This window comes from Micromesistius poutassou, assembly GCF_964030765.1.
Source record: "Micromesistius poutassou genome assembly, chromosome: 10".
In the NCBI taxonomy this organism is placed as follows: domain Eukaryota; kingdom Metazoa; phylum Chordata; class Actinopteri; order Gadiformes; family Gadidae; genus Micromesistius; species Micromesistius poutassou.
The window spans coordinates 17238661-17382839 of record NC_140280.1 but is presented as its reverse complement, the minus strand read 5'-3'; the positions used below and the strand labels follow the sequence as shown (position 1 = coordinate 17382839).

The 144179-nt window shown below is 43.1% G+C and overlaps 2 protein-coding genes across 2 annotated transcripts; both read right to left on the bottom strand.

The window, feature by feature from the left end:
• Positions 1 to 13592: 13592 nt before the first annotated feature.
• On the bottom strand, positions 13593 to 17131 carry smfn (small fragment nuclease). The gene is made up of 7 exons (XM_084473982.1): positions 16871 to 17131; positions 16131 to 16214; positions 15953 to 16030; positions 15539 to 15650; positions 15325 to 15433; positions 14294 to 14347; positions 13593 to 14049 (listed from the first exon to the last, which is right to left on the bottom strand). Exons 1-7 carry the CDS (start codon positions 17114 to 17116, stop codon positions 13923 to 13925), a joined length of 810 nt encoding a protein of 269 aa, XP_084330108.1. The 5' UTR covers positions 17117 to 17131; the 3' UTR covers positions 13593 to 13922.
• A 14507-nt stretch (positions 17132 to 31638) lies between these two features.
• On the bottom strand, positions 31639 to 93293 carry LOC311354070 (kin of IRRE-like protein 3; the record flags this gene model as incomplete). Its single annotated transcript, XM_084473868.1, has 15 exons — positions 93161 to 93293; positions 85910 to 86059; positions 72323 to 72480; positions 65645 to 65795; positions 57914 to 58019; positions 46704 to 46852; positions 44755 to 44882; positions 43587 to 43713; positions 41190 to 41290; positions 39614 to 39812; positions 37675 to 37782; positions 37189 to 37257; positions 35959 to 36068; positions 35440 to 35526; positions 31639 to 32142 (listed from the first exon to the last, which is right to left on the bottom strand). The coding sequence occupies exons 1-15, from the start codon at positions 93213 to 93215 to the stop codon at positions 31639 to 31641; spliced, it is 2202 nt and encodes a 733-aa protein (XP_084329994.1). The 5' UTR covers positions 93216 to 93293.
• Between the last annotated feature and the right edge of the window lie 50886 nt (positions 93294 to 144179).

Below are 144179 nucleotides of genomic sequence, written 5' to 3'. Positions count from 1 at the left end.
CAGGACTGCTCGGCAGAGACTACACCTGCCACCTGGAGCAGGGCCAGGCCAGGGGGATGTCCCGGGTCCACTGAGCGGGGTGGTGGTGGGTCTGACTGGTGGGCGCATCAATCAGACCCCCGCACATCTGCCACCATTTTAAGTGGGCTATTTAAATTCATTAAGGGTTTTCCCGCCACACAGGCTGCCACGTATTAGACTTGCAAATGATGTTGATCTATGACATCCAATACTAATGTTTATTTATTTAACATATCTGACCTTTTTGCTTTCGACAGCCATCTGTCGTGATGGACAAGTGGAGGTGCCGCCATGTGAGATGATGATGATGATGATGATGATGATGATGATGCAAACCTCATGCTCGGTATTATAATCATTTTATGCTGGTATCCCTACCCCCTCCAACTGAAACGCAAATATAGTTCTCTGTCATTCTCCACATGCTGCATGTGTGCAATAGCGAAGAAAGGCACATTCACAGCAAGACAGAATAATATTGGGTGGTGTGCCTTGGTGCTTCTGCAGTTATTGTATTAAACAAAGGCTTTTGATTACATTAACAAGTGGACATTTTTCAATCCTAATCTCGGATCCAGCAGTCCTACTGTGTTATAACATATCTTCTGGGGAGGGGGAAAGTCTGGGCTGGAAACCCAAAATTGAGAGAGGCAGAGTCACGCCTTGTTTCCTGTTTGGATACGAGATACACCGCTGAAGAGAGACTCATTCGCCTGAGCTTTCAGGGCGTTTTCAGAAGTCGATTTTAAGTGTATTTCTACAGAGGTCTATGGATTTCAATCCTATACACACTTTTATACAGTTTTTACTGCTGCTAGCCGAGTTTGTGTTCGCCAAATTTAGATATGATTGTGACTAGTTGTACACCAACCTGTGCTGTATAACACATGTATGCTCCTTTTGTACAAGTGGGTTGAGGGAGAAAGAATGACATGTAGCAAATGGCCAGTGAGCTGCCCCCCCTGGTCCAATTAAGTTCTTCAGAGAAGGGCATCTACTTAGCAATAATTTGAAGGTTTGACTTTAAATACACAAGTAGTGAAGGTACTAAAACTACTAAAGTGAAAATGTGTTGTTTTTTTGTGTCCAAATGAAATATGAAGGGATGGGCTCCATCATTTGATAGGCAAGGACAATACATTTGAAGATGTATGGATTTGTCAAGAAAGTTTTTTTTGTGAGTCTAACCTATTTCTTTGTTTACATTTTGTTCCTTTGTTTCTTTGTTTGCTGGAGACATAAGAAAAGGAACTCAAACAACAAACAAAACTTAATCAGTTGTTAATCCTTTTGAGTATATAAATATTTTTTTATTAATGAATTGAAACTATTCAAAATAGGTAAATAAGACCAATAAAGCAGGCCATTGGCCTTCATCAGGCCAATGGCCATCAAGCAGTGTTGCTCCTTACATCATGAGTTCTAGGGTTTGGATTCTGTCAGGGACATATGGTGATTTTCCTATTTTAGAGTTTAATCAAGGTTGTATTCAAGGAATATTCATGAAGAGAAATACCTTGGTAGTTTTGTGGTCCTCTGTGTAATACTGTGTAATACTCTGTGTAATACTGAATGAAAAAGGATATGTCCCTTCCCCTGGTCTATACTGCATATACTTGGGTCTGAGTATCTTGTTAGCTTAATTTTGAGTCACTGAATGCAATTGGTGAGTAAGACTTTAAACTTTGTGTGTGTGTGTGTGTGTCTACGGGTGTGCATGTCTTCATATTCTACATCAAAGCTCCATTCCGCTCCGCTGGCATCTATGAGTCCAAGCTCCCGTGATTTGGAACACCAGGATGACCTTTGTCAACGCCGCAGTCGTCCCATTGGCACACCTCCCTTGTCTTGATATCCTTCCGTGCATCCGATTGTGAAAAGAAGGCAAACGACACAAAACTAAACGTATTGAGGGACACATGAGCTGTGAACTGGGTGAAACCTGTTTAACCCTCCCCCTCCACCACCACCACCCTGTTACGCGAGCCTTCTCTCACTCCATCACAAGCACAGCGAGGCGGGAAAATGTGGCGCCAAGAACCGATAGGTCTCAAGGGTAATGCCGTCATCTCCCACTAACGCTGTCATTGACATATGTCCCTGTGTGATAGACTGTGCAAAGAGCTGAGATGTATGCAGAAACGTACACCTCCCATGGCCAGTTTCATCCCTCTTTCTCTTTCTTTCTTCCTTTTTGTATTTCTGCTGTTCTTTCTTTTTTCTATCTCTCTGTTGTCATTCTTTCATCGTTTCATTTTCTTTCTTGCTTGCTTTCTTCCTTCCTGTCTTTCTTTCTCTCCTTCCTTCTTTTTTTCTTTCTTTAATGTGCGTGTGTGTGTGTGTTCCCGTGTGCAGGCATGCATTAACGTACAAATGTGTATAATATGCAAGATTATGTGAGCTAGGAAAAGCCTTACAGATGACAGGTAGAGAGAGAGAGAGAGAGAGAGAGAGAGAGAGAGAGAGAGAGAGAGAGAGAGAGAGAGAGAGAGAGAGAGAGAGAGAGAGAGAGAGAGAGAGAGAGAGAAAAAACTGTAAGGCAGAGCGATAAAGAGGGTCACCTTGGATGAGTCTTCAGCAGAGCAATGATGGAAGCACCCAAGCCGCAAGATGCGGGGAACAGAGCACAGGGCTGTGGTGTTAGTACGCCTGGTAGGGTTTAGTCTGTCTATATTCATACATCTATTTATGGGTGCATTTTATTAGGGACCGAGCAGGACACTGCAAGGTCCCTATTGTTTTTGCTTCGACCGAAATTTTCCCTTTTTTTTTCTCCCTCTTCGACTGCATTTTCCCCCACCTGAACATATACGAAAACTCATTTTTATTTGGCAAATTTGTGGGGACTGCTGTAAAATTTGATATTCTATGCGTCAAATTCAGGTTGGTCCAAAGGTGGCGCTATACCAACTGGCCAAAATCTCAAACTTTACACAAGCATATCTCGTCACCGGTTTGACCTACACTCATGAAACTTTTGTCATACATGCACATCCTCATGCTGAACAAATTTGGCTCGTGCCCTACCACTTCCGGGTGGTCATATCATCTATGGCCCATTATCTTCAATCTGACATAAGGATTAGTCTGTACAATAAAGTTTAACGCACCCATGAGCCATTGAGTTCTAAAAGTGGTGTGGTTTAAAACGCCAAAATAGTTAATTGCTCATATCAACATCAAGTTGGACTCTCATGATGTTGACTCCACAACAAAAGTTGTTCAGAATCAAATTCTGAACAAGATAAAGTCAACATATTTTCAAATGTTCGTCACATTTTTACAAACTTCCACTCTGCAGAGACCGTAATAGTTGTATAGACTATGAAATTCACAGGACACGTGTAGACTGGTGCCTGTAGCTCACATACCAAAATTCGTGTTTGTCATGTTTGTAGCGCCCCCTACAGGAACTTTAAAAAGCAGCCCCTGCGCCACGTTTCACCAATATGTATGAAACTCGGTAGGCACGTACGACGTGCCAATACCTACAGAAAAGCCTCTTGGACCCATGCCCCAAAACCCACCGGAAGTCGGCTGTTTTATTTTTTTATTTGCACTTTTACCGGCAATTTTCACTTTTTCACCTTGTATTTGAACGAACTCCTCCTAGGGAATTTATCGGATCTGCTTCACAATTGGTCAGTACAGTCATAAAATGGAGCTGAACGAACGCTGTGTTATTTGTGACTGTACGTTGAAGGGCATGTCCGTGGCGTGCCATCAAATTTGACTGTTTTCAATTGAATTTTTTCACTTTTTCGCCTTGATTTACGACGGCCGCGTCACGTGCCATCTTAACATGTGCGCTGACAAGTGCGCACATGTTACGACGGCACGTGACGCGGCCGCGTATTAATCTCTCTCATCACTAGTGGTTTAAGGCACACAGAATTGATTGTGTCTCAGTGTTTGGCTAAAAGTTGACTTAGGATATCAGTATCTCTATATTGTTCACTGAGAGATGGAGACGGTGTCTTTCAAAATGAAAGCTCTCTCTCTATCCGTGACTCAATCACAATGGATTAATTCCTCAGAAAGGCACTAAAAGTACACAAGAAGGTACAATATAAAGAATGAATTATAGCAGGGAAGCAACTTCTGGAGTAGCATCTGCTGGTGGAGACAGAGGGGTCCCAGCCCACCACCATCACCCAGGTGAGAGGCTTAAGTGTGCAGAGTATGATAAGTTGAATCCAAAGTTATCTGAAGCACACCAGGCCTTTTGCTGAGTTCCCCAGCCTGCACGCTCACTCTTCTGGGATCATCTTATCTCAGCTCCCCTCCATTAACCCCTAAATGCCACCTGGGCACCTGTCCTACTTCTGCACCTTTACTCATCTTCTTAGTTTCTGCTAAAGCAAGGAATACTCCGTTGGTGGTGGGAGCGATGGTGGTGGAGAGAGTAGTGGTAGAAACAGTGTTGATTGTGGTAGTGATGATACTGGTGGTGGTGGTGGGGTTGGTGGTGGTACTAGTGATGGTGGTGGTGGTGGTGATGATCCTGGTGGTGGTGGTGATGATCCTGGTGGTTGTGGTGATGATCCTGGTGGTGGTGGTGGTGATGATCCTGGTGGTGGTGGTGGTGGTGATGATCCTGGTGGTGGTGGTGGTGATGATCCTGGTGGTGGTGGTGGTGGTGATGATCCTGGTGGTGGTGGTGGTGGTGGTGATGATCCTGGTGGTGGTGGTGGTGATGATCCTGGTACTAGTGATGGTGGTTGTGGTGATGATCCTGGTGGTGGTGGTGATGATCCTGGTGGTGGTGATGATCCTGGTGGTGGTGGTGGTGATGATCCTGGTGGTGGTGGTGATGATCCTGGTGGTGGTGATGATCCTGGTGGTGGTGGTGATGATCCTGGTGGTGGTGGTGATGATCCTGGTACTAGTGATGGTGGTGGTGGTTGGGTAGTGGTGATGATGGTAGTAGAGGGGGTGGTGGGAACAGGAGGAGAGCTATTGGAACCCTCTCTTACACAAAGTGACCCTATCCTTTAAACGTAGATGCGGCAGAGCATCTTTTATCTGATATATTGACTTTCTGTTTCTCTTAGGCAGTTGCTGAATCTCACATTTGCCATTGGGGTCTGTCGAGCTTCTCAGCTGTTTAGAATCGAGACAGACATGTTGGTCTGATTATATCAAGGCTCGGTTGGGTAAATCTTGTGTCAAATCTAGCATCAAGCCTTGCAGGCAAAGGAATTTCTTCTTTTTGTTTTTGTTGAATCTTACTTAGATCTCTTTTTTCCTTCAATCCATATATCATCATAAATGCCTCACCTTGAGTTCTGTAGCCCTCCTACACCTACACATTATGGTTTTGGGTTCTAACTACATTAAATCCCTTATTAATCATCTGATGTAATAATGTAATAATCATAATGTTAATGAGACAGTACATTACTAGGCTGATCGGTTGTCTTTAGACGTTGTTCACAGGCACCACAAAAACAGTGTGTTTATTTGGTTGAAAACTTAATGGATTGTTTCATTTAATTGTAACCTTGTGTATTGGTTGTTTTGAGCCACCATACTGCCCCAAACCCTAGATCTGTGTGTCCTCTCAAGCGGTCAGGATTTCCCCTGGTTCTCAGTCCATCAGGAGTCCCTCAGGTCAACTTAGATTAACATGTGAGGGGCCCGTCGTCATTTGTCCTGGCCCACTCTCCAAACCGCTTCAGAGAACAGCTAATGATCAGCCTCGAGTCTAACTGGAATCCTAATCAACATCCAAGTGTTGGATCTGTTTAGGGACAATTTAAGACTTTTGCTTACCTGCTGCTCACAGATGTATTGATTTTCTGGTGCATAGACCCAGACACATGTATCGCCATGGTGATTGACTTAGTTTAAATGGGTTTAATCAAAATTAATGGAAAGAGCTAAATCAAAGTAAAAAAGGAGAAGTATAAAGCTTTCTACAACAGCACTACGGTTCTCTCTCATAAATTGGTTTTCTAAACACATTTTCACACTTGCAAGTACAAAGTCCTTTTCTATCTCCCCTTTTGTCCTGCAACAAAACAACATTAACAGTTAGTATTTTTGACAGATGCTTTTATCCAAACTGAGAATAGGAGTGAGGCTGCAAACAAAATTGGATACATTTGAGAAAAAAATGCAAGCACTGTATGACAAAGTTTTTAAATAAGATTAAAAAAACTGGGTAGTGAGTAAGTGCAGAGTTGGCACAGAATCGCACAAATTAAGTTTGCAGTCCTTTTGCCATCGACATCTCTCTCTCTCTCTCTCTCTCTCTCTCTCTCTCTCTCTCTCTCTCTCTCTCTCTCTCCTCTCCATCTCTCTCTCTCTCTCTCTCTCTCTCTCTCTCTCTCTCTCTCTCTCTCTCTCTCTCTCTCTCTCTCTCTCATGTCTATTGTATTGCATAGAAGGTAAACATACGGCAGGCGGAGAATAAAACATTGCTCATCTCGAACATCCGATATATACACATTGGCCGGGGCAGAGCTTCCTCTAATTGGTCCGGTGAATTATTCAACGACTCTTGTGTCTTATTGGACAGGAGTGGGCCCCTTCGGTCCTGCAGCGTATGCTTAATACCCAGAATCTTCAAATCCATGTAGTGACATACTAAAGCAGCAATAGAGACACAGCTGTGTGTTTTCTGCGGGGTCGTATTTCAGTAGTGGTCAGGCAGGTGAATGTCAATATGCAATCCATTATGTCCCTTGAAGGCCTGAGACAATCCCACACAGGCATTGAGTTGCATCAGCACTTTTTGTGTAAATGTCCCCCCTTTACTGTGTGAGGCGAGCGTTTTAACACCAGTGGGCACAGAAAAAATGGAATGGAACACGCAAGCATGCACACACAGACACACAGACACAGACACACACACACACACACACACACACACACACACACACACACACACACACACACACACACACACACACACACACACACACACACACACACACACGTACAAACAAACATGCACCCGAGCACACACGACTCTCCAAACATCTACACACAAACATCTAAGTACACACACACACACACACACACACACACACACACACACACACACACACACACACACACACACACACACACACACACACACACACACACACACACAGAAACACACACATGCACACACATGAACACACAGATTGAACTTTACTCCACAGAAGCCCACACAAAATCAATAATTATCTGATGCACTGCAGGGGCTGTGTACAGGATGAGAGAGGGATGAGAGAGGGGGCAAGAGGGAGGAGAGCGGGAAGAAGAAAGGACAGAAGGACAGATGGAGGGAAAGAAAGGGACGCCACACCTGTGTTTAACCTTAAGGTAAGCAGATGATTGAGAGGGTGATTGGACCGTCTCTAGATCTGAGCCTGTGTTGTAGAGGGGATACTGTTGATATCTTCAACCACACAAACAAACAACGACTACGTTCACAACTCAGAATTCACAACCCAGAATTGTACGCCAAAAATAATCAGCAGCGCAAAAGCAAAAGTGATGTTATCGTCCTGTCTGTGTGTACCCAATGATAAGTATTTCCTTCTTTCTTCCAGGAAACGGCAGGATGCAGTTAGGGCCTTTCTTAACGATGCCACACCACACCGTCCCTGGGTGTTGTTGGTCCTCATTGAGCTGTCCGTTCTTGTCTGCTTCTCATGGAGAGACGTTTATCTCCTGTCAGTGTAGCTGGCCTCCCACTGCCCTCTGCTGGGAAGACGGCGCTGTGTCTAAAGTGTCGCAACGATCCAATGTCTGTTTGTCTGTTCTGCGATGTCATAAGGTCAGGATGTAAAAACGAGGCAAACAGAATGTGGAAATATGTTGGTTGTCATTAAAAATAAAATCAAATTCTATCGAGGATGTCATACTTCTGAACTGCCAACTGTTTTATAACTCTTTCAAATCAATGGCAGCCTAAATTAGTGTGAGCCTAAATCAGCCTAATTAAAAAACACTTCGAACCACTGGTTTGCAGGCCAGGTTGGAGGCATTGCATTGAAACCAGAGTTTGCTTTGTCTACGGTCATTTTCAAACAGCATAGCAGGTGTCTCTTTGTGGTGGCTCAAAATGGCTGCACTCCCAGACAAGCTGTCCCTTCCCGTTACGTCACTCTCTTGGCAGAGTGTCTGGACTAGACACCCTGACCACTCATGACCCTGTGTCAGAGAGAGAGAGAGTGGGAGAGAGACTACCAGTGCGTCAGGACTGTATAACGCGTGAGCTGTTTGTGTTGCTGCCTTGGTCCAGGGCTGTATTAACCAGCACCAGCAGACGGAATGAGTTCAACTCATTACGAGCTAGCTTACTATAATTGTATTTAAATTATTAGAAACTGACAGGGTTTTTAGATAGATATAATGTATATAATATATACATTGTATCTAATGTATCGTATGTGTTTTCTGCATCTTGAATATGTGGTTCAATAGTTAAATATGTTAAACTAACAAAACAAGCAACTAACCAAAACCATTGACTACATAATGAAAATAAATACCAGATACAATACTTCAATACTATAAAATGGAGCTCACAATGACTCAAAACCACACTTTGAGCAAAGCCAGAAATATAAAAATACAGTAGTTAAAGTCTTGGGTTTTAAACAGACCCAAGTAAGGAGTCAACGAGCGATAGTACAATCTACGTTTGGAAACCACTTAAAGGCATTGGGCCATAATCCTGCTCTGGCAATGCTCTCCCTGTTATTGAACTGTGTTTCATATTTGCCACTTTTGTTAGTTATTCCACGTATACTGTACTGTACTTACTTTTCTGTGATAAGAGATCTCCTTGGGAGGACATTACACTGGGCTTTTTACCGTTTCTTTTGTTGTGTGTTTTTATCTTTCTGTTCCTTCCAGCTCCGTATGAGGGATGTGGCTCTACAATCGTACGGGGAGATGTTCTGTGACACCTCCACTGTTAGACACACACACAGAAACACCACGGGCTACTGTCTGTGTTTAAAATGCCACAACCGAAACAAGCGACAACAAAGAAATCCTGTCCCATGTGCTAAAGGTCAGGTAGACAACATGCGAGGTAGCAGCAAAAGGCAACTGGTAAAATACAAGGTAACTGAGAAATGGTTGGATTTGTTATACAAAGCGTTAACATTGGCCTCCATTTTGTACTACATAAACACATAGTCTGAGAGTATCCCATCCCGCCCTCCCCCTCTCTCCTCCCATGGCTGAAATCTGTGCTTTTTGCTGAGGGTGCACACTCGCACGGCCATATGTGTTTAAAGTAAGTTGCATGATATGAGATGTGATGCGTGTGGTCCTGGGCTGATCAATGGGGTTGCATTACATTCCTTGGGATATACTACAGGCTGGTACAAGCCAGATCACAGTTACAACAGCCCCCCTCCCCCCACACACACCCCCCTGAAGTTTGCTTTAAAAGAAGATTCATCAAGATCAGATTAAAATCAACACCAAAACCCAGATTGCAGACGCAGTTCCACAGCATGTGTGTGTGTGTGTGTGTGTGTGTGTGTGTGTGTGTGTGTGTGTGTGTGTGTGTGTGTGTGTGTGTGTGTGTGTGTGTGTGTGTGTGTGCTCGCGCATGTGCATGGGGTGCATGAGCGTTGTGTGAGTGGTGCAACGTTGCCTTCCTACAATGCAGTCAGCACTTTCATCTGCCCTAATCACTGCAGCTCGTCTGCTCTCCTATTTAAACTGGGCGGATAATTGAACAAGAAGCTGCTTAGAGGGAACCATAGAAGACGTATTGACCACCCGCATGGTTGCATATTAATTATCATAAATCTTGCTCTACTGTTTTTTATTCTTGAATACTGTCTTTTTTCGTGGCTTTTCAATTAGTTCCCCATCGACGAATCATCGTTGTTGATGGCTAATCCATTTTTTCAATTGGTACTTAGCACAAAGAGCTCTCACCACTTTAACCGTGAGAAATAAAGGTGTTCTTCATTCATAGCAGCAACAAGACAGAAATACTTCAATACTAATTAGTTTCAGAATAATAATCATCCGTACCATGATGATGGTACAGCAACATGGTACCAACGCTGAATCGTGCTGATACAGTATTCAGGACAATACATTTCATAAAATTTAGCATTGAAAATACTGCACGTTTTGGGGCAGCATCATTTAATTGAGGGTTAGGGTTAGAGGGCAGATAAAGAAGAAAGCCAAGTCGAGTAACATTCAAAGAACAGTGACTACCAAGTAGGCCTACACACCAGACAATGGACATCAGATCATTGTTTCTGAAAGTATAAGAGCTAGTTAGAGTGCACAGATGAAGGATCCCACTTTGATTCCTCCACACAAGAATATAGAAAATGTAAACTTTTTATATTCAGGCAGGCACCGTTTAGAAAAGCACATGCACATGTCAGCAAACATACGAAAAATGTAACTAAACTATTCATCCAAATATTTGGCTATGCAAATTATTGGAACAAAATAACATTGAAACATTTACTGGTAGGGATGTCACGAGAACCGATACTTCGGTACCAAGTCGATACCAAAATTCAAAAAACGTGACGGTAGGCTACTCGTTTTTCTTAGTACCGTAGGTACCGTAGATACCGAGGATGCAATTCCTCTGGACGGGAACATGGAAGACGGCAGCTGCAGCGAGTGCGACGGCTCCGCCTCGACTCGTCGATAAAAAGAATAACAAGAGTCGCGTCTGGAAGTACTTTGCGTTTGGAACGCTGCGCCGCGCGACTGTTTCAGACGGGACCCGTTTCAATGTTGCGCTTCTAAACACGCATTGTACGACTGCGTTCGGCATCACTTACTTGATGTTGTTTTGATTGAAGATCGGCAGGTTGTAGTGGGTGCGGCGGTGAATGTGTGCGTGCGTGTTGCGAGCGTATGCAATTTCAAAGTAAACAAACCAACTCAAAGCCGATGCATGCATCCAAAATTATTCGTTCAAAACCAAATAAACAAATCAAAAACAGCGTTGCTTATTCGCTTCAAATACTTTTTCTTTTCAAAACTTGGTAATTAATACGGCGCGGTACCGAGCAGTTGAAAACAATGTTGGCGTCTCCTGTGGCTGCCTTGCGCACCTGCGCTATATTACTTAATATTAGGTTGGAAGTTATGTTTTAAACCCCGCCATGCACGCAAGTGTAAACGCCAGCCGCATAGCTGCATGACTGCCTGCTTTCAGCGCGTATTATTATTTTTTAATTATTATTACTTGAACGCTACATGCCACTGTTCTTTTTTTGTATTGGTAATAGTGGTTTATTTTTATTCATTACTTGAAGGCTACATGCCAGTGCCACTGTTTTTTGGAATGTTTAAATGTTTTTAATAAATAAAGTACATGGGATTTATTGTTTTGTTTTTGACCGTGGTATCGAATTGGGTATCGAGAATCGTGGAATTTCACTGGTATTGGTATCGACTACTAAATTTCTGGTATCGTGACATCCCTATTTACTGGTATCTTTTTGAAGAGCAAGCTGGTATCTGGTCATTCTTAATCACATTTATCCTCCAGGGCCGGCTCTCATCAATGTGGTGCCCTAGGCAAAATGTTTGCCTCCCATTCCAAGGGTGTACTATAGGGGTGAGTCTGACATTGGCGAAGGGGGGGGACACACATAAAGTTGGGGGTCTAGGATTCCACCCCCAGGAGGGGGTTGAGCACATTTCCTGCATTCAGGTAATTTTTTCTGCATCAAATTTTGGGTGGAAATGTCTTAATTTATGAAAAAAGAAGAAAGAACCACCAATTGGTTCCTGCACCAATGTCGCAGCCAATTCCGCCGACGATCATTGTGTTTATAGACTCACACAGAAACTGCATAGCCTTACGTTTGGCTCTATTCTGTTGTTATAAACCTTTTGTTAAAAGTGGCTCCGGCGTACAGGTGTGACAGTTGATGGACATGTGGTACTGTAGCGCCTTTTACCCTGCCGTGATGACTGGCAGCGTGGTCGGAGATGATTGGCAGAGACCCAAGAGAGTCTCTAGTCTGACACATTCTATTCAGGTTAGCAAGGGAAACGTTTTTTGCTGGTTAGTGTGCGTGTGGTTGTGTATTGTTGGATGTGTGTGTGTGTGTGTGTGTGTGTGTGTGTGTGTGTGTGTGTGCGTGTGTATTAGTTGGTGCATCAAACTAAATTACCATAATCCAGGATTAGATAGTGTGTTGTGTGGCAGTGCAGGTACATGCCGTTCACGTTTGATTGACAACAATTGTTCTGGGATAGTCTTTTCTTGTTTACAAAGGATGTCGATCAAGCTGTCAATCATAGCATTGTGTTTGAAGGAATAAGGAATAAGGAAATGTTGCATAGAGGAGACAAAGTACACAAGTATTTGGATGAAAAGGATTGTCAAAACTACCAAAAAAACATTCTGCATACAACATTGACATTCCCCTCATTTTAGGACAAGATCACAACATTTATGATCACTGGATGAAAATGGATGCAATGAGTTGAATCCATGTTGCGCACACAGATATGTATTCAGGTTTACAGGATGCATACACACACACACACACACACACACACACACACACAGGCGTTCATTACTGGGAGAGAAACGAAAGCTTGCTGATGCCACAGGGTTACACTGTGGCCACAGAACAGATGGCGATTTTTACCCAGAATTCCCTCAGCTGCAGGTACAGCACAGCCTGGTGTCTCCCTAATCACACCTCTTAATGTGAGGAATCAGGCAGCTCCACCCTCCCCTTCCTCCACCACCTCCCCACTCATCTGGCAGTAGAACAGTCGTTTCTTTAAACTACGCTAGTGGGAACTGGATTGCTTTACTGCCAAAAGGCAATGCGGAAAACACACACCTGCATTGTACTGATTACAGACTTTAATTATTTAAAGAGACATGAGGGCTCCTTATACCCATAATACAACCCCTCCTATCAGATACACACACACACTTCCAAAACAACTAGATTGAGAGCAGTAATGTGTCCTCAGCTCCCAAGCCATAAGTGTTTGTTCTAAGTCAAGTTGTTCAGCTGTCATTTGCGATGCTTTCAAAACACAGTGTGTCAAGGTATCTTTCAGCATTTTATACAGAAAACTAGACAAGCCCCCCCATATAGCTTGGTTCTTAAACAGAGGAAAAACTACAAGTACCATCAAATGAAGTAACTAGGTTGATATGGTACCCATAAGCCACAACCAGTCACACAGTAGACTTGTAGTACTTGAACCACAAAAAACTATATCCACTATTAGTTTCATTAAATATAGTCAACATAAGGAAAGGTTAGAATCTGTTAAAAAGGGGTGGGGGAAACAAAAGGCAATGTAGAATTTAGTTGTACAAGTATACATTAAGTTTCAGTCTGAATTTGGTGCAACAGCCTATAAGAGAATCAGCCATGAATAATTCAACATATGCTGCACTGCAAGTAAAATTAGGTGATGGTGGTCTCTATCCGCTTCATTAGAAAACAGTTTCTTTCTACTAAAGATCTGAGATACTTGTTTTGGTCGATTCGAGACAAGGGCGCACACTGCCACCTAGTGTTGGATACCAACACTACAAATAACACGATTATGACAATAGATACAAATGCAACATAATCTCCTTATAACCAGATTTTATTGTCTCAATTGGTTCTTTTTTTAGATAAAGGAAAATTCCAATTGAATCACAGATTCTAAACTGGCAAAATAAATACAACATTTACATTCACTTTTGAATCAAAGCAGCAACCGCAAAAACTAAAGTTGAAACAGACATTTAACAGGGAACAAAGTCTTTGTCATGTTCTTGAACCAAACAAAAACAGGGAGACCAAACAAAATTAGTCTGATGATTATTAACTGATAAAACTGATTATTTATTGCAAACTGTGCATCAACACAGGCCCCCCACAGGCAGAGTTAGGGTTAGAGTGAGCCTCAAGCGGGATAGTGATTCAGTTGTGCGTAGTCTTGTCTCCGTTCTCAGTGACCTTGAGTTTCTTCTGCTCGTCAGGGCTTCTGAACACGTGCGCTCTGTAGAACTGCAGCTCTCTGATGCTCTCCTGGATGTCGCCCAGCGCCCTGAGACACACGCGCACAGCCATCAAGAAACAGTGGAGATTAAACACAACCCTCCCCAGATCCCCTTGGCTTGGTATTGATGTAACTGGTCGTGAGGGAACAGATACAAAAAAATAAAACAGTGAGGGAGTCAGTGAATGAGCCATGTGACTATCATCGGTTCATTTATATGGTTGAGAATTGAATGACATTGGTGGCAGGCGTTGCTCTGTGTGCGTTTTAACGGTTGGTATGGATGACCAACCTGTGAGACGCTTTCTTCTGGGGAGCCAGCTTGTACTCCTCTGGAAACCACCGTCTAGAAAACACACAGAGGAAAACCTAAGTGAAATCCTAATTACTAAATCAAAGCGTTGCGTTGAGTAAAACTAAGTTTGACTGAATTACTGGGTATTACTAAGACCCTAAATAACCACAATAAACAACAGACACTCACAAATATGAATACAATTAGGGGAGTAAATATTAATCAATTTGTATCGATTAATCGATTATACAGCCGACGATTCGATGCATCCGCAAGAGTTTCGATTATTAAAAAAAATCTTTGAGTGAAAAGGCTATTTGCCATACAAGAACTGCACAGTAAGCACTAAAGTGTGTATAGAATACTGTTTCTGTATTCTCAATAAAAAGCAAATGATTAGTTTTTTTGTCTATTTATTTATAGATATATTAATAGATATAATGTAAAAAATATTGAGTATCGTATCAAATCGAATCGTGGGGAATTCTGAAGTATCGAAAATAATCTAATCGTTCGCCTAAGAAATCGATATCGTATCAAATCATCATGAAGGCTCCTATTTACACCCCTGAATACAGTAAAAACAATTATTACTTTAAGCAGTATCGATAGTTTTTGCAGCCTACACGCGGCGGAGGCGAGCCCAGCGACTCATGGGGGGAGCGTCACTTGGGTGATGAGAGAAAAATGTTGGAGTAAATCCGGGAGACAGTAAACGCCATTGAGGTTTGATTTTGAGCATTAGCGCTTAGCTTAGCATTTCTTCGAATTAACACCGTCATTAATGGCCTCCTGACGCATTCTTATGGCGCTGAGTGGAGAAAATGTTCAGCGTATAAAATAGGGCCTGTATAACAGGTTCCAGACCTTTTAGTCCATCAGGGTGGCAGGGCCGATGGTTTAACTGTGAGCCTGAATAGTAGCTGCACCTCAGGGCAGGGTGGTAACAATCCCCTTGGAGACCTGCTTATCAGGGAAACATAACTTGTTTCCCCGATGTAGGGTCACCTGCAAAGCAGTGGGGTCACCTGCAAAGCTCCTTGATGGTGCTGACGTCGATGATCCTGTAGTGGAGATGGTACATGAACTGGGGCATGTACTTGTCAAGGAACTTCTTGTCAGCGTGCACAGAGTTACCTGGGAGAGCAAGGATAGAGGGGGGGGGGGGGGGGGTACTGCATGTTCATATTCAGGGTCTGACAACAAGATGGGGGGCAATGTGTTGGTTTGTAAACCACTCACCAGCGAGGGGACACTGGCCGGGCTGCGTGTGTTGCCTGATGAAGGAGAGGAACTCGTACTCCGCTTGCTGGAGGCTGATCTTGCTGTCCTTCACCGACTGAGTCAGACCCGACTGAGCCCCCACAAACACATCAACACGACATAAACATGAAGACTGTCAATCAGAAATGATTATCATCACACAAAACCAGAAACCTGTTTGAGATCATCACATTGCTTTATAGTATAGTTCCATTAATGAGTAGCCCTGGGCAACCTATGCTGTATAACTTTGCCAGCTGAAAATCAATACTAAGAAAATACTGCAGGTGAGGCCAGTAGAAGGCCTGATTTGCAATATGACGGGTGGTTCTTCTAAAGATAATGTTACACAGATAACATACAGACCAGAGCCATCTAGAACTGGTAACACACCTTGCCATGATGCTCTTTGCACCAATCAGACATTCCATCCAGAAGCTCAGTTGGCTGATTTATAATCAGATTTGGTCCCTGCAATCGGAGGAAAATGATAGAATTTAATCTGGTCATCAATTGATACGATCTACTTCAAATTAAAAAGTAATGATGTGTAAGGCTGTTTGTGCATTACCTCTGCAAGCACATTGAGTTCAGAGTCTGTGATGATGCACGCCATTTCGATGATCTTGTCCTTCTCAATGTCGAGCCCCGTCATCTAGAAATCACATCCGGATAGGAAGAAACACCGGTTATAAGAATCAACAAAGTAACACCCAGCATCTCCGTTGATCCCCTTTTCTACAGTTAACGACAAAAACAGAATAAGTAAATACTGTGATTCCTGTCACGTCATTAGCAATGATAACCAACACATCTGAGTGAACTTTATTAAGTACAACTAGCCGCAAGCTACTAGGATGACGTGTAGTTAAATCACTTTACAACACTGCAGAATGTAACGCTTCAGACGTATTGAATGAAAGCTGCTTATAAAAAGGAGAAACGTGGATTTTAGTGGAACCAAAGGCGGCCGATTGAAGGAGGCTGAATGGTGCATTATTCGTACGTTTATCTCCAATCAAACTAGACATGTGTTAAGGAACAGAGCACTGAATGGAGGGAACATCCTCTTCGCCTGAGGCTAAAGTACATATAACATTCTGGCAATGTGACGTTAACGAAGATGTGGTAGATTGACGGTTTTGTTAGACCCAGACCACATCAGACTCTCTGCATGAAGAGAAGCAAAAAGAGCTAACTTCGCTAGTGTGTCAGCAGTCGGTTAGAGAGCAACCCCTTGGCAGGTCAGCCGGCCGGCGCATGGTGGAGCTCAAGGTGGGTTTACGAGGGGTGAACAGCGGTACAACTTGCCTCCAGGTCCACCCACACCATCCTCTGGGACATCGCATCTGATGTGTTTGATGACATGTTATTGCTCAAAACGGGGACGTCCACACGTGAAGATCGTCCTGGTGCTGGTCTGATCACGTGGAAACGAACGGACCTTTTCGTCTGTAAAATGTTATTGTTTGAAAGTGAATGGAAAACTGCCCCACTGGACCGAAAAACAAGACCCCACCTTCTGCACAGGAACCGCGAAGGACTCAAAGCGCACATGCTGCAGTTACAGTGGTCGCCGGCCTCATGCGCACGCCCACCCACTGCCGTAAAGCAATGCGTTGTCGTCAAGGATATACATTTATTTTATTTTTTATTTTTTCGTAAGGTGACGTAGAACAAATCGCATTCATATGAGATGGTGTTCTGTGTTTTTTTATTCTAATTTACAGAGAGGTCCGGAACCGATTTGATGTCAATGGGTATATTTAAATACATATATTTTACACCACCACATACATTCTCGGTGGACATAATGGTTCAAGGGCAGAAAATAAATACGGAATAGGCCTAATAACGATAATGATCTGTAAGTGTGTGTGTGTGTGTGTGTGTGTGTGTGTGTGTGTGTGTGTGTGTGCGCGCGCGCGTGTGTGTGCGTGTGTGTGTATGCGTCTACGTGTGCATTTGTCTGAACAGCCTGCCTCTTCCTCTGTGAAATGTGAAAAGTATAACAGTATAATTTGCACCTGTTTTGTGCCCTTATTATTATGCAAAGAAAAACATCCATAATAACCCAGTAATCTCAATACAATATTTAACCCAGGATGATATGGTATGGCTCTATTAAATAAATTACAGCTATTATATCTACAAATTAGAACCACATGAAATGAATGTGTGACATTTACGAGCCTGTTGAAAATATTATTAGTCTGTGAGTAATTATTAATGAGTGTCGAGGCACCTCACAATGCATAAGTGAACTAACAGCTGTGTTACTTTCTCCAGAGCTTCTAAACAGATTGTCAACGCCCGCTCAGCACATTGTCAGCACCCAGATCATCAATAGTGGGGCCTTACATGTTGGTAGCAGCTCACAACTACTCATTATACAGCATTCGGCTGTCAAAAACAATGCTATGTAACTCTGCTTTGATTATTTAAAAGCAGCTCCATCATTCCTTAACTGATGATGTGAAAATAGAAACAGCCAGCTTTTATGAAGCTTTACCAAATGGCTTTCCAAAAAAAAAAAAAAAGTACGCCTACGCCTACTAATAATTTATCGACAAATGTTTCCTTCCAGTCTACACATTTGCCTGTAGATGGCGCCAAAGTATTTCCATTTAATATATTTGGAACGATCGCTTCAAAATCTATTTTACAGTTTCATTGTCTGCATTTGTCTTAACGTTAAATAGGTGTATTTATTTTGACTCATGTTGTTCTACATGTGTGTCATTATATCACATAAGAATATTTTATATTGATCATATTTAGTCGAAATTTGTCAATTTCGCTGCGTGTGTCTCTGATCATAAAATGATGGCATTCTCCGTTTCATCCCAAAGAATGCTTTTAAATAATAAAGATAACCTAAATAAAAAATGGAGACGGATCAAAGACACTGTTCATACTATGATACTTACAATGTAATAGTAATATAACAATGCAATAGTAAATGATTTACATGTTTCTGTTCATACTTAATTTTATTTAAAAGTATTACAAGCCTACTCGTGTACTTTTTTTGACTGCAATATAAACTACCTTCATTAATTATTCAAGCACCCTGCTCACACTGTATCGGTCACTAATCCGATAATGCTCTTCGTTCAGCCTTTATTTGACTCATCATTTGATATACACCAGCAATATCAAAAGGTAATAGAGGCCATCTGGTATTTGGGCATACTATTTAGGGAACGGCTGGGCTGACCTCTTGGGTAACTTGAACCACAATGAATTCATCAAGGCAGAAATGCTTGTCTTTTAAAAGCCAACGTCTGCATTCCCTACCACTTACTGTAGGAACCATATCAACACAAGAAGCAGATTCTATGACACAGTCCCTTAAGCCATAGCACATCTTTTCAAAAGCTCACAACTTGGTGTTACCTTCCCAGTCACCATGGTCTGGGGTGAGTTGAAAGCTGCTGTGGAAAAGTACAGCGTATATATATATATATATATATATATATATATATATATATATATGTCGTCTGCCCACCGGTGGGCAGGGGTTTTGCTCTATTATAACCTCCATCATAAGGTTATACGACGACTCACTGACCCTAAGCCTAACCCTGTCTCTATACCAATCTAGCTCGCCATGCACTAAATGAAAGACTCCTATAATTCCTTTCGCCTTTTGTCAGTGGAGGTCCATCCGACAGAGAATGCCCACTGAAACCTCTATTCAGTCCAGGGTGGCTGTCCTACCGATCTGTTTCCAACAGTGGGCAGTGCTTCTCTTTCAAAACCACCAGGCTAGAGCATTTTCTCTTTATCCCTTTTCCTTTTTTTTCCGGGGGAAACTTCAGTAAGACGTAATGAAAAAAAAAAAATGATGAAACAGTGAGAAACCGAAGCAAGAATGGGACCGGGCAAAGTAGAGTCCTCGGAGTCCTTATGGATATTGGCATTCTCCTAACAGAGATACCATTTTCCTTTGTGGCAGAAACCCATTGGCCTGCCACCCAGTTCAAATGCATGCTCACTAATAACGACACCCAAGCCCGCTTCCGCTGAAGGGACCATGAATCCTGTCGCCTTATCACTGCCCTTCTATTAAGTGGGATGTAAAAGGGGTGTTGATGTCTTTAGTGTGATAGTGTGTTTACTCCACGCCAGGATAAATAGTCTCAAACATAATGACTATACATAATGCCTGATATAATTTTAGATCTAATCGCCAACTGCAAACCCTCTCGGTGATTTGCACTCCCTGCGGTTTCTTTCTGATAATGAAATCCAAACTTTTTTTTGCTACTGGTCGGTGCAAATTACACTGGAAAGGGGGCTGAGTCAGTGTCGATTTGCAAATACAGATCATTTTGCAACTAGTGCCAGTCGATGGGAAATTAGTGCAAAGTCACGTGGCAAATTGACCCAATCAAATAGCAATGATTACTGTTACCTCTGTTTGTTTGTTTGTTTGTTGTGTTGAGTATTGCCAACAAAGACTCCCATGTTCAAAGTTGTACATGGCAACATCACATCACAATTCCACCTCCATTAGGGTTATGTACAGGTTTCTGGGAAACTGAATAGTGATGAATGAGTGGCCAACCAAGGGGAAGAAGGCATAGGCAACAGATTGACAACCGTCAAGATGACAAGGATTTGTTGTGCCGTTAACTGCGCCAAGCTCAAAAGCCAGGGATAAAAATTGTTTAACAGACAATGGGGTTCACTCCCTTTAATAAAGACGACAGTTATGGATCCAAGTCTTTAAAAGGCTGGATTGGAGTCTTTCCCTACTGATTTGTATGCATGTATATTACCCTTAGTACACCAGGCTTTCCTATAAGATAGGCCATAAAATCGTTGTCTATTTGGTGATAGGCTATCCAACATCTACTCAATAACATCCATCTAATAACATAATGATCCAGTAATGTTTCCCCATTAGTTATAACTATTTTGTTTCTGTAAGAAGGAGGCTTCTGATGACATATCCTGCAATATCTTGCCACATTCCCATCCCCTCCCATTAGGACTATTATTGTATTATAGATCTTTGATATCCATTTTTTTTTTTTCAATAACTCAAGTTATTGGGAATTTTATAAATGCATTATAAGCCTTGAGAGGATAGTGAGAGGGTAAAGGTGAGAGGATATGAAAAACTGTGACATGATTCTGTGGTCCAAACAATAATCTAGATAAGGCTTCATGTGAATATTTTTTGGTGAAAATGTAAAAGGAAAATTTTCAACTGCTTGAATTGACGTTTAACATAGGATATGGTCAAAGCTGATATTGTCAAAAAGTGACATGGACAGGTTCAATAGGCTAATGAAAAACTAAACCACAAAAGCCAAATTCATTAATCAAAACATTTATATTACTCAGTCAGTAGACTAAAGCCTTCTAACATTTCTTAGAATTACAAGAGGTCAAATTCTGTCATTTATTTATGTAGTCAGATTATAGTCTTTGAGTCTGTGATATTGGGATGATACTACACACAAACATTGCTTACGTTACATTTATATTAAAAGATAGACAAACCGACACATTCATCTCTGGAAATAGGCTAGCTTTACAAGGAAAAATGCAATACAACACTGTTTATACATTGATAACAATGGTGTAGTCGCTAATGTGACCACAGTAGTTCATGGTAACCAACTGTGAATTGTCCCCTGGCTGCACTTGCAGCTATCCATGTTTGTAAACGGGAAACCGGTCCATTGTGTTAGAAGTCTTTCTTTTGTTGTCATCAAATCATGAAACAGTTTGTCAAAATTGGAAGTCATTGTTGTGTTTGAAACTGCCCCAACGTTTTCATGCAATACGTGGAATCTGATAGAAGCCCTGTTTGGATCCTCCATTGGGGCTGACCTAAATGGCACGTGACATCGTCAGACTACAATGTGTGAAATGTGACTTGACTCAGACAGGGGTGTAGCCAGGAGTTTAGAAAACATTCTCTTTTCATCACAGTAGATCAAATCATCCAAACTGCTTTATTGTAAAGTGAATAGTCAAATATCCAAATTTGATGAGCTCCTGATAAACCGGATCAGCATAGGCCCTTTACCGCGCCACAGGCTCAGCCAATAAGGTAAGATGAGGAGGTCAACCTCCACAATCATTCCTGCTTTCCCCTTTTCCCTTTCACTTGCTATTAACGGCTCCAAACTGTAGGCACACGTCAGCCCCTCCATTCTTGATCTGCTATTGTTTGTGTACTAAAAATGTGTGTTTTATGTGTGGTCCGTTGGCAACCACAACTGATTCCAGGTTCTCAGAATGTAATTATGCAAAGTGCGCTTTTGAGAAGTTCTCTTCCCCACAGACATGCCCAGTGGATATGTCTCTTCAGAGTTCCTACGGGCTAATAATGCATAATGCATCCATCACTCAAAAAACCTTCACCATGAAGCAGTGGTTCTTGTTCGTTAAAAACTAATTATGAATGGTTCACAGATGACAATAAATCTAAAAACAAGATTATTGTTAGGCCAAAGAAAATATCTCTGTAAATATAATTTTGGGCATAGATAGATAGTCAGATTATGAATTGTCATGTAATGGTTATAAATCAATAGAATTTGGATTCCAAATGTTTAATGCTGAAGCCATTCTGTTTTGTCTCTGCAAGTACACTGTGAAAAGGGGCCCACAGGTATCAGTTGTCTGATGTTGGTCCAACTATTCCACTGTCTCACTCCATTGATTAAAAAAGTGCTGAAGTTAAGCTGTTGTGGTGCCGACACATGTTTGCCGACATGCTGGCCTAATCAAGAAACAAGTAGTGCAGAATAAGGCTGATTAAGGATGCTTGTGAAATGCAGCAACCTCCCAGTTGGTTCATAGGTTCACCTCTGAGTGCAGAGGCGAACTGTCCCCTGGTCCGAAATCAATGCCACATTAAGACTTTAAGACAAAATATATTGAAACTGTTATCATGAATTTCTCATCAGATTTAAATTCATGTTGCTTGGCCTAACCTCTGATATGATTATGTAGCTCATGTGTACAATCACAGAAAAGATGATAGCCAGTAGACATGAACTGTTTGTCAATTGAAAGAAGTGGAATTTGAACTATGCTTGTGTTCCTAATATTGCAGATCCTATTTTTATAAATAATACAATGCAGAGAAAGTTCACAGAGAAATGACTAATTGTTAATATTTAGGGCTAAATATGATCACAAGTGTGATTTAATTAGACTTTGTCAAAAACAATTCTCAGCCTTTGAATGATAATATGCTTGTGAGTGAAAAAAGTAATCCCTGATAAGTCATCAAAGATCAAGTCTGCAAAAAAAAATGCTATTCTATCATTCAACAATGCAGCAGGATTATCAAGGTAAATACAATGTACAATGGTTTGTTTCTGAATTAAAAAGAAACAGCAACAAGAACACCAAGTGTGTGAGCCAGATGTGTTGTGAGGGGAAAACAAGCCACAATAAACCTTTTGTGTCCTCTTTCTTTTCAGGCAGGCGCAGACTGGATCGAAGAGCCTAACGGGCTCCTTGGGTCTTTGGATTCCGGATGGTCCGTGGGAGGATTCTTCTGTTGGGCATCATGCAAACAGGTTTTGTCTAATCTTCGTAGACAAATTTATATGGTTTCTCAAAAATGCTTTTATTTACCATTGAAAGACCATGAAGGGGAAAAAACCCATCGAAAGCGCCCAAAATAATACTTACTACAAACTACCAGACTGATATCAGTGATCTGATTTGTCACGGTAATAGACATACGCCAAGTGAGATGAAGAATATTTATGCTCATTGGAGACTTTGAAGGATTGTTTAGGCTAAATTCTGTTTCACGTAAACAATTTCTCCACCATGATATAACTTATCCCATTTTAGCGACGGTGACACTTTTCATTAGGATCTGCCGGCTGATGCGATTCAATATTCCGATTCAGTTTCAAAGCCATTCTTCAAAATGTCAGCGCCAACGGGGAAGACAAAATGGTAGAAGTGGGAGCAGAGAAAGAGAACCGCATGTATTCATCGTGACTAATGTTATTTTTGACTATCTTTCAACTCATCTCTGTTCTAGATGTTTTGATACCCGACCTGTTTGACACTGGCTTTGATGTCAAAGACGTTTTATTTGTTCTGATGCTATGCATTTTATATGTGTTACCTCCTACCTCATCAAATAAAACTATTTTTTTAAATATTTATAACACACAAACAGAAGCTTGGTTTGGCTTCCAATATGCCCCAAACTTCACTTTCACAGTTCTCTTCCCATCGCAGCGACTGTGATAAATTGGTGTTTCGCCTCAGTTCTTCCTAGCTGATCCCAACGCATTTGCAAAGCTAAATGCCAATAAGAACACAGTAAATGATCTTAGTCCACGGCAGGAATGTGCAGTGTCCAATCAATACTTTTATGTTTGTTTTCACACTGGCAAAAGGCTATAATTAATAAGGGCAGAAGCTAAGCCTTTTGTTTGTCAGAAGCCCAGTGGAAATAACTACATAGTCCTTGTGTCTAATTACACGCCTTTGTTTCTCAAGTTTACTTTACTTTATCTGTTGAGAATCTTTGAATACATTACCTTGCAATGAACCCAACATTTCTTTCCTTCATGGTGATCTTTCAGATTATCCACAAAATGTTCTGTTATGGTCTTAACCAAGATGGGACCTTGGGTATTAAAGTATTTTCATTTCTCTTTTAATAAATTTACTAAGGGTTAGGGATACCACTATACCACTATAATGGATACCACTTTATGTTTTTGGAATGGCTCATACAGACAGATGAAAAGATGTGATTGCAATTTGTAAGGGTCCATCTCTTAAAGGTGGTTTGGGTAAGCTTAAAGAGCTATTATTTGAGCTATTTCTTTGAAATGCTACAGCCATCGGTCAGCTATTAGTGCTAAATTAGTCGCTACCAGCTTCCACAAAGAACTCAAAATTCTCCTGTTCAGAGTTCACCTAGACTCTGCATAGCCACACCGTCCCACCCCTCCTACTTATTGTAGGCCTATGCGTGTACGTCCTGGCACTTCATGTACACACTGATTGTATGTATTTAGTTAGTACTTAGTTTTGTAGGATCTTATCCTAGCTATCATTGTTGTATACAGGGAATGGGTTAACCTAGTGATTGTTAGTGCTTTGCACTTGGTTCTATGAACATCCTTACTATACCGACAGCGATATATTATTTCACTTTCTTATGACAAATGTACAGTACTTATTGTAAGTCGCTTTGGATAAAAGCGTCTGCTAAATGCCCTAAACAAAATGTGAATTCCCTCTGTACGGAACTATTTAGATTTAAGACCACTCCCTGCTCATTTTTGACCAATCAGGGCATCTCTTCCCGGTGGTGGTTTTGGGGACTCCATCACAAGTGGACGAAATGCAACACTTCTCAATGGCAGAGAAACACAGTGATGGAGGGAGAAGAGAGGGGGGGTCATGCTTTTTAGGCTTAATAACAATGATAGCCAACTAGCTATCCCTTGGATGTATAATAAAACGTAGGCCTACTGATGTTGGTCGGTTTTGCTTATCCTTGACCATAAGTGACACAAAGGAAAGGCGCGATCCTCCATTGTTGATGAGTATTTGAAATCATACGCAATCCAAATTAACGTTTGACCCCCAGGGTAGTATAACTGTTTAGCATAACATAGCACCAGACGCACGCAGAGCACACAACGATTTATACATTCCATACACATTTTAATAGCACGGCATTTGTTTATATTAATAGCAGGAACTGTCAGCGGTGCATTTTGCTCCTCTTACCTCCCGCGTACGCACGGTTAACGAAGCAAGGGGGGCTGTTTGATGTTACGGACACCCCTCGAGGTCTCCCGGTGAGCGCTCGCTTTTCAGCATTCAGCGCTAGTCAGATCTCAGGCCAGTGCTCCTTTCTTCTCCAATACAAACACCTCTCAATGCTCAAATAGCACTCAAAAGGCTTAATGTACAGCATGCTAGGTGAGGTCTTTGTGTATGGCGCATGTGTCGGTGTGTGTCCATCTCTTAATATAACACCATGTTTTGTTGGGACTATTGTGAATAAAAATGTATGTGCCGGGGGCTCATAGCAGGGTCTTAGTTTGTCAATGAGGCCTAATAACCGTCATCATTGAGCAGCAGATCACAATCAAAGGGATGGAAGATAATTCAGTTGTCATGGACATGGGTATAAATTAGCTGAGCGAGTTTATAAGTGACACACACACACACACACACACACACATACACACACACACACACACACACACAATACCCCCTAGTTCATGTCCCTTGGATTAAAGTTGGTCTGATTTCACTATTTAATCAAGTATCGCAAAACAATAAAACACACAAACATAAACCCACTCATAGGATAACGATTTCAATCTCATCCATCTTGGTCTCCCTTCTTTGGCAATCACGGCTCTGAACAGAATCAGAAACATATGATCATAACATGCTGTCAAGGGAATACATATCTGATTAACAAAGTGACCAAAGTGAAAACTCAAAGGGCAGGCGCTGTAGCCACAGATATGGGCAATCATACGTGGCAATCATTAGGAACAACTGCCTGACTCAAATTGGCAAGTCTGTGTGTTGTGTGGTAGCTGTGATTTGAGTTAAAAGTGACATGTGAACAAAGTGTTGGTAAAAATGCTCGACAGCTCTACACGATGTGTGGAGATTACAGACAGAAATGTACATCCCAGCTCAATCAATAGTAAAGCGACTAATAAGGAACGCTAAGAGAAACTAGAAAATGAGTGTAGTGCAAAGTGAGGTTGAACATTTGTTTTAGTGAAGCCACATAGTTAAAGACGTAAAGAAATGTTAATGGCTTAAATCAAGTGAAGGGATTTGAACAGAGTCTAAATGGAGTAAACAATGTAAACATGCACACCACACGAAAAAAAATTAAAAGTGAAGTGTTAGCTAATGTGATCAGGTTTGAATATATTTGAGATCAAATATAGAATAGCTGAGCTGTTCTGTTGGCAATTTCCAGCCTAACTATACACAAAATACTGCCCATCAACCAAAAAACCTGCCCAAAACGTATATTGCCAGAGATCCGATAAATCATATTCTTCAGCAATGGCAAATACACGAATACACACCTCACGCAACCTGATTATTAACTATGAGGTTATGTACAAGGAACCACTCATCTCTCTCTCATACACAAACCTCACAGGTCTGTGTAAAGAACACACTGACAGCAGCAGAAAATGGGTCTTCAATGAAATGAGTCAGATGACATAAATACAAACACACAAAAAAGGGTGAGTACAATGGTGAGCACAATAAACACCTGAATGCAAACTTATTGACTCAATAACTTTTACGTTACACACACACACACACACACACACACACACACACACACACACACACACACACACACACACACACACACACACACACACTCCATGTGCGGGGACACAGCCACAGAAAATGTATGTTTGGTACATGAGCTAAAATAAAACAACCCTCAAAATATGTCATGCATAAAATGATCTTACATTTATGTAGAACTTCAACTTTAAATAATCTAACAAGAACTTAAAGAACGTAAACTGGAAAAATATGTCCAGTCAACGCCAGCTCAACTAAACGGCATCTCCTTACGACTGGCCCAGAGGTTTGAGTGACAGGTCTGATGGCCCTCCCTCGCCCCTAATTACAGGCAAGAATTGTTTTTAGCATTTAGCTTCTACCGGCAGTAGCCTACCATAGACATCTTATATCATAGACGCAGCATTGGCTGCTGTGGCCGATTGGTGATGAGGAGGAGCAGGCAGCCTGAATTGACAGCTGACGTAGCGTCTACAGAAGAAAACAAGGATGCCGGCCTGGTGTTCAGCGTATTCCTGCTCAAATGAGCGGACCGTCGAAAATATGAATCGGGGGATTACTTTTCACAAGTAAGATTGGTTGTATTTTGTGAAAAAAATATTACACTTGTGAGGTAAACCATTACCAGTCATCAGCCATCCTTGTATTTGGCCCTCATCGCACCTGAAGTCCCATCCCTATGACTGCCCTACCATCGCCTGTTGCTGTCCCCTTGACCGGATTCCTGGCCTGTGCTGCCTAGCGATGCACTACTGCCCTATGACAATTCCTAATCCCTATGACAATTCATTCCTACACTGGTCTATTTGAACTTTCTGACACTAAATGGGATTCATGCATTATCATACTGGTTATGTAACCATCCTACCTCTTTGTAACATACACCCCAGGTGTAAACACCATGTTCTATTCTCTACACCTAACTAACCTATTCATTTATCATGTATACAAACCTTACTGCCCTGTAACTGACCCTAGGCAGAGGGGTCAGGCCCTTGAGTCGTGGATCTGCTCGAGGTTTCTTCCTATATGTATCTCCAATTCTAGGGAGTTTTTCCTCGCCCCTGTTACTCATGGGCTCTCTCTGAATGTTCACCAACACTCTGTAAAGCGCCATGAGACGTGTAATGTTTTGCCGCTCTATAAATATAATTGAATTGATTTGAATTGAATGTTAACTTGTGTATAATTCCCAATTTTATTGATGTATTTGCACTTTTAATCTTGCTGAATTCTACAAGGCAAATAAATTAAGTTAAAACTTAGTTCCCCGGCCCCATTCGTCTTTGTAAGGAAATGTTCTATTTTGTCTTTATTATTTTGTCAGAATGCACCAGAATGCTTCATTTGTGAAAAATGTGAAAATCACAAAAAAATCTTCTGGGGGAGGATGACCTGATGCATTCTCATTTTAGGCAAAGTATAAGACAATACTTTCTTAACAGTATAATTGTAACCATGAATAAGTCGTTCAAGTAACAATATTCAAATACTAACATTGTTGGGTAAGACAGAATTTGGTTTTATTCTGAATCCAGTGAAACAGATTGGTGGTTTTAGCTGATATAAAAACTTTCAGGTGTTTATATATGTTTATGTATTTAAGTATTTGGCAGACGCTTTTATCCAAAGCGACATACATAAAAAATACATATAAAACAATCACTGTAAACATTATAATCATTTAAGGGAAGAATGTAATACAAAATATCAGTACAAAGTGTCAAGACAGAATAAACTCTGCTGCTGCAGCAACAGAGATACAGAGTCCATAGATATCTAATGTATTCATACATTGTTTATGTAGGATATACGTATATGTATGTATAACCTAATCATATTGTTTCTTCAACTTAAAAATAGCTGACCGTTTTTTTCTCCCCTTTTCCCCTTTTCCCAAAATTGACCAAGTTACGGAGACTGAAGAGGTTGAATGTCAGAGAATGGGCGGGCGGCTTAGTATTTTAAAAGTATGCTAGATTATCCTAAAAAGGTGAAAAATTGAGAAAGGAGATAGGTCCCAAAGTTTGTAGAGAATAATAAAGAAGAAAGAAGAAAACTTAAGAACAATTGCTGCATACAGCACTCACCTAGGTGAGCTGTAGGTAAGCCATTCACTGTTTATCTGCCACTGCACTCTAATTGAATGGGTACAATTAGGCCTGGAGCGGCTTTCTGCAAACCGCACCTTTTCAGGGTCTTCCCTGAACACTGGATAAAACTTCTTTGTGTCATCACAATTAACAATGATCACAATGTTGTTGGTTGTTGCTGTGCTGCTTCTGAAGTACCCTTTTATGAGCACCAAAATTAAAACCGGCCTGACCCTCACTTCTAATCCTATCTGCACTGGGTGTTCATTGAATTTGTTCCCCAGCACTATCTTTGGTGCATCTCCTTAATAAAGAATACATGTGTATGTTCAGCAGAGCATCCATCTGTCCTTGCTTTTTAACCTGGCATATTATCATTCTATCACAGATTCACAATAGTACAAAAGTTGGGTCCACTGTTTCGTTTTGAACAGGATTCAGACACAAACTGACATGAGGAATTACTACAGAGAGGTGCAGCAGCCTGGCTTGATGTACCTTGCAATTTAGCCAAAATACAAAACCTTGGCTCCAATACCCCTTGTAGTGCAACGTTTTGTCTTTGGTGGCGTTCTTTTTCTCTCTACATAATCACACACACATTGGTACACACGCTGACGCGCACACACACACACACACACACACGCATACACAAGAAAGTCGCAAACTGAGCTGTATCGTAGCTTTCTTTAATCAAAACACAATGTTGGCACAAAAATTGTTCACTCTGTACAGCAATAGTATAATATGTTCACAACAGAATTCACCCACAGGTGACACGGGATTGTCAAAACCTGTTTAAGTGATTTGTAGATTCCTTTTCATTACGCCGTGGCATCAGCACCCAAAGCATATAGGAAAATGTGTCATTTTGACAGAACATCAACTCCCCCGCCCCCTGTTCTATGGTGGTGGTGTTAAGACACCCCTCCCTTTGTCCCCTTTGTCATGTGGCTGCTGATAGCCTTTCTGATCCTGTTGGTTTTTGTCGCAACAGGACTTAATTTTATGGCAGCTCGGCGCGACGGCATACGGACAGAAAAAGGAAACGAAAAAACACACGTCCCCTCTTGTAATCATGCCAGATGAGACTTTTATCAGTTCAGTCAAAGGGAGCCCTGGGGTTTATTAAAGATGTTCTTTTCAACCCCCTTCGTTCTCAACGCAGCGGCTCCAACGTCATGCCACAGAAAATACAAGTGGGGGTGTTTTCGTTGTTAGGTTCAGCTCTCTGGTGCTTTAGCCCACTTAAAACAGTGGGCGACACAGCTTACCGAGAGATTAAGGACCTCGGGCTGAATTATGCCGTTTATCTGCACCGCTTGTCATTTGGAAGTCAAATTACAGTAGCCTATGACACAAAAAAAGCAGGTTTTTCTTTATACAGCTCCAGTGTAAACAACACAGTATCGGCAGAGGGAAAGGGTCAGGAGAAAAAAAAGAATTACCCTCTCAGGTAGCCAGACCACTCCCAGAGATAAAGTATACACGTACAAGCCTGCAAAGTGTCTCACATTGAATGGGTAAAAGTAGAGCTCAGTCCTCCTTGCTTGAATACTTGTAAACATAAGGTCCTCTTCATTGAAGGAGGGGAAAAGGATCAGCCGAACAGTGGTAGTTTTGGGGAAAAACATACCATGTGTGTGATGCACAAAGATTACATACACACACACACACACACACACACACACACACACCTCCATTCACTTCCATGCATTTGTCTGTGACCCAACAGTGCATAACAACTTCCACCAGGCAAAACATCAAACAGCCAAAAACAACGGAAAAAAAATACACAACTGAAAAAACGAGTTACCATTATAAAGATGGCAGAGAGAGAGAGAGAGAGAGAGAACAAAGGAACATACAGTAAGAAAACAGCACACCATATCAAAGACAACAACAGATTTTCAGATCCAGGAGGGAAGTTCAACATTGGCTTTAGTGTGGAGGTAACCGTTCGTCTGGAGACCGGAGCCACGTCTTATAGTGCTTGTAACTTTGGCGGTCGGCGGTCAAAGTTTCAGTACTCGTCTCGTGAATTCTTCACCGGGGTTACACCAAATGCCATTGTCAGTTATTAACAATAAATCTTTGTCCTCCAAATGCCAGGCCCGGCTCACGGGCCTTGTGGCTTCCTCCCAAAGGAAAAAAAAAAAGAAAAAGAAACTGTTCAATTTTTTTAAGTGTTGTCTTTTTATAGAATTGAGGTAACGTTCACGAGAGGTGCACATCTTCTGTCTTGAGGTTGAAAACACGAGGAATGCGGTGGCGGCGATGCGGTGGCGGCGATGTGGCGGATCACCGTGCGTCGATGGAAATCTTCAAATGAACTGGGACCTAAAGCAGACCGAGGATTGTCACACAAACTAATTGGACATGATTCTTTTTTTCCTTCTCTCAATGTGTGGTGTTCTCCCGAAACAGGGGGATGCTTTTACAATGCGGTTGCCATTTTATCTCTTTTATGTGTGGGGGGGGGGGGGGTAGAGGCTGCCTGAACCACCAATCAAAGCTTAAACGTCATCACCACGCTTAAAAAACGTGATCACGCCGCAAAAAAAACACTCTCGGATGCTACATCCCCGCCGTCAGAATTCTTCACCCACCTGTAGGGCTAACCACCGCCCCTTGACCCCCCCCCCCCCGCACGGGGGCCGTCTAGACGTGCGTCTGCATGCGTTTCTGCAGGGGCCGGCCGAGCTCCGAGGAGTTCTGCAGCGACGACTGGGAGTAGTGGGAGGCGGTGGAGGAGGAGGCGGCCGACGCCTTGCTGCTGCCCTCCTTGTCGAACTGCACGTAGCCGTCCTGCTTGTTGCCGTAGCTGCTGACGCTGCTGTCGCACTGCGTGTCCACCAGGGAGCCGGAGTCGCTGAGCGAGCGGCGCTGGAACTCGCGCTCGCACAGCTCGATGGAGCTGCTGCCCATGCCCAGCACGAAGCGCTGGCCGTAGTCGTACAGGCGGTTGGGCCCGGCGCCCAGCGTGTTGTAGATGTTGGTGAAGGACATGCCCGTGGGCACGCGCTGCTTGCCCATGGTCATGGAGCCGCTGGGGGGGCTGCGCACCGCGTCCGGAGGGGTGGCCTGGCCCGCCGCCAGGGGCATGGAGGGCGTGGGGTGGTGCTCGTTGAAGGCGTTGACGCTGTAGTAGCCGTTGGTGGGGTCCTACGGGGGGGAGGGAGGAGGAGGAGGGGAGGGGAGGGGCAAGGGGCGGGGGGCGGGGAGGGACAATGGGTGGAGAGGGGAGGGGGCAAAAGGAAGCAACGCAAATGTTAGTCGTGGTTTACAGTACGTGGTATGCAGCATTGGTATTCGTTGTGGATAGAATTATGTTTGTAAGGTCTTAACGCAGACGAGACCGCCATGTAAGAGCAGCCTAACTGCGAGTGGCGCGTCGAACGCTTCATAGGCCGCTGTGTTAACATTTCAATTCACGCCGGCGCTGTGAGCGGGGGCCGTCTCGCGGCTGTCATGATGCAAGGCTAGACCCCTCCGTTTTCTTTTTCTTGCTAGGCTGCGTGCGTCAACCGGAGTGTATCCCCCATTGAGTTTCATTCAAGTAAACGTATTTAGGTTCTGCCAAACTCGGTATGCATCAACCAAGAGTAACCCGAATAAAAAATGGAATCATGGAGAAGTTTCCAGGAATATCTTGCTGGTATTTCGTTTATATTTTTATTGTGAAAATAGTTAGTGTTTTTTCAGACATGATCCTGTTTAAAAGGGGCTTCAAAATATGACATATATTAACAGAAGATGAAGATGGATACAGTTGTTTGCATTCAATTTGCAACCGTCGTACTGGTAAATGATAACCCACGTTGTTTTTGTTTTTTTTAGTTTGTGTTTGATTATTTTAACTTTATTGTTCTGTAAGTGAGCCAGTGTTCAGCGTTACAAGCATGTGCAACATCAATCATGCTCAACCTCCCATTTGTCTTACTATAAACTATGATGACATCTCACATCAGAGGAATGTGTGGGTGAACAAGTTGCTTGTTTGCTCAACCGCAAGATAGAAAAAGGAGAAGAAATAAAAAATAATGCATTGAAGGGTTGACATTTTCTTTTAAGTATACAATACTCGTTTCTCTGAAGTATTGTACATACTTCATTCAGAGTTTTTTGAATTGGAGTTTGTTATTTGTAGTGCAGAGAACATTGGCAGACAAGACTTTTTGTTGAATAATTTATTTATGGGCGGCAGAAGCTCAAATGGAAAAAGCAAAAGGCCAAACAAGTAAATCTGGAGAGTTAAGAGAAAGAAAAAACAGAAAGAAAATAAACAGACTTTCTTCATTCATTCTTCTTATTCTTATATTATATTATAAATAACTCTACAAGTTAAGAGTGTTCAAGAAAAAAGGAAAGTGACAGAGCATTGATCGATTAAAACCGAACATCGACCCAAACAGAACGAAGCAACCCAGACACAGCTCTTTCTCTCTGAGACACTGACATGACACCGCCAGACAAAGAGCAGCTCGCTCTGTGTCTGGCTGGGTCTGATTGGTCAGGGTGCTTTCTTAACACTATTGATGCTGAAAGACCTGCATCCAGACCTGCATTAAACCAGTGCTCTGACATCAACACTGTATCCACCTTATCCCTCCAAAGAAGTTTTATAATTCATAATCCTTGCTTGTTGTGAGCAGGCACAGATCTACATTGTCGACAGAACAAAAACTAGTTTGCCATTGCCAGAACAAAATCACCTTGTGTGGCCTTGGTGGTAGGGGATCAAGTCCAGCCATGAATTGTAAACTGACCATGTTCCAGCCCTGTGCACAGTGTGTGGTGACCATGCTAAACTGTGGTTCAAGAACGTGATAAAGTTGTGATGCATCAGGTCCGTGCCACACAGAGGCGGTGGCGGTGACACAGATGTAAACAAGCTAAAAGGGTTTCTTTCTTTCCCCTATTTTATTCTGGTGCGACGGAAAATTAATAAGGAATTTAATTGGAAGGTAAGCCCTGTTATTTTCTGTTCTCTCGTGTATGCTTTAGTCCACCATGCACCCACGTTGTATTAGACCTAATCCACACCAACTGTAATACACACAATGGTGCAGGCGGGGTGGACCCTGAGAATCCCTTAGTAGGAACACAAATGAGTGATAGGTTTGTTATTAATGATCGCGGTGGCCAGGGCTGGACGTTATCTGCTAGTGGTTTTTCTCCTGTTTTTTCACACTATCTGCTCGTTAGCATTGCATTCAAATTAACTTCCCTTCCCGCAATACTCCTGCAAGTCGGCTTTTTCTAAGTAATGATATTTGTGTGTGTGTGTGTGTGTGTGTGTGTTTGTTTCCTTGTTCAGGAAATTTGTGGCAAGCTTTGTCCATTTAGTTTTATTCAAGTGCAGCTCGTCGTTACCAGATCATAAAGAGCACATCTGAAAATTGCCAGAAGCGGTTTGATGTGTGAGTATGTGAATGGATTGTGTGACTGGAGTTTAATTTGTGTGCCTCAGGGAGAGCATGAACAACTGATTCTGCAGTTCACTTATGGAAATTAATAATACAAATGTTGGAAGACTCTGCCAGCTGCAGCGGCCGATATGTCCAAAAAAAGAAAATACAAACATTTGGCCTGTGGCCTGTTTGTTTGGATATTATTTTGTGCCATTTTCAACAATAATTCAGCACCGATGCACCACTTCAACACGGCAGTGTTTGTCATTCTTAATTCATGCTTCAAGTACTCAAAGGGCGCTGTTTTGCAGTGATTGAAATGCATTGAAATACCTGCTGCTCTCTGGTACTAAATTCCCTCCACAAACTCAATTGTGTCATGTGAGCCTGTGTCTCCGCTGTGCGAACGTTTGACAGCCATAGATCTCAAACTCATAAAGCGCCGCCATGTAGCACTGAGAAGCGGTCGCAAGAAAACAGACAACAAATGAAAAACGACGACAAAACAAGACACAAAAAAGGGAACGCTGCAGTCGGCGACCGTTTGAGGGAACATTAATTATTCACAATCAAAAATCGGCCAATTGAAACCAAGTGAATTGTTGGAGCTAATCTGGCTCCCCTAGCGCAGGGCTGCTCCTCTGATAGCAGTGGCAGTATGCTGCGGTTGTATTCATGCTGACAACTAACCCTATCGGGGGTATACTCCGCTGCCTTTCCTCTCTCCCTCCCTGGCTCCCTCTCCTTCCCTCTCCCAGGGCCTAAATAGGGGTCATGTTTGCAACCATAGGCTGCTATGCATGAATTTCTAAGTGGACCCGACGCTCTGACTCGGATATGAGTCGAGCGGATAAAACGGAAAACAAAACAAAAACAGAGAGAGGAAAAAGATCAAGAAAAATACAAAAATGGGTCTCGGCCAATCTCCTCTAGGGGCTCGTGTGTGTGCGTGTGTGTGTGTGTGTGTGTGTGTGTGTGTGTTGTGGGTGTTGTTGTTGTTTTTGTACTAGTTTCTTGGATATTTCTTTCCTACTTTGCAACCTCTCACCTTGACGTGTTGGAACTCCTTCTCCTCCTCCTGAAGCACCTCCAGCTGCTTCAGAACGGGCTCCTGCTGGAATTCACCGCGATCAATCTAGCGGAGCGAGAGAGAGTGGGAGAGAGGGAGGCAGAGAGAGGGAGGGAACGAGAGGCAGAGAGAGAGAGAGGGAGAGAGAGGGAGAGAGAGAGAGAGAGAGGGAAAAAGAGAGAGAGAGAAAAAAAGGAAAAACAAAATGCAGTGCAAAGCGTTAACCAGAACCTTTTAACCCAATGATCAAACTGCTCCAAACCCCTGAAATTATTAAATAGGGACAGGGTCGGCGCAAAAGGAGGGAGACGTCTTCTCATGGTTCTGTCAAGAAAATAAAACTCAGATCGTTGCAGCTCGGCTTTGACTCGATGCGACGCGAGGCAGCAGTGGCGGCAGCAGGCTTTGGGGTGCTCAGGCCCCGTACTCATTGAGGCCCCCTTGTTTTTGGTTGCTGTTGCAGGGAACCCCTCCTCAATCTGCATGTGATTGGCTCACCATCATCTGTTTGATGCCGCCGTGTTCCTCGTTCTCCCTGGCTGCGCTGTGGTCCTTGTGAACAATCTCCACGCGGATGTCATTTTTGGTGGAGACCACGCCCTTCAGATCTGGAGAGACGGAACAGACGAGGAAGGAAGGGGGGGGGGGGGGGGGACAGGGAGAGAGACGCGGAACGAGGGTGGAGGGTGGGAGGAGAGAGAGAGAGAGAGAGAGAGAGAGAGAGATGCAGATGGAGAGAGGGAGAAAGTGGAGAGGACAGAGACACAGAGAGGCAGAGACCAAGACAGACAGATAGACGGACAGAGAGAGATAGAGAGAATAATAAACAGACAAAGGGAGAGTGATACAGAGATGGGGGGAGAGAAAAAGAGTGAGGGGAACAGACAGAGAAAGGGGGAGAGCGGGAAAGAGAGAGGGGGAAAGGAAAGGGGAGGAAGAGGCAAAGAGGGTGAGAGAGAATGAGTGAGAGGGGGAGCTACCACCGACTGAGAAACAGGGAGGGGACAGCCGATGCACTGGCAGTACATCACACCATTTCCTGCCTGCTACATCCATCCATGGCAGCTTTATAAAGACATGGCTTCGCCTCAGATCTCTGCTTTATAGAGACATGGCTTCCCCTCAGATCTCTGCTATTGCTTCTAGTTGGGATGAACTTTGCTTGATCAACTCTTCATCCGTGGTTGGCTCTCCTGTCTATAATAGTTTGTAAACTTTGGAGAAGCTCCAAACTTTTCAGCGCTCATTTGTGTGATAATGTCATCCAATGTAATCACATTGTGCTCAGCTACTTAGTTTTAATATGAGGCTGTAATGAGGGGTATTAACAGATATATATTGTGAACGTCTGGACGGTGACTAGTGATCTTATTAGAGCGCAGCATTTCACTAGACTTTCTTTAGCATTTTAGTGGTTAGAGCTGGTATTTAAAATGAAATCTTCAAATGAATGTACAAATCTCTCAATTAATTGTCTAAAAGGGGTTTCACCTGTATTGTGGTCCAAAAACTCTGTATAATATAAACAAGATGCTAACATCTAAATGAAAGGTTGTTTTTCGACACTTAGATAACAAAACCTAACAAGGCATTGACTGCATGATTGAAAGTATAAGGACACCCAAAAAGGATAACAGGTCCTGTAATTGTGTTTGGTGGGTTTCGAACATCAATCTCACATGCAGACAAACAAATAAACACAACAAGTGAAATTAATTTTGCCCCTACTTTCTGACTTGATATCTCTCTGTCGCGATAGGGATACGGGCAGAGACGTCATGACTAGATGGACATCCTCTGCAAGAGAGAAAATAGAAAACCATAAGAGACATTTAACAGTTATCTTAATCTTATATTAAATCTCAAGCACCCCGAATCTTCCATAAAAGCTGGATTGCCTGACTAGACTTGGATAGTCTGACTACTATATTTAGCCTCTAGACAATATAGGTATAGGCACACTGTGTGATATTGGGCACTGTATTTTTACGGTTATAATAATGAAGCAAGATCGGTCTTCTAGAATTCCGTTAACATACAAATTGTTAAACCATTTTTCAAAATGACCAATCATAATAATCAATATTATTACTATATCAATGACATAAAAAATTAAAATGGAATTATGATTACAAATTGTTTGACTATAAAGATATAAAACAATGTTTGTTCATCTAGCTCAAAAATAGTGCCTTTCAAAAACAGCAAACGTACTTCTTTGGAAACGGGCACAACAAAAGGCAGCTAATGTTCCCATGAGGACTGTGAGAGCTAGGAAGGCCCCCACTGCCACTCCGATGATGACAGCCAACCGCAGCGTCTCTGAAAGGGGAAAACAAGTCAAGTTTTGAAAAAGTGAGCAAGAAAGTTCTGCAATTTCATATTTTTTCCTGGTTACACACACACACACACACACACACACACACACACACACACACACACACACACACACACACACACACACAGACACACACACACACACACACACACACACACACACACACAGGAACATTTGGTATTTGATCCTTAAGCAAAATAAAGATGGAAAACAATTTTCAAAACCAAAGAAAGCTGGAGAAGTCATTAAAATGCGTTGTTGAAAACTTTCAGGTAACTCTAAATAACTATAATTTCAAATTAGCTCAAAGTGAATCAACATTATTTCAACTCTCCTCGTCTACACATACTAGTTTATTCTGCTCATTGCTGCCGCTCAATCGCTCTCCCTTGCACAAACGCTCTTGTTGTAAAGCAAACACAACAAACAAACCAACAACTGGGGAACACATTTTCGTGTATCCACACGTAAGCGCACAACAACAAACAAGGGCTGGCCGTTTTCCAGAGATGTCTTTTTTCTCTTTTCACCATATTCCGGAAAAAATACAAAAACCATTCTACCCACCGGCAAACTCACTAAATAACTGGTACACACAAAAAAGCTGTCCTTCAAGTTTCACTACTTATGAAGTTCCACAAGTGACAAATGGTGACGGGGTGCAGACTAACCTCGATCGGTACACACATCGAGGTTGGTGAGACACCGATTGAAATAGATAGAGATGAATGGGGGGGGGGGGGGGGGGAGTGATGCAGAGGGAGGGAGTGAGAGAGAGAAAGGGAGCGCGAGAGAGAGGGAGGAAGAGAAATATAGAGGTACAGAGACAGGGAGAGCGTGATGGCAAACATAAGACAGATAGAGAGATAGAGGGAGAGAGACAGAGACATAGATAGGTAGATAGAGCGAGAGGAAGAGAGAAACAGAGGAAATGAGATAGATAAATTTAGATAGAACGACAGAAAAATAGATACAGAGAGAGAGAGAGAGCCAATATATATACAGTATATACATATATTAACATATTTATTTATTGATCTATTTTTAAAGCAAAAGTAAAGATTTCCCAAGGAAATTTCACATACTGTCATTTATTTATACATTTGATTGCATTGTTGGATATTACACAGCTCTGTTTGTTAATTTCTTTATTGTAAAATATATTTAATTGTATATAAATTGTTTGTTTATTTCAAACTTGCTTTGGCAATGTAAATGTGTGTTTGCATTAAAGCGTCCATTAAAGCCCCTTTGAATTGAGAGTGAGAGAGAAAGGAATACAGAGAGAAAGTGCTAGTTAGAAAGCTAGAGAGAGACAATGAAGAGAGAGATAAATACAGAGACAGAGATATATAGATAGAGACAGAGACAGAGAGAGAGAAACACAGAAACAGAGACATATAGATAGATATATAGAGATAAATACAGAGACAGAGATATATAGATGTATAGAGATAGAGAAATACAGAGACAGAGATATATAGATATATAGATAGATATATATAGATAGAGAAATACAGAGACAGAGACAGTGAGAGAGAAACACATAAACAGAGACATATAGATAGATATATAGAGATAGAGAAATACAGAGACAGGTATAGATGGATAGATAGCCAGATAGAGACAGAGAAGAGAGGGAGAAATGCAGAGACAGGTACAGATGGACAGATAGCTAGATAGAGACAGAGAAGACAGAGAGAAATGCAGAGACAGAGTTCTAAAGAAAGATAGATCGAGACAGAGAAATACAGAGAGACAGAGTGATAGATAGGTGGCTAGAGACCAGAGACCCCACCCCCCCCGGCGTCTCACCTTGCTCCTTCAGCCTTATGATCTCCGTGTCAGAGCCGAAGCTGTTCCACGCCGTGCAGTTGTAGATGGTCTGGAAGTCGGCGGGCACGATGTTGCTCATGGTGAGTGTGGAGATGACCCCCTCCTCCGTGCTGACCGTCTCCACCGTGTAGCGGCCCGACGTGCCCGACTCCAGCACCGTCTCCTTCCACGACCACGCCTGCACACAGGGGGCCGATGGTTAGGGTATGGATCTCCCCAGATACTAGCACAGCTATTATCTGCTACGACAGACGTTCCAGCACTGTTGTGGAACGCTGTGTACAACGCTGTCCTACCTGAGGCACCCCCGCGTCTTTTAGAAATAACAGTAACAAAACAACCAATTGTAGAATCAATCAGTTTTTAATACAATTTTCCGGTGCGTAGCCACAAACTCATTAACAGTATGTCAACAAGGGGCAGAAGCTGTGATGTTATACTGTAGCAATGGCCAAATAATGTGATTTGATTGGCAAAACTTGTATTTAATTGACAGCCTAAAGACAAGTTTAAATGTATAAATACAACAATAGGTGTACTGGCTAGACAATCTGTGCCGTCTGGGATTGTAATTCGGCAGGTGGTACTTAAAAAGTTTGGGGACCCCTCTACGCAAACAGACACACAGAGATTCAGAAAACTACGGGAATCCACCATAGGAGTCAGGAAACAGACAACCACAACAGCTTGCTAAGTAGAGGATGTGATGAACGAATCACTGCTGTTATTAATCTATTGTCTTACATGAAGAGAGGAGGGGGAGGATGTGAGTGTGGTAACTAAGGATTACTAAGGACTAAGGAAAACCATTAAGGAAGGAGGAAGGAAGCCAGGATGAAGGCGGGAGGGAAGAAGGAAGGAATAAAGATGGGTAGTAAGGAAAGGGGGAAGGCTTGAACAGAGGGGGTTAAGAAGGAAGGAAGGAAGGAGAGAAGGAAGGATTGAACAGAGGGGGTTAAGAAGGAAGGAAGGAAGGAGAGAAGGAAGGCTTGAACAGAGGGGGTTAAGAAGGAAGGAAGGTAGGAGAGAAGGAAGGATTTAACAGATGGAGGCCTTAAGGAAGGAAGGAAGGAAAGAAGGAAGGATTGAATGGTGGGAGGGAAGAAGGAAGGAATGAAGGAAGGAGAGAAGGAAGGATTGAACAGAGGGAGGTCTTAAGGAAGGAAGGGAGGAAGGAGAGAAGAAAGGTTTGAACAGAGGGAGGTCTTAAGGAAGGAAGGAAGGAAGGGAAGATGGAAGGATTGAATGGTGGGCGGGAAGAAGGAAGGAATGAAGGAAGGAAGTAAGGAAAGGAGGTTTGAACGGAGGGAGGGAAGAAATAAGACAGAAAAGGGAAGAAGGAAGGAAAGGACTTATTTATAGGCATAACAATGTCAAGTACACACATACCCACATGCACAATCCACGATTAATAATAAATAAAAGCCATTCACAAGCAGAATTCATAAAAAATAAATACATAAACAGTGGGGATGAATGAACTGTCAAAATGGAGGAAGGGGGGGGAGGAGAGAGGGCAACCCTGCAGAAAGGGGAGACATTAAAGACGGCTCACAATGCGGTCCGGCGGTGGCGTGCTGCGGATGAAGCACTTGATCTGGCCCTTCTCGCCGTACAGCGCCTGCTGAGTCTGGGTACTGGAGATGGTCGGAGGGCCTGCAGGGATCACATCCACAGACAGAGGAAGCACTCCATCACTCACTGACCCATACATCAGGCGCCCTGGCCTTCAGCGCCCCTCGGTCCCGCCATCACCGCCCCCTTTCCCCCCCTCAGAAGGGCAGGGGACACAGCTGGGGCCACGTATACACAACAACATCCCCACCTCATTACTCACCGCTCACTCATTGTGCTTCCCTCACCCTCACCCTCACCTTTTTTCTTTTCTTTTTTTAAGGCGCTATGGCGGCGGATGTACTTGTTGTCGCTGAATAGCCCGGTCGTCATGGCGACAATGGGGGAGGCACAGGACGACGGTTACCTCCGCCGGACAAAATGTAATGTGTTCATGGCTTTCGGTGTATGAATTCTATGGGCTATTGCACTCAAGTGGGTTCGAGAGGCGGCAGATACCAGCACATAGCAGGCAGGCAAAGAAGTGTGGAGAAAAGCAAAGATTCTGGGTTTTTTTTGTTCATGGGGAAGAATAGGTTTGACATGCGAGTGCTGATCCATATTGGTGAGCACTGGGGGAAGGTAGAGCTAGACTTGGGTTGCTGTGCTGGCTGGTAGTTTTGTATTTTTTTTTAAGTCATCCACAAACTTCTCCAGTGTTTGACCCACTTAAGTCTACTTACTGAAAAAACTGATCTACAGTGTGTATTTTATATCTTAAGTGCACTTCTCCCTAGACATTCTTAATAAGTCTATGAATTTGGCACAAGCTCTGCACGCTATAGAAAAACCATGGGGAAAACTTTGTGTGTGAGTGTGTGGGTTGGGGAAGAGCATGACTGTCACTGACAGACACACACAAACACACACACACACCAGGCTTAAGCATCACCGAGCGCATGGATGGCTTAGGCATCGAAATAACAACTCCAAATGTGCAACAGAAAATGTGTGAAGGTAGAATCGCTCTCCGAATTCAGCCTCATCTAACCAGAGACACCTCCTAGGAGCATCGTTCGGTTCACAACGCAATGCTCCATCACCCGGGCAACCAAACAAGTCCACCACCACACTCACGCATCACATCATACTCATGACAACACACAAACCACTCAAAGCAGGGGGAGACACAAATCTTCCTCAGCGTGATGGATACTATCACCTGCAACACTTGACACTGGCTTCGGGCCCCTGGGCCGCTGTGGGGAGACGGACCCCGACTCTACCCAAGAGCCTCTCGCCAGAACTGCTGAGCGTCAGAAAGCCAGCTCAGCAGCATCCCTCCCCCCACCCCCCGAAACCCCCTTCACCTCAGATGGCCAGCGCAGCCACAGCACAGAACCATTGGCGCAGTGTCTGGAAACGGGTTTGAATAGAAGCCGAGCGTATTGTAATTAAACTGAGCACGGAGGCAGTTATTTGACGTCAACACCACTCATGAAAGCAAACAGAGTTTGTGTTATGGGCTTCATGCTTGTGGAGAATTATAGCTGAACTAAAAACAAATCAGCAGAAATCTACAGTAAGGATATATGTATAGAGAAGCAGAATAGAGAAGAATAGAGGAGACAATGAGATACAATGGTTTTTTTTATGTAGTATTGCAGTTTCTAGTTTCGCAAAGTTCGCCATAAACCTACAGTAAAAGTATATTTTTAAGACAAATCACAACATGGAATTCCGGTGAAGTCACAATATGCTTTTACGCTAACCACTTTTTTTCTCGTTGGCTTTTTTAAATTTGTGGCAGACCTGACTTTCTCATGGATTTTAGCAGACTTGGCGAGGCCGGCCTGCTAATACACATTTACTCATTTAGCTTAAAAGCGTGGAGCTACTGAATCTGGCAACATGCCATCCAATACATCTAATATTAGATATAAATTGTGGCAAATTTCCCTTTTACCTTTCTTTTACTGCATCCTGCCACCCATGCTATAAATTAACACAATTTAATAAAAAACAAAATGAAAATAAAATAACATAAATAGTTCCAATAAAAAATAATGCTGAACCAGAATCTTTACTTTTAAGGCTGGCAAAATACATGAAATTAAAGACATATCACCTGCAAGGATATTGGGCTTTTAACCCCAATGACTTCATATTCCAACAAAAAGCTTACTACAACATTTAAACATTATTTTATTCACACAAAAACCCTTTAGCCATCACAACAAATCGACTAAACAGCTAATTTATTTACTACTACTGAACTCATTATTTTAGGCAGTAATGTTCCGGCGTTCCATCGTTAGGTGATGTTTTATTTGATCTTTCCTCCTCCTAGTGTAATTGGTGTGTTGCCATGGCCAACCCCATTGTCCTGTGGCCTTACCGTTGACGGTGAGAGACACCTCCTTCTCGCCCGCGCCCACCCTGGGGACCACGGCTCGGCACAAGTACTTCCCAGCATCCTCCTGTTTCACAGCCTTCAGTGTCAGAGTGTTCTTGTTGCTGAGCACCTGTGTGTGTGTGAATGAGAGAGAGAGAGAGAGAGAGAGAGAGAGAGAGAGAGAGAGAGAGAGAGAGAGAGAGAGAGAGAGAGAGAGAGAGAGAGAGATAGTTAGTGAGTGTGTGGGTGATGGTGGAGGGGGGGGGGGAGAGCCATTTTTAAGAGAAAAGGTCAGACAAAACCCACCGGTCACATCCATCCTTGTCGTGGGTGAGACAACAATGAAACTGACCGACCAAAAAAAGGACAGAATGTCAAGTAAAGGTGGCTATGTCGGTGATGATTAAGTACGTTTCGACGGTATACATTGTTCAAAACATTAACTTGTTGAGGGGTTACCTCATGACGGTTGGTTGTATGTTGATGGAATTATTCAATTATTATTATAAAATATATTTAGATTTTCACTACTTTTGTTGTGGTTTAACAATTATTTACAATTGAATACTGTTTAACCTTTAGACTATTCTCTGCTGAATATTTTTTCCATATTTTTTTACATTTAACCTTTTTTTTTTTTCATTAAATGGTAATACAATTTAGTTTGGCGGTATGGTTCCACTCTTTTCTGGTGCTCCCTGCTGTTGGATTTAAAGCATGAGATGCAGAAGTCAGATACACAATACCAACACCACCAACATCTGACAACACGATACAATCCCCCATGGGGTACATCAGATGTCTCAACCCATTTTATAGGCTAGACACAATACAGAGCAGAACCAAAGCAGGTAGAAGCTGGGGGGATGGTGGGCGAATTCTGCTCAGTCCACTTAGCTTGACAGAGTGATTGTTTGAGGGGGAGGTCTCAAATGGACTGCCTATCAGTGTACGTGCGGTTGATTGGACCGCGTTAGCCATCAGCTGATGGGTCATCGTATGGCTAGAGTGTCCCGCCAGAACTAGTGGCGGCCATAAACGGCTACTATTCTACATTACTACGACGGTAACATTTCGTCCCTGACCTCAAAGCGCTCATGACCTTGCCACTTGTATCAGAACACACTCTCTTTCCAAGGCTTTTGAATGTATACAGAGTCTGAAGACGTACCACTCCTGAACCCCGTTTCATCCACACAATGGTCAGAGAGGGGTTCCCCGTCCAAGCACAGTTGAAGATCGCGTCGGATCCAAGGTCCACCTGGAGAGACTGGGGCTCCGCTGCCATTCTGGGGCCAACTTCAAAAATAAATACATTACATCTATTAGATAAGAAAAGAATAAGAATGGCAACTAGAAAATGCATTTCCGGCAGAAAATGAATTTCCGGCAGAAAATGCGGTGAGTGCTGTAGTGCAAAGTGAGGTTGAAAATATGTTTTAGTAAAGCCACATAGTTCAAGACGTAAAGAAATGGTTGAATGGCTTAAATCAAGTGAAGGGATTTGAACAGAGTCTAAATGGAGTAAACAATGTAAACATGCACACCATTTCAAACATTTCAAATGGTTGGAAACAAATAAAGTTAAACAAATAGCTAATGTGATCAAGTTTGAATACATTTGAGATAAAATATAGAATAGCTGAGCTGTTCTATTGGCAATTTCCAGCTCGACTATAGACTAAAAACCGCCCAATCCACCAAAAAACCTGCCCAAAACGTATAATGCCAGAAAACCGATAAATCATATTCTTCAGCAATGGCAAATACACGAAAACACACCTAAACGCAACCTTATTATTAACTATGACGTGATGTTGTATACAAGGAACCTCTCATCTATCTCTCACACACACAAACCTCAAAAGGTCTGTGTAAAGAACAAACTGACAGTCAATAAGACGACATTAATACACAACACACAAAATAGGCATGTAAAAGACCAATTGTGAGCACAATAAACACCTGAATGCGACCACACACACACACACACACACACACACACACACACACACACACACACACACACACGATCTTACATTTATGTAGAACTTCAACTTGAAATAATCTAACAAGAACATCAACCTTACAGTCAACGCCAGCTCGACTTATTCATCACAAATCAAATCTCCTTACGATTGGCGGGGAGGTTTGAGTGACAGGTCTGATGGCCCTCCCTCGCCCCTAGTTACTATTGGACAGGCAAGCATTGTCATATTTCCAATCGATTAATTATTTTAGCGCCACTAACATGAAATAACGTAACCATTTAAGCTTGACATGGTGTTTCTAGGTTAGACCGCCCAATCTGGCAACACTACCTGAAAGTCCTCGCGCTCGAGCCTCAACGAAACTCAATGAGACCAACCGGAAATATACGAAGCGCGTGGGGAAATTAAACTGTGATTCTGAAAAAATGTATAAATTATATCGAAATTCTGCTTGAAGATACAAGTGTGTTGATTTGTTAAACTTTTGAACGAAGGTTAACGGTTAAACATTGACCAAGTTACGAAGTCTGAAGTAGTTGAAGTGTCAAGAGAATGGGCGGCTTGGACAGCTTTGCCGTCCTCTCTTTGACTTCCAATGTAAAAAATTGTATTTTAAAAGTAGAATATCTTAAAAAGTATAAAATATTAAAGAAATCTGAAAAGAAGCGTGCGATTCCAAGCTAATCTGAACATTTTCAAATTGGAATGGAGTCTGGTGGTATGGTGAACATTTGAGGAAGGAGATAGATCACAAAGTTTGTAGAGAATAATAAAAAAAGAAGAAGAAAGAAAGAATAAACTTAAGAAGAACAATAGTCGAGCACTGCATGCAGCACTCACCTAATTACAGGGACCTTTATACCGATATAACTTGATCGTTACAAAACGAAATCAAAACAAGATTATAGGGGACAGGATAGTGTAAAGGGTGACTCCCCAGCCATAAGGTTCTGGAAATACACCCATACACACTCTCTTCAACTGGGTTACTGAAACTATGGGTGACAACACCGCCTGACATTGCACATACAAATGACTTTGTGGGCCTGTGGAGAAAAAGGTCTTAAGAACCACAGTGTCAGGTGAGTGAATGCTCGAGTGAAAGAGAGGGAAAAAGAGAGGCGCTCACAGTAGACGTCCACGTTTCTGCTGATGTTGGTGTTCCCCAGGGCGTTGGTCACCTCACAGGACACAGACTCTGTGAAGAAGGAGTGGTCCACCACCACCTCGTAGCTGTCGCCTGTCACCTCTGGGATCGGATGGCCACCCTTGGCCCATCTGTAAGAAAAGCAACAGAAACGTAATTAACTACCGGTGAAAGGACTACAGAGGAAAATGTGCCTGATGATCTGGTGCAATATACATATATTGCACATTTTCATTGTGCCCTGTCCCTATGAAATAAACACATGAATAAACAAGAGAAATATCCTGGAACGAAGTGTCATGTTTCGTTCATGTTGTCGGTGTGAAAACTATTCAAAGCGGTTAGAAACCACGCACCGAGCCCTGGAGAAGACAACAGGAGATGAAGGCCGACCTCGACAGCGAGCGAGGGGGTTTTCGGGAAGGATGTTTACTTTTGATATATCTAACCAGGTGGAACATGTTGAGATTTAACGTCTCTATAACAAAGGTGACCTGGCATAGAGAACAGCACAGCACAGGGTGAGGCACAACAACAGAACGTGTGGTACAGAACGTTTATACACAGAGGCGATACAAAGAACAACAAAGAGGGTGCACAATTCTGTTGTGTTCCACACCGTTCAGGAGGTTTTAAAAAAACCTGAAATGGAGATTAGACCAGTCAGTTTAGGAAAGAGAAGATGTTTGCCTACTTCTTTAGATCATAAAAGGATGCAAAACAAAGAAACATGATATTGTGTTGATGGATAACTGATTTTACATTATTCCTTAAAATAACTGCAAGGATATCTGGTATATTAACAGATATAGATGTATAAGAGATTGGGAGAATAGAAACATACACCATATTAATCAATATTTTAAAATGGAACTTTGACATAGAAGGGGGGAATAATTAATGTTTAAGGGGCAATCTCTAAATCCCCAAAGATTTTAATTTTTGCTGGCCACACACAGGCTTGGACATCTGTATTATTCACACTCAATATTCTCACATTTCAAAGCATAAAAATATGATTGCTGTTTTATCTGAACACATATGCTTTTAATTCTGTTTACTCATTTGGTTGTATGGTTGAATCATAATAATACAGTTGATCATAGTTGATCAGCTGACATCATCAGATCCAAGAAGGTGCAAACTAGACAATTCAATTTGGCCTTGAAATCTTTAAATGGCACGATTTGTATGGTCGAACCAAGCCGCATCGAATAAAAAATTATTATTATTCTCACACCCCTTGGCAATCGCACAGGTAGGTTCACGGAAAGGAAACAAACACATCCAGTGGTAAAAACAGAAAGACACGTGCAAAGTGTTATGGGGATTGAAGGTGCAAGCACACACACTATTGACTCTTGATTGAGAACAACAGCACCCAGGAATAAGGATGCTCCAGTGTTTGTGTGTCCAGTGACTCTCCACACAACAACAATGAGGTGTTGTTGTGTTTGACAATTCAAATCCTTAAATATCTCGTGTGGTGGTTAGACATTCCTCAGTGAGAGCTCTGCCAAATTGTTTCCAAAACAAGAAATCAGATTCTCCTCCGTCTGTTGTGCTCCTTAAATTAAAATGCATGCAGTTTGGTAAGAGATAGTGATTATTTTCGTAAAGACAGTAAGACCCAAGAGCACAAGCTGTTATGCAGGCGTTATACAAATGTCTTTTCATGCTATGGAAAAGAGGGCATGAAGAGAAGGTATCCGAAGGGGTGTCCTTTTATTAGGCAGTGGAACAGCTGTAGGTGCAAAGCTGTCCAGCACTCTCCTACATTCAAAAATGTCAAGGACGCTGAACTTTGACCTCCTGATGATGGTGAGGGTCTCTAGAAGATGGCTCAGGGTACATTCCCCTGATCCTGCTTTCCTCACGCTTCCTTTACGTTTAGTTTTTACCATTTCCCTATGACCCCTGTAACCCGTGCTGTCACACTCTGCAGCCCTAGCTGTCCCGATTCCTGTTTAGTGAGACCTGAACCAAGCTGTTCCTTCTGAAGGTCACCACTGACTCTCAAACAAGCTTGTATCGAGCGCGCTCAGAGCCGCTTGGCTCACGTCCAGTCTACTGCGGTTGACGGAAAGGAGAAGCAAAGCCCAAACTTGACAACGGCAAACAGCCGTGACAGCTGTCTTCAAAGCAGCGTAGTCAAGCAAAGGGAACTTGACACATCCCCAAGTGAGAGGGAAGAAAATGTGTGGATCGCCCACCTTGTCAAGATGATAATTTGTCTCGTGTGGTTTCTTCCAAAGGGATGTCAAAGGAAGGGGTGGGGCTTGTTTGTATAAGTCCAAGCTCATTTTCCATTCAGGAAACGTGTGGACGAATCCAGCTCTGTCACGCAACAGCCGAGCGTCTCTCCAACAGATTGGCTTATTGTCTTCAGCCTAACGCTCCACCTGCTGACGGATGCAGCTTCGCCCGCTCAAGCCTCCATCGGCAACCCCTTATTGATTCATAACAGACTGTGTAAAAAAGAAAAGGAAAACAAAAGAAAAACTGCCTAGTGTTGTCCTCATAACTTAACGTGCAACGTGTGTGAAGCTTGGACTTGTTTCATGGATGAAAGGCGTTCCAGTATCAGTGCATCGTAGCCAGTGCGGAGGGTTTTGAAGTGGGGTGCTCTCACTCGGTTGGCATCTGCAGACGTGCATCCCACCGAGGGAATTGGGAAAGACAAAAGCCTGAAGGATAATAGATGACTCGGTGTAACTTGTGCAGATGGTTTACGGTTATCCTGTTGTTTGCACTGGAGAAACCAGACGAAAACAAGAAAGCTACTCAAAAAGTTTTGGAGTTTTTCTTGGCAAAGACAATTTTGAGCTATCAGCAATTGTTTTTTTAATACATTGTGTGCGGTCAAATTCTAACAACATAAAAGCTTCATATATTAAGTAGAAAATCTGCAGTCAAAGCCCATCGGAGAGGGCATTAACAACGTTTTCTTAAACATTGATAAAATTTTCTGCGAAAGAGAGATCATAGTCAATAATCCCTTTCAATTTGCATACACATCCAAACATACCCACACAAAATGAGAGAGTGGGTGCAGAGAATTTGAGCCACTTACTTTTTTTACCCTAGGGTAATGGAATTCCAAAATTAGTTTATTGATTGCATCTATCATCATTATCAACAATTGAAACCTACTCGCCTACTCAATTTTTTCAAATTCAACTTGAAAACAAAAATAAAACAACAAAAAGATTATCCTAAAAACACAGAAATATTTCAAACCACTGTTTCACACAGTGCCCATAAACAAATACTTGATCAGTGAGTGGGGGAAACACACATCCTTCTGCATTCAGAATGTCTTCGCCATCCTTCCTGGCTAGGTCAAGAAGATGAGTTTGGTCCTGTAATTACCCGTGATCACACCATGATTGCATGGTCTTTGAACAGCGCACGCTTTCTCACGTAGTCTTAACCTTAACCTTTCGCCTCACTGTAATGCCTGGATGCGCAGTTATAATCGTATCCACCTGCCTCTTTGACTGGTTTGTCTGAGAGTATTGCGGGGGAGTGAATTTGTTTAGTGATGTGGATTGGGGGCGAATAACTAGATTAAAAATAACAGTGTTATTATAATAGAGCTGTTCAGGAGAATGTAGCAATTCCCCCCCCCCCCCCCCCCCCCCCATTTTTTAATGATGTTTAAACTCCACCTGACATAATGTTGTGATCCAATTCTAGTAGTTTCTTTATTGTATGTTTTTTATTTCATATCAACTGAACAAAATAGTCATCGTAACACAATAATAGAAGTACAATATATAAAAAAACAAGTCTGACATGAATAAGTAGCACAGCCAAAAGCACAAAATTAAGAGACAAATGAGCTACACATTATGATAAGCTATGAAATATTATATTTACCATATATTACTTTCCATCAATCTCATACTTAGTCTGATGGAGAATATACACCCACACATTTTCACAGAGGACGTTGTCTGCATAATATGCAGACAATGTCAGAGTGAGAAAGCGAGAGAGAGAAAGAGAGAGATATTATCTCTCTCTTTCTCTCTCTCGCTCTCTCACTTTCTCTCTCTATCCCTCTCTCTCTGCATATATATATATAAATAGTCTGCTTACAATATAACAATGTGTCCATATATGGCTTCTTCTGCTAAAGCCTCCTTTAGCACTGCTGCTACTTTCCCTCTTATTGGAAACATAATAACGCTCACTATAAAAGTAAACTTATCTCTCTCTCTGCATAAAAAGTTAACGTATACCGGTACAGAGGGGCGAGAGTGGTGTCCCGTTCAGATTCCGAGGCCCACTCTACCCTTTCAAAGTCCCCATCAATCTATGTCACGCATTAAATGTGCCAGCCTTCTCCGCTAAGGACAGAGATGGATTGCCATATTCTGAGGCTGTACCTGTGAATTTAAAAAGCGAGAGAGAAAAAAAAGGAAAACAAACAACTTTCTCGTTCTTTTTGCAGAGAATAATTAATGGACGTGTGTGAGGGCTGTCAGTGCTGACACACACACACACACACACACTGCGGGATCAGGTGAGGGGAATGGTATTAATGTGAGGACAGTTTCAGCAGTGTTCTCTGCCACATCGCCGCAATGACAACAGGCTCTGCGGGAAAGGGGAGGAGAGGAACAACAGCTGGCGTGAGGAATGCCATGCTCCCAGACTAAAATGCCCTGAGATTGTTTGCAGTGCCCTTCGCACAAAAAAGGGGAAAAAAATAGAAACGTGTGGCAGAGCAGATCGTACTGGATTTGTGCCATGCCTCTTTAAAGGGTCCAGGATATGCTTGTAACCTTCCCAACAGAGAGGAGAGGAGAGGGGGGTGAGAGAAAGGTGGTAGAGGAAATAGAACAGAGGAGTGGAGAGAATGGAAAGGACGAGGAGAGGAGAGTAAGAGGAGGGAAAAGGAGAGATGAGGAGAATAGGAGAGAAGAGGAGGGAAGAGGAGAGACGAGGAAAGTAACAGAGAAGAGGAGGGAAGAGGAGGGAAGAGGAGGGAAGAGGAGAGACGAGGAGAGTGAGGAACAGAAGGGAAAGTATGCATGATATCCACTTGGAAGATTTACTGTTCATAATGATTGTATTACATAAAACATAGATGTTCCCTGTAATGTTGTTGGCAGATAGAAACTCTCAATGAGTTCCTTTTGCAGGACTTTTGCACCCAGAGTGGTATTAAAAGCATTGTGATTGTGATGGAGTATTGCACCACCCTGGATGAGCCCAGTAGTTGCATCCTAAATGAGATATGCAGTGGAATCCATCCACCCCTCCTACACTCCATCTAATTAATTCTGTTTCCTCTATTTTTCATCCTTTTCTCCCTTTGATTTTTTTTTTTTGTCACATTATTTCACACTATTTTATAAACCAATTAGCGAAGCCAGAAACACAGACTGATGACTGGCTATGTCAACAGAAATCGTTGCTGTTGATGCAATTGTCAACTCATTGTTCTCACAACTAATTGTTCCTGTAACTCTTTGTCTCCATTTTGTCCATGATTTTTTTAGTTAAATATAATTTGTGTTGAAATTGTAAATAATTATACTTGAAGAAAATACTTTTGTTTTGAGTCTACCCTAACAATACCACTACCATATACTTGCATTGTGTACAAGTATAATGTATACACAAATCTGACTATATAGTCACTATGTTGGGCTCAGCATGTGGTGCAAATACTCAACTTTCCATTGAACGTAGCAGACGAAATGGCAATTATATAAGTTTACAATTATGTTGATGCCGGATTTATTTCCATGCATTTCATGTTTTATAGGTCTTAGCTTTTTCCGCACATGGAAGGAAGAGGAGGAGGATAGCGGTGAGGAGGAGGAGGAGGATGAGGAGGAGGAGGATGAGGATGAGGAGGATCGGGACGAGGATGATGGGGAGGAGCAGGAGGAGAAGGAGGAGGAGTTTGGGGAGGATGGAGGGGGGGAGGTTGAGGAGTAGTAGGAGTAAGGGTAGGAAGATGAAGAGGCTGGGGAAGGGGAGGAGGAAGATAAGGAGGGTGGAGAGGAGGATGAGGAGGAGGATGGGGGGGAGATGGATAGGAGGAGGAGTGCAACCAGGGTACCATCAAGAGCAACATCTGGTGCTTCTGAGATAAGGCGGAGCCCGTACTTGCTTGCCCTCCTCTCCATAAACATATCTTCCTCCTTCTCTTCCACTCTCTCTCTATTTACATCTTTGCCCCCCCCCCCCTCTCTCTCTCTCTCTCTATCTCTCTCTCTCTATATGTCTGCCTCTTCCTCTGTCTATCTCTCTTGCTCTCTCTCTCTCTTTCTCTTTTTTCTCTGCCTCTTTTCCTCTCTCAACCTCTAACATTCCCCCTTACACACTCGGCCCTCCTCTCCATTTCCCTCTGCATCACTTATACGTGAACACGCACACAAACACACACACACACACACACACACACACACACACATACGCACACCCACCCACATGCACAACACATCTTGCCCGGAGGCGCTCATGCACTCAGCACTCAAAAGGGTAGATCTCAGGTGATTAATAGTGCGCTCAGCCTGAGAAATCGGGAGATGGAGGGGCGGAGGGGTAGAGGGAGGGGTGGAGGGGTAGAGGGAGGGGTGCAGGGTTTGACGGTGGGCTGAAAAATGAACCTGTTGCCATGGAAGTACTAAGGAGCTGGTGCTGGTGCGCGTGGCGCCACACCCACAGGTATAAAAACTAAATGCTGCGAGTCGGGCCATCACACCAGTCAATACTCTCCTTAATATAAATAATATATAAAATAAAGCATTCAAGGATGATGACACACATACCCCCCCCCCCCCCACACACACACACACACACACACACACAGATGTAGGCGTATACGTCCTGCTGCCTAGCCAAGGACCACTCGTTTAAAGAGAGATGAACTAAAATCAATATCAACTCTCGTCCCATATTTATTTCGCTGCCATCCATCAGGGGTATTATGCCAGGGCTGTGAGAAGCTCACACCGTCTGTCAAATCCGAAATGGACAAAACGTCCAATATTGACTCGTGCAGTAAAACTCTACCTTGAACTATTAAGGCACTAGAAGAACCAAAACAAAAAAGACTTGAGACTTTTTGTGTCCATTTGGAGCCCATTTTTACTCTATCAACTTTTAGCCTGCATGCCGTAATGTTGCAACATCCGTACTTGTTTGTAATTAGCGATTTTGCAGATCTGGTCAGCTGATCTCTGTGGGAGTGAGAAACCTAGCCTCTAATTACATGTAAAGGGATGTCTGCTCTGCTTTCAGCACACCGACCCCACACAGAGGTGGGCTGGAGCTGCCATTAAACCGGCCCAATGCACTTCAGAGAGACAATGGGAGAAAGAATATCACAGTTGCTCGGCTAGGCATTTCCAAGGGTTGAAGCAGGTCAACGAGCAACAGCCTTTCTAACTCCGTTTTTGTTTCTAATGAAAGGAATTTGGTTACGCACGGTCATTTCTCCCAAGAGACAAAGGACACCAACACTTGATTGAGGCATGCAGCTAGTTTACATTTTCCAAGATAAAAGCCGGTAGGAAGACAGTACTTTTGAAAATACACAGAGGAGTGTTATTTTGATGCCCAAATCCATAATTTGACTTGGCCTATTATACAGGATATTTGCATATGCCTTGGGTTTCAAACTGGCGTATTCGAGACCTTATGGTCACTTGGCATGCCTATCTCTAGTCATAAATGTTGGCTAATGTTGGCCTATTCCTATATACCTAGTTGGGTTAATGAATCCATGTGTGCATGTATTCTGTGCAATGGCAGGTAATGGTGTTTTTCCACCATTACATGCAGGTCTACCTGACCTATACTGGAACCTTGGCTCATGCTTTGATGTTGTTCACTAAAGTAAAATCAAATCCTTTTTTCTTCTACGCCGTGCCGTCCCGTACAATGCAGTAGAAATACACCTTAAGTCTATGCCTTGCTATCATCAATAGCAGGGGGATGGAACTGATTTTATCACACTGTCAAACTGACAAAATACTTTGTTAGAATTGCCGTTGTCAGAATGACATATCAATCAATGTCATTACACTGTAAAAGCCTGTTCATAAAGAAATATTGATATTCATTGGTTTTCTTCTCACTATTGTCACAGGAAATACAAAAACAGCAACTTTTTTCCGTGGATTCAGTTCATATATTTGACAGAATAATGCCTTTCATATACCTGAGCCGTATTACCGGTATGTTTTTCTAAACCTTTCTATTGTGCCAAACGTTTACTCCTGGATCCATATCAGTGAAGCTGTCAACATTTCCCAATATATTGCCACATGATACATGTGGCATGTGGCATGTGGCATGATTCTAGGTTACTAATCTTTTCCTCATATCCTATTCGCTATATTAACCTTATGCCCATGAAACCCCTTGATGGAGCACTCTGGATGCTTTTCTAGAAGTGCTTTACAAATTAAGTGGTTAATATTATGAGTTCTGATTGACGAGTGCTTTAAACGGCACCATTAAAATAATTGAGACAAGATAAATCGCTGGGGTTTCATGTTCACAAGTGATACACTGTCTAGTGCATGGTAAAGACCACATGCACGCAACCACGCACACACACACACACACACACACACACAAAAACACAGACACAAACACACACACACAAAAAGAAAAAGAAAAAGAAAGGTATGCTTTTGAAAATTGGGAATTGTTAATACCCTGGCTGCCGTCTAGACAGGTCAAAAGAAACGGCAGAGCAAGATGCTCTCCTTTTGTTTCTTAAGGAAAACAGCTTGGTTTACAAAAAACGAAGAAAAGCGTTCTGAAGATAAAGGAAATAATATAACCCATACTCACAATAGCCCACCTACATTTGACACAACATTATGCAAGGAAATGCTGATAAAAGGATTTTCTACAACTTCAGACTAGAGAAATGCTAATTCAAGAATAAATATTATTTGGGAGGTCAACTAATGGAAAGCTTTTGTGGTTTGTAGCAATAACAGCAGACACAGAAACCACAGAGGCGTGGGCGTTTTACCAGTAGGTGTTTAGCCTGCGGTTAGTATAAGATGAAGGCTTAGCATAAATCCCAAGCTTGGGAATAAACAGAAAGAAAGATAGAAGTAAAAACCCAGCGCGCACAGGTTCAAGCGCGTGTGTGTAGTAGATATCGCCGGACTCAAAGCTATCTGTTGTGGACAGGCAAATCTGCTCCTTCCATGAACCCGGTCAGCACCCAGTTAAGCTCGTAGGACAGGGGCGTAGCTCGTGGGGGTGGGGGTAGACGGTAGAGATGCGCGGATGGGCTATTATTTCATCCGCAACCGCATCACAAAACGCATCATCCATCCATCCATTTGTCACGTCAGCCGCCCGATCCGCGGTTTAGCCGCGGAGTCCGCGGCTGCGACTGCCAACCGCGCATCTCTAGTAGACGGAGAGTAGCCCCCTTCCGTCGCTCTCTCCAAAATATATCTGTTTTGTATCACAATTATCGAAATACATCTTTATGAAATGCATCATCATGCATCAAATACTAGCCCCGTGAGACCGTCCTGATCCCACAAGTTCACATTCTGTTTTTGTCTTCAGATCAGTTTAGCCTCCAGCCCTTTGACAGCCTCTCCCGGGTATTGCTGGACAATTGATAGGAGCAGCCACGGTCTGCAGAATTCTAAAACAATGGCAGCGCCCAGGGAAAGTGTAGCAATCGACTGAGCAATCAACACCGTTGTATATAAAAGGCTTTTCTCAGAGGAGAAAATTATTCTGCTTTGACTATTCTATTCTTTTAACTATGTAAGGCCTCGTCCATACATGTGAAAATCAATTGCCGCCCAGCCAAGACAAGATTGATACACTTAAATGACTGGATGGTCCCACAAGGCTCTCAAAATACATTTATATGAGAAACATTTAAATACATCTACATGAAATACATCTAAATAAATGTATATGTAATTACATCTACATGAAATGCCTCTTAATACATCTATATGAGATCGATCTAAATCCATCCATATGAAATGAATCTAACATCTGGACTTCACGTCCGTCCAAAAGAGATAGATCCAAAATGGTCGTCCATGGGCTCACTTTAGGAAGCCAAAACAATCCCCTCGCACATGTGCAACATTTTTGGAAACACTCAGGCCACATGGGTGTGTGCTGCGAGTGAGTGTAAAAGAAAGGCGTGGTCCTGAATCGAGGGCAGATGGCGACAACGTGCACTGGGCTCTCGGGGCTCCCGGCCCCATGTATAATCAATGAGATGCCAGCTGCTATGGAAGGTGGTTGTAATGGCGGCGGGTGCCACAGGGAGTTCTACAGGCAGAGGTGGGTGAGCTGGTGGGATGTTCCCACACATAAGTTGATTTTTTTTGTACCTGATTGCCCCCAGCGCCCGATGACTTCCCAAAGCAAATTCACACTTGTTTCAAAAGGTTGTGAATTGTTTCGGGAGTTTATTACTATTCTTTTTTCAAATTGTTAATTTTTTTTTTTTGTTATATTATTGATATAATCTGTATTTATAATATAAATACATAGACACACATTCAAATAACTAATACAACCTACAGATGAATATATATTGAAACTAGTGTGATATTCCAAAGAAAATAATAATGCAGTATTGAACTATACACCGTTGGAGTTGAGGCATAGAAACACCTTCTGATCACAGATCACACAGAAGAAAGAAAGAAAGAAAAGATGACTACCCAATATATTAACTGCACTGTTAGCTGATATTCATTGCTTTGTGAAAGAACTGCTTCAGAAAAAAAAACTCTATCTTTATTTATAATCAACTTTTTCATTTGCTTTTGTACTTTGTCCTCCAGGAAAACAAACTAAAACAGTTATTTTACAAAGCAATAAAAGGAAACACAGGGGTTGAAGATAAAGAGTAACACAGGGGTTGAAGATAAAAGGTAACACAGGGGTTGAAGATAAAGAGTAACACAGGGGTTGAAGATAAAGAGTAACACAGGGGTTGGATTAGAAAAGAGTAAGACAGGGGTTGAAGATAAAAGGTAACACAGGGGTTGAAGATAAAAGGTAACACAGGGGTTGAAGATAAAGAGTAACACAGGGGTTGAAGATAAAAGGTAACACAGGGGTTGAAGATAAAAGGTAACACAGGGGTTTGGAGACAAGTGAGTGGAAACAAGAGGCCTGACGTGGCGTTGTAGCGTCAGGGGAGGACTCACCTGTAGTAGATGACAGGTGGGTTGGCCTTGGCAGCACAGTGGAAGCGCACCAGGTTCCCCTCCAGGACGGGCTGGGGGTCCACCGTCAGGTTGACCAGCGGCAAGTCTACACGGGTCACCGAAAAAAGGATCAGTATTTAAAAATGATCAGTGATTACGAGAGGTCAGCATTGATTGCATCCAGGTATAACTGGAAATCCTTTTTTTCATAGTTGGACATTTATATATTTAAGCTCCCAATCTGAAGTCCCTACTCATTTCCTTATTTGTAGAAGCAGCTGAAAAACTTGTATTAAATCAAGTCGCATTGCTAATCTTGTGCTGTAGGAGAATAAAACAATTTATACAATACAATTTGAAACGTTAAATGCCAATCCTTCCAGCTATTCTTCTGCACTAACCAATCTGGGTCACTGAGGTTTGACGGTGAAGTCCCAAAGTTCCCCCCTAACTTCTGTAACTGCTGATGCAGTGGGGCAGAGGCAGGGGTGAGGGGGGAGATGGGGGTTGACGACTGCAGCTTTAAGGGGAGCGCTCAGTTCTCTGGTAAACACTAGACTTGATGGAAAAGTTTTTTTCTTTTGATTTATACTGCGATATCATACATAATACATACAGTGGGGTTTGAGGCTCCGGCTGGAGGTCCTACCCATCTGGTCCAATCAACAAACACACGGGTGCTCCGTTGCTGCTTGGTTGACTCTCAGTGCAGTTCAAATAACACCGTCAACAGAGGTGCCCAGGCACACATGCACACATGCTCACACACACACATAAGCTCACACACGCACACGCACACGCACACACACACACACACACACACACACACACACACACACACACTCATATACAGATACACACACACACACATACACACACAGCAACACACATATACAGCGGAATACACACACACACACACACACACACACACACACGCACACACACACACACACACACACACACACACACAAGCATGCATACACATACACTCATATACAGATACACACGCACACATACACACACACAGCAACACACATATACAGCGGAATACACACACACACACACACACACACACACACACACACACACACACACACACACACACACACGCGCAGTAAGATAAGCAGCCGCTGTAGTCCCGTGTGGACCCTCTGCTAACAAAGCGCTGCTAGCTAGCTCCAGGTTAGCACCGTGGCGCCGCGGCCGCTGACCAGGAAGACCAAGTGGGAAAGATCAAAGTGGAGCGGCGTAACCGTGCCAACAAACTCACAGCAGATTTTTTGGAAAGAGTTCAACTTCAATCAGAGAAAAAAGCTTCCGTTTTTTTTTTTATTGGCTTTCTTGTAGTTCAATTGCCAATGTGAAATTAAATTGCAATATATTTCAACTATTGCGTTGGCGTTTACAAGGATACACTTTACAAAAATAATGAACTTGCTGATAACACTAACACATTTGCATCTTTCAAATTGGTAGGTGTGAGGACAATTTGCAGTTTGTTTCATCATTCACTTAATATGTATACTACATGCAGGTCGTTCATCTAAGAGCTCCCAGCACAGCCTCATTAACCAAATGTCCATAAAGTAATGACCACTACAGGAATTAATCAATTCTCAGAGGATCAATATTATCATAGTTTGGAACAGGGGTTTCAAAAAATAGAAAACTAAAGTAAATAAAGGCAAAGGAGATAAATCTTTTTTTGTATCAAATTGAATTCAGAACCAGACGCCCAAGCCATGTTTTTCTCTGCCCCCAATTAGCCACAGTTTCACAGACACACAACGCATTGTCATTCCAAATCAACTTTGGTGTGGTCAGGCATAGTTCTCTATCAATGAGACGAACTGAATGGCGACTGTGCCAGACGTCAGCAGACACATGCAGTCAATGGCTCTCCAGAGTGCCAAAGTGCTTCTCATCTAAGTGGTCAAGACCCTGCCGTTTGAACCTCTGAAAGCCTCCATTACGTTCCGTTTGAGCAGAGGACATCAAAAGATCTTTGCTTGCATCAACTCTTCTCCGTTACAGTCTGCTAATTGACTGCAATGTCCTGTACGTGATTAAAGGGCAACTGCTCTCCCTGTTAAGTACATTTTCTGATTAGCGATGCAAATCTTTAGCTGGCATTTGGCAGGGAGAATGTCAATTGCTATTTATTTTTCTGCATTTTATTTTGCCTCTATTACTCTGGATCAAGTTAATAGCTTCAGTACAAATGTTAGAAGGATATTATGATCAAACAAAGATATTGGAAAAAAGTTAAGTAAAACAAAAGTATCACGGAATGGAATGCACATTCCATGATTTATCTTGATTTTGTGGAAAATAGTTTCACAGAAAAATAACCAAATCAATTTTTTGTTCACATAAGAAAAAAAGGTACGCCTACACACCTTACACGCATACAGCAATAAAAACGCACACTGTTCCGTTTTCTGAAGTCTTCATCTATGAGGCTAACATTGGGTGCGGCGTGCACCCTGATAGGGCAGGCACAGCAGTGTGCAACAAAACACACAAAACACACACAACACACAAAACATAGAACATCTGCTGCTTGGGTCATGCTAGACCAAATCAGATCTGGGCAGACCTCAAACCCCCGGGAGGCCGTTTGATAGACGTATAAAACACACCCTCCCCACCACAGCCATACATGGGGAAACACAGGCAGGGCGATGCCATGGCGGGCTGTGCACCACAGAACACTCCAGATGCTAACGTCTGATGTCCAAACATTTGCCGATGAGGAGTTAATTTGGAATGACACTGAATTAAAACTGAATTGTGTGTGGCCCTTTAAGTGCTCTAGCTCTATACTTTTTTTCCACAGATGACATAAAGAGTGCGCCACATCACACAAAGTGTGTTACACACAGATGCCGCAACATAAAGTTTGTGAAACACATGAATAATGAAGGTTGACACTCGTGTGTGTGTGTAGCCTACAGCAACATGGTCGAAGAAAATGTATCTAATGAATTACTCAGTGCTCCCGGGACAGATCCGTTTTCAGCATGGCACATACTGTATAGGGGAATTCATGTTTGGAGAGAGTATATTTACTAATGTAATTAGCTGTTTGAATGGATACATGTGGAGCCATTGACTTAACCCTAACCCTCACATACATTTTATCAGTTATTTTTCCATAATTAAACTTTACGAACCTCGAAAACTTGTAAATGATTATATCTTGGGATTACAGGTTTATTTATAAATAATAATAAATGTATAGAATATGCACATCTCTATATTTTTTCCTTAAATTTTATTCTCACACATAACATATAGGTATTTCCTAACGCAAGATTGCAGATTCTTACTTAGAACATGTGGTCTATTATTATTGAACACGTGCGCAAACATTTTCAAGTAAATGACAACAACGACCATGACGACACTAATCCACCACATGTCGACCTGGCGGAGCCTCCCCTTTCTCAGTTACTGAATCACATTATGCGGAGCCAAATCTAATACATATGTATGACAGTTCTATCCTTCATGTAAATAGGATATGAACAGTAATACAATAAGCAGGGTATCCACGGTAACCATGAATGAGAAACAGGTCGGGCACTTAAAAAAAAAGAAAAAAAAAACTGTGTTTCTTTTACCAATAACAAACAACCCAAGCTTTTTATGTCTTAGAGGTCCTTTTATTTTGTGGAATGAGCTGCCTGAGTCGACCCTCATAAGGAGCCGGGAGGCAGAGGATCTCCCAGGGTAATTGTACGCGCAGGAGCGCTGTGCAGGGTAATTGCAGCGAGTGGGCGGAGCATGAGGCTAACAAAATGCACCGCTACCACTGATGCTGCTGCCGCTGCTCATACTTATTGACCAGACGTGTGTAGCCCCCGAGTGTCTTCAGGCTCCACGCACACGCACGCGTGTGTGCACGCGCATTCAAACGCACACACGCACGAATGCACGTGCACATTTAAACACACGTACACACACATACGTTTGCGATACACGCACATTCAACACATATGCATACATTTTAAACACACACACACACACACACACACACACACACACACAAACGCACGTATGCAAGCACACATTCAAACACATAGACGCACAAATGCACACGCATGTTTAAACACACACACACACACACACACACACACACACACATGCGCACACACTCAAACACAAGTATGCAAACACAAACACAGACACACACGAACATATGGAGCCCACGTCTTTTCAAGTGCTTCATGGCCCTGGCCCCTGACTGGGGCATGCACACACATTCATGCTAAAGGGCATGCACACACACACACACACACACACACACACACACACACACACACACACACACACACACACACACACACACAGCCAAACAAACTCACACACAGGCAGACACTCAAGAAGATCCACTCACACACTCACATAAGCACATACACTCTTGTGCACTAATTTACCCACATGTGTACAAAGCTGATGAAAGTTGTCTTCAATGAAAGGAGCACGTTCATTATGCTGTTTTCTTAAGGATGACATGAAACAGCAATCAGAGCACACGCTGCCTCTGTAATGAGACACATTTAAATAAGATATTTATGGCCTTCAAGACATAACAGGCTGCTATGATGTGATCCTGGAGGAATTGCTTGGCCATAGATGGAGCACCTACTTTTAAAGTAGACAAGGTCCCAGTAATGTTAAGGATATTACGTTTTGGAGGTTAGGTTTTCTGAACTACAGGAAGTTGAGGGTCATTCACTTTTGTTATACACAAAACATGTGCAAAATTGATGTTAGATTTGGCATAATCTGCAGAAATAGATGTACATGACCCGGGGAAAGGTTTGCAGACTGACCAAGGAAATAGCCGCCAATATCACACTTCACACATTCCCACAATAGGAGTTGAGAGGGTTAGTTCATCTGTTTAGACCCATGTACCATGTTCGCAGCCAAAGACGTGTGACCAAAGAATCACAAGATAAGGTTCTGAAACTGGACTGTTCAGTGTTCACATCAGTGAAACAAGCAGCTACTTGAAGCCGTATGTGGCTACTGCAGCGGTACAGATCTGGTGCTAGGCCTAACTTTATGCCAGGAGTTGGAAGCTGGCAATGCACTGGCTCGTCTGAAAACCAAACCGTACTCCAGGGACTTTGTTTTACCTGGAGAGACTCAATGAATGATAACACTGCACTTCTTGGCCACTGGTGTCAACGCGGTGTTATCACTTATAACTTGTAAACATGTAAACAAAATGAGGATTCCCCCTTTTATTTATTTATTTGGTTCATGGAGCATTATGGGGGAGTATTTTAGTTTTTCTAGGCTGCTTGTCAGTTAAAGCAAGCACATTTACCACTTTGGACTCTAGGATGGACTCTTTAACTTTTGATGCCCTTTGCAATTATGTATGACATTTATAGACTAAATGATTAATCAAAAAAAAATATTGTTGGATACATTGACCAACCTTTAGTTGCAGCCCTATTTACACTACACTGAGCAGCGAGAATGATTAAGAATGATGATGGGCAATGCTAGAAAGAGTTATGATTTATTATTGTCATGTATCATCTAAATAGAAATATAACTGTTTTAAGACTTTAAGACTTGTTCAGTGAAAACAACAAAAAAACAAAAAACAAAAAAGAATCCCTCTTTTTTGTCTCTGCGCCTATTTTTCTTTGTTTGTGCTTCTACTTGTTTGGACGGTTCCCCGTAACATTTCGACTTAGGAGCACAGTGCTCGCAATGAGAAAAGACAGCATGGAGCCCTGGCCCACCATCTAGCCTAGTGCCTCGCAAAGTGTCATTATTAATAAATGAATGCATGGCAAATTTGATTTACAAATTTGGACACAAGACTCGGAACTGCCCCCCTCCACCCCCTCCCAGTGCCGCCACTCCACCTGGACAGAACCATCATCACTTATTCATCCAGCAACTGCCACTCTGCGGACAGAAACAGTCAACATGGCCACCGCCTCCGTCTCTCCCCATCCGTTCGTTGCTCTTTCCTACTACTCCTCAAGGTATAATTTATCGTTTAATTAGTTTCTCGGAAATACATTTGTTTGGAAAATGTACAGTTCATGATGGAGGCATTTGTCAAAACAATTCTCTGCTCCATGTGGGGAACAGCCTTGGTTAGCTGCTACGTCGACCTTTCATCATTGTGTTTTGTGTCGCTGTGTTGCAACAACAAGCCACAGGATTGATAGCCACGGTTGTTCCTGCGTTGTTTGAGCCGTCCAAGGTTACCAAGGCAATAAGCCCGAATGAACACATGCTCACTTTTCCAACCCATTTTCTCTGTTGTAGAAAAAGAGACAAAAGTAATTACATACCATGATTAATGAAACGTATATGGATTATATATATTTAATCTGGCTTCTATTGTTTGACAACCTCCGTGAACGATACAAGGTCTCTCTCTGACAATATGAACAAATGAAAAATTGTTTCGTTCGCAGTTTTCACATTTCAACTCCCCCCTAAGCTGCAGTTTATGGACTCTCATTCAGCCTCAATGGAAGAAGAAATAAATGAAAATAAAAAGGGTGGGATGGGGAGGCAGGAGGTAGAATAATGAATCTGCCAGGAGTAATGCATCTCTTAATAGCATTTTCTGCTTTATTAGTCATACTTAACAGCTTTGAGGAGCTGTGAGAGGATACAAAAGGCCCCCTATTGTTTTCTACGATCAAATAATATCGTCTGACATTTTAATTATTTATATGGAGAGTGGCCCATGTTTTTTTTCCTTCTTTTCTTCCTGAAGGAGGTGGAGTTGTAGGAGGAGGAGAGGGTTATACAAACAAAACACACACAAGCCCTACAGCTAGAGGCGATTTGTACGGACTGATTGGGTCGGTGCTAATTACCATTGTATTAATGACCCCATACCACCTACACACTCACACAAACTGCACCCACATTCAAACAGGTAACTTCCTTAGCAATTTGGAGGGCAATCAGGACCATGTTTACAAATATTTTGTTGTATTTTTTTCATTAATTAGTCATTTGGTTGCCTAATTATTTGCATTGTTTTATTATAATTAATTGTGAAAATAGGTTGTTTTTGTAACGCATGGGTATGGGCATAAGTATGAATCTTAATACAGACTTGATATGAGAAGGTCAAAACAAGGATTTAGCAAGTAAACACCAATTTGTTTATTTGCTATGCTTTTATCCAAAGCACTTTGCACATAGATTTGAGATGCAGACCATTATGGATGAGTTGGAGTTAAGACACCTTTTTTCAAGGATGCCTGCTCAAGCAGACATTAGGGATTGAACCCAGAACCTTTCAGCTGAAAAACCCTGAACTTTACACACACCAGACGAGGGGTTTCAAAAACATTTTTGAATGGGGGCCCACTTCAACATCTCAAAAGTGTCCAATGCCCACAGCCCATTTCAAATACAGTATTTCGGAACCCAACCATTAACCGATACCAAATATACCAAATACCGATAAACATTTCAGGCATGATGCATTCAATCCGAAAAATAACATTCACATCATTTTTACAACCAATAAAACAAAAAGAATGTGTTCAATCGTTTGGCTGACAAGTTGCAGTATCCGTGCGGACGACTGGGGGGGATCACGGGACGTAGTACGTGGGGGACCATAGTCCCTACACCAGAGCACTCTCCCACCAACTCATTGATTCCTCCATCCAGTCACTCATTCAGACCAACGATGGACGACGGGCTTGACCCTTCACTCACGTTGGATGTCGACGGTGACCGTGGTGTCCTTCCCGTTGGGCGCCGCCTTGTTGGAGGCCCGGCAGGTGATCTGCTGCCCTGACTCGATGTTGCTGGGAGACAGGTAGAGGGTGCTCACCGTGCTCTCTCTCCTGCCGTCGCGCAACAGCGTCTGAGAACGGAAGGACGGCCGGTAATCACACAAGCACGCAAACTGTCAGGCTTTCATGCATTATTTATAATCCAGTGTGTTTTATTTGGTCTGAACAGAGCACACCCGCACGCCAAGGTAGTATGGTAATGGTCTCGCTTGACTCGGAAGGTCGTGAAATGGATAGACAAACACCTAATTAGCGTCTATATCACATTTGTTTGTAAATCATTTAAAACGTGTACGTACGTACGCACGTGTGTGTGTGTGTGTGTTCCATCAAGCCTAATTGAACCAGGGAAGTGTTTGATGCGTGATGTCTACCTAGTTTATCGTCAGGGATACTCTATCGTCAGGGATACTCTATCGTCAGGGATACTCTGTGGATAATTTATTAATTTTCAAGATGAAGAAAAAAGTCATGAAAATAGTTTCTCGGCGATAACGAATCAACCTCTGTGTGCAGCTCAACTATCTTTCCATCCTCTCCATCTGCACTGTCTCTGGGGGGGCCTGGAAAAGGGGCAGAGGCCAACGCTGAGCGTGAAACACACAGAAAGAGAGCAAACTGTCGCGCTTTTCTTCAGATAGCACCCACTCTGTGTCCTATCATCCTTTTATGAGAGACCTCCGCCAAGGGAGCCCAGTTTGGTTTCAGTTATTGCAGATTTTTAATGGTCTTTTACAACACATTTTGATCCATCCTCACTTCACCTGAACACTCTCGAGACCGTGAATTAATCAGAAGCGGGCATAGCGGTGTGGTATTGGGTGGGGTGTTTAAGTATACAAAAAAGGTCCAGTGGTGGATTATAGTGGAGACCCACTGAAAAAGGTTTGGGAAGCCATTGGAGGACTCTATTAGTCGCCATGGAGAAAAGAGAGAGGATTGGGAACTCTTTTGACGCTCATTGTAAGCAACTGGCACAAGAGTCCAATTTCAGGCCAACAAAGAGATAGCAAAATTGGAAAATTACCATGTACCATTTAAAAACGTTGAATGGGAAATATTTAAAATGCTCCCCACTCAACCCACTATATCAACTTTAATGTGTTCATTCTGTGCACATTGAGTGCCATCCCAGTTTCACAACTGCCGTTGATGTATGTTCACTTAGTCAAGATGTGTTGACTTGGCTTTCCAATTTGCCAGACGTGACTTTTCTTCTACGGCAAACATATTTATTCCACAATTATCATTCATCAATTAGAATGCCTATCAAACAAGGATCAGTTTTGTTTTGTGGACAAGTTGCCAGTGCAAAATAAACTTGATGGTTCAAAGTAAAAAGGCATTAAGCAAACTTTAATCAAAAATGGCATGCTGCAAGATGTTTGTGTGTTTGTGTGTGTGTATTTGTGTGTGTGTGTGTGTGTGTGTGTGTGTGTGTGTGTGTGTGTGTGTGTGTGTGTGTGTGTGTGTATTTAGATATCTGCAGTAGCTTTAAGGCAAATGTGGATGGGAGAACAGCGAAAACGCAGTAAACGTCTGTTCCATATGTTGTGACAGATGCTCAAGCGGCAAAATCTCAACCAAATGCCTGGCGGTTTTTACACTGTGAAGGCGTTTTTTTTTTTCTCCTTTGCTGTTTTGCAAACTCTGCCTTATGCCTTGTTCCTTCCGATTAATCACAATATTTCAATCGGAAGTTGCCTGAAAACAACTTTCTCTTTGCATGTGAACATTTATGTTAAAACTTACTTTATTTTTATCACAGGAGTGTCTGAGTAACACACACAAACACTCACTTCTGTTTGACGGATCGTTTCCAATTAACACTGCTGGAATACTCTTGTCCAAACAAAGACATATGTGTTTACAGAGTACCAACCAGCATAATATATGCAGGATATAATATACTTTATCTATCTCTCCCACTATATATTAATACCAACACACAACTAGAAGTAAACACAGATTAAAACACTCACTTTCGTTTATATGATTCATTCCAATTAACACTCTTGCAATACAAACTGAAAAGACCAAAACAGAACTCTTGTCCAAACACAGAGATATGTTTCTACAGAGTACCAGCCATATGATATAATAGACTTTATCTCTCACTCCACCCCCCATCACTACATATTAATTAAAACATACAAAATCTAGAAATAGAGGTTTCATCACCTCCACATGCTATTAGTTAATCTCTGCCGATAATCAGTAGGGAACTAGCGTAGGAAAAAACTGAAAAAAAGTAAATAACTGACATGCGGATAATGAAACAAAAATATTGTTATTTTGTGAAACCATCATTCTAAACTGAAGACCTCTTTCATTTCAGCTACATATCAACACCAGAGTGTCATTTGGAGAGTTGTGTAACCCCAGTTGAAACTTCTGAATCACTGAACCATTATAATTTGGATGATCAATGGGTGACAAATTGGTGGTCGCCACTTCTCACAAATTGATGAAAAATTATGAGAGTATATATGAAACCCATTAGTTCAAGCTATTGGTAATAAAACATTTTCATGCATGAGAATTAATTCCAAACATTTAACTTTAGAAAGATAAAAACTTTATTTTGAAGAATGATCATAAATCTCCCAAGGATTTGAAACTGACCCGTCTTCAATGAGAGGGGTCATCAAAGCAATGACAGAAACAGCCTGCCGCAATGAAGCAATTATCCATGGCACGGTGTCTCGGGCCTACTGGGAATCCTGTTATGATCGTGTCTGCACCTCCTGACTAAATCTCACCCCCCACTTGGGCTGAATCAGCTCTCGTGGGAGAGGGGCATTAGGAAGCCTTCCTCTGGGCATCAATGTTCTGCTGCAGCCTCTCCCATTGCCGCATATCTCTCTCCTCTTTCCCCCATGAAAAAGATTGCAAAGCTCGCCCACTCCCTTGAAGTGATGAAGGACGGATGCAGAGACAGACGGGCTTGGCTCATTCAACGATAATGTGTGCACCTTCCCAAAAATGGGAAAAAAACATGGGATAGGGAAACACGATGAGCTCTACATCTAGATGGGCCGACAATGGCATTCTTATAAATGGGAAAAATCTAATACTTTTTAAGGGAGAGCTATATAAGATGGCCAGATGACCTGCCTGCTTCTTATCACCTCCTTGTCTGAGGGAAGATCCAGACGTGAACAGTCGTGTATCTCCCAGTGGCATTTCCCATGAGTGGAGTAGCTGCCCCAGAATGCATTCAGCAGGGAAATGATGCCTTCTCATATCACGTCCTCGCAGCTTGACAAAGCCTTTCTGTCTAAGAGCCATCATCGTTTTTTTAAGGAAAGGTCTCTTTGTTGTGCTAACTTTGTTTGTGGCTCTTTAAAGCTGTGGGCAGACGAGGATGAATGGAAGAAGCCACAGACATCCAAGGACTGAGGAGGTGGGAGGATGTGTGATGCAATGAAGTGAAGGACAACAACAAAAAAAGCCCTCGCTCTCTCCCTGCTATGGCTGCAATAAAACAAACAGGAAAAAGTACCATTGGTTTGGCTGTTGTGCCGTTATTATATCGTTTTTTTCTTCACCCATTTCAAAGAATTGATTTTTCCTGGGGATTTTCCTCCATCTAGAACTAAACTGGCTATTTTGGAGCCCTCATTTAAATTAGCCACTTGTGGGTCTTTGACTGTGTGGTTCCGGCCACCTAATTCCTTTCCCAGGCAATAGCGAGTTTGTGACCGCATCGCTATGAGCCCCATCAGACCCTGGATGGGCAAACTAATGTGGCCATCTAGGTTAAAGAGGATTGGTTTGGTTATGGCAAGACCCCTCTTACTGCAGGCCACCAATGCTGATGAAAGGGCCAGATCCTTGGTGATTTAAATTGGTGTGTTTATACCGTTTCCAGTTGGCATAAATAGGGATTTTTCCTTTTCTTGTCATTTCTTGTTCTTGTTCCTTTTCTTGTCTGACGTCACAGACAGCAGAACATCTAACCCAAAACTAAGCATATGAAATTAGAATGTTTCTTTGAAAGGGGTGCATTATTACATATGTACTATACAGTCATTGGCAGATGCTTTTAAAGTGAATTCATGTACATGTTATTAAGGAGTAGGTTAAGGGTTAGGCATCTTGCTCAAGGATACCTACAGGTAGGTTTTTGTACATTGAGGATCTAACTGGTACCATTTGGTTTGGAGTCAAACATTGTAGCCAGCATGCTATCCAGTGATGAATTGAAGCACCCAAAACGGCCATATCTACACAGACTAAGGTCCTTTGAAGGTTTAACATTAATGAATTATTGACTCAAATGTAAACAAATGTTCATATGACATGGGTACAAATAGACAAATTAGCCATATAACACATTTGATTGCCTATACAATGTTGTGTCATGCAATTATCATATCTTAACATGATGAAAAGGCATTTTGGAGCTCTAGAGGAAGCAGCACTCCTACAGGGAAGAGAAAGGACTTCTGGGGACAGACGAGTATATCAAGTATATCTGTTCATCTATCAAACGCATTCCCCCGATAAAGAATCAAACAGTGAACCGCTTCTTGGCTCGCCATAATGATCAGAACCAGGACAGGAAACATCTGTTAAGACTGCAACTATCCTGCTGTTCTGGAAGACATGCGATTTGCTGCGCTTTTAAAACCTAACATTGTGCGTGTGTTTGCTTTTTAAAAGTGCAGTCACATCATGCTGGTAGTTTTGCATCAAGTTGAGTTTGATATTGGCTTCAAATTATCTATTATTTATAAATTCACACTGCTACAGCTGTCTGTTTTCTGTAATGAACCAAATGTTAGAAAACCATAATTACATGTTATTACACATACTGACATTCAGGAAATATTGTTTGCAAAATAATTTGCTTACCAGATCAAATTGTATTTTATATTTGTATTTATCAAGTGCATCTTGCCCTTTGTGTTTCATAAACATGTAAACACATCACATGTGAAGGATAAACAACAAGTAATTGACTAAAACTTGATTAATTCTCATTAAATTGGAATCAGCCAACATTCATATCATAGACATACATGGTGGGGAAGACATGTACGAAACAGCACTAGGGGAGAGGGAGAGCAGGGGGTGGACTAAAGGGGGTCAGTGGGACTGAAATCATTAATAAAATAACTATAAAAGTAGGAGGACATCCCCCATGTCACTCCGCTCAATACCCACATGCACTGCAGTATTTATTTGATCGGATCATACAAAACGAGAAACACCATCGCTACATGTAGCATCTCTAATTTCATATTGAGCTCATCATGTTGTGCTATGGATTAGAGTTGCAGGCTATGGGGATTGGGATTTGATTTTATTACCAACTGATTTATGCGCTGGTATTTTAATATACAGTATGTCACATACGTCATGAAAAGCTAGCATTGTCAACGGTAAAAGTGTCCTGCGAGTGCACCTGTGTTGACTCGTTGTTAGAGATCCGCTTGTGGTGGTGTTGCCGTGTGGACGGCAGTTTCAACTGGACAGAGATAGATGGACTCCTGCACTCCACTCTCTGATTAGTGTTTGTCAACACGTCAATTGATTGTTCCCTCGACACTGTCGCTACTTCTTCTTCGTCTTCTTCTTGGATGTTCGGCGGGGCTGTCAGTGCACTCCCCCGCTGGAGACTAAAGGGGTGGGAATGCACCGTTGGGAATGACCCATGCTCAAGTCTACACCCACTCCATCTGAGGAAACATTGTACGAGCCTTAGGGGCCCAGTCTCTACTGAGTAGTATACGCTCAGAGGTTGTTGTTTGTTTTTAGAACTTGCATGATACGTCTTGTCTTTAATCATGTTTCCCTGCTTTAATTTCACGTCTCCTTAAAAATAAATGATTGGGTGTCAGCAAATTCTTTCTCCATAGAACGACGGTACCTGTATATTAATAAGGGTAGCACCAAGTGACACGTTCATTATTGAACAGAAACCGTGCGGCCGGGTCAAGAGCATTGCTTATTTTTTTTCTCTATACGATGCACAATTTGTTACACAAATAAAGTTCATTTCAACCCGGGGCAATTTGCATGCTCTATAGTTTTCTATTAGGGTAAAATAATTAGTTGTCTGCTTGGCCTAATGGTGGGTAATAAAGCCCATTGACGTTTTGCAGACTTTGCGGAACACAGCTTGGCTTTATTATGGCTAGACTGAAACCTAACAGTAATTAACCAAGCTCTACTAATCACACTCACTGTTGTGTAGTAAACTGGCACAGCGCATATGAGTAAAGTAAAATAAAGGCAGTTGAAAACTTGCTCATTGGCAAAAACGTCTCCCTTCTTGTTCTTAATTATAAATTAAAAGTGTACTTTTTGAATGGCCCTACAGCTGAGGCTTTGAGAACTAGCAGGAGTCTTGTAAAGGGGGAATAAAGGCGTACTAGAGGGGGTGGAAAACGTTTTTTCTGCTTGCTAGGAAACAAAGAGGTTTCCTCCATGTACATGTTAGCAGGATCGGTCCATAAAACAGTAGGTGTTTTGGGGGGGGGTTGGCATGGGACATCAGGGCTGGAACCCAGAGACATTTTGTCAGGGGAGTCAGACCCTCCTAACCCCTAGATTTGACTGTGTTTCTGCTGTGTTCCGGGGGGCTCACCTTGGAGTACATGGCTCCGCTCAGAACCAGGCCATTGCGGATCCAGATGATGGAGGCGGCGGGCTTGGCGTTGTCCGCGTGGCAGGTGAGGTTGAGGTGGTCGCCCGCCCGCAGGCTCACCACCGGGGAGCCCACGATCACCGGGTCATCTGGGGGAACTGCAGGGGAAGGAAAGGAGAGGAGGTTGGGGTTGAGTTTGCGACTGCTTTCTCATTGGAAAGGTAGAAGTACATGTTGGTGCTGCATGGTGCGTTTTTGGTCAGCTGTATGATAAAAAGAAGGTTGCGGTAGTAGTGGTTTTTGGAATTCAAAATGAGATGCAATTGGAGCGTGTGCTCAAAATATGAATCTTTTACTGTTTCAATGTCTGTGTAATTTTTCTGTTGCACACCAACACTTTTTGACCCCAAATAATAATTCTGGATGTCACAGACCCACTGAATAAACCAACACCAGGTGTTTTAGTCCTCCTTCAGTAACTTTCTTCCAAAGAACATAACATTTTTAACTTTAACACTCATTATATTTTCTACAGTCTATAGTCTGAGAAATAACAAAAATAAAAAAACGAAAATAAAGTGGCGGTTGGTGGTTGGATATGAGCGGGGAAACAAAGTGCGACCGAACCGGTTAAGAACTTGAGCTAGCGATACTCCTCATTAAATCAGCACCAAATAGACATAGAAAAAGCTCTCCTTTTGGACCAGGGCTACCTGATCATCACCTGTGATGATCAAAAAGGTGTTGTATTTCTTTCTAAATATGTGTTTTTTTATCAGTCATCTTGACTTTCCTCCCATCATTATAATTACCAATATCACCATCTCTCAGTGGTTATATTCTGTCTGGGGGGGGGGCAAGCCTTGGACATAAATAGAATGAGTGTTATAGCCTACTTGAGTGCTCTAAGAAAAATCCTGAAGGCTGTCAGGATTTCCCATGTCTTGCACATGCAGATTATCTGTGTCTTTTTTTGTTCAAAACGATGCTAATGCTACAGCCCCACTTAAGAGGAATCTGGAGAAGACAGAAAAAAAGGGACAGATGGATGGATAGATAGGATAGACTTATAGATAGGACAGACACACAGACAGACAGATAGATATATACGTAGATAGACAGATATACAGTAATCCACTTATACAGTGGTTGCAACAGTGTGTTTTTAAAAAAGCAGTGTCCCAACCAGAATTTGTAAGAAATATCTATTGTCAACAATATACATTTATCTATATGTTCAAGGACATAGAGTTTGTGTGTGTGTGTGTGTGTGTGTTTTTCTGTGTGTGCATGCGTGTGTATTCCAACAACGGCTCATACATTCAGTCATTCTGGGAAAAGCCGAACAAAAGCATTCTGTAGTCAAGTGCAGTACGATGGAGCACGAAGCAGTCAATGTTCTATATTGCCGTGCCCTTAGCAACATTAGTCATCCCTACAGCGACACCTTCACATTGTGAAGCAGAGTGCAGTGCAAACCCCTTCCTATTCATGACCAACAGATGGATGGCAGTGTGAAAGGCAAGATGCCGTAGCCCCTAATTCAAAGTTAGAGATACACAGTCGAAACAGTAGAAAGTTACATGCTAGCCTCGCCAATTTGGTGAGGTCACCCCTTAGGTTGAAACAGAAAAAAGTGTATCTTTCTTATTCTGACTTTTTGATTCCCTTTTTCACTTGTTTATGAATATGTCACACTAGTGCAGGGGAAACAAACAGCACCATGTGATTAGAGAATTAAAGCTCGCAAGCAGCTACAAGGTGAGGAATCCCATAGGGTGAATTTTTTAGTTTAAGAAGATAAATTGTGTTTCAATGCTATTTCAAGTGAAGAAAGGGGAGATCGCACACAAGGGCTGAGAAGTTCCAAAAGTGTATTTTAAAAGCCGAAACAACAATTACAGGCCACATATCCAAGGGGTAAACGTTTCGGGTCTAGCCCTTCATCAGTGTTCCTTGTACGTGACGCGTTACAGGGCGCAGCAGCCTTTTATAGGCTCGCCTGATCACCCAATCACCCCAAGACACATGAGTGCATTTGGGGTCACAGTGTATCCAAATCACCAAAATTACACCACATATACTATAATATCACAATTATGTACAAACATGTACAGGAGATATAACAACATTTGTATACAGAAACATATAGTCACACAACATTTTAATAGTGATACCATATTTAAATATTTGAAAAATATAAATGAACAATATTTAGAAAACAGAGAGCATGTATTGATCTAGGTGCTATCAATGCTATTTCAAAAATAATAATAAAAAAAACACCTGGCGCTAAAAGCCTGTTATAAATGGTTTACTTCCCCTGGAATAAAAATAAAATCAGTCAGTGGAATATTACCAAATAACCACTATTATAGTCAGTCTCTAAAGGCTAAATGCACTGACAACTATATATTATAAACCATCAAATTCCTTTCCTCGGCTGTAGTCTTGCATTTAGTGACATCTGTCCTAACAGCCATCTAGGCTGACACAGTACACCCCCAGTATCTCTAATGAACCAAAATCGATAAACGTTTCAACAGATTCCTTCCACAGGTGAGCAATTACGTAGAGAGCGTGGGTAGGGAAGACATTTGTGATTGCAGACGCCTGGCCTCTTTTCTTGTCCACCTCAGACACTGAGGAGGTCATTGGTGCAAGGATAGTGCAAGAGGCCGATTAAACAGAAATAAGAATAATAAGCACACAACAACCAACAGAAAAGACAAGTTGGAATGACACGAGCGCCGGAAGCAGTTGTTGAGGTGGCTGCAAGGCACTGATTACATTCTTGTGTGAAAGTGGATCTAATCACACTGAATTTTATTCAAACTTGAGTGAATTATTGATTGAGCACTCAGCTCATTAGCTTGCAGATCTGGGGCAGGCCTAAATCAAACGCAACACGCAGCTGGCACATCCTTAGTGCTTGGAAGGAAGACAAGGGAGGGGGTGAGAGGGGGGGGGGAAGGAGAAGTGAAGGAGGGAGAGAGGGACGGTACAGAGTTCAAGACCGTACTCTGCCTCTTTTCCCTCAGAGAACGTCGATGCTTGGTCGACGCTAGGCGTTGTGTGAAGGCCTCCAAAAGCCTAAAAGCTAAAGTGTAGAGTGCGCACGGAAAGCGCATTCACTTTCATCCCATTGTAAATCAATCAGCACTTCCACGCCACAGGCGGTGCTGAAGTGCATTGCAGGGCACAGTCTTTTCCCCACATAGGGTCTATTTTTTGCATCTTCGGATGGCATTTTTAATGCAGCTTTTGGTTCAGCTGATCAATTAAAATCGACTAGATGAGTGAGCATGCGCTGAATTGAATTTGCCTCCGGTGTGAAGACAAGGCAAAGGGAAGTTGGGATTCAGTTTGCGCTCTAAGCCTGATCTTTGGTGTGTGGAGGACTTGAGGAGCCATTGGAGGACTTGCTATGTGCACTAGTTTCACACTACAACACAGCCTTTCACACTATGCTCACTCTGCTCGCTTGGAGGATATTTCCCATTCTCAACCAGCTTTTTCATTAGAACACAATGTTTCTCTCGCTTTAGTGTTTCTGTGGTGATGCCCACCTATTGCAGTATTGCAGTATTGCAGTACATTGAGCTCAGGACCCAGACAATATTAGAGAGCAGTAAAGTAAGCAATGTGGACCGTGGGGCTCGTAACCCGCAACCCTCCCGGCTGGAGGTTGAACATCCTAAGCACTGTATTATCATGTGTTGTGTAGAGGAAGCCTCCGAGTGTATATATATATATATATATATATATATTGCCAGTTGTGTTTCCAGCCATTTACGAAAGGCTGAAATGCTAATTGCTAACTCGTTTTTGACGACTGGTATGGTTTGCGCAGTTCTCCGCGGTGACAAACCATGTCATGAAAAAGGGTCCTGGTTATCGTTGCCCAGCAACAGAACCCAGATAACAAGTCTGTGTTAAGCGCTAACGTGGGGTGGGGGAAGAGGAGAAAGTTTTTCGAGACAAACTGCAACTTGCAAGACGTAATTGTCAGTGCAGGTGTACGCCAGCTGCACCTGCATATTTCACACAGCCAAGCGTAGATGAAACGTGTTTCCGTTCCACTGTTAGAGCATTCTGCCGCTGTTGACGCCTCCACTCGTTCACCTTAAGCAAACATACACTTGTTTGTGGAGGGACGCTTTTGACACATTTCTTACTCTAACCCTTACTTCCATTTGTTTTTCGTGATGCACAATTTCATAAGTGTGCATACGATCAGGGGTTAAAAAGCTCTCTTCCTAATGGGACTCCACGTCTTGCTAAGGCCTACTGGTGTTCAGGAGGTGTGTATGGAAGCGGCAGAGAGAGTTCATTAAAGCTCCCTCCCTTCAATCATTCACTCAGCCTGACGGAAGCCAAACCGGGAAGCTGCATTTAGTGACCATCTTCGTTTCACGCGATGGCAGGCTAGCAATCTAAACTACAAAAAGAAAAGACACAGATCATAGAAACCTTCCCTTTCCTTTCATATCTTGCTTTCTCGCTCGCTGTCTTTTTCCTTCATCTGTCTCCCCGCTTCACTCCCCAACCCTCCCTAGGAAAACTGTGGTACCCCAGCTATACACAGATATCATTTTTGTGCTGTGTCGGAAGTCTTGCTAAATGTCCTATAGTGGTGTTGCACAGAGATGCTATGCATGGCCCCACCAGATGTGTATGGGACTCATTAGAGGAACAGTTATTATCCAGAAGAGATGATCTACCCCCGACAAAGGGAAACACAATGCACTAAACAAGAGACAAGATGTCACAGAAGATTCCCAGGCAGGCACTTATGGTGTGATTAAGAGGGCCAGCTGACTCAAATCACTTGTGTTTTATGTCTTAAATTATGGGTGGACTGCTGAGGTTCCTGGTTAGAGGGAGCAACGGTAAATCGTTGCTAAATACTTTATAGACTTTAAGCTGGGTGTGTTTCTATTTTCCAACCAACACAAACGGGATATGGAACATTGTTTTTCAATAATAGTAAGAAGACTTACTATCTTCATTATCTGTAGTTGTTTTGTGTTCACGGCTCACACAATTGTATTTAAATTAGTTTCGGTGTCTTTGTAGTTCTTTAAAAGCCTTTTTCTAAAATTACAATCTAGCATATTATAATTTGGCATTGTCGTATCATAATAATTGATACATGTAAATACTGAAATTACATTTTTCAGCATTCATTTATGTTCGTAACATTTGTAACATTGTTACAAACACTACAGTTGTTGCGTTGGTATGAATTGAAGTGTCAGTGTGACAACGCTGTAATTGGTTTAACGTTCAGTGTGTGAGCCACATTGTCGGCCTACTTTTGAAATTGATTAGAGGAATTTATTTTATTTAAAGATTCGGTGAACTGCAGGAAAAATACACCCCCATGTGATTAGCAATGGAAATATAAACCTATTTATCTGTGCCAGGTTACGTAATACATCCGGAAAAGTTTGAGTATTCAAACAAAGTATGTGACAAATATGGCCTTGTTTAATAAAAACATGAGATTTAGATTTTGTCCAACTGAAATTTAGAGGTTTTAAGGTTGGAATGGCTCTTGCTCATTATAAGAACAAAGACAGTGTCTGAAATGTAAATTGTGGCGAAAGAAGGGAGGTAGTCACTCTCACTGTGAGGAAAAATAGGTTAATAGGGATATGTTATGGAACACATTAAAAAGTAATTACACTCTGGGGCCTTGAATAGGTTCTACAGCAGGGTTTTTACCATAAAGGAAAAACTTTTCTAACAAAGACAGATGAGAAAAGTCTGCAACCAAACTATGAAAAGTTCAATTTTTCTTTTCTCTATTCCTTATAAAGAATGGATTGGCCCCTAAAACTGTGGCTCACATTATCTCAAGTCTATTTTCTCAGGCATTTCGTTGGAACTCAAACAGTGTTGCCCTGTATCAAAGATGCCACTGCAAGGCAAACAGGCAGTCATGCTCATCTTTCATAGCAATCGTATATAAGATTTCACCAAACTAAAAAATTTTTTTGTAACCAATCCCTTAGTTTTGCACATAATGTACACAACAAAATAGTTACCCAGAATTCATCTCCCATTGTCTTCATCATTTTACAAGACCATGAACACACCATGAAAACATTAATTAATATCTCTTTCAGAAACCATAAATATATCAATTTTGTACCAGAAAAATATTATCATAAAATATTAAAACAGATTACTCTTGCAATAATGAATATAGTTTAAAGCAGTAGAAGGATATCTATCTGGTTCACTTTCAGCTTGAATGGTGTAACGCTGTAAATAAACCATGCCGCACTCAATGTTTGTTTGCTGAGGGACCTTTTTTTTTTGAATGCCACATGCTGCTTGTGAGAGAGAGAGTCGTTTTAAGATGCAGTTTTCAGAAGTTATTCCAAGGATAGAAGGAGATTGAGAACATACTTGCGTAACCCCAAATAAATAGCTAGTGTAGGCAACACCACACCTAAGCCCGATCACACCCAAGCACACCCTGATCTCCATGTTATCTACTCCACTTAGTAATGTTAACAAGGACACCAGACAGAGGGTGTTGCCAGCTGCCATCCTATAATGGCATCCCTGAAAAAACCTAATGCCCTCTGACTCATTTCATAGGACTCACGTCCCGCCCCCAATCAGCGATGGTGTTTGACCGCTGTGACAGAAGGGTGGCAAGGGGATGTGAGCATTCCCTGGCAACCCTGTCACTGGGCCGAAAACCATTCTTAGTTACAATCACTTGCAAAGGGAGAGCATCATGGCCTAATTGTCTCAAATTGGTAATTTAAAATGGATGGTCAATAGATTTCTCATGAGGCCAGCTAATAACAAATCGCAACCTGCGTTCGAAGAATGAAGAACGTTCAAAAACTGATTGGAGGAGACTGGGAAAAAACATGGGATTTTACTGCCGTTTTCTCTAAATTAATCTTATTTTAGTTAGTGAAAAGGTGGCATAGATAACTAAAAAATAAACGGTTTTGGGTTTACCGCCCCTTTAATAGTTATTGCTGGCTGTCGAGCGGTGAGCTGTCGCCATCGAGCGCCCTTCAGCTCCTCTCCATCACTGTGTGCAGAGAATGTCTCACTCTTTAGTTACAGAGTTAGAATTCAAAAGGCCCCTTTTGGGTCACAGAAAAAAGACGGATACAACCCAATTCATTTTGAGAAGAGTAGATAATCGTCACGGAGATACAGGGGAACCACGGGAGAGGTGGGAGCTGTGCGGTATGGCTCTCTGATTGCGTTGAGAAGACCAGAGAGAATACAACATAGGATGGCAGGAAATGTTTTAATTTGCACAGTGCATTTAGCCTCAGTAATTAATAAGCTAAATTAGCAACAGGGAACGCAGTCTTTCACATTTTCACATCCTCAAATAAGCAACGGCTTCCACTCCAGATGAAAGATTTTAGCCAACTTCATGAAACTTCTATCTTCCCTTGTTGTGCCCCTGGTGCACCCTTTTGTTTAAACTTACTTTTTTCCCTTTGATTCACTGCAAAACAGGATGTACCTTGCCCCTAGCAGCGTTGGAGATAAACGGGACAAGTCATTTCCCTGGCTAGGGCCCCAGGGCCCTCATCAGTCAACTGCTGCAGATACAAGAGGGAAACATTTCATCACACCTTTAATTGTTTTAATCAATGTTTAGAATGTGCTGAGTGAGATCCCCACAAGAGAACCCCATCCACAAGAAAGTGCAAAAGAAAAACGCTGTTATTAAAACCTACCCCTGTGAACAGATGACAGATTCCAAGCAATTAAGAAATTCTCGTTCACGCACATCAGTTACTTTTCTTTGTTTAATTTGCTTGAATTTGATTGAGTCGTATTTACCGACGCTCACTTTACGACGGGGAGAATACTTGATTGCAAATGTATTTTGATAAAACTGCCACACTTTGAATGGTTCTTGCTTTACACCGTTTTACAGCTGCAATTCAGAATCAATGGAGAGTTTTATGAAAATGGCTAGAAAGAGGGATAAAGGGAGATCTGTGAACCCTCCACCCCCCCCCCCCCCGAGCTGACCCCAGAACCCCGACGTCTGGGAACATGACACGCGTCTTGTACACTCCATATGGTGCGTCATTAAGCCGTGACTGACATGTCTCATTAGCAAATCACACGATAAAACCGCCTGCAGAAACAATGCCTGGTGCCTTGAAATGTAGTACTGTGACATATGTTTATTTGTTAAGTTGTTATTTTATTTATCTTTCTATGATATTTTGGGGGGGATTGGGGGTCGTAAGTCTTCTACTATATTTCAGTTGAAAACAAAAATCTCTGTACAGATGCAACGGGAGCCAACAGTGCTTGTGATGTCAAGCAGGTCAGATGTATTTGTCACGGCTATCGGTGCGTCGAGAGCCCACACCCCATCCCCAATCCAGACGCCCCCCTCACTCCTCATTGTGTCTGATTGATTGCATGAATCTCAGGTTGATAAGAGCCAAAGTGGAAGCTAATCCGGTGACAGTTTGAAGGGGGTTGGGTAGCTATATGGTGCCCCTCGTCCCCGCCTCTGTCTGTAAAAGCCTCTTCTTGTTCCTGTTTCCCTTTCAAGGAAATCCTAACCCTAGAGCAACACATTTGGGATTGAAAGTGAGGTGGTGGGTTACACAGTGGTACTCCCTGTCCAGATATCGACTTAAATGTGCAAAGTTAAAAAACGTAGGATACAATGTAAATAGCCTCATCTCATTAATAAAGGAGGACTTTTGTTGAGGAAGAATGCCATAGTTAAGCGTGTGTTGCACAGTATTTGTTAAAAAAAAAAAGTGAAACATTACAATTAAGACGGTAAGGTAATTTGACAGGTCTCTTTTTTGTTTTTCTGTAAACAACATAAACTTTTCTATTAACCTAGTTAGTTGCTTGGTGGTATGCAGCGGCAGCACGTTCAGTGGGAAATCTCCCTATCGTTATTGAAAGTAATTTTCTTCCTGAACGGCGAGGGCAGCAATCAGTGCCGTTACATGTTCTGATTGGTCACATCCTACAATTTAACACAACGCTGCCATTCAATAGCAGAGGGTAAAGACACTAAATCAACTCAAATGCTGGAATAAAATACCCTGTAATATATATGGGATACATATATATATATATATATATATATATACACAACTTTAAGAACTCACATATTCCACATATGTTATGTTTAAACCCAATGCACACAGTATGTCCTAATGCGTCTCACAACAGCACTCTCGGACAACAGACACAACCAGGGGCCCCCTGCTATTTTGTTGGGTTGAAGGACCACAACGAGCACAATTACCAACTTGTCTGTCTGCGATGGCCACATAATAAAGCTATTCCCCATGTGGAGGTTAGTGTTACAACGAAGCCTTGAGGCAGCTGGGTTTAAAAAAATGAATAAAGGGTGGGAGGACAATCCTTGGCTCTCTCTATCAGGTGGTTCCTCGATTGACAAATTTAAACCATATATCATTTTTATTATTATATTAATAATAAAGAAATAATAAAATAAGGGGAGGACAATCCTTGGCCTTCTCCTTCAGACGGTTCATCCATTGACAGAGTAAAAAGCTTATCTTTTTTTCGTAGGTATGGCGAAAAAAATTGAATACAAAATATGGAATGACAAACTTGCTAAAACCCCTCAAAAATCTATTTGAGCTCTAATAACGTGAGCGAAACCTCACAGTTTGCAGGGTTAAGGGGGATTCTTGTGATTGTTTATTTCTTGTTGTGTTCAGAACTTCACATCCATAAATCTTCCACGTGTAATGGAAGAGCATATTTTTTGTTGTGGTGATCACTTTGGCGAAATAGTGTTGTAAAATGTATTCATAATGCAACGACACTATTACTTTGACGAAGGACATTAATATTAATTAATGTGATTAATTGAACGATTCATTGCAACAGCTGGTGTTTACCTTAGCTTCCCTTCAAAAGGCTGTTGGAATAGCGCAAAAGACAATCTAGTGGAAAAAAAAGTCTGCAGTGTTGATCTGTTATAATATCAACATGTAGTGTTTAATAATTCATTGTAACCCCAGCTAGCTAATATTTTGAATAATTTTGCTTTTTGTTAAGAGCTATTTTAAGGCCACTTGCGTAAATAGAAAACTGGTGACTGAGCAGTTTGTGTTCAAACACTGTTCAGAGACAGTGTTTAATATAGCTTGCTTGATACTAACATCCCTAATTATACCTCAAACACTTAAAAAAAACATACATGTATGTGAAAATATGGTATTTTACTTAAACTTTGACGGTAACAAAAATGACGATAACAAATTATGTTCCCCATTTTCAGCAACGTTGCCTGTGACACGTTAGATAATCACATTTTTGGTTACCGAAGCCAATTTAAAACAACAACGACCTCTGGCTTCAGCAAACTTCTTTTTCTTTCTTTGGAAAATTGTCAGAGTATGTGTGTGTGTGTGTGTGTGTGTGTGTGAGTGTGTGTGTGTGTGAGTGTGTGTGTGTGTCGATGCGTTTGTGTGTGTATGTGCAGGTGTACATACACACAAATGAGGAACCTGTATATTTGTGTATATGTGTGTGTGTGTGTGTGTGTGTGTGTGAGACTGTGTTGTTTACATATACATTAAGACGTTAGTGTGTGTGTGTGTGTGTGTGTGTGTTCGTAAGCAATTACCGGTAGATGTGTGTGTCTCTGTGTGTATATGCGTGACGGTCTGTACCCACAAATATGTGATTTGTGCTTGCATGTATATACAGTATATGCGTGTGTGTGTTTGTCTGTGTGTGCATGCATGGATATGTGAGGGTGTGTGAATACGTGAGTGCGTGTGCATGTGTGTGTTTGGTGTATGTGTATGTGTTTGCGTGCATGCTTGTGTGTTAATGCGTGTGTGTGTGTGTGTGCGTGTGTGTGTGTGTGTGTGTGTGTGCGTGTGTGTGCGTGTGTGTGCAGGCATTAAGGTATGAGTCTGGAAAGAGTTTGTGAAGATCTCATTAGCTTCTGGAGTCTCCCTAGAGGCCTGTCCACAGGCTCCGTCTCATGCCTTATTCAATGGAGCTTCGTCCGTCTCCAAGGCTACATAGATTAGCGGGCCACGCTAAAACAGAGGGGTCAGGGGTCAGCGGTCGGTAGCTCTGAGGTCTTTCTACTCCAGCAGCCGGGACCCTGGGCTCGCGCTCACATCTAGTATGCCGGTCTCCTTCAGTAAATGCAGTGGAGAATAATATATGCCTGCAAAATTGGATTTGGTTTGGGTTTTCTGTTTATTTTATTTGTATTCTAAAGAGGAAAAAAAACAAGTTCACATTGGTTGCCAGTGCCAACCAAGGTTCTACCTGACGTCTATATTGTCGCAAACCTGGGAACAAAAAAAAGCGATGTCAGAGTGTGATATGTGTTTACTGGTTGAAAAAACTAATTAAACTACACATCTTCGTCTTCATACCTTCTCTGGCTTATCAATTCTCCGGTGTTAACTGTGGTTCGTATCCGGCTGCTTCTACCTTAGGTTTGCACAAACGCTTTCCGGGAAATGAAAAGTTAGTCCAGAGGGGACTGAAACTGTAGACTGCTTTCCTTCCCTTTTCAAACTTAATTTGCTTCACTGACTTTCTGGGTGGTTGCTTTTTGTATGGGAAACTGAGGAGGACTTTAAAAACAAGCTTTATCCAAAGTAATGTGTGGTGAGGGAAATGTCTTTGCCTTCTTCTAGCTTTCAATTTGTCTGCAAAAATGAAGGCAAATATTTATCTTGGAGCTGATTCAACATGTTTATGCCCATGCATATGTAAAGGTAACCTACCTTCAACATATACAAATGGGACATTGCAAAGTGTAGCTGTATATTGCTGTTTCTGATTAGATCCAATTATCACTGTGTTCTAATTACTCAAGTTGTCCTCAGACACATAAAAAAAACAATTTACACCATTACCAACTTCTATATTTGTAATTTTTAGAACACTGGTGGCAGGTTCCTCGAAAATAGCAAGTTTCCAACCCAAAACCAAGCTTGCACATGAATAATACAAAGGCTAATAATGTCCAAAAGTTATGAAAGTGGTTATAGGTTCAGAGTTTCATGAATTATGAATGTGTTGAATCATACCAACCCACTGTCATAAGTTTTGGCCTCAGCCATGGCTGGTTTCAAACAAGGACCAGCTGCCAATCCAAGCTCCTACTTGAGCCAAGCTCTACTCCAGGGTCATATGCAACATGCTTTATGGAGTTTATTTTATTCATTCACACATCATGCTACTGTTGTTTTTTAAAGCCAACAAGAAGACCATAGATCATGCTTATGTCTGTGTCAATGGTGTGTCTCTCTGTGAGAGAGAAAAATAACAAAAAAACAAAACAAACACGAACAATAATGTGTCCCTCTCTCTTATCTCCGATTAATCATTTTAATGAACCCCACCCCCAATCTCCCACATCTTAACTCTTCCCTGCCATCTATCTTTCTCCACCTCTCTCTCGGCATTAAGTAGCCATCTCAGGATTAGTTGGGGAAGGAAGGGGAGGATGGGGGGGATGGGGGGGCATTGACTGAGCAGTGGTGGCGGAACAACGGACAGACAGCTCTGGAATATATCATGCTTTTAAATATGGAGAAGGCCCTGAATCGATAATGGTAATCATCCTTCGCCATGTCTGCCTACACTCTCCAACCAAGAGCCCATAACGCCAAGGCCCCAAATCAATTTGTTGGGCCAAGTGATGGTCTGCTGGAGAACGGATCCAGGTGGACGTTGCATTTGTGGATTAACTCCCCTTGATTAACCGTGTACCATTTACTACCCCTGGCTTCCTCCTCTTCCTCCGCTGTCTCCTCCTCCTCCTTCTCCTCCTCCACCTCCTCTGCCACCTCCCCTCCTGATGTATTTTTAGTTTCTCTTAACTAAGACTAAAGTTTGAGAACTGTACCCAATTAGGAATGCTCCCCTGTTCCAATCTATTTTGTTATAAAATCCATTCTATTTTATTCACTTGTTTTAGACAGCCTCTATAAAGGCTGCTGCAGGATGTACAGTATATTCAATTGCTCCTCAGAATATAAGAATTAAATGGTCAGGTTACAGACTCTGGCGCCGTGCATCACCATCTCCATAAGGTCTCTAGGGAAATATCCCATCCAGGTTGCAACTCTTCATTCACCCTGGTACTGCGATAACAGAACACGATCCATCCCGGATCAGACAGCATTGCTTTCCATAATTTTTCAAGAGGCTATCATCAAGACTCATCTGATCAGGTTAACACCGGAAACCCTACTCTACACTGGTCCATCCTCAATGTAAGCGAAAGTGAAACTGAGACAAAACAAAACGATATTTGACCGTAATAATAAAAGTTAAAAAAATTGCTTTGAAAAGAAGACGTCAAAGTAAAGTGGTTTTGACAACTACTGTTTAAGTCATTCGGCTGATTTTGTTTGACAACTAATCAAAATGTTCACGTGTGCAGTGTTTTGTACCTCTGTGGTGGTGATGTTAAACATGACAAACTTGAACCTGCACTGTGTATGTGTTTCCACGAGTTTGGACCACAATATAATGATAACAATATATATTTTTCAGAGTTAGTGGCTGCAGAGTTCCATATAGTCTTACCCAGCACGGTGAGGCGGGCAGGTCTCGACCGGATGGCCGCCTGGATGGCCTGGCACTCGAAGAAGGCGTCATCTTGCATCTCAGTGCGCTGGATGAGGAGGTGGTACTCCCCCTTGCTGTGGTCCCCGACGATGTCGTAGCGTGGGTACCCTGGAAGAGGTGAGGAATGGGCCATAGGGTTTCATTAGTGAGCTGCACAGCTTCCAGCAAGTGCATAGTAGAGCAGAGCAGGACAATGTGGGAATAGATTCATGATCGTTAACACCTGACATTGAGGTGTTTCATTTTTTTGTGTCAGATATTCGCTGTACAAAAAGGACATCACAGCATGAGTAATAAGGATATTATGTAAGTTGGTAAAGAAATTCCTTGTGTATTTCAGTCCCACAACATCAGTCAAAAAAAGTCAACCTTTGGTTGACTTTTTTTTAAAGTCAACATGGTGGTTATGCATTACATAACCACAGCTATAGCTTGTGTTCATAACAATATTTGCCTGAACCGAGCTGTAATGTAACCATGAAACCATGAAACCACAAAATAACTAATAACAAACCCTAACTCATTTTGGGTTTTTTTAACCACAAAAAAAACATAAACAGGAATTGGCAGCGGCGTCACCAGTAATTCAAGTGATTAGAACATTTGGCAACAAAAGCCTGTTTTTTCGATGTACCAAACAACTTGTTTTCACGCAGCAACTCTTATGGTGGACACTAAACATAAACAAAACACAGTCCAGGGGGGATTGTTTGTTCAAACGTTGATTTTTGCCAATAAGTATTAATTGCGCTTTCTGTTATTGCCTTGTAAATGTACATTGCAATTCCAGAGTGCATCAGTTGAAATTGGGTTGAAGAAGACCATGGCGGTTTGTTGTTTGGGTTTAAACTCCCAGGAGATTAGGAGGTTTGGCACGCTCCCGTCTCTACCTTGTACAGATGAAGGCCTTAATTGCTATTTTAAAATGAATACGTGGGAGCCAGGCGGTAGAGGAGGACACACGCTGAAGCATTTGGGACCACTGACACTGGTTGAATGTGCTGTTTCAAACGAGAGCTAACGGCTAACGAAGATAATTAGTTTTAGAAAAAAATCTTAGTTTTCTATGAAAACAATATGAATCTATTTAGCTGTTGGGGAACATACCCTTTATCCTTTTTTTGAAAATATTTTATTATCCTCAAACGCACACTATGATATACCATTTATCTATTTATCAGCTTGACTATATTTATTTATGTATTTATATATATATATACAGTATATAAATACAAAAATTAAAGATTGATAAGAAAATTAATTTTATGGTACTGTATCATCTATTCTATATTCATTAGCCCCAGGTCAGGCTAGGGCTCTTCAAAGCACATTACCGACACAGACATATCTTTGATACTGTAGGCTGCTCTACAGATTAGTCCCTTCGCCTTAACTCCAGTGGAAGAAAACTAACACGCGTGCCAAACAACATCGTATACTGCACACACGCATAGATCTACGTCGAAGGTCACTTCCAAGACCTCACCAGTCGATTGATGTGCTCTTGAACCATGGGACAGAAAGAGAAAGAGAGATGGAGAGAGAAAGAGAGATGGGGAGAGAGAGAGAGAGAGAGAGAGAGAGAGAGAGAGAGAGAGAGAGAGAGAGAGAGAGAGAGAGAGAGAGAGAGAGAGAGAGAGAACAAGCAGGGAAAGTATTAGTGGGGGTGGAGTGGGGGAAGGTGGAGGTTGTTTTGTTGCCCGACGGCTTGAGTGAAAAACATCACCGCTTATTGATTCCATTGTGAAATACAGATTTGTAATTCTCTCACCCCCCCACCCCCACTACCCCAAATACAAACATTAAACCACCCCCTATGGATAGTCTATTTTCAAAACAAGAGCCCTGCAATAACAGCATTCACCAGTGGCCTCTGGTTCTCTGTGCTTAAAGCGTGTAAAGCAACCAAAACATGGATTACACATATGGATTCCACAAAGGTAGTGCACCTAGGCCTCATTTGTCTTGCACAGCTGCATCAAGTGGAGAATTGGATGGAGGTCACCTTTCTGCAGCACTCTGCAAAGTACCCAGCCATGTCTCTGGGGGGGAGCCCCAATATCCCCTGGAGAGAACCAGAGGATCCTCTGGAGAAACAAAAGAGGAACGTACAGGGAACACAGGGAGAGACCCCACACCTACTCCATGGGAGGCATCACTTTCTAACCACTCATCATACAACATGTGGTATAGAAATGCCTTGGTGCCCAACTGTGGACTCTCTTGTTTTTTATTTGTATTTATATTTATATCACAGATATCACGTTGAGTTAAAGACAAACAAATCAACAAATGGCTGTGCACTCAGTGAATGAGCTCATCATAAATAGATTCAAATTTAGATTAGATTTAAATTAGATCATTTCGATTGAAACAAACATTTTTGTGCCTGTGTGCAACTAAATAGGTTGCTTGATTGACAACTGGAAAGTATCCAATCAATTAGTAAACAAATCCTATTTGCAATGTCATTGTGTATTAGGCACTTTATGTGACCAGTTGCTGTAGGCTGTAGCCTCTCATAAAAAAAATATTCTGGGGGAAAAAACAACAACATGTGACAGCTTGCTCGTGTGTATTCACACAAACACGCTCATGCGTTTTTAACTTTAACACTCCTACACACGAGAGAACATGAAAAGCGGTTAATGATTTTATGAGATTGTTCACGAAACCAGTGCTAGGGAGACCAATCAGTGACAGCACCCTGTAAATACGTAACTACAAGCAAACTGGGGAAAAAGGAAACACAGTGTGGTAGGAAGAAAATGATGTTGGAGGTGTTGCGGTTGGTGTTGATGATGGCGGTGATGGTGGTGGTGGTCATAATAGTCGTGGAGGGGTAGTGGTGGTGTTGATCATGGTAGTGATTGTGGGGTATGGGTGCTGGTGGTAATTGGGGCGGTGGTGGTGGTGGTGGGGGAAGTGGTGGTGGTTGGGGAGGTGGTGGTGTTGGTAGTGGGGTTGTGGTGGTGGCAAGGGGTGGAGTAGTGGTGTTGATATTGGGAGTGGTTATCGGGACTTGCCAACAGGTGGCGACCAATTGTAAAAACAAAACAAACAGGATTCCATTACAACATACACATGCCTTTTGGCATAACATCGCTTTTTGACATTTTTTGACAACCCAACAATTGGTGAAATGTATTATCGGATTGTGCTTTAATGTTACATTTAAAATGCAAACATCTATAAATGAATAACAACAAGAGCCCGCTCCAAGAACTCTGTAAACAACGGCGATTCCAGACAAACAAACAGCCGTTGGACGCTTTTGTAGTGACCGCCCACAGTGCCCGACAAAGTGTGTTTGTAGAAGACAGACAAGGGTTCTGAATCAGAACCAAAACAGCTTGTGGGAGCAGCTGACCTGCGCGCCGAAACCCAGAGACAACACTGCGGTTACAGTCCTGCAAAGTTCTCATTGTTTAGTCAAAGGACACAGTCAAATGGTTGTGATTGGCTGTTTACCCTTTGGTGGGCAATGTGTGGGCACTTTACTTTGTGAAAGACTGAGATTTGCTTCTACACACTTTTCTCTCCACTCTATTCTTATTCTTGGGAATTGTATCGTCCGGGCCTCGTGTCAAACAAGGACTTATTAAAAAGGCAATATTGCACTTTTGAATAAGTGCTCCTAATCTCAACTTGCAAAAAAAACAGTATTGTGCTCCATCAACTTTTGTTGTTTAATAAAACTGTTTTACTTGTGCCCTGAAAACCCATGCAATCCATATGAGGAGGAGTATCATCGCATAGTCCATGAAAACATAAGCGGATATTAAAGACTTAAGTTAAAGGGCTGGATATAACAAGCACTTCCAGGTCATTTAATTAGTAACCTCTGAAGCCTTACCTTTCACAGCTTTTTCTGTAATCTTATTGAATAGAATCCCCCAAACCATTTGGCAATTCAGACATGTTCATTAGCATGTTGACTGACTTCTGATGAGCGTGTTTGGAGTTTCGCCCGAGTGCTTTTTAAGGGGGCCGCGTTCGGCGATGAATGTTAATGCAGGTCTGGACCCCGTCGTGGTGTTAATGGTCTGCTGAATGACTACTCGAGGCTTGCGATGCGCGCGGCCTTGCTGGAGCGCTGTATCATCATCAATACCTTGGCTGGTGAAAGGAACTTTGTGAAGGGACGTGGGGCCTGGTGGGGGGGGGGGGGGGGGGTAATGGCTCCTGCACCACGCAAGGCAAAGGCTGCATGTAAAGTAGAGCAGTCTTTAGTTGCCGATTAGGCGACAGGGTCACGGAGGGTCAGTCGTATTGACAGAGGATGAGATGGAGGATGGAGAGAGAGAGAGCAGGGGGCGGGAGACAAGAGAGAGGAGGGAGAGAGAGAGGATGAAAGAGAAAGAGAGATTGAGAGAGAGGGAAAGGTGAGGGAGACAGAGATATGGGGATACATAGAGAGGATGAGAGAGAGAGAGAGAGAGAGAGAGAGAGAGAGAGAGAGAGACACAGAGACATAAAAGGGGGGTGATGGGGGGAAGTTAAGCAGCCGGTTGAACTCTGCACAACACCTTTCCTTTCAGAGCCCATTTGGACTGCACAGGCGTTGCATGTCAATCCTTATTCCCCCATTGACTTTGTACTTTTGATTTAGGTTAATAGGCTACTCCAGCGCCCATACGGCCTATTAAATCGGAATTGCCAATGGTGTTTAGTTTCACAAGTGCCATTATCTTTCGCCACTAATATCTTTCTACTTCCAAGGTTATTTTTTCCCTCCACTGACAATTGAAATAATATAATGTTTAAATGAGAGCATTGTCAGCAGAACGGCTGGCTCTGTGTTGTTTAGTATTTTTTGGTTCGCCCTGGTAAGAGAAATGGCTTATTATGCTGTCAACACATAACAAATGCGCCGGCACCGTTTAAGTCAATCCCACTCGCATTAGCCCTTGTCACTGATCTGCAATCATGAGCGAAAAAAATAACACTTATGCCATGACAGAATCACTTACAGTCTCCACACACACACACACACACACACACACACACACACACACACACACACACACACACACACACACACACACACACACAGACAAATACACACAAAGATGCATATGGTTCTTGTAACATGATGCATGAATAATAATTGATACAAGCATGCAATTACACAAACACATATATATATATATATACACCCAAACATCCACTCCTATTCACAAAAGCACAGACAAATATAATATAATAATATAAACACTTATGCATACTATTATCACATATTCATGCACTGCACATGCAAAAAATACCATCCATGCAATCAGCGACAGCCACAGACACACACACACACACACACAAGCATTCAATAGTACACCCATAAACAAATGCACAAACTTGCACAAACACACACACATATTCAATCAGTACCCCCCCCCCAAAAAAAAACACACCCACACACACCTACACACATGCATTCAATCAATAACCTACAAATACACTGTACAGTGTGTGTGTGTGTGTGTGTGTGTGTGTGTGTGTCTGTGTGTGTGTGTGTGTGTGTGTGTGTGTGCGATTGTGAGTGTGCTGCTGTCCACCGGGCCTTCCCCCTCCACTAAGCAGAGTGGTGATAGTGATGTTTAGTTAGGCGCGGGCAGTGTCCCCGGGGGACCGGTCATTATGTCTGGGTTCAGCGGCCCCAGGGACGGGGCCCTCAGTGAGACAGAATGGATGTAACGCTAGACTAACGTCCTCGGAGGCCCAATTAGCGAACAACGGGCGATGACAAAATGAACGAGGAGGAAGGTGGGGGCAGGGCTTCGGTCCTGTTAAGACGCTTAAAAGTGATCACATGACCATTTATGGTGGGCAGGATTTTGCAAATGAAAAAAATCCACAGACAAAGAGAATGTATTTCTGTCAACGTGTGGATGGGAAGTGCGCGTGCGCGTATGTACGGCGGTGCGCGTCTGTTTACATCATCGTTGTTAGCCTGACGGACGCTGAAATGGATTTTTATTGAGCCATCCCTGGTAGGCTGAGGAGGATTTTATTGAGCTGGGGCCGTCTGTTTAGACGAACACACAAACACACATACACATCACATCGAGACGCACACTCGCGCGTGTCTGTGTGGTCCAGGCCGTTTCGGAAATAAGCTGTAAAAAGAACTTGATAAACCATCTGCCAGAACAGCAGATGTTGTGATAAATGTTAACTTTCTTCAACCCAGTTGCACGGACTAGAAGAGATCAGAGTTCTCCCAAGATGCACCTTGTCGGAGATGCGTGAAGCTGATTTAACGTGGCTGCTCGCCCGAGAAAACATGTAATTCTACACAAGACCAGTCATAGAGTTATAAAATCTACTGCCTTCACCTCAGGTTCCTATCCATCGGATTCTTTTGAGTTTTTGAATCACTTCATCTAGTTTATATCAGGGGAAGATTTAAAACCCCTTTTCTTCCTGAGCCGAGGTAATATAGCGGATATCAAATTGATAAGTGGTGCCAGGAGGAGGGCGGCGCATACGGAGGGGGAGCTGTCAGCAGGGAGATCAGGTGATGACAGGTGTAGCAATGTTCTGCTGATCTCTCCAGGTCAACAGTCACATGCTGGTGCTGAACGGCAATTAGCATGTTCAGTGATGAACTGGAATCACACACACACACACACACACTCAAACACGCACACACACTCAAACACACACACACACACACACACACACACACAAACACGCACACACACTGAAACACACACACTCAAACACACACACACACACACACACACACACACACACACACACAGATTCATACACACACAAACATTCCCCCCCACACACACACACATAGACCAATGCAAACACAAAACCACACACACAGATTCAAACTTACACACACACACACACACACACACACACACACACACACACACACAAATTACCACATACACTCACACATTCGTACAGATTCTAACACACACACACACACACACACTCATACACAGGGTTGTCAGCGCCTTAGCTAGAAAGTGTCAAAAGCTGTTCCTATTTTCTCCAATAATGATGTCCGTTGAGCACTTTTAGTATTTTGTTGTATATCCAAGCTCAAGTATCACCCCACATGCAGACATCATCTATACATGCGTTCATGTCTATTGAATCACCTCATCCGCTCATATGCGTACAATGCGTGTGTGCGTGTTTGACAAAGCAGCTGCGTTAGCCGCTGGCGGAGCTCCCAGCGAGGGCCCTTACCTGAGATGTCCCGGTTGACCCCCAGGGCCATGCCATCACGCAGCCAGAGCACCATGCCGTGGTAGCCGGGGATGGAGCAGGGCAGTGTCACCGGCTGGCCCGCCACCACCACCAGGTCTGTCGGCTGCTGGGTGAACACAGGTCCTGCCCCTGGAAACCAAGACACACAGAAGAAGCTGCCGGTTAAGTCAATGCCACGTGAGTCAACACAGTCCACACAGTGGAGGCCGCTGCACCTGCAGAGCTGCCCTTGGGCTCAAGGCAATGTTTAAATGACAAAGATCACAGCAGCAGAGGCTGTGATTGAAGTTGGACAATAGAGGTTTTCCTTCCTCTCAAAGTCATCACGTTCCCGCTTACAGCAAGCGGGGCATAGAGCGTTGAACGTTAGGACTCGATCACACATACTTTTCGTCTGGGTATCTGCCAGTCAGCAAACTACATACAGCTATCAAGAATCTTGCAAGTGATCTGTGGTCCATAAATTGACAGTTCAGCTTTTCAAGAAGCTTTTCAAAAAATAAATCAAATTGGTTACGGCAGCGTTTAATCCCCCCCGTGGAGATTTCCATGGATGAGCACCCAACCCCTGGGGAGGGGCTGAATTAGCAGAATTAACCAGATGCATGTGAAGATTTCTTTCAAAGTGTTGTGTCCTACATGGCTGGGGGGGGGGGGGACTAAAACCCCCCTGGGGATCCGTGTTGTCGACAGCTCCCAACCTCATTTAGGACGCATGGCAGAAGCGTCCATATGGCGATGCAGATGATTGCCCGTGGCTCCAATAACATCACCCACACTCCTAGGCACCCCTATTCCGCTGCCCCCCTCCCCCAATCTAGTTGTCGATCCAGTGCAGTGTCGTGTTGGCTGACTACTGTCTTGTTTTTGGAGTGCTTCTCCTACTCTTCCTCCCCTGCCCCCCCTGCCCCCCCTAACTTTGGCTTTTGGTTCCAAGCCTCACCCTGACGTTTGAGGTCGTTCCAAATTTTGAAAAGTTTGAATGTTTACACAGCCCTGAGATTACTTAATAATCTATTTAGGACACATCTCCAGGACATACAGTACAACAAGGTGGGAAGGATGTGTGTCCTGTTATACATCAGCGGGCCGTCAAAATGTGCCATCTCATTTGACTTCTGTGATTATTTGAAACTAATTATAAAAAGATTACGAGGGAGTCTTTTAATGTTGTTTGGTGTGAGGCTCATTCAGTAAAACAACCAACTTGTTGGTCTGTGCACAATGCAAATAGAGGGAACCTCGACCTCAACAGTGTTGGTCCTTATTTAAAAATAGTCGGAATGGAACATGAGACATAAAGACTGTATATTAACACCCTTTTACAATAACACCTGTCATATTATGACTTCACTAAAATTATGTGGACAAAAACATACTGTATATTCATGTGCATACTTCATTCTGCAGCACTCTGAAAACTTTCCTGGAAAATAAACAACTAGAAAAGTGCTAACCTTGCCAATTTTCCCCAAAAATTAAATAGACATCACACTGCCAAATTAGAGGCTGTGAAAAGCAACAAGGACCCTCAACGGCATCAGCTGGATGTGTCAAAACAGAGCAACTAACACTTGATGCCTTGCTAGAGGGGTGGGAAGTCTAACTGGCTGAAACAACCTCTTTGTTCCTCTATTTTTATGAATCTTAAGGGTCCCATTTATTCATGGACTACTCACCAGTGGTCACTTCTTGTTTTTTTTATAGATAAGTGTTAGATCAGATGTCTAATTACTATTTAATTTAGCAAAGCAATTCAGGGTGAGTGAGTACATGCCAATCGTGAGCAGGTTGGGGTTAAGTACTGTGCTGAGGATAGCTACGGGTACATCGCAGATGTTGTAGGGTTCGAAACCACAACCTTTCAACTAGGGAGTCAGACACCCTACCCACAAACCTTAGCTTATTACTTACTATCTTGCCCCGAGAGTTGACATGCAATACTAAAAAGGCTGTCACACCGAGCAAGAGAAAGGAACTGGAAATAGTTCATAGGCGTGGTACAGAGAACGTAATCATAACTCAGCGCTTGAAGACGTTCTCCGAGAAGACAGCTTGCTTTGCTCGCTGCTTTTCCACTTGTCAATGTGTCATGTAAATCTGCCAGATCTGTCAGTCTTCCCAGTGGAGCAGAAATATGGAACTGGAGAGAAAACTCTATTATTATTATTATTTTTTTGTCAAACATAAGTTAAGCTACAAATACCAACTTGACCGTTGGTATATAAAATGTTCAGCAATTATTTGCTCTCTTTGTGTCTTTCATTAGTATTTCCGCCACCACCGGTGGTGGTAGTGGTGGAGGCGGAAGGTGAGGTTGTCCGTTAATGTCTGCTCCAATTGGGCTGTTTTCCTTCAGCCTTCAGACTCCCAGCTGTGCTCGTCTTGATTGCTGCTGGCAAGCGCAGCAGAGATACAACATCAACTGTAAGCACTCAGCCCACGCTCCCACCACCCCCACCCACCCACTACAGCCCCCCTTCCACCCCATCCTAGCCTACCCCCGACCCCCACCCCCTCGCCCCTTTTCCTTCCATCTCCTATATCTATTTCTTCCATCTATATCTCCATTGATTGTGTTCCCGTCTGCCCAGCGTGGGAGCATGTCTTGGGGGCTGGTGTTTCATGATTGTCATCTGGGCTTTTTTTCAAGATCAGCACCAGCGGAAAAATAAAAAATAAGAAGAAGACATATAATGAATTAATAAATTAGAAAAACTTTGGCTCGGATCGCTGGAGCGAGGAGCGGTCGACATGATTGGTCAGTGGAGCAATGTGGGTAGGCTGTGATCAGTGACCGAGCTAACTTAAGGTCACCCTTTCATCACATGCCGTTCTGTTACAGCAGGCTGGCCCGCTACGCTGACTCCCTGCAGCACTATCCCTCATACTCTACTATCGATACCACCTGTCCACAAACAAACACACACACACACACACACACACACACACACACACACACTCACACACAAATACACAGACAACCTGAAAACAATCTCCGCCTAAAAAAGCCCACAAAGCTTCAAGAGAGAGAGATGTTAAAATATATAAGTTGAGGCAAAGCCGTGTGCTGAGTTACGCTGGGCTTTTGTTTATCCCTGGGCGAGGACATAAAGAAGGAGATAATGATGTGATTTTTCAATTAGGGGACGTAAAGTATCCTCTGAGCAATTTGAAGAGAAAAATATACAAACAAACGGCTGTTCTGGCACACGCACACACCCGTGCACACAACCGTGGACCCCCAGCCCACCCCACTTACGAGGCATTCATTTACTGAAGATATATGCTCTTGTTCAATCTGTCGGTGGAAATTAGGGCATGATCAATAGCATAATGCTCACGTTTGCTTCTTTGTGCATCACCAGAACATATATATATATATCATTTTTTGTTTACCACTACATATACTGTCAATGGACCAACGCATAACCATTTTGTTCACATCCAGATGAGCAGATTACATATTTTCAAGCAAACTATTGGAATGAACTGACTTGATTGGAGATAGAACAGGAAGATGATAAGTGGGATACTACCCTTGGATACCGAGGATACTTAGTTTTGTTGAATGTGTTGCTGTTTTTGCTGTCGTTCTGTAAAGGGCTTTTCTTGCGACGGACTTGACCTATACCAGTCAGACATACTTGAACTTGGGTTCGGCTCATGGTATTCATATTGAATGAATCCATGGGATCTGACACTTGAAGAAAAACCACAAGCAGTGATGTGCTTCACAGCTCTAAACTGCTCAATTAGCTTCGCACTGGATCATTATTTGTAGATAGCGAACGCCATCTCAACAGTTTACACCCTGAGTGTGTCAAGATGTCCCCCCCCGCCCCCCGTGCTTTTGACGGTATTGACATATTTAGCCACATTCACAGCGCGCCAGCACGGCTGCAGCTGTGCGAACACGCCACCTCCTATGTGCTTTCCAATAACTCCCGCCCGGTCGGCGTCTCTGAACTTTAGCATCAGTGGTTTGGGTTTAACATCTGTACACACATCCCAATTAGACGTATTCGAGTAGCATGCAGGGCGCCTACGGGTGTCACGGCAGGGGGTGGATTATTTACATCTATACTTGCGGGCATCCTTCAATCAAACAAGGTTTGTGTACATCTGAAAAAATGGGGTTGCTGTCTGGTGACTGTATAATGTGACAATCTTGCCTTATTTTCCATTTTCCTGCTCTCTCTTGTTTGACAGTGTATGTGCACACAGCAGGGCAGGAGCTAATGGGCGACTGAATGGCTGAAATGAGTCTCATCATTACGCCTTGCAGCTTCGCAGTGGGAGAGGACCGTCGAAAGCAAATCACACCAAGAAAATGCTGTCTCTGTGCCAAGAGAGACGGCCCCCTCGCCTGGTTCTCGTGTAACTCCACTACCATATTATCCTTCGATTCGCCACGTTGGCTGTTTGACACAAAGACAAATTGTGAAAATTGAGCTTGAGCAATTTTTTTTTCTTTGTATAATAATTGACCTAGCCTGTTGGCTAACACACACACACACACACTCTCACACACACACATGTGGTACATACTAAAATGCTGTCCTTAATAACATGGAGAAAAACAACCACATTGCTGTCGTAGAAGGTGGTGGTGGTGTGTCGTGTCTTTGCACCTACCAGGTGTGAATTGCTACAATGGCAAAGCCTCTTTTAAATGCATACGCACACAAACTAATCATGGCTCCCCCAAAGAAAACGGGGGGATGGGGGGGGCGAAGTCCCTGGACGAATCACGAATCATCTCTAATTCAACTTTGTAGACATCTTATCTAGAAATCACCGGAACTGAGCCGTGTTCGTCCGCGATGTGTGCTTGCCTGCTCAGTTTTGCTCACACTATCGATGAGGGAAATCGATTGCCTCTCCCATAGGCTTGGCGGATTTACTGAAATGCAATTAGGTTTATGAGGAGCCCTCATCTCCCTCACCCGCCAACCCGAGGAGAGACATTTGGCAGTTTTCTGCAACAGTGGTTAGTGAAAAGCCTAGCCTACCGGGGAATGGAAGATGTGCATATGTGTGTGTGTGTGTGTGTGTGTGTGTGTGTGTGTGTGTGTGTGTGTGTGTGTGTGTGTCAGAGACGGTAGGGGTTGAGTGGCTGGTTGCGGTTAGCAGACTCTGTATCCTGCTATGGAGGGATCAAAAACACACAAACAAGTCCCTGCAAACAAGACAGAACACAGTACTTTCCCCTTCCATCTGTTCCTGCTTTAATATGCCGTCTTAAATCGTCCCGACTGTTTTGAATTCACAGTGGATTGTGACGCAGACTTGAAAACTTTTTGGTCTCACCTCTATTTAACAGTTGGATTTTGTTAGGTGTAACAGGCGCACGGAAGCAGACTGTCTTCCCATTAGATTTGGTTTAAAACGTCAGCTGCATTTAGATAAATCTAGTCAATCATGTGACACACAGCCACATGATCGGCAGCGGCCCATGGGCATGGCAATGGGGTATTCGAATTTCCATTGAACATTTTTACTTGATCAATTAAAACTGAGTAAGAAAAAGGCAAAAAGAAAAGAATCCGAATCCTCTGTGCTTTTACATGAATAGGAGACAGTCACTTCAGTTGTGCACTCACTTCAGTTGTCCTGTCATTCAAACATGAGTTTGCTTCTGTGTTCTACTATAACGGATAAGACACACATACCCCTACACAAACACACACGTACACACACACAAACACACACTTACATTGACAAGAGCAAAGGAAAAAGCAGACAATGGATGAAATCTGGGATATCTTTGATCCACGGATTGATCCATACTCTGTATGATCAAAAGACTCATGTGCAGCCTAAGGCGCAGCACAGTGTGTGTGTGTGTGTGTGTGTGTGTGTGTGTGTGTGTGTGTGTGTGTGTGTGTGTGTGTGTGTGTGTGTGTGTGTGTGTGTGTGTGTGTGTGTGTGAAAACGCAATAGCGTTTGTTTGTCTCTTTGTTTGAAAGTACATTTATGTGTCTGGGTCAAGAGAACTGAAGCGCAATCTGCTTGGAGGTAGGGGCGCTCAGTGAAAGTTACATTATTGACAGCTTACCAGATTGTATAGATACATGGTGTTTTCTTTCACTCTGCATTGAAACAAAAAAAAATTAGCGTTTCTAGAGCTCTGAGGAAGATAATGGTGTGTTTCGCTGACCCGTGCCTCCCCTCAGTCACTAATTGATGTGGGAGGTGTTTCTGTGTGTTTCTGTGTGTGTGTGTGTGTGTGTGTGTGTGTGTGTGTGTTTCAGGGCTTCACAATACAATGAATATGTTTCCTTTGAGAAAGAAGTGCCCTGCTATCCAATATTTGACAACATTCTTCAGCTCTTTCAGCTCCTAAAAAATTGCAAGTGATTGATAAACTGAAGAGAATTTTTCTTGAGAAATCAATAGTGTCCTTGTGCCATGGTGTGTGTGTGTGCTCTGTGCTTTGTGTGCTTTGTGTGTGTGTGTGTGTGTGTTGTTGTCTAAACATTTCAAGCAACGACTGCTATTTAAAAAAAATATTACTTTGCAAGAGTCTTGAACATTCCAGTCTTTAACAGTCTTTAACTTTTACATTCTTTCTCTGTTACGAAAATGTTGTATAGTGATTTCTAAACTGTCATCAAAAACATAATTTTCAACACTCAACACACAAAAATGCATCAAAAAGTGTCTGAGTGGATTATCTAAAGAGTTTGATATTCAATATTTTAACACTTATTTGATATTTTCTTTTTCAAGAGATTCCAAAACAGTGAGATTAGTATTCGAAGCTCGCTATTTTCCTGACAAGGTTACACACTTCTTGGTTTCTATTGTTTACTGAGTTCAATATATATATACAGCATATGTACGACTGGGTGTTTTTACAAAAGCCTATTGAAAACAATATGCGTTTTTCAAACATCTGCTTCCAGCAGCTGTTAGTGTTTATTCAGGTCTTCAATGTATTTACCTCGATCCTGAAAAATATAGCTTGACATTATATGCACTTTATAATACAATCAATGTACGGCACAGAAAGTCAGCTCTTAAATGGGATGATAATCTATTCAGGGCAGAGCACTAGTTTATAAGAAGATCATATTTGATAACGGAATAATCAGCTAATTATGAAGTTTGATGCCAGAGGATTAGGTGCAAGATGTTCATTCATAAACTGTTCGCTTGAGTCACATTCTCTACTTAATGATGGCTTTTCATGAAAGAACCTTGATCTCAAACACCCGGGTCCATATTCAAATGTGATTGAAGAAGGAAACCCATCGGAAGTTCTCTTTCCCAAGTTGAAAAATTGTTTTCTTTATTTTCTGTATGTTTTCCATTAACTACCATATCTAAGGACATGTCCTGCTCAGCCGTTACAATGGGACCTCTTCCTAAAACACTCCAAGCCACATTTGGTTTTGACAAACATGATCATCAAAACACTCCTAAACTGTATTTCATTGTACACGCATAGACAAGCACAACACTCAAGCACAACATTACCATTAATATCAATTTCATTAAGTGAACACACACTGCCGTCTACACTAAGCCTCAAGGTATGAAACCACTGCTGTTGTTTGCGAAGATTTGCGTTGGCACCATATTGCCAACCAACACAACAGATGTGTTTTGTCACCTGGGGTGCCACGGAAAAACGTCACATGATCCTGTGTATCTCAAAGCCTGTTTTGTGAAGGTTAAAATGTTTCACTAGAGAATAAAAGTTATTTTATTGATGGATACTTGTCATTCTGTTGTGCCTTTGTCTATTATATCTGCTTGTATTTCTGCTTGTAACAGTACACACACAAATATAACCACTGCAGCTTCATATGCAGTATACAATTTAGTTTTAGGTGTGACAATCTTTTGGGGTGTGGTATTCAAGATATTCTTTAACACATGAAATTATGTGCTGGGGTCCTGCTGTGAGGGAATTAACGCAACCACATAAAATACTATTTATGCCCCCTATACTGGCTCCTCCTATCTCTTCCAACAGGGAGGAAAGCACTCTTAAAATCCTCCACACACACATACACACACACACACACACACACACACACACACACACACACATATACCCACCCCATAGACACACACACACAAAGAGGCACGCACACATGCACAACACACAATAATGCAGACACATGGATGCACAACCCATAACAATGTACATTCACATACAGAGGCATGTGTAAAAATACACACCTACACCTAGGCACATGCACACACATGCACACACACACACACACACACACACACACACGCACACAGACACACACAAACAAGTGCCCTGATGTGCATGGTCCCCCCCCACTGCGCCCCATCTCAAGGAAAGTAATGGACCAACAAACACGGGTCCTCAATCTTTTTTACACAACAGCAGTATGCGGCTCCTCCCCCGCCCGCTCCGGGCTCGCTGCACAATGGAAGAGTGAGTATTTCACTTACCCACCATTGTGCACCTCGTATTTTCAACCCCTTCTCCCTCCACTCGAGCACTTTCAAACAGAACGGGCATGGTTGAAAAGAAGAAAGAATTTGATGATCGATTTTTTTCAACGATTCCTATCAAGTATTAAAGACAGATTAGAAAACCGAAATGCTAAGAGTGTTCACTCAATGGATGATAGAGATCAAGAAAAATAAATCAACTGAATTGTATACACCCCTTCTTAAACAAACAAATATGTTTTGGTCACATCGCGATCGAACCATAAGCATCTCATTTCAGCGAATGAAGCGTCCCTTTAGCCTTTTAATAAGCATGCTAAAGACATATTGAGACCCTTTCAAAACTTTCAAAAGCCTCTATTAAGTTGTCTTTTGCACACTCAGCTTTTTTTTCCCACAATCCTCCATTGTTTCCTTGCGGATGGACATCTTGGCAACCTGACAATTTAAACCTTCTCCCTCCTTGGTGAGCGTGGATGAGAGCGAACATGAATCACGCTCAGTTTGTAATAGACTCTTCACAGGGAGTGCCAGGCAAAGTCAAGCGCAAGGAAAATATAGATTTGGGCACTCACATTTATCCAAAACTTCCCCCACTGTGACTGATGTTGAAGTCATGAGCAGAGCCCGGTGCTATCTGTCAGTGTGATTGATAAGACAAAATGTTTGGGAACAGAAGAAAAAAAAACCTGTTTTTTTTCCCTTCTCTGCTTCGATCGAGTCCTCTTCCACAGAGACGATCGAGAGATAGAGCTTGTGTGTAATGTTAAAAGGAGATAAAAAAAAAAGCCAACCCCAAAGCTCTCATTTTTATCTGGACTGTCTGTCAGCTGTCCATGACAATCTCATAATGAAACACATCCATCCTTGGTGGTAATCTTGACAACATAAAAGTTTTGGTTGCATTCATGGGTTTTCTATGCAAATGCCATCTGAGTGACCAAACTGCAACGGTGCTTGAAAAATGTGTTTGCATTTTATAATTGAGGCTGACGCAATGAAGTCATCAGATAAAACTCTAAAGCCCACCCTCCTTAAACACAGACATGGTCCTCCCCCCCCCCCCCCACACACACACACACACACACACACATACCAACATCTGCATTTGTTGTGACTAATAGATGCAAAAATAAAACAGAAAATAAAAGTTGTCATGGAGATCCACGAAGACGATCCCACTTCCTTCCTTGATGGCTTAAGGGCGGCAAACCAATTAGGCGGTTGCTCACAAATTGAAATTCATGCCAACAACTTCAGAACTCAATGCTCTGTGCTCTCTCTCTTTCTCACCCCTCTCTGTCTCTCTCTCCCTCTTCCTCTCTCAACCTTTAAAATTCTCTCTTACTTACCTTGCCCTCTCTCTAATTCACACATCACATCTCTCTCTCTCTCTCTCTCTCTCTCTCTCTCTCTCTCTCTCTGTCTCTCTCTCTCACATACAATCATATGTAAGAGTGCTATGCTCGTAGCCACCCACACAAACGCACGCACAAGCACACTCACACACAGAGACACACACACACACACACACACACACACACACACACACACACACACACACACACAAAAGAGGTAAAAAAGACAAATAATAAACATGAAGAAAAGAAAAGAACACAATGCATTACATACTTTCCAGAAACTTTGTTGGGTACATCGAGTTCTATCCCTGCGTTCACTCGGGGTATATTTTAAATGTGTTTTATTAAATCTCTACTGTTCAGAAGCGTAGCCTTAGAATGTGCGTGGCACTAATGGAATCAGCCATTAGACCAACATTATGGCAGCTCTGACATTATGCCGTGCTGTCTTTCTCTACCAAACCACATTTATTTATTTATTTGTCTGTTTTAAAACAAACCTGAGTCACTGCACCAGACTTTTTCTTTATGTTCTTCATGTTTTAACATGTTTTTCCTCTCTTCTCTCTGTCTCTTCCTTGTTTGTTTCTCTATCTCTCGCTTTGTTACCCTCTCTCTCTCTCCCTTGCTCTTCCCCCCCCCCTCTTTGTTTGTCTCCTCTTTCTATACCATTCTCTCTTTCACTCTTTCTCTCCTGCTTTTCGTTTACCAACCCACTATGAATACCTCTCTCTCTCTCTCTCTCTCTCTCTCTCTCTCTCTCTCTCTCTCTCTCTCTCTCTCTCTCTCTCTCTCTCTCTCTCTCTCTCTCTCTCTCTCTCCTCCTCTCCTGCTCTTTGTTTACCTCCTCTCTTCCTACCTGTCTCTCTCTCCCGGTCTCATTCAGTGTTTGTGTTTATTTCATGGGGCCTTTTGACAGGCAGCACGCGGTGAGAATGCCAGGGGGCTTTTTTCCACTGGGGTCTTTTTGGTCTGACCTCAGCTGTCAACTTGGGAGTGCCAGAGTGCTCTGAAGAGGTGGGTGAAGAGGGGGTGGTGGGTGAGGAGGAGGAGGAGGAGGAGGAGGAGGAGGATGAGGATGAGGAGGAGATGCACTGAGTATCTGCAGGTAAAACACCATACTCTCTCTCCCCCCTCTGTGTCCCCCACCTCCCCCTCCCCCCTCACAGCCTCTCCCAGCACTCCTCTTCATCTGGCCCCCTTGAGGTCCTCAACTGCATCCCCGACTCCTCCATGAGGAAAAGGTTGCCTGTGGCACCGCCAAAGGCCACTCTCCAGCTTACCCACAATGCCATGCTCCAGTGGAGAGCTGAGCCCAACCACTACCCCACAACTCTTCCTCATGCAACACAGAGAACCGCAATACGTACAGGATGCGTGGCACTGTTTTTACTGATATTATGGGTACTATTATTTATAATTCTGTCATTTAGCATTTTGTTTTTTATTAAAATAAATTATTAAGAAGGGAGGGTTTAGTGATCTACACTCAAGAATACCTACTGTGTAGTCTCAGGACATGGGGTTTCCAAACATTTTGGATGGTAGTCAAACAGCGTAACCACTAGGCATTTGATTATTAATATAATTTACCATATTGATTTGTATATACTCCTTAAGGGCAGATTATGGTCCCACATTCGTGCAACGCAATGACCACGCAGACGCTTCGACGTAGTCGTGAACCTGTTTTGGTTCTGCGTCGGGTTTTAGTGGGCGGACCAATCACAGCCCTTTGCTGCTGCGTCGCCTCGATGGTAGGTTACAATTTTTTGGGAGGCGTACGTCAGGCCCTTGCGGTGGACACAAGGAGGGTCCGCAAGGACGTAACGGGTCCGTAACCCCCTTGCGTTGCGTGAACGTGGGACCATAATCAGCCCTTTACTGTCACCTTGCTCTTTCCTCAAAGATCATCAAGGATCCTCCAAGAGCAGACACTTAAAGGTCCCATGACATGCCACCAGGTGTGGTGTGATTAGCCGTTACAAGCCGTTTTGTAAATCTGCCCCTTATGACATCACAGGTGGGCGTGTCCACCTAGACGTGTGACGGATAGATGAGCAACGTTTGCTACGGTCCACGGGGTAGGCTGGTAGACCCATCTATCCAGCAACACATCTAGGTGGACACGCCCACTTTCTGCCCCTTATGATGTCATAAGGGGCAGAAGGTGGGCAGGAGACGCCTTTCTTTCACCCCACGGCTGACCACACGTCAACCCATTGTACGAACGACCCCCCCACAGGACACCGTTCTCTCACCGACAGCTCGCCAAGTGACAGCTCTGAGAGAAGGTGAGATGGATGGCGGGGAGAGGTGACAGAGAACGCGTGGCCCTGCAAGATTTTTTTTTGCATCGGCAGGCACGCCGTTGTTGAGCGTCACTGCGAGAGTGCTCGCCTCATTAGCGCTCAGGCTTCTGCGGGACCCTCTGAGAAGCACACGCTGAGACAAGACAAGACAAATGCTAACAACTGGAGCACAGGCACACCTACACCAACAGACACGCAAGCATACACGCATACACACACACACACACACACACACACACCTGCACACATACACAGATACGTACACATACACACACAAATATGAAATAGAACTGAACAGCCACTGTGTGAAAGAGAGAATAAGAGAGAGGGAGCGAGGGAGAGGAATAATTGATCTGAGAGAAAGAGAGTGTATGAGTAGTGAAATGCAACATAATGCAATATAACATAAAAGCAGTTGACGTTGGAAAATACTGCACCAAAAAACACATAATACAAACGAAACCAGCAGTCCGGCAAATTAAAGGCAACAAACAAGAAAAGAATCCAGCCTCATTTTTTGGTTACACTGAATTCTGGGGTATATTTGTTTAGCAGCAGTCTCACCCAGGTTACTGTGTCATACAGGTCAATAGGGACTACAGAAAAAACACAACACTAAGAGTGACACAATGAATGCACAGAAAGTGTCAAATCAGTGAGAAGAACAAAAGTATACACCAAAAAGTAACGCCATCAAGATGAATACAAAGGAACAAATACCTTCTGACACCTGCTATGAGCCACAGGTGCATGGCGTCACACTGTGTATATATACACATTGTGATCCCCACACCTACACACTGCTGATGCAGTGGGAATCACACACCCTGTACCTTAAGGTGAGGGCCTTGGTGTAAATCGGCGTGACCGCATTACTGTAGCCTGCCAGAGCCTTGCTGCCAGGCTTTTCCTCATGTCAGACACACATACACACACCAGAACCTGTCCCCTAACCTGGAAATGCCTCTGTACAAACATTACACAATACAGTGCACATACACAATAAGATCCATATGCACTTCCTGTTACCTGGGCCTCACTGTCACTACTGCTGAAGTACAGCACACAGGCACTCAGCATAACCCCCCCCCCCCCCCCCCCCCACACACACACACACACACATACACACACCTCCCCCCACCCCTGGCTAGCTTGCATGGCTAATGGAGTTAATCTGCACTGGAAAGGTCAAGTCGCCAATGATTATGGCCCACTTTCCCACTGACAGCCTGACCTTAACGGTGGCTAATGGAGCCGCCGTCACCTCCGCAAGCTAGTCTGAGGGTATAGGGGGGAAGGCGGCTAGGTGGGCAGGAAGTCATCATATTCACTGTTTCTGGAGGAATCTTCACCTGCTGATATATATATATGTAATGGCACCCCTGCTGCTCTGTGACATCACTGTACAGCCTCTTTCCCGATGAACAAGAAACCCAGCTACACCCACTCCCATGTTGCCTTTGTCTTTAGAGGTAAAGTTACTCTGCATCAGTGACGGGTACTTCTCGGCTAAAGCTCGGATTGCCAGTGATGGAAACATGACACCCGGCTTGACGCTGTATTTTTCGCCACCTTTTCCTGTTCGATTTTGTTTTGCAGATCGTTCCAAAGGAGTCTGCAGTGAGTTACCAGTGGAAGGCACCAATGGAACATTTTCCTGGTTTTCCGGTAATTCATGACTGGAACGTGACACACCATAAAAAAAACGAAAAGCTTATTCAACAACTGGCAATCTGAATGATTTCTTTGGTGGGTTTTCCAGCATTTAGAAAACATGCATATGTGCTAATTTTGGTGGAAAAAAGGTTTATTTTACAGTCCCATGGTAATACAGTTGTTATTTTTTCCAAGAATACAGTTGCAGAACAGTCAAGAATGATGTACTTGTGCCCCAATTTGCAACCACACAGAGAAAATACTTTGGAGCCCTACTGCTAAAATACAGCATGTTCCTAGGCATGAAAAGAGGTCTATACCACAGAGGGAAGGGCGGACATGAATCTGAACCGTATCAGCATGAACCCACACCAAAAAGAAAACTGATTCACATCAATTCTATGTTCCGCAATAACCTTTTTATGAGCAAGGCTCAAAATTTCCTACATTTTAAAGAAGGGTGGCGGCAGAGACAGAGAAAATAGAGAAAATAGAGAAAATGGTATAGGGTATGCGGCAAAATACAAAAATTCAAATCATAAAAACAAATATCAAGAAATCACATGCATGGTAAATTGCTGTAGCTTATCGCTCAAAGTCAACATTGGCCAATTGTCGCACAGAATGTTTGATTACAAAGAGCGTGTGGTGTTTGTAGCTCATAGCTACAAACACTCTTCTCTTCTGTATTGTGATGCATCATACACCTACCAGGTAGAAAACAAATATTGAATCACAGCTCCATAGACTTCCAGGAGAAACTAATCTAATGCAATCAAAATCTAATTTCAAAGGACAAGACAGAGAAAGCATTTGTAAACCAAGCATTTCCGCCAAATGACGGAGAGAGAAAGTAGTTAGAGAGAAGGAAAGAGATAGAGAAGAAGAGAGACATAGACAGAGAGCTAGATAGAAACAGAGAGGGGGGGATAGCGAGATACATAACAAGTGGGAGAAAGGGGGAAAGACAGATAAACAGATAAGGGAGAAAGCAAGGGCGGGAGGTAGGGAGAAAGACACAGAGAGAGAGAACAGAGAGAGAAAGAGAGGGAAACAAAGAGAAAGAAAGAGAGAGGGAGAGGTGGAGATAAACAGAGGGAAGTGAGACAAAGATGGAGAGAAGAAGAGAGAGCAAGACATTAGAAAGAGGGAGACAGAGAGAGAACAAGACAGTGAGACAAAGAGGGAGAGAATGAGCGAGTGTGATAGAGCGGGAGAGAAAGATAGGGAGACAGAGAGAGAGGGAGACAGAATGAGACAATGAGAGGAAAGAGAGACAGAGAGAGAGAATGATGAAAAGAAAAATAGAGAGAGCAAGACAGAGAGAGAGAGCGAGAGACACACAGGGAGATAGAGGGGAACGGAGAGGGAGGCAGAGAGGGGAGACAGCGATGGGAGAGGGAGAAAGGGAGGGAGACAGAGACAGGGGGTAAGACAGAGGTTTGGAGAGAGAGTGTGTGCTGAGGTGGGTGCACTCATGCAGGTTAAGTAAGGTGTCCCCTTGAGATGCAACCGCCGCGGCGTGGGCCCCATTCACCCTGACACACCTGACCAGTTAAGACCAGGCTTTCTCAGATAGAAATGTCAAGACTTGTAAACACTCCCCTGTCTTTGCAGCACTCTCCCAACCCTCTCGCTCTACCCCCCGTAGTCTCCCTCCACTGCCACACTCAGGCGTACACACGCAATGCATGCATGCATTCATGAACGCACACACACACACACACACACACACACACACACACCATTCACTCACAGCCCCTCTCCTTCTTTTTGACATCTCCTTTCCACCATAACTTACACTCATACCCCTAAACTCCATCCTCAGACACACACACACACACACACACACACACACACACACACACACACACACACACACACACACACACACACACACATATACACACACACACTCACACACACACAAACCTCAACCCCCCCCCCCCCACACACACACAAACTTACACTAGCACATCCCATGCCATCCCCCCCTCAAATACACACACACACAAACCCACTGTCAAAAGAACACACTATAACTACACGCACACACATAACAGTCAGTCCAGCAACACACACACACACACACCACCAGAAACCCACCGCCCCGTCTCCCAAACAAGGTACGATACGGTGTGTCATAACCACGCTCGTCAGCGGCTGGCTAACCGCGGCTGTCAGGGAGCCAGCCCTCGCCTCATTAAACAATCCACGGCAGACGTCGGAGGCTGTACGGCAACCCCACTCAACCCCCCCCCTCACACCTCAGCTCCCAGCTCCACCTTCCACTCCCCCACCATCGCATCGTGTTCCACCACCATCACCACCCCCCCAACAGCAGTACACTCCCACCCTCACCGCTCAACCGGCCAGCCCCGGGCGGCCTCGCATGCCTGCAGGTAACAGGGGTTTTGGTTGGTGGTCCGGGTGGGTTTGGTTGGACCGCCGGCGATCGGTGGTTTCTGTGCCCATGACAGTTTGTCTGCAGCTTGTTTACTCCCTTGCTCCAACACAACCTCCAGCTGACCCCTCCCCCACTTCCTGTCAAGTCGCGCTACCACCAGTATGTCCCCGTGCAAACACCTCGCTGGCCTCACTGGTCTCCGGTGCGACCGGCTATTATTACAGTTTTCTTTCGGGGGGTGGTGGGTGTGGGGGAGCTGAAACAGTAACATGTACTCTGTGACAGATGCGCCTGACCTTTGGTAGTGCTGGAATGCTGTGCAACCCCCACTGGGGTTTTTTTTTTTTTCTTTTGATCTTGTTTTGATTATGATGTGTTTTTTTCACTGTTTGTTTTGTGCAGTTTGATTGCAGATATGTTTTTTTGCTGTCAAATTAAACCCCGCTGGCACTGGACCTATTGCCCTTACACCCAGCCAACAAAAGGGGTGGATTCCTCTTGTGTTGGATCTCTGTGTTATTTCTCATGCTGGGTTTTAGAGAGTTTTCCCCATACAATCCCTTTAATGTGTGATGTGTGTCGGCTTGAATGGGGAATGTTGACAAATCTCAATTAAATACTGGTTTTCGGATGCCTTAGAGACCATGATTTTTATAAAGGGCCTCATAAACCAATCTGTTTTGATCCTAACAGGACAATTTGATGCAAAATGTGCGCCGGCCATGTGGTTTATACATGTCAGCCTGAATCATAAATAACCAAAGATCTTTCATCTTATAAGAGGCTTGTCATAATACGGGGGTTGGCATTTGATGTGACAGTTAATGAGGGAGGGATGACACTCGCCTTTTTTCGCTTGTACGCCTTCGAGATTTAAGTGCTTTACACTTAACGTTTACACAATGTAAAACCCGGCAACCAATTTACTGCCTCGTCAAACGTTGACAGAGCGAGAGTGATGGCCGGGCCGGAGCAAAAAGTGGGACGAGGCGGGTAAAGTGCTGTGGCTGATAGACCAGCCTCGTGTCGCCATTTAGGAGGCATCTTCATTCAGGAGGCAGTACGGTACGCTAAAGAGTTTGCATTAGCCGCGTAATTCGGGGGAAATAAGCCGCAGATCAAGATCCAAGGTTCAGGGTATTCAGCTAGGGCTCTCAAATCCTCCCGGCTTTGCACTCTGAAGGCATTTGCAGACCGCCATGGTGATGTTCACGAAGGCGTGGTTGTTGCCGGATGTTTATGCACAAGGATTGTCCATCCACACAGCAGTCTTAGGTCTTTGTCTCTGGTCTCTTGACTTGAGTCTAACCCTAGTGCAACTACCGACTCCCTTATTACTAGAAAATGTTCTAAAGGAACAAGTATAGCTTTGGGTTATTCCACATATTTATTGTAGACATTATAGAAATATTTTAACTCCCTCCACCAAAAATTAACTACAGTGAACGTCCTGCAACATCTCAAGTGATTTTGATTTCGTCTGGCGGTGGATGTGGGCAGAAAGCTTCACTGATGTTAGAAGCTGCTGCTAAGAGTCCACCTAACAAACCACCAGCAACAAAATGTGCGGGCAATGACATTGTGCCCAAGTGTATGACACTGCTACCAAACAACAGCTAAATCCCTGCCCATCTCCCCAGCTGAGAGACCTTGATTGAAGGATCGTCATGAATTACGCTGGCTTGTGGCAGATGACACAAGGGATTGTGTGTGTGTGTGTGTGTGTGTGACACAATCGTGCTTAAATATTTGGGGAGGGATGCCACCAAAGCGGTGTCACTTGAGTTCATTTCAGGAGCCACACTGCGAGGCATCATAGTGTATTTAGTCTGCTGGGTTCTATGCAATTATCGCAGAACACTCGCCTGCAAAGGATTGGTTGACTTGCGCTTCTAGCAGAGGGGAGGTGCCCAGGCGACGCCACAGCTCACTGCTTGAGTGATTAGAGGAATTGATGTGCACACAGACAATGACACGAGTGATTATGTAGTTAAGCGCATATAAATACATAATCACGGGCCACTGGGATTGTGATTACTGCCTTTGAGGGAGTTTCTATGTTGGGCTATCACAGGAAATTAATGAAAGCCGAATTGTGGATAACGAACGCCAGCACAATCTGTGCTAACCTAAACTTTGAAGTACCACGATACTATGCGCTGGATGGCCTTGGGGACAAAAAAATAAAGTGCTAAAGGACATGATGGGAATAGGGGGAGAGAAAAAAACGATTTCTCAACACGCGGCTTTAGATGTAGGTCTAACTCGCCGAGTGGCTGGACATGAAAAAAAAAAAATCATTTAGAATTTTGTTCAGAAGATTGATCACCCTCACTAGCCCCACCGAGCATCTGTGGGGGAAAGTTCAGTGAAGCTAGAGCGAGGGAGAGGATGGCTGTGCTGCTGGTGAAAAGTCAAAGCAGCATGAAACTATATATGCTTTTAATCAAATGAGGCCTATCGGGCATGTTGTTTGAATACGTCAAGCATAAAACAAGATTTATTTTCTGGGATGCTTTGTTCTTAAGTTTCATCTGAAAATGTTGCCCAAAGCAAGAAAAAACTATGTGTGTTGCAACCACCACCCCCTGCCCCGCCCACCCCCACCCTCGCTGCTAGAGTTTTTCACCCACTTGACAAAATGGAACACAGCGCAATCCCTACCCTCCCTAAAGTAAAGAAAATATGTAAAACGTTTTAGAGTGGAAATCCTTTTTAATCATATGACATAAAGCTTCCTTTTGCGACTTCATAAAACCGCATCGATCCCGTGGTTTCAGTGAGTATTAAAGCAAAAGGCTAGTGCTGGGGGAAAAAATTGCATTCGCAATTGCACTTCCAGTCAGCATATTCTCACTGTCAGAACTATAATTTTCTGCCCAACGGCTTGGCTCAAGGTTGGCACGTACAGGTTGGTTTCACAGCAAATTGGCTGCCCTTCCCAATAGGCTGTTGCAAGGAGGAGCGCAAGAGGAGGATGAACACTTACTAGACTAAACGCTCACATCCACAGTCTTTGATGGATCACCGCTGTTTTTCGTTTTCTAAAGGGAGAACTGGATCAATTTCATACCTCCAACCCCCATAACTGTTTGCAGCTCAGTAATTGGGTTGTGTGTCGTACATCCTTCATATTTGCCGTAGTGTTATGTGATGTTATGCTGGTCTAATCAGGGTTTAACACCCTTAAATGTTATGTTTCACATGAAATATTTATATGGCTTAACTGTACTCTCTACTTCTCTATTACATATTTGGCCTCAAAATCATTCACCTTAAATTTATAATCAAAAAAGAAGTAACTATTCTCTTTTCTCAAGTGGCCACATTTAATATCAGATCATTCTTCAAAGACATGACAGATGGGATCCCAATGATTTCACTCTCAGCTAAGGAACTGGAACTGAGGAGATTGCACTGCTATGATCTCTCCTACAAAAAGTATTGGGAGGGGTCATGCTAAATTAACTGTGTGGGATCAGACAGAAGGTGGTGCAAAGAGCCGGAGATGGTCGGCGAGTGGCTGTGGCAAAATTTGATATCTGTCTGTAATCAAAACACACTTTCCATTCAAACAGGTGAATGGGTGCTTCTATTTTAAAACCAAGAAATGTGTCCTTGATAGAAAAGCTACTTGCTACTGCTACTTTTCTTTAGCTCACATCTCACAGTCTATTTTAAAGTAAATATGGTACACATGCAGTACATGATCATAGCCTTATATAAGAAGTGCATTAGGAATCCAATACTCTACAACTCTCACACTGTATGCATGAACCATGTAACAATTCAAGCTGTGTGTGTGTGGGGGTGGCTGTGGGTGTGGGTGAAACATGATGGATCCATCCGGACAGAGAGGTGCCATGACTGTCACATGACATCAGACTCAGGGACGGGATGAGTGGGGGAGGAGGAAGAGAGAGGGGTAGAGAGATAGGGGGGGGGGGGGGGGTGATTACGATATCATATGCCCCTTTTCCACCGACAGTACCAGCTCAACTCGCCTCGCCTCGACTTGGCCCGCCTTTTTTTGCGTTTCCATTGGCAAAAAAAGTACCTGGTACCCGGTACCTGGTACCGGGTACTTTTTTTTGTAGCACCTCCGTCGAGGTTCCAAGCAAGCGGAGCTGGTACTTTTGTATGACGTAAACAGGCTGCTGGCAACTAATTGGCCAGCGGCTGTAAACGGGAATAATCACTCAAAGTTAAGTTGTGTCCGGCGTGGCTGGAGTCCACGGACCCGCTCCCGAGGGGGACACGGATCAGCGTTTCGCCGTGTGTGTCACTCCTTTCCCGGGGATAGAGTTAGGCTGTGCGTGGTTGTGTGTGTCCGGCATGGTTGTGTGTGTCCGGCGTGGCTGGAGTCCACGGACCCGCTCCCGAGGGGGACACGGATCAGCGTTTCGCTGTTTGTTTCAGTGTTGTTCCTTTCCCAGGGCTTGAGTTTCGCCTCCGTCAACGTTACCGTATGACAACAATAGACACGCAGTCATTGCGCTTTTTATTTTATTTTATTTCCCATCATAACCTTTCCCAGGAATCAGGAAATAGTCTTGATCAGATTCAGATTTCCCGGGAATCCCATCTCCCTTAAAATTAAAACCTAATGACGACCTGCCCACGTTGGAGAGGTTCTTTTCTATGACCCACCCACGTTGAATAGGTACTTTTTTAGGTTGAAACGCGACGTGCCTGGAACCAAACCAAGTCGTGCCGCACTAAGTCGTGGCGAGTTGAGCTGGTACTGTCGGTGGAAAAGCGACAATACTGTCTGACTATGACATGGGGGCCACAGTCGCACAGACATGTCATCATGTGGTCATGTCAGAAAACAGGTGCAAATTTTGTTCAGTCCAGCCCCATCCATATAATGTATGCAAACATGTATGTATACAAACAGTATGTAGCTCAATGCTCGTTATAAGACATACAATAAAAAAATTTGGGGGAAAAGTTTTCAACCGTTTTTTAGAATGCGCTAAGAAAACTGAGTTCAGCCAGTCTACCAGAGGGATGGTCTTCCAGAGTTTAGGGGCATTGAGTTAAAGGCAGCTCCACCATGTGTTTATGGTTTGGTGTCGACCAGAGAGTCACCAGACCTGAGAGCACTACCAGGGGTGTGCTTCTGCAGAGTACCCTCGTTTATTACCCATTTTCTATTTCTGGGAGAAAAACAAATAGTAGTCTAGTGGTTAGGACGGTCCACTCCTGGCTAAGAGGTTCTGGGTTTGACTCCCCCCATGTCTGCAGATGCCTGGCCATTTACCTACTGCTTAATGACATGAATCTGTAATCACTGCATTGGACTTTGGATAGTGTCTGCTCACTGACTAAATACTCAAAGTACTCAAAACTAGAAATGTCTACGAATAAAATGCAAAAAATGCCTTTGTTTGTTTCAGTTAACTAGTGAGTGTGCCGACATGCTTGGTCTTCAATGTGATGGAGCTGTTTGGAGATCTCACTTGGAGTTGGGTAGGTAGGTAGCACAATGAAAATTGCTGTGGATATTGCTAGATATAAACCCTGACAAAAGTAGTGACAGGAAATCTGAAAAAAAAGTTTTTAACAACATTTCAGATGTTCTTTAGTGTCTTCAGTAAAAGGCACACCGTATCTTTATCGTCCACACAGTTGTAGTGCAGAAGGAAGCTATTCGTGTTTCCAGTTGTTGTGAGTGATCTACCGACTTCCACTGACTGAACCACAACAAGACTTTTTCTCTTTCTCAAAGAAGATTGAAGAGTTCATTTTTATGAGCAGCATGTGATGGACTCATATTGTTTTGTTGGCCACTCTGTTCCCCTAAAGTCATTTAAAAAAAGACAGATGACAGAGGAATTGAGTGTCCTGAGCCCAGCTCTCATACCATTATAACAACCAAACCTGTGATGTCAGGAAGGGACAGGAAAGATAATTCTGAGAACCGCAATTCACTGCAATAACACTCATAGGATGCAAATTTGTATCCATGTCTGTTCCATTGATACCTTTAGGCCTACCTTTAGTGATGGTGTTTCGAGATCGGCAGAAAGGCACATGTTGTGTTCAATAGAAATCAGGTGAAAAAAAGTTAACTGTGAGAATTGGGATTTATTGGTGAAACGGCAGCGCTCAGAGGATGTCTCAAGAGTATCATTATTATTTGCGGTGAGGCTGCTCCGCACACCGATACGCGTGTCATTTGTTTCATAACAATATGAAAACTTGAACGGTAACAGGGTTTACACCAACAGAGATGTCAAGGTAAAGTATAATGGGGGCAAAACTTCCATTTGCCTGTCTAGCTTTCCTTCAAACTCACAAAAAGCATGCACTTAGTTTTCAAGAGCCTTTCGCCTGCCACTTCTAAGGCAACTCTGGAGCGATTAGTGCGTACCTTGGGAGCAAAAGGTGGTTGCCCTTTAAGATTTGTAGATCAATATGAAATTAACCCCAATTAATGACCAGTTGCACAGCAGTTAATTGTGCATAGAGCTCAGAGAGGGCACAACAAGTGGACCAAAGAAAAGCCTGACACCATCTGCAGTCTAGCCTTGATCTCAGTGGGCACTGACCTCCAGCGGTTCTGACCAGAGAGAGAGAGAGAGAGAGAGAGAGAGAGCAGAGGACTTACACACAGTACTTCAGACGCACGCAGTATGAGATTAAGCCCCTCCACCCGTCTTTTCCCAAATGCTCAATTCTCCCCTATTTCTTTTGGACGGTGCAAGTGGCACATTTTACCGCCAGTTCATCTGTTGCCACTTGGGGATATCCAGGGGGCCATTTGTTAAGCCTCTCTCTCTCTCTCTCTCTCTCTCTCTCTCTCTCTCTCTCTCTCTCTCTCTCTCTCTCTCTCTCTCTCTCTCTCTCTCTCTCTCTCTCTCTCTCTCTCTCTCTCTCTCTCATTTCCTGGCCATTGCTACCTCAACAGCCACCCGGGGCAGGTGATTGAAGAGGATTTGAACAAGGGAGGAAGGTGGGGAGAGGGAGGTATGTGAGTCAAGTAAAGAGCAAGAGTAATAGAACGGTAATGGCTTCCTATGCCTTTTATGCTCATCCCTAGATTTCATGTTGCTTGATCAGCCACCAAAGCTTTAAAATGAAAAGATTGTCCCAGTGTAACATATCTGAATTATATTAGTAGGAAAAAAACTAAAAGACAGCCAGGCATTGTAGTCATGTCACATCTTCAAATTTGTGTACCCCGGGATTATGAAAAGGGGGCAATGAGGTCTTTGTTTGTCGTTAACTTCATAGCTTGTTGTGTGTGAGTGTGTGGAGTAAGGCGTTGGCTAAGGCTATGACATGCTCAGTCTCCTTACACCATTCGCAATAAAGACCTCACATCTCTCTGATCCCATAATGCCACCTGTTAAACGCTGCCCATTCCACATGCTTCTTCATGGAAAATGCACTGAACATTAATGGAAATGTTCCTTTTGCCACAAGAAACCAATTTCGAACACGGCGAGCCCTCTACATTTATATATATATTTGTAATTATACTGGCCACTATGTGTTAAAGCATATCTATTGCAAAAGATAAAATATCATCCCAAAAAGGTAACACCTGCCAGTACGTGCAGTTCTGCTGGATATTAGATATTGCTTGAAGTTACTTGATCCTATTAGCAATAAATGGATATTTTGAGCCGAGTCTTTTGAAGCTGCAGTCCTTCAATCAATTCATTCAATCATCGTATTTGAGATATAGCAGAAATAAAAAAGAGCAAAGGCTCTCTAGGGAGCACAGGGATTTTATTTTCTTGGCCCCTTGTCCTGCTTACTCATTGCAGCCGATGCATCCGGCCGGCACACCATCAGAGTTGAAAGAACCGAACAGCACCTCTTCCAGACAGCCTTCACTGGGCCAAAGTACGGCAAGCACAGAAAAAGCCACTACAGAAAAACCCAGGCAGCGGATTTAAGCTCTAATGGTTTGTCCTTCTTGACAGCCCAGCCCACTGTGTCGCATGAGGGGCACAACAAGCCCGGCAGAGACTCTAGGTGAGGGAGACAGGAGGTCTTTGGGGTTAGTCCCATGCTCCAGTCAGCCACTCACTGGCATAAATAAGGCGATGAAAGGTTATTTGAAGGAAAAACAGAGGAGACTTGCGCGGCACAACCGGCCTTGACATTGGAGCGCTTCCCTTTCGCTCCTAATCACTTTCACAGAAACCTGCTCAACCTTTGGGAATTCTTCCGGTGGTGCTCACAGGAAACAACGAATGGAAAGAAAAATAACCGCTCCACAAAACTAGGGCTTCTCACATGTGCCTCCAACGACCTCTGAAGTGCACTCTGCTGTGTTTTTTCACGGCAAAAAGAAAAGCAGCATGGGTTATTATGATGCAAACATCATGTGCTTCCCTGCACAGTACACCAAGCAGGTATCAGTGCACATATTTCCCTCTGCTAGCCGTCGAGGTACGGTGAAGAGTGGGGGGGGGGCAGAGAAAAAAAAGATGAGAGACACTGTCACAACAGAAACAAATGATGAATCATTTTTATTTCATTACATCTGCAGCAGGCTTTCGCCTGAAAGGCTATTCTCTCCGGAGGCCGGTTTCTGTTCCATTTGATTAACAATTTAATGGGGGACAAACAGAGGCCCCGCCGCACGGCCTTGCTAATTGGAGACGAAGCCGGGAGGAATAGCCTTCTCCTTGGCCTCCCGAGTCGACCACACTTCACTGCTGCCGAGTCCCCCCCCCCACCACCACCCCTACCCTCATTCCCCCCTCCCACCCCAATCCCCCCCCCACCCCCCCATCCCTCCCCTACACAGTGTGATTCCACAAGAAGCCATGTCAACTTCCATTAGCCATCAGGTGTCATGCTGCAATGCACCGCACGCCTGGCCAACCCCATGCCACATTTGGGGCCTCTTAGAAACTAATTGACAGTCTTGGGTCTAATTCTCTGTGGTGTGCTGTAGCTTTCCCCGACGATGCCGCTAGCCGGAGTGATTCAAAGTGATAGCCTGAGCACTATATGGCAATAGCATAAGAAACCCCGCCCCCCCCCATAAAAAATAAAACAATCAGGCTTCAGCGACCAGACTGCATGGGCCCTCTGTTTATTTTGTTACCGCTATTTCCTCTCACTTTTTTGAAAGTAGAAAACACATTTGTTCATTATAATATTTGTATTACCAATGCCTGTTCAATGAAATGCCCCCTAGCCTTCGCCTTAAACCAGCGGTATAACAGCAATACATCAGTTGCAAATTGTAAATCATCGGAGACTAAAGCTGAATGGAAAGTTTGTTCACAATGCTTTGAAGAAAATACTCACAAATTGGAATTCATGCAACGTGTGCAGTTGAACTGGCAAATACAGAAAGGTTATATTTTGCTCAGTGTTGGGGAACAATACATTTAAAATGAAGTAATTACTGATGGAAATTTCAGACCTAGAGGCACAGGGGAACTTTACTTTTGAAATAAACTAATCACAGAACGAAATATTGTCATTTTAAATGAAAGCCGATATAAAGGAAAGAAGCCTTGTTCTGATGAAAGTTTATCGGCCTCCACTGAGTGGGCTCCGAGACAGGAGCCCACTTCAAGGTATTGTGTACATTAGTTTTTAGCGGTCGCCAGATCTCTTATTAATGTAATCTGCAAAGGGGAACTCAACACTGTAAACAGTCGGATTGGTAGCGTTCACCGTGCAGAAATACACCATCAAGTTGCCACTCCTCGTGGTTTATCATTGAAACGTCAAACGTGCGGGATGTGGTCATCCATCAAAGCCTTTTTCATGCCGTCACGTCCTCACCTTAGGTCGATCAGGTCTAGAGCTTACAAGAACAGAGCCCAGACAATCATTAAATAGATTTTGCTGTTTTTTGTTGTTTTTTGGTAGGGAACTGCAATGACACCTTCCATTTCAGCCAGACAGCTCAGCTGTGTCACACACACCAATGAGACCATCCCACCGTATAGCTATGTATAAGGAATTTTGCGTATGGTTTAAATATTAGGGACAGCACTTTGGGAACATAATGTGTACAATATATTGGTGGACTCGTTCAAAAATGCTTTTGACTGATTATGTTCAGGTACAAATCCAAGTATGGCTTTTTTTTAAAAATTATTTTAAAAAAGAAAATCCGATGGAATCAAAGGAAATATTAAAAAACTGTTCTCGCTCTTGAAGCCTTTATCAACAAGGCCAAACCAAGGCTGATGTCTGAGCAAAATCAATGTCAGTCTAGCTAATGAAAATGGTCATTTGTAAACACTGGCAAACATCCCCGTCTCAACAAAATATCCATCGCTAGTGTGCAGCGCATGTGATGGGCCTCCCAGTAAACACTGAGTTTACAGTGAATTAATGAGCGCTAAGGCTATGTGCAATGTCCATCCCCATCCCCTTGTGTGCTCATTTGGTAACAAACCCCCTTATCTAGCAGATAAGCAGCAACTGATATTCCTTAACAAGGCCACAGCAGCAGCCAGAGCCAAATCACCTGTCATTCAATAATGAGCTAGCTAAATGTCTACTCCTCAGCCAGTGCCACCCTCAGACACCTCACTCCTGTCACAACGTGGCAACGCTTGTTGTCCTTGGTTCCCTTTAACAAGCCTATTTTCACTTTTTTTTATTTTTCAGTACCACCTCAAAAAAGAGTTGCTATGCAATATGCACCCTTCACTCATGAATGCGGATGCTTTCCATCCTTTCCCCCCACCCCCCCTTCCTCCTCCTCTATTCATCCCTCAAGACCAGTGTTCGGAATTAACATCTTTAGCTGAGGGCATGCCTGATCAGAACAGGACCCCCAGCTGGGCTGCCACTTACACAGACTCTGCTTTTTCCACTCTTGATTTTATTTATTTTTTACACACGGCTTCCCTGCAAGAACCAAGCTACAAACGATTTTAGGAAAAACATGCTAGCGTTTGACTTCTGGCTATATTGGATTGATTTGTTGCTGGTTGAGGATTAGTTTCAACCGCTAATCTCATCGACCTACAATGCTAAAGATTACGGCGGAGGATGACTTAGTTGTTGTTTTATTCAAGAACGACGCACACACACTCATGCACATGCACACGCACACACACACACACACACACACACACACACACACACACACACACACACACACACACACACACACACACACATGCACGCACACAGACACAAACAAACACAAACATAATCAAGTAGTTACTAGTGTTCTGGATATGTTGTGAAAAACATGAACTCCAGAGATCAAATCGAGCCATGCACACTTTGAATTTCCATGCCATTAAATATGTAGGAATATTAATGCTTGATGGGTGGCATGCTGGGATGTGTTACAATGTTGTCTCACAGAGTGCTGGACATGCTTTCTGGTTTCAGTCTGCCTCTGTTTGTTCTCAAATTGAGAACAAACCCATTGAGAATCTCAATGTGGTGTTCTGTGTTTCCAGTGTTTACCTTCCGTGAAGAAGAGAATAAATAAAATTGTCACCAAGATTCAAAGATATGCTTTTAGTTTCAGGCCCCAGTTTGCAAATGTTGTTATGATACGCTGTACTAGAGTTCCGGTCTTGATCACTTGAAGATATGATTAGAAACGAGTCATGTTGGAATTTCAGCTGATAATAAATAGGATGTTGGAAATATTCATAAAACGTCATTGAATTGCTGATCTGAATGTCGGCCACCAAAGCATGCAGTCAAACCTTTAATCCAAACTGGATTTAAGGACCCTGAAGACTCTTTAATTACAAAAAAAAAATTACACGCTCAGGTAACACTTTCAGAAGGTAGATTATAGTGTACTTTCAAATTTAAGATTAACAATGCCAGAGCATTAAAGCAGCAAATTAATTAGAAAACGCTTAAAAAAATATTGTCAATGTCAAGTCTTGTTGATAACAAGAAATACATGCTTTGCAAATTACTTTTTCCCTATGGCTGCTAGATTCAAGCAAAACATGAATTAAAGTCATGTCTGACTAAAGCACTTCAAACCAGCCCATATATGACCTGCTTCTCTCTCGGAAGAGCACCCAATCCTCAGAACCACAGTCACCTCACTACTACTTCTACAGTGCAGGGTCCTGTCTATCCACTATCTAGTCCTGAGATCTCTAGAGGGCCTCCTTCACCAATTCCACTTGGAGTTGGAGGAAAATAAACCAGAACAAGCGAGATAACAGCAATCAGGATGTTGCACTCACCTCTGTTACCCCACTGCTTTGTGATGCAACTGTCATACAAGATAAGTTGAACATGGAAAGTGTGTGTGTGCGTGCATGTGTGTGTTTGTGTGTGCATGGAAAGTGTGTGTGTGTGTGTGTGTGTGTGTGATTGATTTGTGTCTGTGTGTCTGTAAACATACACAGGCAATCACATATGTTAGTGAGGTAAACATTAAGGCGAGCCTCTCTATCCTCAAGCTCCATGTCCAGCACCGCCTTGTATAGAGACTTGACAAGAATCTACCAAGGAAGGCTCATTAAAAAAAAACACAACTCAAAAACAGAATGCGCCTGATGGCACACTAGTCCACAGGGTAGACAGGCGCCATGCAGAACTAGAGACATCCGTGTGAGGTGTTCGCTATGCCCTACGGTGCGTTGGTTTCACATGGTAGAGTGCCCATTGAACGACGCCTTCTTTTGTGTTGCCTTGCTTTACGGAGTACATTTGATGACGTTCATCATGTCTTTTGAGATGTATTTTTGGGAAATTATCTCGTTGCCTAGTACACTGAGACAAAGAGGAAGACAAAAGGCATGTGCACTGAACCGAACATTGCTGACGTGATCGTTTAAGTGACGTGGAGGGATTACTGTGGGGAGGACCCTCTGCCACCCCGGTAGGAGGAGGAAGGGTTGTAGACAGACTAAGCACTTGTTCTTAGAGCTTATACAAGTCATTAACAAATGAAAAATTGCATTTTAATTATATTTTAAGAGCAGAAGGAAAAAAAGAGCAATGTAGTATTTTGTTTGAGGAATGGATTATGTTCACGTTAGACCTCATGTCATGAAACTGTTTGCACATGTGTCCAAAAGATTATCCCCCATAAGACGGTTTTGCCATTTGTTTCACTGCCGAAATATATATGACAAACAAATTGAAGGAAAGAAAATGAATCTAAACGTCAAGTAGTATCCCGGTTTAAGTATTTCTTTCAACGACTTAAATGTGCAGATTAAAAGGATACAATAGTCGTGTGGATTCCGCTGAACTAAGCACTGGCAGGGTTCTCTGACATGTTTAATATGCATTACAACAACAATGACGGAAGACCAAGCCACCAAAAGGTAAATGTTTAATCACTCGGTGCTATTCTGACGATACTTAGAAGCAGCTAATGTGCATTGTTGCGTTTCCTTGGGGATAGCGACGATGAGAAACTCAAGATGTGTTCTTTGGTTGAAATAATCAGAAGTTACAGCTAGTTTGATTCAGCAGCTAGACTGGCGTAGAAAAAGACTGACAGCGATATGGGTCACATTTATCGTTGCACACAGAAGCAGATCAGTGCTTTATTCAACCCTGAAGGAAACTTCAGAAAAAACCCTGGCATGCCATGTTAGCCTGTACAGGCCGGTGTGTTTTCCTTTGGCAAGTAATGGTTGAGTAATTTTTTTTATAAAATAGAGCCAACCCAAAGGTAGATGTGGATTGCGTAAGCAGGACTCCCAGGGACAGCCTATGAACTAGCGTTCCCATCATTCCAGACGCCCTGACATAAAAGAAGCATCACAATGGCACAATGTAGGAACAAGGGGAGTTTGTGTGTGTGTGTGTGTGTGTGTGTGTGTGTGTGTGTGTGTGTGTGTGTGTGTGTGTGTGTGTGTGTGTGTGTGTGTAAATCTATGTGTGTCTTGGAGTGCGGGTGTGCCTTTGTTAAACAAAATGGCCTCCAGAGTCCATTAACCAATCCAATCACAGGGATTCAAGAAGCCGAACACACAAAAAACGTTGCATTGCTCTTTCAGCCACAACATTAGTTTTTTGTGCACCGAAGTGTAGGTGAAACATCTTTACATTCAGCGAAGAGCATCGCTCCAGGCAAAAGCTGTGGTTTAGTGTTCTCCCCTCAATTAGATCATTTTCAGGCAGTTGCGGTGCAATTTATATATTTTTTATATTTACAAGTGGGCAGCGGGTGATAAATCAGAAAACTCATTCACCTGCTATATTCCATGCAAAAATAAATAATATTGAAACTATTCTGCTTGTGTTTATTTACATAGTTATGATTCAATTTAACCTCTTATTCAATGTATACGCAAGGAACAACAATGCAGGTTTGGAGATAGTGTTCTGAGTCCTCAGGGAAACCAAATATAGTGCTTACATCTTCATCTTTTAAAGGGACTGGCATGCTTCCACATCAGCCATTAAATGTTCTGATAGCTGCTGGATGCCCATGTTAACTTTTGTGGATGGGAGCCCTATAAAGGCCGCAGCAGCCAAAACACAAACTTACGCACCACACCAGAGCGGCTGTGACAACAACCACACAACACTGAATGTGAAAAAACCTCAGCCCTTTTGCAGTAGTTTTTTTTTTCTTTCTTTCTTTGCCTGATGCTTGTCCTTCTATTGCACCTGCTCCTGTATTGTATACAGTCCTGCAGCATGTGCCAGCCAAACCGCAAATGTGAAGCACCTACTCTCCATTCTCCATCGCTCCATTCGTTTTTTCCGTATAGGTGAGGGCTTTGTTATGAGCGTCTGAGAACAGTGTTGCAGGCTGCGGGCCGTTATCTAGTGCAGAGCAGGAGGCAAAATGTGAAATATTACCAACCCAACACAGCCTCCCTTGGCCTTTGAGCAGTCAAGTATCCTCACCTCCAAGACAGCTGACACTTGGCAACTGGTGCAAACCCCAGCATTTCCCACAAGGTTGCAGCCGCAAATGGCCACAATTACAGCCATTACTGTGCACCAATTAATAGATTCATGTCAGACGTTTGCAAAATGACAAAGCTCTCCTTTTTGGTGCTCTGGCTTTACTGCTGGCTTTACTGCTGAATGGTATTTCCATTTCACTCTCAGTTTTTCCCCCCTCATGACAGCAAAGGCCCCATTAGTCTTTGTTACCCATGTAGCAAGAAATGAGGCCAATGAGGATTTTGAACCAAGCTTGTCAGGGAAACAGCAATGTCTGGCTGATAGAGGAACTTATTTAATTATTGTCCTACCATCGGGAGTGGACCAACGGCTGATGCATGCGACAGCAGCATATATTTTCAGCTGACACATCCAGCTGTGGCCAATCTCTTTCAGCAACGGGTTAGGGTAATTGAGCCTTTGTGAAGGAATCACGTCAGTGTTGTCGGGAGGATAACATTAGCTCTACTATAGTAAATGGCCTTTTAACCAAATTGCCTCGCACAATATACTGTGCCTTGATATGATATCACAAAAAGAACACTGTTTGTTGTATCTTCAGAAAGTGGGCACACAACACAAAGGGCCCTATCTTGCGCCTGGCGCAATTGACTTTCTACAATTGCGCCGGGTGCTAGTTTGCACCCGGCGCAAAGCTGATTTTCCCCCGCAGCAACCAGGCGCCACTACACTTGCGCCTGGAGAGGCGTGTCGGCAAAAAGCAGGGGCGTGTTCCGGCGCAAATGATACTTGGTGCTATTTTAGTGATCTAAAAAATGCACCAATTGATTTAAATATTATGATGTCAAAGATTATTCATACGTGCGAAACTGCATAGAAATAGCATGTGGATTGTGGAAACAGTTTTTTTCAATAGGGCTGCATGAATGAACATGAATGAAGTATAGTAGGCTATGTCATGCGTTAAAATAATAATAATAACAATAATACATTCGAGCAAAGTATATTCCAGGCTTCCAAAACAAAATCTTGTTTTAGGGTAAATGGTTGGTTAAATGATTTGGGAAAGAACAGCTGATACAGCGGTAAGTTGTACTTTTAAATCAATGCATCTGCAAACACCGTACAACAAACACATATGTTCTTGACACAGACATCGTGTACAAGCCCATTAGTTTTAGGATTGATGAGTATTTGATCGTGAGAAGACATAGTTTTACCGCGAGTGAGTGTTTAAAAGAATTAATGAATGCGGGTGATGCGTGTGTGTGCGCCATCTGTTTAAACACACTCAAACTAAACACGTAACGCATAATACAGTCCATGGCGATGTATATTAACGGGGGGACACATGCATATTATGAACACAAGTCGATAACGATAATGTATATAATACTGGTAACAAACAATGTTTGTTAATGTATTGGCGCCGCAATTTACATGACGAATCAGTGTTTCTGAAGTTGGAGAAGAAAACGCTATTCCATGTGTGAATTATGCCTATTATTTGGCCATAAACTGAGCCATTTGAAGTTTGAAATTCATGTGGTCATGCATCTGTCTCAGCGGAGACTGCAAACGCGCTGTCAAAATATCAACTCGCCAAGTCCAATGCGCTGGGTCTTAAAGGGGATGGCAGGTGGAACTCTCATTGGTTTATTGCACGTTACGCCCAAAACACACCTACAGGTTTCAGCCCAACCCTTTTTAGATTTGCGCCGGGCGCAAAGCTAATTTATCTCGCCGTCATAATAGCAACAGCGCCGTAGAACCGCCCACAAAGTACTTTGACTTTGGGCCTTGAACGTCTGCGTTTTAGACTATCTAGGGCCCAAAGGGTTTTTTTCAGAGGTTCGAACTGCCTGCATGGGTCTCTGGGTTCGAGCCCAGCAGAGTTTGATTGCTCTGCCTGTGTTCATATGCTCAGATTACCTCCCACACCAAAACCCATGATGTTGGATGTTAAAATTAATACTACTGCCTGTGACTGGCATTAGACCCATAATCTGACTCATTGGCACTGCACTGCGGCAGCCCAATACTTTTGGAAATGTCATGTAATTTCAAAATGGAAACATACATTACTTTGCGATAATTTATATTACTAAAACGAAGGCTAAAATAATTATATATAGTTTGTCAAATTAATTGTTGCTGGACAGTACAAGCCAAACACTGGAAGCTAATGGTTCCACATCTGTCAACAAGTATTTTGTTTTCTACTCAACTATTGATGAGGGGCCCTTCGGCAAGGCACTCAAACTTCTACAGCCGAGCTGGAACAGGGCCAATTCTTCTAAGTTAGTACTTGTGTCAGACCCCTCCCACACACACACACAACCCCCGTGTGCTAATATATCAAAAGGCATAGAAGGGCCATATACTGTGTTATGAATTTATTAGTTTTTTTTGTCTGGATTTTGTGTGGGCGGAGGTTCCTATCTATTATTACAACACCATTACAGTAGCAGCTCATCACATCCACTCTCGATTCCCTTGGTACATTTGAGTCATGTTTTAATGGCTGTTAGGGGTTGGCAGTGCCCTCGTCGTTTGAGAAGCAGGCAATCTGTAATTGGAAAAGTACCTTGTTCGGTCTACGAGAATAGCCTGCTCCGAGGGTATTGCAGAGAAGTTTTTTTTTCCTTTCCTTGCAAACGCAACTTCAGAAACAGCCAATAGAAATACAATACATGTTTGAAGTGGGGCAGTGCCTGCTTTGGGCAGATTTTCACAGATAACCAAAAAAATGCCTTTCCAGACAAAATATAGATCTGTAAACTGGAATATTCCAGCTCACCTGAAGTGAAAATGCTATAGGCTATCTTGGGATAAATCATTCAGCATTTCCAGCACTACCACCACCTTACAATACCAATATCACTAGAAGCGTTGGGTGTGAAACTGGCATAATCTGCATTGACATGTCAAATCTGAATCAGAATTTAATGGCCAAGTATGTTCACATACATGGATTGACTCGGTAGGTGTTCACTCAGACAGGTAGACATATACAATATAGACACTAAGCAAACATAAGTAAATATAAATATAAAATATAAATATACATTTTGCTCCTACTATGAGCTGGGTATATAGTGTCACAATGGCCGATCCCAGACATTCAGACCCCTTTATTCTATAGGGATGAAAACATAAGTATTCTTCTGTATCAATCGGTTGGCAAATGTAATGTCTTTAAGTAATTTGTGTGTTGGTGAATTTTTTCTCTATCCACTGACTTTTGTCATGTATGCAATGACGCACCACACTGAACTATCAACATCTTTGACCATAACTTGATGCACATTCTCTTTGAGCAATCTCCTTATCCATTTAGCTGAACTAGGCAATTGTCTAGAGTAGCACTTTGGCAAAGACGGCAAAATGTACATTTCAAATTATTCCCCAGCCTAAGTCACCCACCCCACAGATCTGAATCCACTGAAATAAAATTTAAAAATAAAATAAAATTCTCAAATAAATACTGACTTAAAGTACTTTTCGTTCAGCCCAGAAGCGAACTGTTGACCCCGCCCCCAAACGTCTCCCTTGATGCCTGTGTTATCAGTACTGTTTACCTGCCATGTTCGAGTTGTCAGTACAAAAGGAGAATGTGGTCTCACACGGCACTCACAGTGCTGTGCTGTGGTTAAAGAATTGGGGCACAGGTGAAGCCCTCAAGCAGGTGTTTTCAAACCATTCCTCACTATTTGCATGCCACTAAACTCCCTCAAAGGCATATATTTGCTGATGAACCTAGCACCTCTCCGCTTGTGTTGTGTTTTCTAGTTAATCCACACCATCCATCATCACATCACAGCCTGCACAACCTGGACCTTAACCCATGGCTGATGTGACTTACAGCCTTGAGAAGTTTGTCAAGGGACTCATATCCTGGGACGTGGATGAAAGACAAACCTCTGGTCTTCGGCGCTGTTAATTACAGCGCAGTCGGCCTGCTTGCTGTAATTATTTGTATGCAGGCCCGTGCTGCCCAGGCTTAATTTGCACATTGGAGACATGGCTGTGGTGGCCCCTCGAGAAGCCCTTGCATGTACTAACCCCACAACTTGTTCATGGGCTGACTGGCTGGAACAAAAGAAAACATAACGTCTTGCAGTCTGGAAGGACGTCGGGACGTCTTCTAAATGACCGAGTTTACAGAGGGGGCTGGGTGCATGGTTCATAAAGGCGACGCCATCACTGTCGCGCCATAACAAAATGTGTCCAGGAGGGATGAGTCATGCAACCGGAGTCTGTGTGTGTGTGTGTGTGTGTGTGGGGGGGGGGGGGGGGGGCACTCTGTGTAAATATGCAAATGAAATGCAAAATGCAATAAAGGGTTGATAAGTTCATTGAGCTGTTTTTTCTTTTTACGCCTCCCACAAACACAGCTAAGATGCTATTCGCGGATGTCTGGTTCATTTACTGCCAGTTATGTCTTGCTTTACACATTCTGTAAATGTCACTCAAAAGTCCATAGACTTCAAGTGGTGGAAGATAGCAGTTATAAAAAAGAGAAGAGACAAATGGAAACAACACGACCACTCAATAGCCCATCCAACAAAGTCCCTAACGAGAAAATGTGTGTATGTGTGTGCGTGTGCAATCACTGTCTGCAGAGGTCTTCTGAGGACGTAGTCAGATCCTTAACTTTCTCCCCCACATTACAAAACAAGCCAAGAAAATATGTTCTCTTTCTAGTGCCACTGAACATTTCTGTAATAAACAGACACTACACTGTCCATCAGAAAATAGCCCTCTCTGTTTGAGAGTGTGCTGATTGTGAATTAATTGTTTTCTCTCCACTGGGCTGCTGCTGCCGTTATTGTCGGGTTATGTGGCTGTTCTTTAACCTTCCCATGTCCAATGCACTTGTTGTGTTGCAGTTATGCCAGCCCACGTCTGAAAGCTCTTTAAAAACACAAATAAAATGTTATGAAAACAGAAAAGGTAATTAGTAGTGCCAGGGAAATGGCGTATATGTAGTTGTTCGTTTTAGCATATCAGCCATTCAACATTAATGTTTGTGTAGACCATAGACATAATATTATTAGAGATCTCTTACACAACAATTTTCTATGAGCACCTCCTAAGTACTGGATGCACAACAAGTGGTATCAAAAGTAAGTATTAATATACAAACTGTGACCTTTCAATTAAATACAAACAGTGCACATCCTCTTAAATGGTGTAATGGGTTAGGCTAAAAGGGTTGATGGTCCAGTTATAGTGTCGCCCTAATAGTTATATTTCACTGCTCTTAGGCAAAGGCGTAATGTGGCCTTTCATTAAAACAATCTAGTGTGCAAAGATACAGAATGTAGTGCAGTAGAACATTCTCAAAAAACACAGTTGGGTAAAAATATAAGTCTGTCGAAAGTGGTAAAAATGGCACAAAATTCTAATTGTTTCCAATTATTATTATTATTATTATTATTATTATTATTATTATTATTATTCTCACTTCAATAGTTATCCTAACAAAGCAGTCGCTCTTAGTCTTAATATGTCTGCGCACTAAAAACACCTTCCCAGCATCCCCGTTTCCAAGTCTTCTGCCCTCCTATCACACAATAGATCTGTTGGATGAAAAAGTGACTGATGCGCACTGCTGTGTGTTGATGAGCATCCGATAAAGCCATGAGTTCTAGATGAAAGAGCGGGGACACCTGAAAGGCGAATAGCCAGGGTCAGAAACCCACTGCTGAATAACACTGGGATGAATCAATACCATGTGATGCCACTGTGCGGCAAGGAATGATCACTTCATGTCTCATTGCACACATGTACAGACAGACACACACGCACACACGCACCCACACGCACCCACACACATACAACACATGGCCCTAGACAAACACACTCATCCCGATTGCAGTTACACATGCAGTAGCCTGCCCAGAAACACAGACGGTGCCTAATGAGCCAAACAAATTGTCAATTCCCACCCCTCAAGTCCCCCCCTCCCTCATACACACACACACACACACACACACACACACACACACACACACACACACACACACACACACACACACACACACACACCACCAACCCCTAAAGGTCCTTCTCACACACACACACACACACAGCACGTATACCCATACAGGCACAAACACACACAAAAAAGGACACACACACACAGAACACCAACTCTCTGAAGTCACTGTCCCGCTTGCACACACACACACACACACACACAAAAACACACAACACACACTCACAAGTACGAGTGGTTGTTGGGATGGGATGCCGATAGCCGTTTTAAAAACAACTGCAGAGGTCGCACCCGGGTCCCTTATCGTGACTCGGCCCAGCGATGCCGAACACCGCCACAGCCCATCGGCTAGCTCACAGTAATAGATATTGGACAGACTGCCTACCCTAATGACCGTGGCAATATGCTTGTGTGCAAGTGAGTGTGCGTGCATGTGTGTGCGTGTGTTTGTGTGCGAGTTTGTGTGTGTTTGTGTGAGTGTGTGTGTGTGTGTGTGTGTGTGTGTGTGTGTTCTTGTGTGTGCATGCACGTGCAAGTGTCTGTGTTTGTGCGTTCAGAGAAGAGAACAAAGAATATCAGTGTACAATAGAAAAAAAAAAAAAGCTCCACAGCGGTGGAACGCGCAGAGCATGAAACACATCCACCGTAGGGATGTGACCACATCGGTATTAACAAGACAAACATCTGACTAAATTAGCATTCATAAATCATGTCGCCTCTCCATACGGGGAAGGGGGGAGGTGCACACACTGTGACATAAAGGAGCCGCTAATGAAGGTGGAGAGAAGTCTACTGGGGGTGGTGCAGGCGAGGGGGGGAGGGAGGGTGGGAGGGAGGGAGGGGGCAGCTGTCCCTAAAACTTCCTGAAAGTATGCCAACTCCCGTGGCACGTCTTGCCCGTTGGTTGTGGTTCGTTGCTCTCCCAGGATGCAGGCAACACGACTCCCCGGTCGATGTGCATGGATCCTATTACGCTGCATCACACCGATTGCGTTGAATGGGCTGTTTGTGGACCGAAAAGGTCCGTAGAAACGCGATGCCTGCGGTCACCCATGAAAGCTCTGTCTTTCCGTCCGTCCCACCCAAAAGAAAAATAAAACAGAAGTGGTTCACATTTGTTATCGTGTATTGGTCTTTTTCTTTCTTTCACGTCGAATATTTTTCATAACAGCAGTGTTAACGTTACAGACGGCTTGGAGAGTCACGATGACAGCGATCCTGGCAAGCAATTTCTTTAACAAGCGGTGGACGAGCCACTACCAAGACGAGGCACCAGATTAACTGTTCTTCGTAGGAACGGACCTCGGCCCCCATCGAGGCAATCAGGGTGACCGCTGCTTTGTGCTACATGGTGTGTGGAATCAGACCTTCTTGCAAATCAAATACACCAACCAAGCCCTGGCCTGTCTGCCTGTCAAGAATGCTCAAGGAGGAGGTGGAAAGCGCCAGAGTCCTGTGTTTTAACTGCAGCTCTGCAATCCCTCCTTCAGATTGAGTGGTAAGACTGCTGGGGTGTGTGAATATAAAAATAAATACAAATAATAATATATTCAAAACGTTGTTGTCGCTGACGCCAATCAAGACGATTGAAGATCCTCTAGGTCATTGTGGGAAAGCAAAACAACAAACGGCGACGTAATATATGCGTATCGGATCCATACTCGGGTTGGCTTCTCCATACAGGGATGGCGGTGGCGGTGGTGGATAGGGGGGCATTAGGCGTAGCTGTGGCGCCTTATTTTTTTTTTACTGACTTCGCCAGCATGTTTCTGTTTTAATGAGGAGGCAGCCAGCGAACACGGGCGTGACGGCAGCCCTACTCTGAGCACAGCTGTCTGTCAGAGAGGGACAATCAATAGATACATGGCACACATCCCCTTCTAATGGAAGTCTGCCAGGCCCTGGTTCTGTGCATGTGTGTGTGTGTGTGTGTGTGTGTGTGTGTGCATGAAGGTGTAGGTGTGAGATTGTGTCTATGTGTGTGTGTGTGTGTGTGTGTGTGTGTGTGTGTGTGTGTGTGTGTTATTTGGTCGTGACTTGTGCCAGGCATGTGAGTATGCTTTTGTGTCTTCATGTGTGCATGGGATTGTTGTTTGCTTGGGACTTGGATTGTCAACAGTGTGTGCGTGTGCGTGCGTGTGTGTGTGTTTGTAAGTGTGTGTGTGTGTGTGTGCATGAGTGTGTGCGCGTGTGCATGTGTGCGTGTTCTGTGGCACTGGCTGTGCATATCCTTTTTTTTGTCTATTCGTGTGCATGCGTCATTGTCATTTTCCTCTAGCTGAGGTTTTGATATGGTGTGTGTGTGTGTGTGTGTGTGTGTGTGTGTGTGTGTGTGTGTGTGTGTGTGTGTGTATCCCTCATGTCCTGTGTAATGAGGGATGCTACACCGCTACGGTAACAGGGTCGATCTGCTGTGATTTGACTGCTGCACGATGGATAGCAGGAAGTACAAGGTCACAACAACATCTGGCCCTCACATTTGGGGGTTTAGGGAGGTTGTGGGAATTCCTTGTCAGTGGAAATTACTATGCATATAAACAGAAAGAACAACGGATAGGTTAACAACCAAGTTGTCTCATTGGATTGAGAGTCTCATCTGGTAAAACCAGCAAAATTCTGAGGATGATCTCTCTTGAACGCATTAAATTAAAACTAAGTAGAAGTAGTCTGCCTCAGTTAGGCTGTCAATTGATCCCCAGCTGTACAGCATGAGGATTCAAACGCGCAGCCTCTGAATGTGATCCAAGCAGACGGCCATGTCCTTTAAGTCCTCACCAAGGAGGTTAATTCCCTACATTTACACAGTTCAGGAACATCTGTCAGGCAGCAAGTGATGCTAATGTTCTGGAAGTGAAAAAAAAAATTGAAAAACTCTGCTAACGAGCGCAGCGGAGCGCAGAGCGGGGTGAGGCTCCTCCGACGCCACCGTCGCCACGGAGAGAGACGTCAGGCGACCAAAACAACAGAAGCTCGCCGGGCGGGGTTCGGCGACACGCCTGCACGCGCAGCCCTTGCGACAACTTCGTCGCGACGAGAACGAGGTGCGTGTCACTCCGGCTCCCGAGTAAAGGCTCGGCTCGGCTCGCGGGGCGAGAAGAGTAATTATTCAGTGTTGCTCCTCAGTCTGCTCATTGTTATGTGCATCGTCGGCCGAGGCGCCGGCACCTGTGCTTCCTTGGAGAACATCACTCCGAGTTTCCTTTGTGTCAGCGGATAATTAAACGCAATCACAGGAGTCCGCAGGTGTGCGGCCCCTCATCACCGCTCACGCCGGGCTCCTGGAGGCTGTCAAGGTAAGCAGCCGCCGGCAGCGGCAGCCAGCAGAGGCCATTCGATATATGCTAATGGAGGTGTGTTGGAAGCTAATGCAGCCCGCGCTACCGCCACCAAACCCCCCGCCACCACCTCCACCTCCCAATCCCCTCTTTTTTTCTCCCGCCACTCTTTTCATTCCACTTATTTTTTTCCCCCCGGAGACAACAACGCATGAGTTGATGAGCAGAAGACCACTGCTGGAGTGGCTTCGGATAGGGGGGGGCGGGGAGGGGAGGGGAGGGGAGGGGAGGGGGGGGGGGGCCGTGAAAGACAGAGGATGAATACCAAAAAAAATTAAAAGGAGACGAGAGGAAGAAAAAGGTTTCTCCCTGCTCGCCGGTCCAAGCCTAACAGCTCTTTTCTGTGTCTTTTGTCTCGGCGTTAATCTGCATTCCGGAAAGATGCTCCAGTGGAGTGCATCTAATGCAAATGAGCATGTGGTAGACATACACACACACACACACACACACACACACACACACACACACATACATTCACACACACACACACACACACACACACACACACACACACATACATTCACACACATCCAGGAACACAAACGGATCCACACAAACACAGATCTACACACAGACAAACACACAGGGACCCGCTGCTGTGTTGCATTTGTTATTTTTTTCCCTGTGTTTGCGATGGAAAAGTAGCCTCATATTGTGGGCCTGTTCATTTTGTCCGCATCACTGGGCTTTTTCATTAACAGTGTGTGTGTTTTCCCGCTCCCTATTTCTCTCTGAGTTTAAGGAGAACTGTGTGTGTGTGTGTCTGTTGGAGGGGGGGGGGGGGAGAGAAACACAACAGAAAACTGAAATTCAGAAGAAGTATCAACAGCACCTCTGTTCTGCCTAATGATGTTTGAAATAAAGTCTGGTGTACTGGAAATTGTAAGAAGAAACCAGAATGTATCTTGACGGCTCAGGGAAGCAGTTGAACCTGACGATAATCATGTAAACAGTGTATGTAAAATACCTACCTCGAACGCCATCATTCTGTTCCTTCTTCAGCTCTGTTCTTTGTTACGTTTTTTACGTTTATACTTCAAGGGGAAAATAGGGCTTTCCTTCATAGGGGCTAATCTGGAGCGAAAAATCTAAAGACTCTACTACAAGCGAATGGTATAGGAGAGCCTGGAAACACTTCAGACTGCGGTGGTAGACGGAAGGGCACATAAAACATGTGTCTGGCTCCCCGTGTCAGGGTGGAAGGACATTGAGGACGGCCTGCCCTGTGGAAGGGCTTCCAGTCCACCGGTGCAGACGGACGACGGCGGCAGGTCCATCAAACAGACACGCAGCTCAACACATCATTGGAGGATGCGCACTTGTGGGAACGCAGAGCTTTGCATTTACGGTTGATTTATGTCACCCTTGTGCGGGTGGCCCAGACGGACACAAGGAGAATAACAAAGCGACTGGCAGGGGCGGAGGGGAAGTCAGAGAGGAAGCGCCGTGGAGGGACAATCCACCCAAGAGGTTCGCTCGGAGAACATAGAGCAGGGAGGCGATCAGTCGATTACAGTGTAATGTTTCATAAAAAAAGAGGTTGATTTGAAAAGGTTCTGGGAACGCTAGGAGCGACTATTCACTTGTCATGCAGTTTCAACTTTCTTAATTTCTTTATTTGTGAATTTGTATTTTGGAAGTTGTGTTGTTGTTCTTGATAACTTAGCATCAACAAGTAATTCTCAGAGTGACGAGTCAACACTCAGGGACAGTTCTGCACGGAAATGGTCGGGAAAGCTTTAAATGCCAATAACCAAATTGCTTACAGAAATGATGAATGTCAAAGATTTTAGCATTTTCTTTTAACCTTTGCTCTTCAACATCTGGAAGTAAACAAAGTCTCACCAAAGGGCTTGTAAAGACTGTTCAGTTTTCTGCACATTTTGAAATATGTTGTTGTGCTCTACCTATCGCATGTCATCATTTGTTCGACAACCGACAAAAACACAAAACACGGTACGAGATAATAGAGATGCAAATGGTTAGCCGAAAACAAAGTCACAAACTGTTACTCTGAACAAAACAAGACCTCAACAGCCCTGTGGGCACCGAGGCACAGGCAAGTGAAACAAGGAAATGTATTTCCAGATTATTGATGGGAACAGGGGAGCAGGAGTAAGATCCCAAATAATGAGTTGAAACAGCGTCTTCTTTTTGTCTTCCACTCCCACAGACATGCAAGGCGACTACCAACCACACTGCCTTTTAACACTCACATTGACAGACACGTTTCCTGATTCCAATGTCCCTTAGCTTCTGATCAGAAAAATAGCACGAATAGTTGTGAAGTAGCGCTGTGGTGAAAGTCGGCTCGGAACCTCTGTGTGCCTTTGTTCCTCGGTAATCACAATCTGCAGGACAGATACAGAGTGTCTGCGTATGTAGGTCTCTGTGTGTGTGTGTGTGTGTGTGTGTGTATGGTGTGTGACAGACGTGTGTGTGCGTTACGCTGCACTGGCCACAGTGCTTCCAACATTACATTTTGAATCAGTGCCTCAACACGATATCGGACTTTGCCATTTCTGCATATAAGAATTCCCCCAAAAAGCAATCAATTCCTTGTCTTCTTTCCTCCGCCACCCTCTCCCCTCATCATTCCAATAGCTATTATAATCCCATTTTTCCACCACACAAAAAAACAAACAGCACTGTAACGTTAGGGGGGTGGCAGATTCCGATGAGAGAGCGGAGGGCTACAGTTCCGCGGCTGGTAAATAAAAATAGAATTTAGATCTAAAGGTAAGAGCATCTTAACTGTTGACGTCAACGACAGGTAGTGGATAAATTTCTGCTGGGAAGGGAATAGAAAAGAGAGAGCCCCACTCAATGGGAGTGGGAGGAGAGTGGGAGAGCGGGGGAGGGGGCGGCCAATCAATATGTGTCTTCCACAGAGGACTCGCGCTGGAAGCACTCACCTCAGACCATGTGAATAATATGGGCACTCTGTCCGTATTTTTCTTACATTACGCTAACCTGTTATTAGGCCTACGCAGTGAGCTATAGGGGTAGCGCTCCTCTTACTTCACACGTCTAATGCCATTACCATTTTATCGGGTGCTATGCCAGTCTGCCATTCACGTTAGCACTAGCACTCTCTGTCATGAATATTCCCCTCACACATGTGGATAAGAGACGGACATAAAGGTGGGGATGATAGAAATGTAGATTTATGCCGAAGCGTTGACGACGGGTTGCTGTAGGAAGGGAAAGTTCTGTTCATGCAAATTAGTCAAGTTAATTAACCCTCCATTCAATGCGGAACAATGAATAATTAGGCTATCGCATCTTCTTTTTATGACATTTTTGTTAAAGTAGTCGTCGGCTCAGGAATAAAAATATCACACACTAATGAGGCTTTCGTTTTGGGAGTGGATTTACATGGATTGCACTAGACGTTACAGAAATGCTTTACGCCAATATTTCTCTTGATATTATAGAAAGTGCTGATTGAACACGAGGTTTATGGACAAAAGGGGATGATAATGCGTAATCATTAAATAGTCCACATTTTACGGGGTGCTACATGAATACTAAAACAAAAGCAACCTTGATCCTTAATAGGTCATAACTAACATGTAAGCCGCCATGGCAAAGGGGTCCATGCATAAATATAAAATATCAATGATCTAATATGACAGCTCCAGCATCTGAAAAATGCCTTCAGAATCGAGGGTGAGGTGGAGGCAGGGGTCTTCCTGCTGAATTGAAGTGGTTGTTTGGAAGCTGCTATTTTGCTTCCAAAATATGTTAAGTGCTTGTTTCATGAAATAAATAAATGACTCCCGAGAGCCTTTGTGTGTGCATTCATTAAATCTATACATAATACTTTTACAACCACCAACGCTTCACTGCTCTGCAATATAAATACAATAACTTATGGTGCCCATGGATCTATTTAACATCTGTTTATTTCTTTGTGTAATGGTTTTGTTTTCAATGTTAACAAAATCTGTAATATTTGATTACATTAAACTCATATTCCATTAAGTAGGGTGCACTGTAGTCCGACTCTAATGCCTTGCATGTTGCCACGTCATGCCCATAGTCTGTGTGGGCGTTAACCAGTCAGAGAGCACTCTGGGCCAAGGCCAAACGGCCGATCACTCTCTCTTTCTCCTTCATTACTTCTGCATGATTAGAGCACAGAGATTTGACATGCACTCGCATATAAATAGGGAAAGGAAAAGCCTCCCTACACACACACACAAAGTCATATACACTTCCAACACACACACACACACACACACACACACACACACACACACACACACACACACCCATGCCTTGCTCCGATTCTCTTTCCTTAAAACCTGTGCTATTCAGCAGTGAACAGAGTCCAGATCCATACGTCTGATTGTTGAATGACGTTGTTGAAGTTGTTGACGTTTTACCCATTCCTCTTAAATATAACACCATGAGGATCTCTAGGTTCAGGTGATATGACGGACTGATAAACTCTAAGCTTCAGAGGGAGGACTGGGAGCAAAAGAAAAAGAGTATACATATATATATATATATATATATATATAATCCAGAAGGCAGTGAATAATTTCCGGAGGCCCATGCGTAGCGGAGACTCTGGCTTCCTTAGACATGCTGTCAAATGCAATTAGGGCGTCATGTCCGTGCCCCCTTGTTTAAATTATTCTGAGTATTTATAGGACAAGGCAAGCCCCACATCACACACAGCCCCCTAGCGGTTCGCATGTTCATGTGGCGAAGATTATTGAAGGATTATTGTGCTGCCTGACACACAATAACTAAAACACCACACCTGACTTGATTAAGACTACCTGGCTGATAACGCACTGATTTAACGTCTATTCAGACTTCCAAACAACGTTGAGAGGTCCATTTAGATGATTATCATTTAAACAACTGTCAGTTGGATATGGTGCTAGATAAATGCCTGACATCTGGGGCAGTTCTGAACAAAGTCAACAAAGCATTACAATGTTTCTAAATAATTTTGAGATGGGCTGGGAAAGGGATTTGTGCACACAATAGACCAGTGTGGAAAAAGTATTGCCATCTTTACAGCAATATTTTATAATGAAGTCCTTGAAATGGCAGATTGAGAGGAGTACACGACAAACAATTTCAGACCCATAACAATGACTTCTGGGGGTACATTTGCGGCTCAGCTGCTTTGAAACTTTGGCGCTTGGTAAAACTTTATTTTTTTATTTAACTTTTTTATTTTATTTGGTCTGCTTTGGAAGTATCAATTCCACTCTGATTCAAACTTTGTTTGTGAAAGGCCTTTAGTAAGCCTATTATTTATCCCTTTAGTCATTTCTTCCCACTCCCACTTGTTTTGAGTGAAACAGCTAATGGCAGAGAAGCTAAAGCCAGGGTGAACTGTGCAGCACTCCAGAAATTACTTTTTATATAGGGAAAATAGGGACAAGAACATGCATGTATCAGTGTGTATAGAGAGAATATACTGTGTACTCAAGTGAATACATACAAGGGTGAAGCTGTCACATACAACACTTTGAATGTACCTGTTTTTGCAAACGTTCATAAAACTTCACACACCGATCATAACAATGAATTATTAGTAAGATCTACTTATTGTCTGGATTGGAATATAACCACATATGAGAAAAAACATCTGTCAAAGGAAGGTGCACCGTTGAGCTCACCATGGAAACACTGATTGGCCGGGTTATTGTGTTTATATTGCAAGCGATTGCCCAGGTGTTTGATGCGTTTTCAATGCAAACACACTTGAAGGTCAGCATCGCATCCTCATTGAACTCTTTGAAGACTTTCATCCGGCTATATGTATTTATATGCGTTAACCCTGGCCTTTGTGCACAGTGGGAATTGTTGTGTCAACCCAGGTGGTAAATGAGGAGCATGAAATAAAAACAAAAAGGGAATATCCTGTCCGGAAAAATGCAAACATAAGGACACCATACGGAGAGAGACGCTGGCATCAAGCTCCAACAGAAGGATTTAGGGTTGCCTTCTCTCTCTCACCCCTAAGCTGAGTAAAACTCCCAAATTGACACTCACCGATGCCTTGAGGGCTACAGACCTGAAGCGTCAGCAGCCTCGCACTCTGCCGGTAGAATGGATTGAATGACTATATTGTATTTTCACTTTCATTGTATTGCATTTCCCAGTTTCCTTCCCTTTATGCTGCTTTGCCTATTGGCAACAAGAATGCTGACAGATTGTGTGCAGGTTTAAATAGTTAATACCCAACCCATACGCAGTGTTTTGTTTTGGGGAATTTAAATGAGAGTGAACTCAATACAATGAATGAACAACAGAGGCAAAAAGACACACACGATATAAAGGGTTCAGAACTGTAGTTTGCTCAGCTGTTCGTTTTCGCACACCACTTTATATTCAACTTCTCCCTTAATCCCAGTGAAAATATGAACCACGCCACCCGTCCGTCATGCTGCCTTTAAATATAACTAATTACATTAGCATTCTAAATGTTTTCACTAAAAGTTCAACACCATATTGTTCCGCCAGCAAAATAAAAATAAATATATAAACACATTTAGGCTGACTAAGATTGACGAGAACCTTGACGCGAGTGAGACTTATTCAACAATTTGCGGTGTTGTGGGAAATTTGCCAGTTTGCAAAGAGGCTCCAAAGTCGTCCATCATCAGTCACATCGTATAATCATTCTGTGTATACAATTACTCAAAAAACGATGCCTCCAATTAGACTCCCTTTGCCAGATGCCTCAATTTCAATTTAAAAAATGACCCTTCTCCCTCTAAGCGGTGGGCTGCATGCATACCAACTTCACCGGTCGTCCACAATGACAACAATGCAAATCAGTGGAAACGGCGGAGGAATCAATGGCGGGGGATGGAGGGATGGAGGGGGTGGAGGCGGTGGAGGGGTGGAGGGATGGAGGGGGTGGAGGGGGCGGATGGGTGGAGGGATGGAGGGGAAACGTGAAGGCTTCAACTCAAATGTGTTATTCTTATGTGGGTACGCAGTGCGCGCACGCTCGTGACATCGCTGACAATTAAGTGGTGTTGTTATTGGCCAGGTTCATGCATTAAATGAAGAAGGCCACCGCCGGCAGGCAAATTAAATCAGTCAAGCAATTATGTGCACAGATGTTTTACCAGGGAACACTAAAGCACTCATAATAAACTGCTGGAGGTCTGGAGGGTACACCGCTGATCTCTCTCTCTCTCTCTCTCGCTCTCTCTCTTACACTAACCCACCCCCCACCTCCTACTCCACCCACCCACCCACTACCACCTCCTCCACTGCTACCCATCACAAGCCCTGTGTCCTGAATCTGTGCAAATGTTTCACAACACCTGCGATACAGCAGGGCCATGAGAATGCCTCGGAGGAACAAGGGAGTGCTTCAGCGATTAGGACCCACGTTAGCGTGAGTCAACCGCAGTGGTCGGTTGATTCATTGGGCGGGCAGAGCCCTGCCTCCATGAGTGTTGTTTCCCATTACTGTGTGTTCACACCAAAAGACACATTTTTCGCCTGGTCGCGCTGTCGCCAAAGTTTTGTCGCGCAACAAATCATATCTGTTGCTCTGCAGTTATGGCAGGCAAATTTTGTCGCGCAGCGAATTTTGTCGCGCGACATCTTTTGCCCACCAACGGTGCTTTATGCCAATTCATTCTCATCAACCATGGCCGAGATAACCACCATTGCATGTCTTTACCTGTTGTGGAAGAGGGAGAGACGTTGCAATGCCTGTCGTTTATGGGTTCATAATATCATCCGGAGGCGCACACAGCTTTGTGCCGTAATATTATATATATTGTATATATTATATTATATTATATAGAAATTTATATATTATATATAGAGCTCTGGGAGTCGCAAACGGCAACAATCACTTTCTCCTCCAAGCTGCGGTTCACTGCGAAATGCAGGGAACGGTTGGCCCGGCCGGTTGAACGCTGATTGGCTCTTTTACGTTACTTCACCCAGGGAGTGAACGCTGATTGGCTGTCTCACGCGAATGCCGCGGCAAAGTTGAAATATTTCAACTTCAGCTAAATTTGTTGCGCTGCAAATCCTTGTGAACGTGCTCGCCCGTGACAGGGAAAAATGTTGCGCCGTCAATCAAATCTTGCCGCAACAAATTTCGCCCGATTCGCGTCTCTATGTTGACTTTGTATGGAATTGTGTCGCGCCGTCGCGTTTGGTGTGAACACACAGTTATACTTACAATCTGCGTGTTTACAATCTGCCTTTTTTGGGGGGAAATTATGTGAGTGGTTATTTAGCTATATATGATTCATTCATATATAACTATACAGTATATATATATATATATATATATATATATATATTTGTGTGTATATTTTTATTGTTTTTTTTTCATTTTACCATACACACAAAATACCTAATTCCACTTTTGTTAACTTGCTGGAGGCACAACTTTGTGGAAATATAGAAAGTGAATTCTGAACGCTTAATGCACACGTTGATTGATCATTAGCCAGAGTTATTATTATTATTATATATTATTCTATATTATTATTATTATTATTATCTATATTATTCTACATCTCCTCTCACTTCATAACATACACCTCATCGTCTCGGCTGCGACTCGCACACCATCACATCATCTCCACGGGTGTTTTGTCTCCAAAGTGTAACCGCCTTTGTACTCTCCTTCCTGTTCAGCAACAACAACAACAACGGCAACAAGAAAAACACAACCACAACTTTGTGCTCACTTTGCGCTGGCAACTGTCCTACCTGTGTTAAAACAACAGCTGTGCAGACTATATCGGTACAAATAGCCAGAGGATGGGAACGCTCTCCCCGAGAACATTATAATTCCACCTCTTCCTTCTGCAGCACGCACGCACGCACGCACGCATGCACACACGCACACACGCACACACACACACACACACACACACACACTCATATAGACACAACACACACACACACAAAAACGACACAAAGAGAGATTGTTTGTGCATCCGGTCTCAATCTGGCACCATGAAGTGGTGGCTGATCCGTCTGTGTTCAGAGCTTCGGGAAGTTCTAGCCTGCAGAGAGTCCTCTGAACTGCACTATTGATGGGACAAGAAGACGCACCCTTCTCTATACTGCTCTCTATGCACTGCCATTATAAAAAGAGGGGGTTAAAGATGGCATCTCTGTGTTCCCAGACAACATGTCGGCATTGACTGGCTACTGGGGGATTCAACATTTGAGTTTGACCGATGGCAGATTATATATATATATATATATTTTGGAATAGACGTTTGATAAAGGAGATAAAGAAGATAACTGAATAATCTGTAGATTTGCAGAGTAGCTGCAGGTCGCCCGAGGACAGGAGAATAAAGTGTTGTAAAGAATGTTTTTCACTTCTGGTTCTAATGGATTCAAATATGAAATGATTAAGAGTCTTGTTTCCATGCAAAAATATGTTAATCTCTCATTTAAAACCACGCATTGAAATAACGTCAGGCATTCTAAATCGACACAAACATATAACCAATACTATTGACAAATTGTTCCAGTTTAAATTAGGGTTGTGTCTCATTGTGATGAAACACAATCCTGAGTAAGTTTGTGACCAAACTCATTCAGTCACTGCCTTTTGTAAAGAAAAAGAGGCGCTATTGCAATTAGCAACGGGTTAGGTCTTCTCCCCCACATTTCCACATAGGAGACATATAGCCATAGGAGTACAAATGAAGACAAATGACCCATAAGACTGGACAGCAGAAGAGACACACGTCGATTCTCTTCTCTCCCGCCGCTAACTTATGCTTATGTTACAATGAATTCATTCTAACCTCATTACCTCATCTGAAAAGCATTCATGCTCCCGTCTCCGGGGACGGTAGAAGTGATCCTGTGTTTCTCTCAAAGCTAAGGATTAGCAGGGTTTCTTTTTTCTTTTTTGATCAGAGGGACTCTTTCATGTGCATGTGGGCTGCATATGTGAGCCCCCCATTTTCCAATCAATCTTTTGACTTACTTTGTTCTACAGTAATGAAAGGGGCACTTTTACTTATTTGATTTCCATTCACAGATTATGTGTTCGACCAAAAACAGAACGAGAGGAATACAGCAGGATCCCTTGTAGATCAACCTTTTCATTTCAGTCTTGGATTTTGAGAATTCACTTCAATGATGAAGAGCGAAAATCACCCATCTAGTGTGCATAATTGGTGTCAAAGGATTTAAGACAAAAAAAAAGGCAACAGAACGAAAGAAACTAACATTTCTTTACCTGCGGCCCAACCCAACCTTCTAATTTGTACACAAAATGTATACAATACTAATCCTATTCTTTTTAGAAAACCTTTTCCTACAACTATGTGCAATAATCATGAGTCTAACTGTAATGTGTAACACTCCATATATATAGAAGAATATAATACATGCCGTTTGGTGGCAAAGCTTCTAACAATACCGAGAGTGAATACATTCTCATAATGGGTGGCCTTGGTGAGACCTCAAAGGAGGTGTACAAAATACCACCATTGCTAACGTTAACAAAGTGGATTTTCTATTCAAGTCTCGCTGACCTTTGGTAGTCTTGGTGGCCTAGAGCCACACTCAGGGGATCCGTTGGCTCAAAGTATGTCACCAGTATTAGCATGGTAAAGTTTGGAAGTGAGAACGCTCCGTGGAGGCTTAGCGCAACGGTCCTGTAGCTCAGCGTAGGTGTAGCAAGTGAC

Coding starts and splice junctions, on each gene's coding strand:
- smfn (XM_084473982.1), bottom strand. CDS start 17,116: ATGTGCGCTTTGAGTCCTTCGCGGTTCCTGTGCAGAAGGTGGGGTCTT. Junction 14,348..15,324: donor ACCATCAAGGAGCTTTGCAG/GTGACCCCACTG, acceptor TGTGTTTTCTAG/ACGGTGGTTTCCAGAGGAGT. Junction 14,050..14,293: donor CAGAAGAAAGCGTCTCACAG/GTTGGTCATCCA, acceptor CGTGTGTCTCAG/GGCGCTGGGCGACATCCAGG.